This window comes from Mytilus trossulus, chromosome 2 (genome assembly GCF_036588685.1).
Source record: "Mytilus trossulus isolate FHL-02 chromosome 2, PNRI_Mtr1.1.1.hap1, whole genome shotgun sequence".
Classification (NCBI taxonomy): domain Eukaryota; kingdom Metazoa; phylum Mollusca; class Bivalvia; order Mytilida; family Mytilidae; genus Mytilus; species Mytilus trossulus.
In genome coordinates this window covers 75,199,237-75,343,415 of record NC_086374.1, presented here as the reverse complement: position 1 = coordinate 75,343,415, position 144,179 = coordinate 75,199,237, and the positions used below count along the sequence as shown (strand labels likewise).

General features: G+C 32.7%; 1 protein-coding gene across 1 annotated transcript; it reads left to right on the top strand.

The window, feature by feature from the left end:
- The first annotated feature begins 49,808 nt into the window (after window positions 1-49,808).
- Window positions 49,809-120,998, top strand: LOC134708024 (sorting nexin-4-like). The gene is made up of 14 exons (XM_063568263.1): window positions 49,809-49,933; window positions 61,757-61,863; window positions 64,436-64,574; window positions 69,903-69,980; window positions 77,958-78,029; window positions 85,539-85,586; window positions 88,347-88,402; window positions 89,051-89,123; window positions 89,523-89,650; window positions 93,787-93,876; window positions 97,829-97,919; window positions 105,638-105,795; window positions 112,961-113,075; window positions 115,819-120,998. Exons 1-14 carry the CDS (start codon window positions 49,838-49,840, stop codon window positions 115,864-115,866), a joined length of 1,299 nt encoding a protein of 432 aa, XP_063424333.1. The 5' UTR covers window positions 49,809-49,837; the 3' UTR covers window positions 115,867-120,998.
- The last annotated feature ends 23,181 nt before the right edge of the window (window positions 120,999-144,179 follow it).

Sequence of the window (144,179 nt, the reverse complement as noted above, 5' to 3'; positions counted from 1 at the left end):
GTGTTGTATGTTAAATTAGGATAAACTAATAGATTTCTTTTTTTAAGCAAAATAAACGCCAGGATATTCAATGAAATTAATTTTACAAAACGACCGACACGAGTTAAAAGACAAACAAGCAATGTTTATCCAAATGTTTCGTTGAAAAGTTCCACCCAACAAGAGAAGTGAGGGGTTCCAAATCAACCAAAGGCTTCGAATGAGTCAATAGGGTTTAACATCATGTGCTCCTGTTCATAGGAGGTTTACACACAGAAGAATCAAATTTTGTTTCATTTCACGAAGGAATCCGTTTTTATATTAGCCGACTTCAAATTTTGAACGCAATGTGTTGAAAGTTAATTTGTTATATAATGACACCTTTTCATTGGATTTTAAGCAATATTAAATGATATTTCACTTCTAAGTATGATTGGATACACTTAAAAACAAGGTATACATGTTGATTTGAGAAAAAAAAATTGCTACGCGAATTTTGCCTTTCGATATGACCTCGGATGGCACATTGATAGAAAAAAAAATATCAGAACAGTAAGTAGAAACAGTAAATAATGCCCCCGAGTTCATATATTATAGGGTGGCACATTGATAGTAAAAAAATATCAGAACAGTAAATAGAAATAGTAAATAAAGCCCCCGAGGTAATATGTTATAGGACTACGTCTTTTCGTTGCTGCTGCTGCTTCTGAGGTACTTCGTAGTCTTCTTTCACAGAAAGGTACTGTTTCTTCTGCTTCTGATGTACTTTATAGTCTTCTTTCACAGAAAGGTACTGTTGCTGCTGCTGAAGTACTTCGAAGCCTTATCTCACAGAAAGGTTATGTTCCTGCTGCTAGCATGCTTGTTTTTCATATGTCGTCGAAGATCGTGAGGCAAAGAATAAACTGTACGACATAGGTTGCAACTAAACATCTTCACTTTTTCTACATGTTGATGAATAGTCTCTTTTAGTTTTCTTTCGAAAGTGTAGCAAGCAATACGGGTGGTCGTCTAAATACCGACAGAATTTGAAATTGTCGTCTCTCAAGACGAATAAGATTTTATAAAAATCGGATCTGGTTATTCTCAGGTAAATTGGTTTTTCATACACGATGTCCGCGATATATCCGTTCAAAACCCCTGCCGACCGATAGAAGTATGGGCAGAACCATAATGATTATCCTCACAGAAATCGTGTCTAATGAACAAGAAGCTCTCAAGAGTCTGAATTCGCTCAACTGTATTTCAGAGGAGAAGCTCCTTATGATATGAGACAACATCGCATTTTTACCCTATGTTCTATTTTTAGCCATGTCAGCCATTTTGGTTCGCGGGCAGAGTCATCGGACACATTTTTAAAACTAGATGCCCTAATAATAATTGTGGCAAAGTTTGGTTAAATTTATCTTAGTAGTTTCAGAGAAGATTTTTGTAAAAGTTCACAAAAATTTACGACACATTAATTGCCAGAGGCTCTCAAGAGCCTGAATCGCTCACCTGTTTTTCAAACCAGACACAAGTTGTTTCCTTTTTCCTTTTTCGATATTAAAAGTCCAAACTGAATTTTTTCCCCCTAAAAATTTTTTTTTCTCATTTTTTTTTTCCTCAAATTTTTATCGTTTCCTCATTCGTTTTCTATTAATTTCCTTAACGGTTTCTGTTTCCTTATTCGGTTTCTATTTCCTTATTCGATTCTCATTTCATTAGTCGGTTTCTTCTTCCTTATTCAATTTTCATCTCCTTATTCGGTTTCTTTTTCCTTTTTAGATATTCAATTTTCAAAAAAATAATTTTTTCCCCTCAAAAATGTTTTTTCTCAAAATTCTTTATTCTCCAATTTTTTCCTCAATTTTTTTTTCTTTTCGCTTCGTGATTCGTTTTCTATTTCCTTATTCGATTTTCATTTCATTATTCGATTTTCATTTCCTTATACGGTTTCTTTTTCCTTATTCGATTTTCATTTCATTGTTCGGTTTTTGTCTACTTATTGGGTTTTTATTTCCTTATTAGATTTTAATTTTCTTACTTGGTTTCTATTTCCTTATTCAATATGTATTTCCTTATTCGGTGTCTATTTCCTTTATCGGTTTCTTTTTCCTTATTCGATTTTCATTTCCTTATTTGGATTTCTATTTCCTTATTTGGTTTGGGAGAAAAACGTTTCGTAGTGCAGGGACACTACCACTACCATGCAGTCGTTTTTTATACTCTTTTTTTTCAATTATATTTGTGTAAATCAATTAACAAGGGTTAGTTTCGTGTAATTTTCAGTATGTTTATCACTTACTATTGAGTTGATATCAACTACGACACAATTTGTCCACTACGAAACGGTTTTGTAAACTACTTAACTCATCAAAATGTCCACTAAGTAGCATGAGACTTAGGTGTTTCTTCCAATGTAAAGTACTGTCTAATCTTTATCGTTAAAAAATGGTTCTCCAATTCAGAAAAAAATGAGATCTTTCTAGTATACAACGAAAAACGAACTGGAAAGTCTATATGAGACATTAAAATGATATAAGATGTGCATTTTATAAGAAGCGGGGCCAGTAACAAGAAATTTTATTTAGAGAGGTCGTAAGTATTGAATTAAGGAGAAGATAAGATGATTCTAAGATCACTCAAAGAGTGTAAATCAAATCTCCCTCAGGTTGTTCGTAGGTCGCTCTTGTTTCTCCCATAAGTTGCATCGTAATAGTTTTCAAGTTACGAGTTCTTAATAATTTTCTGGTGTCTCTGTTTTTGGTTCCTCGCAAAGAAATTAGAATCACCTTAAATGAATCATAGAAACGTTTTAATGAACGATTAAATGCGAATAACAATCAACTACCTATTTAACATAAGGAAAACAATTCTGGCCGCAGACCACCATATTTTTCCTGCTCTTTTTTTATAAAAGTAAAATTGAATTAAAAAAATTGCACCGCTTCAAACATGAAATTATTATTTTAACTGCTTATAGAACATTATTTTTTCAATAAAAATATGCTTTTCTCAGGACAATCCTTTTGAGGGCACTATTATTACCCAGGCCAATGATAGGATTTGAATTGAGTATAAATGACGAATCTCAAATGACGTAGGCTTATTTTTCTATCGTATCGTTCATTTCGGTCAAATCACTACTAGAATGGTTTACTTTTATAATTTGTAATTTGGATGGAGAGTTGTCTCATATATTCTCATACCACATCTTCTTATATTTTTTCACTTTAAACAATATTTTTTTTCCCACATTTTAAAAGCCTTCTTACAAAAAATAAAATCACAAAAATACTTAACTCCGAGGAAAATTCAAAACGGAAATTAAGTCCTTAACCAAATGACAATATCAAATGATTAAAAAAATAAAACGAATGGACGACACTTGTCATATTCCTGACTTGTTACAGACATTTTCAAAGTCATGCGTTAGATTTAATTAGTATCGGTCAATAAGGAAAATGAAAAAATCGTATACATTATTTAGGATATATTTCTTTTAATGGTTGTAGCATGAATACGGTAAACTTTTCATTAGTTTCCCTGTGATAGTGAACAAAACAATTTTATTGTCTTTCAAACAATGTTTTCAAAATTAAAATAAAGTTAATGAATGACCCGTGTCTTTTTATTTGAAAATAAGTAATGCAGTCGTGAAAAAAATGACTGTCCATATAGAGACATTATTGAATTATTTGTAAATGGCACTTTTTTTAAAATAAATTAATAAAACTTGCATTAGGAATGTAAATTTTCCCCTTAGATCATGAAAAACGGGAACAAATGAGGAATAATATGGTACTTTTTATTTCAACATAACGACGATAAACCCCGTAATTATGTAATTAAAAAATGGATATTTTTGCACAATATCGCATCAGAGGTACAATTTATTTGTTGATATAATTTCAGCAAGACCGTAGTGTGCTACCTGAAGTGTCCCCAGCAGGCGCTGGTCACCTGGAATATTCTTAATATTATCCAACTAATAAAAGTACGATAAAAAAAAAATGATACATGTAGGTGATAATTAGTGAATATGTAAAATTACAGTGGTCGTGCTGGTTTTATTTCATCTATCTTCACACACATTAATTTATGACGCTTTTTTATTTGAGAATATATGGAGTCAAGGACATCATCGAAAAAAGTGACTCACTGAACTTGCACATTAAAGCACATTGTTTTGTTTAGATATAGGTATTATCTTTTGTAAATTTAGATGCAGCTGATATTTGTTAAATACATATAGAAAGGCCATGTATTTGTCCTAAGAAAAGAATACATTGTGTAAAGGTAAAGCTTAGCAGTGCAACTTTATACATTGAAACATACTGAATCTTAAAGTAAATTTAAAAAAATGATTTTTATACTCTACCGCATTCTAGATTCATTAATTGAAAATTGATGAATTTAGTCATGGTGTCTGATTTCTCTTTCTGTCTTTTTAATTTAACTATTTTCAAGCTTATATCAACATAAAAATTACACATATTAAAAGTTCATTTGCCATTATTGTTCACATCTTTTACGTAAGTCTTCGTGGATGGATAATTGTTTCATTTGCAATAATATAAAATCTTTCTTTTATAAATATTTTACCATCAGAATGAAAGTCATGAAAATAACTATTATTGAAAATTGAAAATTATTTCCAATACAACTTATCCATGGGAGCGGTTTATATTAGAGGGTCATATCGATTGAGATCAAAGTTTTGTTTTTCTGATAGAAGAATGTACATGCACAAGCGTAAATTGTTTGCAAGTGGAGTTATTTCCCTTGATTCTTAATAACAAATTCGAGTTGCCTTCCTTAATTGCAACAAATTCTTGGATATGGTAGAAAAAATGATGGATTGAACCTGGTTTAAAGAGCTGAACCTCTCACTTGTATGACAGTTTTGTCAAATTCTATGATATTGATAACGATGCGTGACTAAAAAAGACACAATAGGCAAAAATGTAAAAAAAAAACCAAGTATACAACAAAAACACCCAACCAACTAAAAACTGAAGATGATTTTTGATGATTCGGAAGGGTAAGCAACTCCTGCTCCACAAGTGATGATTTAAACTTCACCATTTGGAACTCTTGGTTTAAAATTGAAAAAGGTCAAAAATTTCTCCTTGCTTTATATTTAACACTTCTCTGAACAAGCCAAAATTGTAATGATTTACTAAAAAGAGAAACTACCATCCTCCTCATACATGGCAAAGAAAACATTGATATATAATTTCCTATTCTGATGAAATAATAATTAGAATAAAAAAGTTTAAAGGCTGACGTATTAACTTTTTTAAGCAATTTGTTCTAATATTAACAAGTGAATGTACAGCTAAGAGTAGTCGGGACCACTCTTACAAAAAATGTCAAGTGAAGCTATTGCGAATTGTTCTTGGTACACCCCTAAGTTGCTAAGTTTGTTTTAAGAACACTTAATAACTGATCAAAATTTAAGAATGATTTTGTGTTACCGGAATAAGTAAGAATGGTTTAAAGTAGACGTAAAAATTGTTCTTAAATCAGGCACTTTTCCAAAACATTAAGGACTGTCAATCATTCTAAGATAGGTCTGAGGTAGGGTCTTGTTACATTCTTAAATCTTAAGACGCCCTTTAGACGTTCGTAAGACATACGAATGCTTCTTGTTACCGGCCCCTGGTCGTTATGTCGCTTTCTTTTCAAACATGCCGCATTGTTTTCTTTTATAAGTAAACATAAGTTATTACGTATTACTAAAAGCAATTAACATTTTTAAATGAGACCACATCAATAAAGTCACAAATCTTTGGTTTAATTGGCAGGATGCATCGATGCTTTCAGCTTCGTTATTATTCTTACAAGCAGAATATAACGCTTGTATTTGGTTAATTTACAGCTGAGTTCACGAATTAGAATATAATATCGAAATGATTACAGAAAATCTCCAAAAATTAAAAAAAAAACCTTTCAAATTGAGAGGCAATTATTTTAGCTTGGTTTTTCTATTTTAGCTGCTTTTCTTTTTTATATCGAAATATTATATCCAACTTAAAGTGTGTTGACTACAGTAAAACACAATCACCCAGCAATCTTATTAAAATAAATCTTTCCTCGTTCTATTTTTAATGCTTGGTCGCTGCGTGGCCCGCAGCGATCAAGCATTAAAACATGAGCGAGTGAGAGATTTAATTTTAATTTGATTGAATCACCCAGGTCAATAATTTAACAAAAATTCAGCGGTTTGATTAAACCATACAGATACCGAAACAAATTTAACGAAGTTAGCTAATATTCAGTTTCCAAATAACAATCTTTTCAAAACACTAGCATATACATATGGGATTTAAAATAAAGAAACCAAAAGAGCAAAAACTAAATATATAGGTCAATGTGCAAAGTGACATTGAATTAAAAGGCAGATTACATGCATAAGCAAAATGATTGAACATCAGGATTGGCAAATTTCAATTGAATTTTTAGAATTTTTAGAAAGTTTATGGGGACCTTTTACTTTTGACTGGTTCGCTAGCGTGATGAAAAACAAGACATAAAGATTTATATTTTTAGCTCACTTTTCTGGAATCCGCCTGCAGAAGCTTTATTTGCGCTTACACTAAATTGGCATTGAGAAAATAATTGGCTTGTCCCCCTATCTTTTCAGTTATACGCACAATGAAACATGTTTTACAGTAAAGCAAAAGGGTCTTTGATTGTCCCACGATGGGTATCTGCGACATTTTGATCATATATTTTTTAATAAAAATATGATTTACAAGGCTTATGTTAAGGATGTGCTAGATATTAAAGAAACGAAAAGAATCCATGCAAAAGGAAGAAGTCCAAAGTGTATCTTTGGAACTGTATTTTTTTTATCAACTGTTCTCGCAGGTAGACTAGACGCTAGTCTGTGATGTTTTACATGGTCCTGATATCAATTTCGGTATTACAGAGATCGGTTCACAGGGACTCGGTTAGCAGATTAAAATTTTGTAAATCAATGTTTTTAATTTTTTTTTTATTATTTCCTGTCTACTTGCATTACTATATTAACGTATTTAATGTTGCCATCACTATTTCATTGTTTTCTGGCAATGTGCACTTTACTATCCATATCCATATACTGAAAAAACCTAAAGGGATCTAAGTCGCCATCTTGAATTGCCTTCCCTACTTTAGATAAAAAAATAATTAAAAATATTAATAAATTACTATATACCTTACAACAGCCATCATTTTCTTCCGAAATTATTCTTCTATCACATGGATATTTTGATTTGTGGATTAACATAACCCTTACGAAGCTTCTGTTGCATTCGTGTCAGAATATTCAAATTTCCCGGCGAAGGCAACGTAACTGGCAAACAGGTCGTTTTCAATATGATAGACGAAATGGGAGATAACTCTTGTTATTCGGAAACTTCCGAGTTGATGCGTTTACTATAACGATAACTCCTTATAAACAGACGCGTGCTGTCCCCTTACTTGATACCTACGCCACACAAAGATATCCTTCATATAAATTAAAAATCAAACAAAAATGTCTGTGAACAGTTAGTGGATGTGTTGTTTCAATATCAGATTATCCTCCTATCCTTCCGCCCATTGAAAATATAAAATGATTGTCCCCAAACTATCGGGTTGTATTTCTGACATCGTCCTAATATTTTTCAAGTCAAATTAAGGATTTTTATGAAGTACAACACTTATATACTCAGAGGAGTATTTATGGGGAAATGGGGCCTTCTTATTAAACTTCATACATGCATGTATGTTAAATTAATAGACTTTTTCAAAGTATTACTCCAAGTTGACCTACCAACCGGCTCACCCCCTTTTTTTAAATTCCTAGTACTGTTAGTAAACCTTATGAATCCCATTGAACGTGTCAATATTTAAGTAACTTCTTCAATTTATTGATGGGTCTACGAAAAAGGCAGTGATTTATGTTACCCCGTTTGAAGAAAGGTTCTATTCGTTAAGGATTATGTACCCACTGTTGCTTCAATGCTAAACATATGGAAATTTTGTAGAAAATCCACAGCCTTTATCCTTGTTCTATTATATTTGGCAATTTGATGACCGAAAGATATAGGATTATTGCATGCAGTGCTAGCATTAATATCCTTAAAACAAGTTTATTAATGTAGTTATTGGTGAAAACAAATAAAAATATGGACCAAATCAAGTACACCTTTTAGGGTGCGCTCGACTTTAGTTACTCTGCACGAGGTATTTTGGAATTTACAGGTTGGTTATAACTTTTTGTAAAAAATAAACACTAGCACATCATAGAAAAGCAAGTGAGTAATCTATGTTTCAAATTTTATAACAAAAATCTCTTTATTAAAGGCTGTGGATTTTCTATAAAAAATTATTTGCCACAAAGTACTCTTTTTTCTATAATATGCAATGCAACAGTAAATATTAATGCTTTGCATCAAGTTTCCCCCTAGTCAGGGATCTCCATGGATGAAAATTGAACCATGGAGGAACTTTCACCATCATAAACCGTATCTACGCCGTACAGTGTAGCGCGATCGAAAGTATTTCATTCCTCCACATAAGGATAGGTGAACATGCACATTTATTGCTTATTTAAATTTTCATTATAAATACTATATAGAAGTATATATATTTTCAATAATTGCCGTTTGTAACTCTGCAAAGGACAATCCCTCATGCCCCCTCCCTTTCCCTTAGTCGAGAATAACCAATAGCTATCACGAAGGTCACCATGTAGTTCTCTTGCTATTTTTGGCAATTGTTATGGGGTTTAAAATCACGTGGAGCTTATTTTTCACGGACACTGTCAAATTCAGAAGTCATGAAACCATTACCGGTATGTCTGATTTGCAGCAACGACAAAACGAGTCATACTAGACTAGTATATGTTCAAAATGGCCTGTCTCTATTTTTCATTATATCTGTAGTTTTGATACAATTCATGTTTAAAAAATTTGTACAAAAATGGCTACAGAAGGGTACATAAACCTTAATCTGTAGTTTTGATACAATTCATGTTTAAAAAATTTGTACAAAAATGGCTACAGAAGGGTACATAAACCTTCAGTTGCTTTCGCCGGGAAATTTGAATATTCTGACATGAATGCAACTGAAGCTGCGGCCAGTAAGGGTTCTGTTAATCCACAAATCAAAATATGTATGTGATAGAAGAATAATTTCGGAAGAAAATGATGGCTGTTGTAAGGTATATAGTAATTTATTAATATTTTTAATTATTTTTTATCTAAAGTAGGGAAGGCAATTCAAGATGGCGACTTAGATCCCTTTAAGTTTTTTCAGTATATGGATATGTATAGGAAACTACACATTGCCAGAAAACAAAGAAATAGTGATGGCAACGTTAGATAAAGGCAACAGTAGTATACCGCTCTTCAAAACTCATAAATCCATGGACAAAAAACAAAATCGGGGTAACAAACTGAAACGAGGGAAACGCATTAAATATAAGAGGAGAACAACGACATAACACCGAAACGTAACACACACAGAAACGGACCAAGCATCAGACAAAACACCACGAGAATAACAAATATAACATGAAAACCAAATACATGAATTTTGGATAGACAAGTACCGTGCCACGTCTTATCTAAATATCTCAAAAATAAGAGAAAACACAAACGACTCAACGTTAAAATGCAACACACACAGAAACGAACAATAATATAACAATGGCCATCTTCCTGACTTGGTACAGGACACTTTTAAAGGGGAATAAAAGGGGTGGGTTGAACCTGGTTTTGTGGCATGCCAAACCTCGCACTTTAATGGCAAAGTAAATACGTTAATATAGTAATGCAAAAAGACAGGAAATAATAAAAAAAAAATAAAAAGCATTGATTTACAAAATTTTAATCTGCTAACCGAGTCCCTGTGGATATAACATATAATGCGATAGGCTTTTACTTTACCAGTAGTCTTATGTGACTGTTTCTAAATTTAAAAGACTGACCTAGCATTAGTTGCTAAAAAGTTTATTTAGGTTATTCGGGCGTATTGGATTGATTGTTGGTAAGATAAGATAAGATAAGATTTATTTTATTAAAGTGTCACCATCCATTACAATATCAATATATATATATACACATAAAGTCACAAGAACCCAACATTTATGTAAAAGGATGCCAGCCGAAAACGACTTATGAGACACTATCATTAAAACAAACATCTAATACGTACATAAAAGGACAGCTTTGATACATTTAAAATGTATTTCGTAAATTAAAAAAAAATAACAAAATAACAAAACATATATAATTTCTAGATGACATGTTTTCGTCGATAAAACATATGATAAAGGGAACTAGCTAAAAGAGGAACCATATTCTCATTACACATAAGATAACGAAGTTTTTCAACATCACATAAATTCTCAAAATCAACATTTAAAAGACAGGCTTTGGCATATAATTCATGTCTGAATTAGAGTAAAAACAACAATTAAAAAGAAAGTGTTTTTCATCTTCAATTTGGCTACTATCACAAAAAATACATAAACGGTCTTGTAGAGGTTCTGGTGGTCTAGCATATCGACCTGTTTCAACTTTAAGTTGTAACGAACCAGCTCTGAATAGTGACAAAATACGTCGGTGGCATCTATTATCAACTACCTTTACATAAGGCTCCGTACCAATACAAGTTTTAAACAATCTATAAAATCTTAATTTATTACCATTGACATTATTTTTATCATTCCATACTTCATGGTGCCAATATTCTTTTTCTTGTTGGTTGCTTAACGTCCGGTGGCAAATAGTTCATGCATGTTCAGGACGAGGGGCGTATTGGACAATTGAAGTAGCTTGCCGCTGATTATTACATGGCAGTTTTCACATATCGCATGTATTATCAACCCTAGTTTCAATATCAGCCCAAGAACCGCATGGCTCGAGGGCTGATATTGACCGAGAGCTGATAACACATGCGATATGAAAAATGACATGTTATGATCTTTTTATCATATGCTTCAACAATGGAGAAAAATAACCGATTCATATATTGATCCTTTGACCATGTTTACGCGGTTCCCAAATAGAAGTTCAAAGATTGAAAAGTTCACGGACGTCAGACCCCAAATTTAGTACATTTGATATGAAATCTTTCTATCATATGCCTCAGCAGAGAAACAAAATATTTTAATATAGACGAATCGACAAAAATATACATAATGAACAGTGTCAACTTTTTGAAAGTAACTTTCTAATTTGTGTTTGAAACTTTTAAAAATGCATTTATTTAATAATTCGTTTGTAAGTTGTTGTTTTTTTTTTGTTGTTTTTTTTTTAAATTATTTTACACAATATACTTTCCAGTATCAAAATAATTGTTTTGTGCACTACTTTGTAATGTTTTTCATAGAAAACGTAGCACTGAGGAGTATTTTACGGAATTTGCCGAGCATCCCCGGAATGCCATGCGATAACGTTACGGAAAGGCATGTGATAACAATCGAAGCATGTGATAAACTTTTCATATCAGCCCATTAAGCACCAATTCGAAGAAAAATGGAATTTACGTTAATTTTATGCTATTATCATACAGTAAAAATCATAGTTATTTAGTCTAAGTATATGATAATGCATGTTATATTTTACTACAATGTACACACTCAGTGACTGATGTTTTAATGGACAATTTATGATTTACGCTTGAAAACGTGTACCTATTTTTTACCGACGTTTATACTCATTAATATAATCGACAATATTTTAACGTAAACATTTTATATGCATCTGTTCGCCTCCATTAAGCGTGACCATCGTACTTTAGCGTCCCCATCGCACTTTAGAGTCCTACATATGTATATATATCAAAATGTTTCTTTTTCAAAAGAATTTGACATTATGGTGATGTTATTCGAAAAAAATGATCACGAATTTACTCTTTTTGAATATTTGTACCATCTTGTCCTTAGAGTGTATATTTACAATATCAACTTTGAAACCTAGTGAAATATTTTCTAGAAAATTATTCGAAAAGACTTCTAAAATTTCATAAATCTGGTGTAAAATTACGGTGGGCACGGATAACATAAAAAAAAATCCGTTTGGAGTTGGTCATGTGATACTATTTGGCTTCAATTTTTGAAGCAGAATAATAAAGTACCAACACCACTCATAACTGTTTTATCCAGGTTTTTATTATTAAAAGTGTTAATTTCAGAAAATGTTAGTATTTTCGCCTATGACAGAACAAGTACCGTTTACTTTATACTAGTACACTGCTTATCTGTTTTTTATTTTTATTTTGGGAATACTGGCGCAAGTGCTATTTATAGATTAATATGTTCTATATTTAATGACGCCCTCTATGAATAACTGACCTCGGCCCGTCTTAATCCGAAGATATCAAATGACTTCAAAAACTTACCGATATATAGGACTACGGTTCACGCAAAAATCCGCGGAGACATATAGGTACTGGACTCGGTGTGATTTAGAATGTGTAATACATAATGAGTTGTTAAGTATTTCAATAAAACAGATCTATTTTTAAATTCGGTAAACGTTTTATCCCCATAAATATCTATTCATCTGTCTCATGGACGTCAAAAGTAAATTCAATCGGAAAGTCCCTAATCACATGGCAAAAAAAAAATGACAAAACACATCAAAAACGAATGGGCAACAACTGTCATATTCCTGACTTGTTACAGGCATTTTCAAATGTAGAAAATGGTGGATTGAACCTGGTTTTATAGCGTTAAACCTCTCACTGGTACGACAGTGTCATCAAAAACCCTATACATTCTTTTCATTGCAATATTATAGCGTTGATGAAATGTTACCACGGTATTTCTAAATGAAAGTATTCAAGTCAACCAACATAATACTTCTGGTCGTTATGTCGCTTTCTTTTCAAACATGCCGCATTGTTTTCATGTATAAGTAAACAGAAGTTTTTACGTATTACTAAAAGCAATTAACTTTTTAAATGAGATAGACACCACATCAATAAAGTCACAAATCTTTGGTTTAATTGGCAGAGATGCATCGATGCTTTCAGCTCCATTATTAGTCGTACAAGCAGATTATAACACTTGTATTTGATTAACTTTACAGCTGAGTCCACGAATTAGAATATAATATCGAAATGATTACAGAAAATCTCCAAAAATTGAAAAAAAAACTTTCAAATTGAGTGACAATTATTTTAGCTTGTTTTTTCTATTTTAGCTGCTTTTCTTCTTTATATCGAAATAGTATATCCAATTTAAAGTGTGTTGACTACAGTATTACACAATCACCCAGCAATCTTATTAAAATTAAATCTCTCACTCGCTCATTTTTTAATGCTTGGTCGCTGCGTGGGATGGCAGCGACAAAGTATTAAAAAATGAGCAAGTGAGAGATTTAATTTGATTGAATCACCCAGGTTAATAATTTAACAAATATTAAGCGGTTTGATTAAACCATACAGATACCGAAACAAATTTAACGAAGTTCGCTTATATTCAGTTTCCAAATAACAAGTTTTTCATAACACTAGCATATACATTGATATGGATTTGAAATAAAGAAACCAAAAGAGCAAAAACTAAATATATAGGTCAATGTGCAAAGTGACATTGAATTAAAAGGCAGATTACATGCATAAGCAAAATGATTGATCATGAGGATTGGCAAATTTCAATTGAATTTTTAGAATTTTTAGAAAGTTTATGGGGACCTTTTACTTTTGACAGGTTCGCTAGCGTGATGAAAAACAAGACATAAAGATTTATATTTTAACTCACTCTTCTGGAATCCGACCGCAGAAGCTATATTTGAGTTTACACTAAATTGACATGGAGAAATAATTGGCTTGTCCCCCTATCTATTCAGTTAAACGCACAATTAAACATGTTTTACAGTAAAGCAAAAGGGTCTTTGATTGTCCCACGATGAGTATCTGCGCCATTTTGATCATATATTTTTAATACAAATTTGATTTACAAGGCTTATGTAAAGGATGTGCTAGAATTTAAAGAAACAAATAGAATCTATGCAAAAGGAAGAAGTCCAAAGTGTATCTTTGGAACTGATTTTTTTTATCAACTGTTCTCGCAGTTAGACTAGACGCTAGTGTGTGATGTTTCACATGGTCCTGATATCAATTTCGGTATTACAGAGACATGGTGAATGATATTTTATCATGTTCTTATTGCCCAGGGGCCGGTAACAAGAAGCATTCGTATGTCTTACGAACGTCTAAAGGGCGTCTTAAGATTTAAGAATGTAACAAGACCCTACCTCAGACCTATCTTAGAATGATTGACAGCCCTTAATGTTTTGAAAAAGTGCCTGATTTAAGAACAATTCTTACGTCTACTTTAAACCATTCTTACTTATTCCGGTAACACAAAATCATTCTTAAATTTTGGTCAGTTATTAAGTGTTCTTAAAACAAACTTAGCAACTTAGGGGTGTACCAAGAACAATTCGCAATAGCTTCACTTGACATTTTTTGTAAGAGTGGTCCCGACTACTCTTAGCTGTCCATTCACTTGTTAATACTAGAACAAGTTGCTTAAAAAAGTTAATTGGTCAACCTTAAAACTTTTTTAATCTAATTATTAATTCATCAGAATAGGAAATTATATATCAATGTTTTCATGGCTATGTATGAGGAGGATGGTAGTTTCTCTTTTTTGTAAATCGTTACAATTTTGGCTTGTTCAAAGAAGTGTTAAATATAAAGCAAGGAGACATTTTTGACCTTTTTCTATTTTAAACCAAGAGTTCCAAATGGTGAAGTTTAAAAATCATCACTTCTTAAATTTTACGGAAGCCATCATGAGTTGGTTGACCAATTATTTACCTGCTTTGTAATATAATGAGCAACACGATGGGCGCCACACGTGGAGCAGGATTTGCTTACCCTTCCGAATCATCTAAAATCATCTTCAGTTTATAGTTGGTTGGGTGTTTTTTGTTGTATACTTGGTTGGTTTTTTTTTACATTTTTGCCTATTGTGTCTTTTTTAGTGACGCATCGTTATCAATATCATAGAATTTGACAAAACTGTCATACAAGTGAGAGGTTCAGCTCTATAAACCAGGTTCAATCCATCATTTTTTCTACCATATCCAAGAATTTGTTGCAATTAAGGAAGGCAACTCGAATTTGTTATTAAGATTCAAGGGAAATAACTCCACTTGCAAACGATTTACGCTGGTGCATGTACATTCTTCTATCAGAAAAACAAAACTTTGATCTCAATTGAAATGACCCTCTAATATAAACCGCTCCCATGGATAAGTTGTATTGGAAATAATTTTCAATGTTCAATAATAGTTATTTTCATGACTTTCATTCTGATGGTAAAATATTTATAAAAGAAAGATTTTATATTATTGCAAATGAAACATTTATCCGTCCACGAAGACTTACGTAAAAGATGTGAACAATAATGGCAAATAAACTTTTAATTTGTGTAATTTTTATGTTGATATAAGCTTGAAAATAGTTAAATTAAAAAGACAGAAAGAGAAATCAGACACCATGACTAAATTCATCAATTATCAATTAATGAATCTAGAATGCGGTAGAGTATAAAAATCATTTTTTTAAATTTACTTTAAGATTCAGTATGTTTCAATGTATAAAGTTGCACTGCTAAGCTTCACCTTTACACAATCTATACTTTTCTTAGGACAAATACATGGCCTTTCTTTATGTATTTAACAAATATCAGCTGCATCTAAATTTAAAAAAGATAATACCTATATCTAAACAAAACAATGTGCTTTAATGTGCAAGTTCAGTGAGTCACTTTTTTCGATGATGCCCTTGACTCCTTGCTTTCATATAATTATGCATTTCTTTCTGTAAAGTGCCATATATTCTCAAATAAAAAAGCGTCATAAATTAATGTGTGTGAAGATAGATAAACAAGTCCATGAAATAAAACCAACACGACCACTGTAATTTTACACATTCACTAATTGTCACCTACATGTATCATTTTTTTATCGTACTTTTATTGGTTGGATAATATTAAGAATATTCCAGGTGATCAGCGCCTGCTGGGGACACTTCTGGTAACACACTATCATGTCATAATTCACGTGTACATGCTTTACGTAGATGTCAAGTAACTAAAAACAATTTCTTAAATAAATTTTCATCTGTTTAAAGTAAAAACGTAATTCAATGAAGGATTTTATAAACAAACATAATAAAAATGTTTATTAATGAAATGCACATTTATACCCTTGGGGGTTGAAGGCATATACAAACAATACAATACAATATAATACACAATAGAAAAATTAACATATTAAACATCATATATAAAGTGATAAAACAGTAATATTTATGCAGGCGTTGTCCAATAATGATATTATGTCTAATAATTAAAGCACATCCACAATTTTCATTTGCTGTAAGTTATATGTTGTCAGTGATTAAAAGACAAAAACACTATATATGCATGCATTATTCTGTGAAAGATGATCTATAATATCTTGTACTTACTGTTATACTAACTACGGTCTTGCTGAAATTATATCAACAAATAAATTGTACCTCTGATTCGATATTGTGCAAAAATACCCATTTTTTAATAACATAATTACGGGGGTTATCATCATGATATGTTGAAATAAAAAGTACCATATTATTCCTTATTTGTTCCCGTTTTTTATGATCTAAGGGAAAAATTTACATTCCTAATGCAAGTTTTATTAATTTATTTAAAAAAAAGTGCCATTTACAAATAATTCAATAATGTCTCTATATGGACAGTCATTTTTGTCACGACTTGCATTACTTATTTTCAAATAAAAAAACACGGGTCATTCATTAACTTTATTTTAATTTTGAAAACATTGTTTGAAAGACAATAAAATTGTTTTGTTCACTATCACAGGGAAACTAATGAAAAGTTTACCGTATTCATGCTACAACCATTAAAAGAAATATATCCTAAACAATCTATACGAATTTTTCATTTTCCTAATTGACCGATACTAATTAAATCTAACGCTTGCGCGGCAGGGGAGGGACTGACTTTGAAAATGTCTGTAACAAGTCAGGAATATGACAAGTGTCGTCCATTCGTTTGAGTTTTTTAATCATTTGATTTTGCCATTTGGTTAAGGACTTAACTCCGAGGAAAATGCAAAACGGAAATTAAGTCCTTAACCAAAATAAAATCACAAAAATACTTAACTCCGAGGAAAATGCAAAACGGAAATTAAGTATTTTTGTGATTTTATTTTTTGTAAGAAGGCTTTTAAAATGTGAAAAAAATAAGCTAACGCCTAGGCATTAAGTTATTGCCTGAAATTTTCAGGCATTAAGCTTATTACCTGAAATTTGATGATGATTATTCATCCTATTGCCGAACATGATTTTAGGCAATAAGTGAAATCTGTAATTTTTGTATATTGATTGAGTGATTTTTTTAATGAAATTAAGTATTTTCTTAATTATATTCCAAATATTAATATATATGTATCTGACAAGTCTTCAAGTTTTAGTTCTTTTCTTATTTAAATCAGAATTAACTCATACTTTTTTGTGGAAGTACAAAAATTAAAAAAAGATTTTAAAAAAATAATTGTATCCAATAAAAAAAGTAGGAAACTTAATATAATCTTTATAATATTTTTTTGAAAATGTTAACACTTCACCATGGTCAAGCTGGTAAAACTTTGTGAAATTGCAATATGAAAAAAAAACATATATAGGGAAAGGAGTAGTAGTGAAGACCATTTTATCTAAAGACTTTAACAGTAGAGGACAAGTAAAGTTGATTTGATGGATTTTCAATCAAACCCAGATGGAAACTATAAATCAAATCCAAAAACGAATGTGAAACATCCTACTTCAATCACTGACGAAACGCAAAGGGGTGCGTTGTAAAAAGTAATAAGAAATATTTAAAAAAATACTAAAACTACTCTTTAATCTTAAAGGGCTTTAACTAAAATATTACAGTAATTCCGTGTAAAATTTAATTTATAACAGATTTTTAGATTGAGTGTTAAGTCAAACAATCATTATGAACAAAAACATTATTATCAAAAAATTGTAACTGAATTTTAAAAACAGGTTTATTCTAGTGTGGCTTGATAAATATGTTTAGTTACGCCAAATTAAAATGATTTTATCTTATTATTTATTCAAACTATCTTTCAAAATGTCTTAAAGTGCTATGTATGTGATAAAGATACATTGGAAGATCATGTGTGAAGTAAATGTGACAAACACATTCATGTTATATGTGGAACTACTGTTAGTGAAGAGGGATATGGTTCAAAGGTGGTATGTCCAAATTGTACAATTGATACAAACAGAGTTCGCCATCGTTCTGGAGCCATGGACAGTCAACTGAAGCAGGCAAACACTATAATAGCCAGGATTATCTGTGATTTTATTTCCAGTAGATGACATTTTAAACTTCAGTTCTCGTAATGCTATTATGTAACAAATGTATATTTTTTTTATTTAATTGAGTAAATGTCTTTTATTTACTCGTATTTATATTTTAGGCATTAAACTTGCCTGGGCACATTTTTCAGGATTTAAGCTTAAATCCTAGGATTTAAGACTAATGTCTAACATCATTTAGGCATGTCTAACATCATTTAGGCATTTGACTTAATGCCTAGGCGTTAGCTTATTGCCTAGGATTTAAACTTATTGCTTAATTTCGCTTACTGCCGCTAACATATATAAACTATAAAGTAATGCGTACTGTATAAATCATCAAAAATAAAGCGATTGCATGGTACTCTACCAAAATGTCACAGCGATGATCGCATATGTGACGTTCACCATATTACAGGCAACGTATGTTTGCGTTATGGTATCTAAGTTACTAAGATAATTATAATATATTTTTGATTTCCCTTCGTTGAAATGAGATCCTTTTTTCAATAAAACATTATTTTTTTCTTCAGTAAAACCTTATTTTAGTACATTTAAATGAGACTGCAACTTAACAACAAATATACACATATTACATTTTTACACCTCTTCCAGAGACCATAGCGGAAATTTAAATATATATAGCAACATACTTATAATACCTCAGTCCCACTAGGCCACGATCGCACTACGATCTGTGATTGAATGAAAATTTGTGAGCGCATTAGAGTCGTGGTAAGATCGCAAAGGTCGCTGTATACCATCCATCGTACGTAGCGAAAGTCGAGGCGAGTTCGAGACGATCTCACAGCGACTTTACTACGACCTCACGTTCTAACCGTGACCCAAACATGCTTCCACCACGACTATACCTCGTTTATACCACGCTGTTCAAGACCATAGTACGATTTAAGAACGCCCATGTTGTCCTCGTCACACTGTTCTTACGACCCGAGGTCTACGTTCATACTACGATCATCATTGGCATTGCCATATACAATTTATGAAAGCTCTCCAGCTTTTTGTTTGTTTGTATGTCATTTGGATCTCTTGTCCTTTATCTCTGACGGCCCAACCATGCTTGATAAATCTGTGTCATCCTTTAATACAATTGTTCACTTTAAGCATCGTCATTTGATCTTGATAGACCAGCAATAATTTGGGATTCAGGTTGGATTTGTCGGTACGACATATATCTTCTGGGTCATGATTCATTACTACAAGATCTACCTCTACCCTTACCCTTACGAAGATGTTGGTTGCATGACTGCGTTGTCTCCGAGAACATATCAATGAGTAATAGAAGGAATGATACAGTATTTATATGTCTTACATATGGAACACGATGTTGACGTTATTAAGATAGTATGAACGTGGTATTATCGTAGTATGGTCGTGGTAAGAGCCTGCTATAATCGCAGTAGAAGCGTGGTAAGGTCGCGTTGCAATCGGATAAATCGTGGTATAGTGGTAGTGGGGACGTGATGAGCGTAGAAAGATCGTAATAAGCGTTGTTAGAACGTGGTATTATCGTAGCGGGATCGTTGTATAGAAGCGCAAGGAGGACGTAGTAGCACAACGTGATTGAAACTTACATTTTCATGCCGCTCATAATGCGAGCTCACCACGATCTATATCTATTTTACATCGTGGTTTAGTGTGACTGGGGCTTAACATAAATATCAATTAATAGAATACTAGTATTGACAAGTTTTTTTTTTTTTTTTTTTTTTTACTTATAACGTATTAACGCAAACTTTAGAACGACAGTGTATGTGTTCTATACTGTTTCAGCACTGTTCCAGGTTAGGAAAGGGTTTGGAGTCAGCAAAGTGTTTTACTTCGCAACATTATACATGTGCATGTCCCAAGTCAGGAGCCTTGTGACTTGGTGGCTGTTGTTTGTTGATGTATATCATACTATTTTCCCGTTTATTGTTTTGTAATTATATCAGGCCGTTACTTTTCTCTTTTGATTTGTTAAACCATTATTTTTCTTTTTTCAGTACCTTTTATAGCTTACTACAATGTGGTATCGATTTTGCTAATTGTTGAGGGCCGTTTGGTGATTTATAACAGTTGTGAAATTCTTTGGTAGAGAATTGTCTCAGATCAAAACAGTTAAAAAGCAAAAAAAATACAAAGCTGAAGAGCATTGAGGACCCAAAATTCCAAAAAGTTGTGCCAAATACGGCTAAGGTAATCTACTCCTGGGGGTAAGAAAATCCTTAGTTTTTCCAAAAATTCAAAGTTTTGTAAACAGAAAATTTATAAAAATCACCATATAATTGATATTCATGTCAACACCGAAGTGCTGACTACTGATCTGGTGACACCCTCGGGGACGAAACGTCCACCAGCAGTTGCATTGACCCAGTGGTGTGAATAGTTATCAAAGGTACCAGGATTATAATTTAATACGCCAGACGCGCGTTTTGTCTACATAAGACTCATCAGTGACGCTCAGATCAAAACAGTTAAAAAGCCAAAAAAATACAAAGTTGAAGAGCATTGAGGACCCAAAATTCCAAAAAGTTGTGCCAAATACGGCTAAGGTAATCTACTCCTGGGGGTAAGAAAATCCTTAGTTTTTCAAAAAATTCAAAGTTTTGTAAAAGGAAAATTTATAAAAATCACCATATAATTGATATTCATGTCAACACCGAAGTGCTGACTACTGGGCTGGTGATACCCTCGGGGACGAAACGTCCACCAGCAGTGGCATCGACCCAGTGGTGTAAATAGTAACTGTTTTCAAAGGTACCCGGATTATAATTTAATACGCCAGACGCGCGTTTCGTCTACACAAGACTCATCATTGACGCTCAGATCAAAACAGTTAAAAAGCCAAAAAAAATACTTCAAAAACGAGTTGAGAATATAAAGGCATCCATGTAGGAAACAAAATATAAAGATATGATATATAAAATAAATGCATAAAAATTTCCACATTATAAAGCAAACTGAGTAGGTTTGTGCAATTTGCATAAGTAATCCGGTTAGTAGAAATTAAGATTTGCCAAACGGTTATAATCGGAAATATTATGTACATTCCCAAGTAATAAATGATAGAGTAGAGCTTTAAAATAACTATTCAAATAGAAGCTGTAAATATATACGTTCAACTGGCTTCTTATATTCACAGTCAATTATTTCAATTCAAAAGCAAACACAAATTCAGCAACAATCTGTTGGTCACCCGGCAGTCAGCGGTCTTAGGTTCATGTATTGCTTTTTTTTTTTAAAGAAAGCAACTTGTTTATACACAACTACATTTGACGGCATTTACAGTTGGATTTTCACAAACCATGTTTTTAGAGACGTGTAATTGTCTGAATATATATATTTGTTTATTTGTCATATTTTTCTTCGGTTATTTTTGTTTTTCTCCTGTTGCAAATACAATTTTATGTAAAACAAGAAAGTGTCCATAGTACACAGATGTACCACACGCACTTTTATTTTCTATGTTCAGTGGACAATAATTAAAAAAGACTGAGATGTGGTATGATTGCCAATGAGACAACCGGTGTCCACAAGAGACCAAAATGACACAGAAATTAACAATTGTAGGTCACCTTACCATCAACAATGCGCAAAGCCCATACCGCATAGTCAGCTATAAAAGGCCCCAAAATGAAAATGTAAAACAAATCAAACGAGAAAACAAACGGCCCTATTTAAATAAAAAAATGAACGAAAAAAATATATGTAACACATGCATAAACAAACGACAACCACTGATTTATTGGGACAGACACATACATACATAATATGGCGGGGTTAAACATGTTAGTGGGATACCAACCCTCCCATAACCTGGGACAGTGGTTTAACAGTACAACATAAGAACGAACTTTAAAAATCAGTTGAAAAAGGATTAACTCATCAGATGGACAAAAATACAAGTGGACGTGGCCGGGTATATGTACATCCCGACAGCAAACAAACACTAGGAATAGATCTGAGAGTACTCTCAGATAAAACTGAGGTCAAAATTTTAATTTGGCATTTCAAAGGTAACGTGTCAAGGTGCTAATTGTATTTATATCATCAGAATTTGTTAGTTCACGATAAATATATATCCAAATAAACAAATAAACAATGAGATTTCTGCTTCTATTTATTGGTACTTATTTTGATTAAAATCGTTCATGGAATCTGAGACTAGATGGAATAGTCCCTAAATATCTTTTAAAGATTTTCATGATATTATCTATAACAACAAGTTGTAGGTAAAAAATCCTTCTGACCATTTACTAAATATTCCACATCTTCTTTCGTTCATCAGTAGAACACAAAACATCACATGTGGTCATGACAATATGTATCCTGCGTTCCCCTCCAGCTTTTTTGTTTTTGTTTTTGTTTATAGTTCACCGATATAAAAGTCGAAAAATAGCTGGATAGTAAAACAGCACAAATAAGTAAAAACATCTGTAATATATGACAAGGAATAGATACTTGATAGAATAGATGGGCGTTTTTCAATAAAAGCGTGACTTTCAGACCTAAAAAAATGTAAAATCAACATGTCTAAAATTTTATTTCAAGAGTTAATTTGAATACCTCTAATAATAGACGTGTTTGTAAACAAAAAGTGCAATCTTAAAAACTCTTTAAAATGATATTATTAACATACTTTGTGCGGTCCTACTAAAAAGCGCCCGGGAGCGCCCGAGAGCGCCCGGGGAAGGAAAATTAGCGCCCGGCGGAACAAAATAATAATATTTTATAACAATATTTTTTTTCCTTAAAAAAAAATTATTGCTTGTTTTGTCCTTAATATAAATTGGGATATGTACGATGCTACATCGAAAGTGTTGTTTATATCTTTTTATAATTTAAAACTAAAACTTTGACTGTTTTAATGTCTTTGCTTATCAGGAATTTAATGCATAGTTTTGAATAAACCAAACTCCTGCTTTTTACCCCCTTCATTTAACTACTGTACATGTATAGTACTGCTTTATGTGCTGTATCGTGTACTTGGCTGGGGGACTATGGCAAGCACAAGCAACGAGCGACGAATAAACTGTACGTTGTTCAAAATCAATCTTTAATATTTCATCTCCATCACTGTCCATGCTTCTGCACTGGCAGACGACAACTCAATGTAATGACAAAGGCTAAAACATGTTCCACGTTTTTTGACCTAAATGTATAAATTGTGTGAGGCAGTCCCGATAACCAGAAGACCCAAAATAGGAATATAACCACCCCGCCCCAAATTATAAAATTTGGAAAATTTTATCTGGTTAACGGAAGTGCCGAACACATTACAATATAGTTTAAATGACTGCTTTCTTCCTTAATCCATTATATATTTCTACTTTCATACTCTAGTATACTCTAAGATTTTTCATACCATTTCTTGCTATTATTGCTTAAATTAGCATACATGTCTATGGATAATAATAAAATTGATGTGTCAATACTCATGGTATTGTATATTTTGCAATGGTAACTTTGCGTTCCTATCCTTGTGAAATTAGTAGAGATATATACTCTTAAATTGACTTCAAATGAAAATATCAAACTACAAAAGCTTACAACCAGACACTCACGCATCACTCACAATCTCACACACATACAAGATCAACATTATCATATGAGACAGTAGATTTTATGTCTAACTCGCACATGAACTTAAGTACCAAGCACAATTTTATGTTCCACAATATATGTCTTAAATGCAAGTAAATTTGGTTGACTTGAATTCAGTAAGTATACAGTAATAAAATATCGGCATAATGGTAGTTGTAGCTTAACGCAGTCTTCTTTTCATATAAATCGTGGAGATGCAATCATCACCAATGGTCCATTTGCAGTCACGAACATACCGAGTGAAATTTAATTCTTTTGCGGGATCCAAACGGAAAACGTAAATTCAAACAACCAATACACATCAATCGATTAAAACTTGCCAATATCCGGGAACCTAACCCTAAACCCTATTTTCGAAGGGACCGCACATCTAGCTCATCTCACAGTACGACAGAAGCTGGAATCCTAGGAAAATAAAAATCATCTCTCAAACGATCTAGTGTATTTTGAATACCGCTATGACCACCTAGCGGCGAATCATGAACCATAAACAATATCATATCGATCATTTTGTGGGGAACAGCTAACTGATAGGCGGACTTTCTCTTATTTCGATCGGATTTAGCTTTTCTAGTACGATACAGTACACCACTTATCAATATATAATCCGGAGCTTCTAATAGTATGCGCCGTGCATGTTTTTGAGACCGAGAGGGAGTTAGTTGTCCTCCAAATAAGCAATAATATGTTTATATTCAAAATCATTTCGTTGTTCATTTTTTACTTTTGCCATGTCCTTTACGCCATTACACAAATCATTATGATTCTGATCGTCAGTTTTTTCCTCATTTGAAGACTCAACAGAATTTGCACTTTTAGCACTGTCACTTGTGGTCTTATTTTTGATATTGCGCTTCCGTGTAATTTTCTTTTTGTTTTCTGTGGCTGTAAGCTCATCAGTGTCGGCGTCATATGGGTCCTGATTTTTGTCGCAAAATAGTACTTGAACAATTGGTATTTCCCTTCCAGTATGAACAATATCGTTGTAGGACATATCATTAGACGTAGATTGCTGATGTTTAAATAATTCCGCAAAGTCTTGACCCCCTGGTAATTCAATTTCTCCGACTGCATCAGTTATATACGGGAAATAAGGATCTTCTTCCGTTGGACTTTCAGCTTGTAAACTATGTGGGTTTTCACAGCGAGACAAAGCGTCCGCAACCTGCATCTGCTCAGCAGGTTTGTACTCAATTATGAATGAAAATTGTTGTAAAACGGCAAGCCATCTTTCATATATGGCCCATTTAAATTGTTTCTGAAACAGAGGTTGAAGCGCCTGGTGGTCACATTCGACTATGAATTTAACACCCCTTAAATAATCGGCACAATCTAGTACGCTCGTCACCATACCTAAGAGTTCCAACTTTGTCGGCCCATATGATTGTTGCCAAGGCTTTAGAGATTTTGAATCAAAGCGAATTATTTTCGGTTTACTAATTTGTGAATCTTTTTGGTAAAGCATATATCCAATGCCTCGAGAAGACGTATCCACTGCCAACCGAAAAGGTAGATCAAAAGACGGAAAACTTAAAATTTCAGAATTAGCGAGACGTGTTTTCAAATCATTTAACGCCATTCTTTGTTCAGATTTCCATTCAAAACGTTGATTTTTCTGCAAAAGTCTATTTAGTGGATAAATCAGGGTACTAAAATTTGGAATGAATTTCCTAAACCAGTTGAACATGCCGATAAGACGACGGAGCTGTTTAACATTTTTCGGTTCCGGGTAATCTGTTATAACCTGAACACGGTCCTTTGGAGGGCGTATACCGTCCTTTGATAGCTCATGTCCAAGAAAAACGCACTTCTGGTTTGCAGAGTAACACTTCTTTGCACCTAACTTTAACCCTGCTGATCGAAATCTCTCGAAAATCTCGTTTAAGTCGTTTAAGTGCTTTTCAAATGTTTCCGAGCATAGCAGAACGTCATCCAAGTAACACAGGCATGTTTTAAATTTTAATCCATGGAGCACCTTGTCCATTAAAAGCTGAAAAGTATTAGGGGCAGTTTTCAGACCCATCGGTAATCTCTGAAATTTGTATGTGCCGAAGCAAGTGTTAAAAACCGTGTAACGAGTTGAATCGGGTGATATTCCCATTTGGAAAAATCCACTGGAGAGATCAATAGATGTTATAAAATTTGGTACCAAATCGGACATAGATTCAGTTAACTCTTGCAAATTTGGAATTACGTACTTAAAATCCTCTGTTTGGGCGTTCAAATGACGAAAATCACAGCAAAACCTAAAATTTTGAGATTCCTTTTTATCGGCATTTACACTGCGTTTTGTTACTAAAACGACGGGGCAGTTCCTCTGATTCACTAACGGGTGTAATGATACATTGTCTTAGTAAATCGTCCAATTGTTCCCGTAATATTTCACGCTTATACGGTGGTAATCTATATGGATTCTGATGTTTCGATACCGCATTTGGTTTGAGATTTATTTTATTTTCAATAAGAGATGTAAATCCGAGATCTGGGTTCTCTTTCGTGACAAACAAATCTCGATTTTCATAGATACATCGCTGTAGTTGTAGCAGTTGTGTTTCAGTCAAATCTTCGGATAAATGAAATTCTTTGCAAAACTCGGCAACCATATTCACACTTGAATCATCTGATTTACTTGAGTTGAAGGGAACGTCCTGTCCTTCAACAATATCATTGCGTTCAGTCACAAGTTCTATATTTTGTACTTTTAAACTTTCCGTATTGTCACTCATCCTAACATATGAATTAACATTTGATAAAACAGTAAATTCTGCAATATTTTTGCCTTTGGGCAGTGTAATACGAACGTTACTTGTATTCAATATCTTTATAGGAACCCTGTGATTAGGTGGTATAACAACAAGCGATTTTGCTATCATAAGTCCCTGATGTACCGCAAATTGACTATTCGAACACACCCCTTGTAACCCTACGTTTACAAAATTTGGCACTTTGCCGTACGTCAAAAGCTCAGCGTTTGGCTCAATAAAGATTTTCTTTGTAGTCTGAACATGTATATTCTTTACACCATAAGAAAAATCACTAAAATCTAACAACACTCTATGAGTTCGTAAATATTCAGTCCCCAAAATAAGCGGATGCGAAACAGTTGGAAGAATATAAATATCAATAATTTGCTCCTGGTCATGAATGATTGCTTTTAAATTCGCAGTTCCGAATACCTTAATCTTTTCGTTATTAGCTAGTCTAATTTCAGGATCGGATAATTGTTCAAATGAAATTTTCAGTTTATCAGAAATTGAATCAAAAAGGTTCTTTGAAATAACATTGATGGAGCTACCTGTATCTATAAGCGCAGCTACATTCAACTGATCAAAAACAACTTGCATATACAAAAACTGAGAGTTAGCAGTCACTTCGGCACTTACTGCGGAAACCCCGGACGGCTGTGCCTGTCGGCCGTATTCATTTGGTTTCCCTGAACTATATTACTTATTGTAAAACAAAAGGCTGCGGTGTGTCCAAACTGATGACATAGCTGACATTGAGCGTTCGGTTGTGACGGACCGGCACTGTTCCAGTTACACACGCGTTGAAAATGACCCAACCCTTTACATTTTCTGCATTCTGCGTTATCAAACCTAGACTGACGAGGAAATGCATTGTTTGGGGGCATTTCACTACGTGTATTTGATTTCTGACCAGTATTCATTTTAGAAACAAGATCTGTAAGCAACTTTATTTGCTCCTTCATTTCGCTTAGCTCTGAAGCTTTCTCGGTTGGTTCCACATGCTGATGTTGTGGCTTATGTTTAATTGCATTAACAGCATCATTGAGTTGACGATAACCACATGCCTCGGCCATTTTAGCTGCTGTTAAAGAACTTTGAATGTCAATCGGTTGGCCAGCACGGACAAAAAATCACGGACATCTTATCTGGAAGCCCACTAATAAATTTAGCTACTTCCTCATGATCTGGCTTTTGCAAAATTTGTGCCTTTTCTAGTATCTGACTATAATAATCCTCGAGCGACTGACCAGGGGACACGAAGACCAAACTTTGAAATAACTCGCTCTCCATTATTACAGTTGCGCTATGTAAATTAAAATTTATGTATTTTTCTTTAAACAAAACACAAATATTTTGCCAAGACTGTTTTGACTCATCGCTTAAGGAATTGAATCATGTAAATGCGGGTCCTTTCAGATGTAAATGAAAAGCCGCTATTCGGCGTTTGTCCTGCTCTGCATGCTAGGTCGTGAAGTAATGCATAAGATTCAAATTCTGCTAAAAACCGCTTAGCATTATCTTGTGGGTACTCCGAAAATGTGCTACATTTAGCCAATTTATCCATAGTTAACAATTTAGGAAATGACGGTAATGGTACAGGCGTATCTGGGACTGTAACTATATTAAATGGTTGAGGGGTAGTTTCGCCTTCGCCACCTGGCGTGGGAACAGTATCATTTATTGGTGCAGAAACAACAGAGGACTCGGATTGGTCAAGGTCTGGAAATTCGTTTTCCTCAATAAAACTATCATTTAAAATGGAAGAATGGTCGTCATCAAGATTACTGTTTAAAGGAACTGTAAAACTTATATTCATTTCATATGATCGGCCCTCGTGGCGAGACAACCCTCACCAACACATGTACTATGTGATCCTACCTTTATCATATGTATTTATAGATACAGTCAAACAAATAATGATCCAAGAATATATGGCGAGGCAGTCCTCACCAACCTAAATGTATAAATTGTGTGAGGCAGTCCCGATAACCAGAAGACCCAAAATAGGAATATAACAGCTGATTTATTATGTGTAACTCTTTTAATTTTGATTAGATAAATATTTATCTGTGAAATTTAAGTTAGTTTTTTACATTTCTCATTTTAATATTGTTTTTGAAAAACATGTCTTTTGAAGTTTCACATTTTTTAAATCTTCCGCATAAACTGTGATCTATTAGTATCTGTCTTTCGAAATAGTATTCATATATTAATGTTAACTTTGAAAAAATCATACTTGTTTTAATAGTGCTGTATTATAAATGTCTATTATCTGAATTTGCAAATTAATTGTCTTAAATTTAAAAAAAAATCAATGTACATAACTTATTTCATCGACACAAAGTTGTCTCTGGCCAATAAAATATCTATACATTTTCCCCGGTCGCTATTTGTTCTTCCCCGGGCGCTTTTTCTTCACCCGGGCGCATTTTAGTAGGACCCTAATTTGTGTACTGTTTCGTAAGGGACATTTGTCCCGACTACGAAACTGCTTCTAACACACATATTATTGCAATTTTAGATGTCTCCTATAGACATATCCCAGTTTGTTTACCGTTTATATACTAGAAAGACCTATTTTTTTTCTGAATTAGAGAACCATTGTTTATCGATAAAGATTAGACAGTACTTCACATATGAAGGTAAATGGGACTCTTGTGGTTTTGTACAAAAACTCCAATTTTGTGATGACAAAATACATTTATGTAGACAATATTCAATTTTGTCATGACAAAATTCATATATTTTGCATACAAAATTGACTTTTGTTACCTGATATGGAAATTAAAACCCAAAAGTCAATTGTATGAGACACAATTGATTTTTGGCTTGACAAAATTGACTTATGTGAGACAAACTTTTGACTTTGTGAGACAAAATTCAATTTTGTCAATTTTGTCTCACAAAAGTAAATTTTGTGACGACAAAATTGACTTTAGTGAGACCACATCATATAACATGTATAATACATTGTATTATATGTCTCTGGTGAGACAAAAGTCAATTGTGTGTAACAAAAGTCGATTTTGTGTGCAAATTAGTTCACACACAGTGATCCACAGAACAAGTCAAGTCTGTGTAAATATGGACAGTCGACCTTCCTATGGATAGAAACAAGTGCATGTGGGTGCAGCCGAGTTTTACACCATAACCCATGGTGGTGCTCCTTAAAAAGAAGGAAGATAAAGATCATATATGACTCATATACATTATACGCAGCTGACTAAAGTTGTCGTCAATTTATTTCTCTGAGAAACAATTTCCCCGGTAAACAATGTAATTTTAATATTTTTTAAATCCATACGCACAAGATAGTGCAACGTACTTCTATTTTCGCAGACACTGTATACTGGTTACATTACGTAACACAAATCACAGATAATTTATTAATAATGTTTAAATTCTAAGAAAAGGGGTCATATTCATTTTTCATAGAATGATTAATTATTTTCTTAATGATTCTAGTATATAGAAGGGGAAACATTGTTTATGTCAAACAAGTTTGTATTCACTATATAAGTGATCACTAGTTTGTCATTCTGTCCGTCAGGACAATTTTCCAAACATTTTATCCTCATGTTTGAATATATTTATTAGATATGAACTTTGAACATTTCATAATATTATTTAAGGGGTTGGGGGTCATTTTTTTTGTGTTTCCAGTGGAAACATTTTTTTTTGTGTTTCCAGGGGAAATATTTTGTTATGTTTCCAGGTATGTCTAAAAAAAAATAAGTACTTGTCAATGATTTCCCCCTCCTAGTATGGGGTTGTCTTAGACAATTTTCATGTTGCCAAGGAACACATTTCTTTAGTACTTCCACAGTTGTCTAGAAATTATTTTTTACCTACTTGTTAATTTATGATTATGTCGCCCAGTATGGGTCTCTAAGGAAAGATATAATGTTTATGTTCTCAAGGGACACATTTAATTTTTAGCTCACCTGGCCCGAAGGGCCAAGTGAACTTTTCCCATCACTTTGCGTCCGGCGTCCGTCGTCGTCCGTCGTCCGTCGTCCGTCGTCGTTGTTAACTTTTACAAAAATCTTCTCCTCTGAAACTACTGGGCCAAATTGAACTAAACTTGGCCACAATCATCATTGGGGTATCTAGTTTAAAAAATGTGTGGCGTGACCCGGTCAACCAACCAAGATGGCCGCCACAGCTAAAAATAGAACATAGGGGTAAAATGCAGTTTTTGGCTTATAACTCAAAAACCAAAGCATTTAGAGGAAATCTGACATGGGGTTAAAATGTTTATCAGGTCAAGATCTATCTGCCCTGAAATTTTCAGATGAATCGGTCAACCTGTTGTTGGGTTGCTGCCCCTGAATTGGTAATTTTGTGGAAATTTTGAAGTTTTTGGTTATTATCTTGAATATTATTATAGATAGAGATAAACTGTAAACAGCATTAATGTTCAGCAAAGTTAGATTTACAAATAAGTCATCATGACCGAAATGGTCAGTTGACCCGTTAAGGAGTTATTGACATTTATAGTCAATTTTTAACCATTTTTCTTAAATTAAAGTAATCTTTTACAAAAATCTTCTCCTCTGAAACTACTGGGCCAAATTCAATCAAACTTGTCCACAATTGTTATTGGGGTATCTTGTTTAAAAAATGTGTCCGGTGACCCGGTCCACCAACCAAAATGGCCGCCACGGCCAAAAATAGAACATAGGGGTAAAATACAGTTTTTGGCTTAACTCAAAAATCAAAGCATTTAGAGCTAATTTGACATGGGGTACAATTGTTTATCAGATCAAGATCTATCTGCCATGAAATTTCCATATGAATTAGACAACCCTTTGTTGGGTTGCTGCCCCTGAATTGGTAATTTTAAGGAAATTTTGCTGTTTTTGGTTATTATCTTGAATATTATTATAGATAGAGATAAACTGTAAACAGCAATAATGTTTATCAAAGTAGGATTTACAAATAAGTCAACATGACCGAAATGGTCAGTCGACCCCTTTAGGAGTTATTGCCCTTTATAGTCAATTTTTAACCATTATCGTAAATCTTAGTTATCTTTTACAAAAATCTTCTCCTCTGAAACTACTGGGCCAAATTAATTCAGACTTGGCAACAATCATTTTTTGTGTATCTAGTTTTAAAAATGTGTCCGGTGACCTGACTATCAAATCAAGATGGCCGCCACAGCTAAAAATAGAACATAGGGGTAAAATGTAGTTTTTGGCTTATAACTCAAAAACCAAAGCATTTAGAGCAAATCAGACACGGGGTAAAATTGTTTATCAGATCAAAATTTATCTGCCCTACAATTTTTAGATGAATCTGACAACCCATTGTTGGGTTGCTGCCCCTGAATCGGTAATTTTAAGGAAATTTTGCTGTTTTTGGTTATTATCTTGAATATTATTATAGATAGAGATAAACAGTAAACAGCAATTATGTTCAGCAAAGTAAGATTTACAAATAAGTCACATGACCGAAATGGTCAATTGACCCCCTAAGGAGTTATTGTCCTTTAAAGTCAATTTTTAACAATTTTCATAAAATTTGTAAATTTTTATTAACATTTTCCACTGAAACTACTGGGCCAAGTTCATTATAGATAGAGATAAATGTAAGCAGCAAGAGTGTTTAGTAAAGTAAGATTTACAAACACATCACCATCACCAAAATACAATTTTGTCATGAATCCATCTGCTTCCTTTGTTTAATATTCACATAGACCAAGGTGAGCGACACAGGCTCTTTGGAGCCTCTAGTTGTGATTCCAGGAGGAACATTTTTTTTGTGTTTCCAGGGGAAACTTTTTTTGTTGGTGTTTCCAGGGGAAACTTTATTTTGTGTTTCCAGGTGAAACATTTTTTTTTGTGTTTCCAGGGGAAACTTTTTTTGTTGGTGTTTCCAGGGGAAATTTTATTTTGTGTTTTAGGGGTAAACATTTTTTTTGTGTTTCCAGGGGAAACTTTTTTTGTTGGTGTTTCCAGGGGAAACTTTATTTTGTGTTTCCAGGTGAAACATGTTTTTTGTGTTTCCAGGGGAAACTTTTATTTTTGTGTTTCCACGGGAAACATTTTTTTAATGTTTCCATTTTTGTCTAGTAATTTTTTTTCAACTACTAAGGAAAGATTTCATTCCATGTTTCCAAGGGACAAATTCAATTCTTATTATTTTTGGTGCTTCCAGGAGAAACATTTTTTTTGTGTTTCCAAAGGAAACATTTTGTTTTGTTGTTTCCAGGGGAATTTTTTTTTGTGTTTCCAAGGGAAACATTTTATTTGTTTTTTATAAGTTTCCAGCATGATTAGTAATTATTGTTTAACTACATGTCAATTTATAATTTTGAAGCCAAGTAATGGTTTCTCTTACAGGGGAAGCATATTTTCAAAGTTTCAAGGGAAATTTTTAAACTAACGGCACTAAACCAAAACTGATTTGTGTTTTATCCATTGATTGGTAAGCTTTTTGGATAGCGCTTCGGTTGTCTACAATCATTTGTTTTAATGCTTTCTTGAGTATTTTAGCAATTTCTTTTATAATAATAAAAGCATTATTTTACTTCCATTTTTTAAATTAACATGTACATGATGTAGTTAAAAAATAATTACTAAACATCGCTTGAAATAAATAAAATGTTTCCCTTGGACACAAAAAAAAGTTTCCCCTAGAAACAACAAATTAAAATGTATCCCTTGTAAAAACAAAAACAAAAGGTTCTCCTGGAAATACCAAAGAAATAGAATTGAATGTGTCCCATGAAATGAAATCTTTCCTAAGTAAAATAATATTACTAGACAAAAATGTAAACATAAAAAATGTTTCCTGTGGTAACACAAAAATAAAAGTTTCCCCTGGAAACCCCCCAAAAATGTTTCCCCTGGAAACAACAAAATAAAATGTTTCCCCTGGAAACACAAAAACGAAAGGTTTTCCCGGAAATACCCCAAAAAATTAGAATTAAATGTGTCCCTTGTCAACATGAAGTGAAATCTTTCCTAAGTAGTTAAAAAATTATTACTTGACAAAAATGTAAACATTAAAAAAATGTTTCCCCTGGAAACAAAAAAAGTTTCCCCTGAAAAATTTAAACACAAAAAACAGTTTCCCCTGGAACGCAAACAAAAATGTTTCCCCTGGAAACACAAAAAAAAATGTTTCCCCTGGAACACAAACAAAAAGGTTTCCCCTGGAAACACAAAAAAAGTGTTTCCCCTGGAAACAAAGAAAAAATGTTCCTCCTGGAAACACAGAAAATGATTAGAATTAAATCTGTCCTTTAAAACATGAAAATGAAATCTTTCAGAAGCAGAGAAACCAATACTAGGCGACATCATTATAAATAAACAAGTAGTTCAAATAATTACTAGACAAGTCTGGAAACAAACAAAAAATGTGTTCCCCCTGTCAAACACATAAAAAAAGAATGAAATGTGTTCCTTGGAAGCATTAAATATTTCTAAGATAAACCCATACTAGGAGGGGGAAAACATTGACAAGTAGTTAATTTTTTTTTTTTAGACAAACCTGGAAACATAACGAAATGTTTCCACTGGAAACACAAAAAATGACCCCCTCCTATTAATATTATGAGTGTTCATAGTTTATACAAAATATCTAATAAATATACTCAAACATGAGGATAAAATGTTTGGAAAATTGTCCTGACGGACAGAATGACAAACAAGTAATCACTAGTGAATGCAAACTTGTTTGACATGAACAATGTTTCCCCTACTATATACTAGAGCTATTAAGAAAATAATAAATCAATCTATGAAAAATGAATATGACCCCTTTTCTTAAAATTTAAACATAATTGATAAATTATCTGTGATTTGTGTTACGTAATGCAGGAACATATATATTAGATATACTGTTCCCAGCGTAGTGTAATCAGTATACAGTGTTTGCGAAGATAGACTTACGGTGCACTATTTTGTGCGTATGGTTTTTTTTTTTTAAATACATTGTTTCCCCGGGAAATAAATTGACGAGAACTTTAGTCCGCTGCCATTTATACATAAATCCATCAATATACGGCAGCCGGTACGGTCACAGAACCGTACGAATGCAGCACCGGAATACGTCTCCAGAACCATTTAAAAGTCATGCGCAGCACTCGTTAGCTAATTACCGACAAACAACTATAACCTGCATTTACACCAATAAACACGACATGTACATATAATGTAATCACAGTAGTATTAGCGAGAATATTAGATTATAATTATACACGTTTCGTTTGTATATCTGATTAAATGATAAAATATAGAACTTAAAGACTTAATTTACTGCATGTTAGCCGGTGTTTGGGTTCAGCAGAGACATATATACACGTGTATATATGTCTCTGGGTTTAGTCAGAGGCTTATTTATACATGCGTCCTTAATTAGATAAGTTTATGCATGGTAAACTTTATAGGACTTACATATAGTTTATTATCTCTGTCAGTAATATATTAGAAACATCTGATAAATATATATATATGAAACTTCATGATCTATTGACCCCAAGATACAGATTTTAGTTTGATTTTATGTGCTATATAGTGTATCTACAATAAAATATGAATATTATATAATGGGTTGCGTAATTTATGCTTTATTTTCTTTCTTGTTTATATGTTTGTTCGAAATTTACACGCACAATCCATATTTCTTCTTATACACTTGTTTTCTTAAATATGGTTAAATGGAGTCGGCAAAATAAACATTAATGTCACATTATGTCACTTTATATACAGCCTGCTAGAAGGGAAAATAGATGCTTCTCGATAAAGTTGTGCGTATATCCATTTTTTGCAAAGACCAGTACACAATTAAATATTTTTTTTCATCAACTCATTCCATAACTTGAAAAATGAGTATTTGAAAACTGACAATATAGTGCATCGTAAATGCTAAATTTTCATTTCAAAAATTATTTTAAAAAATAGATGATTTTTTAATATGTAAGGAGGTATAACAATTTATAATGATGAAGAAAATTTTGTTCTGAGAAGCTTTTGTTTGATTAGTTCTAATGACGTTTCGTCCTATATTTTGATTTTAATACAGAAGTAGGTTCTTATAGGGTGTATTGTTTCCTGTAAAAAAAAAATGGTTGCATTTGACTTACATATATAATTACTTCACAACTTAATTCTGACAAGGTATGGTTTAGAATTGATATTTAATAATTTATGGTTAGTTCTGATAGATGATTTCTATCATAATTTAAAAAAAATCATGATTCTTACAAAGTATAAAGAACTATATAAGTTGTGTCTTATGACGTTCGCCAGAATTAAGACATGCACATAAAGAATGCCGGTATATACATATTATTGATACTGACAAGGTAACTTTTATATATTTTTAAGAACCCGGCAGCCATTTAGTTTTACCCTTGTCAGTCTGTACGTCCGCCCGTACGTCCGTACTCCGTACGTCCCTGAATTGGTTTCCGTTCTCCAACTGAAGTTTGGCCCCAACAAAATGCTATGAAAGTTATACACAATGCTTATAAAACCACAATTAAATCATAGATCAAAATTGAATTTGTTTGGCGTCACTTTTACCTCGTTGAAATTTAATTGCATGTTATCAAACCTACGTTTGCCTCAACTAAATGTTGTGAAACTAATACACACAGTGCTTATTACCCAATAACTCTGATCAAGTACGTAATTATGTAGCCTCACTTATACGGTTTTGAGTTATATTATATGCAAACAGGGCATACCGACACTCAGATTACTTAAAAAATTTAGGTCTGACAACTTATGGTTGTTTTTACTGTAAAAAAAGGTTGATATTTATAGATAATTTAATTCTGACGAGGTATAGTTGTTTTTACTGCAAATAACGGTTGGTTATGAGGAGGTACCACCATTTAGTTTACTTAGAAAATTTAGTTCTGACAAGACATGGTTGTTTTTACTGTAAATTGGTTCTGAGGAGGTACAGACATAAAGTTTTGTTAGAAAATTTAATTCTGACAAGGTATAGTTGTTTTTATTTTAAATAACGGTTGGTTCTGAGGAGGTACCGACACTTAGTTTAATTAGAACATTTAGTTTTTACAAGACATGGTTGTTTTTACTGTCAATAAAAGTTGGTTCTGAGGAGAAACAGACATAAAGGTTTCTTAGAAAATTTAATTCTGACAAGTTATAGTCGTTTTCACTGTAAATAACGGTTGTTTCTGAGGAGGTACCGGCACTCATATTTCTTAGAAGATTTAGTTCTGACAAGACATGGTTGTTTTTACTGTAAATAAAAGTTGGTTCTTAGGAGGTACAGACATAAAGTTTTCTTAGAAAATTTAATTCTGACGAGGTATAGTTGTTGTTACTGTAAATAACGGTTGGTTCTGAGGAGGTACCGACACTCATATTTCTTAGAAAATTTAATTCTGACGAGGTATAGTTGTTGTTACTGTAAATAACGGTTGGTTCTGAGGAGGTACCGACACTCATATTTCTTAGAAAATTTAATTCTGACGAGGTATAGTTGTTTTTACTGTAAATAACGGTTGGTTCTGATGAGGTACCGACACAAAGTTTTCTTAGAAAATTTAATTCTGACGAGGTATAGTTGTTTTTACTGTAAATAACAATTGGTTCTGAGGAGGTAACGACAATCATATTTCTTAGAAAAGTTAGTTCTGACAAGGTATAGTTGTTTTTAGAGTAATGAAGGTTGTTCTGAGGAGGCACAGACATAAAGATTTCTTAGAACATTTAATTCTGACGAGGTATAGTTGTTTTAACTGTAAATAACGGTTGGTTCATAGGAGGCACAGATCAAGTTTTCTTAGAAAATTTAATTCTGACGAGGTATAGTTGTTTTCACTGTGAATAATGGTTGGTTCTGAGGAGGTACCGACACTTAATTTACCTAGAAAATTTAGTTCTGACAAGACATGGTTGTCTTTACTGTAAATAAAGGTTGGTTCCGAGGAAGTACAGATATAAAAATTATTAGAAAATTCAGTTTTGACAAGGTATTATAGTTGTTTTAACTGTAAATAACGGTTGGTTCTGAGGAGGTACCAACACTTATATTTCTTAGAAAATTTATTTCTGACAAGGTATAGTTTGTTTTTATCGTTAAAGAAGGTTATTCTAAGGAGGCACAGACATTTTATCAAAGTTTTCTTACAACATTTAATTCGACGAGGTATAATCGTTTTTACTGTAAATAACGGTTGGTTCTGAGGAGGTACAGACACACAGTTTTCTTAGAAAATTTAGTTCTGACAAGATATAGATGTTTTTACTGTAAATAATAGTTTGTTCTGAGGAGGTTCCGACACTTATTTTACTTAGAAAATTTAGTTCTGACAAGGTAAAGTTGTTTTTACTGTTAATAACGGTTGGTTTTGAGGAGGTTCCCAGATAACAATACTTTGTTGGGCCAACATTGGTGATTAGTTGGCACAGTTGGTGTTGGCAGGACAACAAGAGACCAACGTTGGCCCAACAAAACTCAGCCAACAGTTATTTTGACACTGTTGGCCCCTCGTTGGCCCAACAACTTGGCACCAACTGTCATTTTTGTATGGTTGGCCAAATGTTGGCCCAACATTTTGTTACCAACTGTTATATAAGTAGTTACCAAAGATATTCGACTTATGTCGTCCATTGGTTCAGTGTAAGATCTTCTGACTGAACCCACAGAACCAATTTTTAATAAACTTTAGAATTCTTAGGTTATATTTCATGACAATATTGAAACAGAAGCCAACAAAAAAATTAACATGCCAACGTATTAAGTACTTATCTCCCCGTTTTATGCATAGATTTTAATTTTTTTTAAATATTATTCCAAAGTGCAAACAAAAAGATGTGCTCTTCATTTTCTTTATCTAATATTTTCAAAATTGTGTAGTCATTTAATGTTTGAATATTTTTTTGCGCAATTTTTTTTTATTTAAAAACGAGCCCAAAAGAATAAATAAAATTTTAATTAAATATAGTCTACAGTACATACAATAATCAATAATTTAGTCTGATCATTTGACACGTGTGGCATTTAATGAATAAAGATAAAAAAAAAAAAAAAAAAAAAAAAAAGTGGCATTTCCCCACTCTCCAAATGACAGATGATTGTATTATATCTATGTTCATTACAGTATAGACTCATATATACTGATTACTATCATAAAATAATATGGAAAGCAGAAATAAACATTGAAAGTAGACGTTGGCTAACTGTTGTACGATCTTCAATGGCCCAACATAATTTCTAAACTAGTTTACGTTGGTAGACTGTTGGTAAACAGTTAACTTTGTTGGCATACTGATGTTGGCCCAACAAAGACCCATCATGTTGGGCCAACGAAGGGCCGATGAGCAAAATGACGTTGGCCAAACATAGTTTTCCAACGTTGGCCAAACAATGTTGCCAACAGAATGCCAACATTGGCTCAACACATGTTTGCTATCTGGGTACAGACTCAAAGTTTTCTTAGAAAATTTAGTTCTTACAAGGTATAGATGTTTTTACTGTAAATAATGATTGGTTCTGAGGAGGTACAGTCATAAAGTTTTCTTAGAAAATTTAATTTTGACGAGGTATAGTTGTTTTTATTTTAAAAAAAGGTGGTTCTGAGAAGGTACCGGCACTCATATTTCTTACAAAAATTTAGTTCTGACAAGGTATAATTGTTTTTACTGTTAATAACGGTTAGTTCTGAGGAGGTACAGACACAAAGTTTTCTTATAATATTTAATTCTGACGAGGTATAGATGTTTCTACCGTAAATAACGATTGGTTCTGAGAAGGTACAGACATAAAATTTTCTTAGAAAATTTAATTCTGACGAGGTAAAGTTGTTTTTACTGTAAATAACAATTGGTTCTGAGAAGGTACAGACATAAAGTTTTCTTCCAAAATCTAATACTGACAAGGTATAGTAGTTTTACTATAAATAACGGTTGGTTCTGGGGAGGTTCCGACACTTAGTTTAATTCTGACAAGGTATAGTTGTTTTTACTGTTAATAACGGTTGGTTCTGAGGAGGTACAGACACAAAGTTTTCTTAGAATATTTAATTCTGACTAGGTATAGATGTTTCTACTGTAAATAACGATTGGTTCTGAGAAGGTACAGACATAAAATTTTCTTAGAAAATTTAATTCTGACGAGGTAAAGTTGTTTTTACTGTAAATAACGGCTGGTTCTGAACAGGTACAAACACTAAGTTTAATTCTGACGAGGTATAGCTGTTTTTACTGTAAATAACGATTGGTTCTGAGAAGGTACAGACATAAAGTTTTCTTCCAAAATTTAATACTGACAAGGTATAGTAGTTTTACTATAAATAACGGTTGGTTCTGGGGAGATACCGACACTTAGTTTAATTCTGACAAGGTATAGTTGTTTTTACTGTAAAGTAACGGTTGGTTCTGAGGAGGTACATACATTTAGTTTAATTCTGATGAGGTAAAGTTGTTTTACTATAAATAACGGTTGGTTCTGAGGAGGTACTGATCGACACTTAGTTTAATTCTGACAAGGTATAGTTGTTTAACTGTAAATAACGGTTGGTTCTGAGAAGGTACTGACACTCATATTTCTTAGAAAATTTAGTTCTGACAAGGTATAGTTGTTTTTACTGTCAATAACGGCTGGTTCTGAACAGGTACAGACACTAAGTTTAATTCTGACGAGGTATAGCTGTTTTTACTGTAAATATCGATTGGTTCTGAGAAGGTACAGACATAAAGTTTTCTTCCAAAATTTAATACTGACAAGGTATAGTAGTTTTACTATAAATAACGGTTGGTTCTGGGGAGGTTCCGACACTTAGTTTAATTCTGACAAGGTATAGTTGTTTTTACTGTTAATAACGGTTGGTTCTGAGGAGGTACAGACACAAAGTTTTCTTAGAATATTTAATTCTGACTAGGTATAGGTGTTTCTACTGTAAATAACGATTGGTTCTGAGAAGGTACAGACATAAAATTTTCTTAGAAAATTTAATTCTGACGAGGTAAAGTTGTTTTTACTGTAAATAACGGCTGGTTCTGAACAGGTACAGACACTAAGTTTAATTCTGACGAGGTATAGCTGTTTTTACTGTAAATAACGATTGGTTCTGAGAAGGTACAGACATAAAGTTTTCTTCCAAAATTTAATACTGACAAGGTATAGTAGTTTTACTATAAATAACGGTTGGTTCTGGGGAGGTACCGACACTTAGTTTAATTCTGACAAGGTATAGTTGTTTTTACTGTAAATAACGATTGGTTCTGAGAAGGTACAGACATAAAATTTTCTTAGAAAATTTAATTCTGACGAGGTAAAGTTGTTTTTACTGTAAATAACGGCTGGTTCTGAACAGGTACAGACACTAAGTTTAATTCTGACGAGGTATAGCTGTTTTTACTGTAAATATCGATTGGTTCTGAGAAGGTACAGACATAAAGTTTTCTTCCAAAATTTAATACTGACAAGGTATAGTAGTTTTACTATAAATAACGGTTGGTTCTGGGGAGGTTCCGACACTTAGTTTAATTCTGACAAGGTATAGTTGTTTTTACTGTTAATAACGGTTGGTTCTGAGGAGGTACAGACACAAAGTTTTCTTAGAATATTTAATTCTGACTAGGTATAGATGTTTCTACTGTAAATAACGATTGGTTCTGAGAAGGTACAGACATAAAATTTTCTTAGAAAATTTAATTCTGACGAGGTAAAGTTGTTTTTACTGTAAATAACGATTGGTTCTGAGAAGGTACAGACATAAAGTTTTCTTCCAAAATTTAATACTGACAAGGTATAGTAGTTTTACTATAAATAACGGTTGGTTCTGGGGAGGTACCGACACTTAGTTTAATTCTGGCAAGGTACAGCTGTTTTTACTGTTAATAACGGTTGGTTCTGAGGAGGTACAGACACAAAGTTTTCTTAGAATATTTAATTCTGACTAGGTATAGATGTTTCTACTGTAAATAACGATTGGTTCTGAGAAGGTACAGACATAAAATTTTCTTAGAAAATTTAATTCTGACGAGGTAAAGTTGTTTTTACTGTAAATAACGGCTGGTTCTGAACAGGTACAGACACTAAGTTTAATTCTGACGAGGTATAGCTGTTTTTACTGTAAATAACGATTGGTTCTGAGAAGGTACAGACATAAAGTTTTCTTCCAAAATTTAATACTGACAAGGTATAGTAGTTTTACTATAAATAACGGTTGGTTCTGGGGAGGTACCGACACTTAGTTTATTTCTGACAAGGTATAGTTGTTTTTACTGTTAATAACGATTGGTTCTGAGAAGGTACAGACATAAAATTTTCTTAGAAAATTTAATTCTGACGAGGTAAAGTTGTTTTTACTGTAAATAACGGCTGGTTCTGAACAGGTACAGACACTAAGTTTAATTCTGACGAGGTATAGCTGTTTTTACTGTTAATAACGGTTGGTTCTGAGGAGGTACAGACACAAAGTTTTCTTAGAATATTTAATTCTGACTAGGTATAGATGTTTCTACTGTAAATAACGATTGGTTCTGAGAAGGTACAGACATAAAATTTTCTTCCAAAATTTAATACTGACAAGGTATAGTAGTTTTACTATAAATAACGGTTGGTTCTGGGGAGGTACCGACACTTAGTTTAATTCTGACAAGGTATAGTTGTTTTTACTGTAAAGTAACGGTTGGTTCTGAGGTTGAGTTGAAAATTTTCGTCACATTTTTCTCAAGAACTACAATACAAGGATTTCTGAAATTTGGTTTCAGGATTTATATAAGTCAGCTATACCGTGTGATGCGTTTTCAGATTGATCACTCGACAACTTCCTGTTTACCGAACACTTGCATATTTATTCACTATTAATATTATCCACTTGCGGCGGGGGTATCATCAGTGAGCAGTAGCTCGCAGTTTCACTTGTTGGTTTTGATTCAAAATTTGATTTTAGTGATATTTAGTTTTTTGTAAAAAAAAAAACAAGGTGGGGGGGGGGGGGGGGGGGGGGTTCCCGCCATGTCTCAAAAAACTATATATGGTTATTGCTTAAAACTTTCTCAGAAACTTTTTATGATTATTGCATATAACTTACACACATAAGACGTCGGGCGTGTCATGAGCTCATGGCGCAGCTGTTTATTTATTATGTTACCATTCACATACATAATGTTCAATGCCGGGGAAAGCGGTGTGTATATTTGGTTATTTATAAAGGTCCTTTCAAAAAATGATAGAAGTTGTACAAATATGTTGTGAAGGGTATAATTTACATATAAATATGCTAAAAACTATAAGATTGTTGTATTTATAAACAGAGGTGTTATCAAACCAGATGAAAATGGTTCATTAATGGAGAGAATATTGAGTTATGTGATGAATATATATATCTAGGTATGCTGTTAAATTATAATCATGGTATTTTTACGAATACTCAGAAGATGTTGTCAAATCAAGGTAAAAAGCTGTTTTTTTGTTTATTCTATAAAATTCAAGAAGACTGTTTTAATATAGAAACACTTCTGTCTTTATTTGATACATGTATATGTGTCAAGCATAATGAATTATGGTAGCGAAGTTTTGGGATATCATAAAGCATTTGACATTGAAACTCTTCACTTATATTTATTAAAGAAGATTTTGAAATTTAAGAAGAGTATTGCAAATTACATTGATGTATTTTATACTAGGTAGAGTCCCTTCGTATGTACATGCATACTGTAAAATTACGAAATATTGTTGTAAATGTTAAAAACTGACAATTGTATTCTGAAAAATTGTTATGCAGAAGTTCTGAAGGTTAGCAGTGTAAAAAGTTAAAATAAATTGAATTGGTCATGTAAAATACGAGATTTATTATGTAATTATGGCTTAAAACATGTCTGGTTGACACAAAATGTTTTAAATGTAGATGTTTTTAAAGCTGATTTCAAACAGCGTGTTACTGATAGGTTTATATCTGAAGAAGTGTCATTTTTTTAGGAGTCTTCTGAATGTCTTACAAATACGTAGAGTGGGGTGCTCATTTTCGCCGTTTTAGGATTTTAAGGTGTAAAAACTTAAATGGATGGCTAACATGGAAGAAATGTACTGGTAAATTATATTTTTATAACAAATATGATATTTTTTTAAACTGAGACAAAATTGCGGCTCCTACCGAACTGCCCGAAAAACGGACAACGATTTTCGGACAATTTCCGGAATAAAAAACACGATTTCAAAGAAGTATTTCTAAGTAAATATTTTATTGAATGCCCTAATTTTGATTTTTTTTACACCTTTGAAATGTCTGCTATTCATCTATAATGCAATTGATTTGATAAAAATTGTTAAAAGCTGCGGTTATTTGGTTTTAAATAGATGTGTAAAAACGGCGAATATGTGTCCCCCACTGACAAAACATCCGGAAATTTCATACACACTTTAATCTAACTTTTCAGATGATTTTTTTTCAAACAAACCCGTGTTCAAGCTTAAGAGTATTTTGCATTTGAAGTTATCTTCATTTAGAAATATCAGTATACTTCAAAAAAAATTAGACCTGCCCATAAACTGTAGAAAACATGGAAAGATGTGGCGAAAAAGAGCACCCCACTCTATATGACAGTCATGGTTTGCAGTTTTATCTTAGTAGACCTGTTAATTTCCGATATAAATCATTAATAAGCAAGTATCGTATACATGCACATAATTTGAACATTGAAACTGGAAGGTTTTTAAATATAAATACAAATGATAGAATATGTAATGTGTGCAACTGTGATTCTGTTCAGAGTCGAATTAGGTTGGGGGTGGGGCAGGGGAAAAAATTTGGTAGCTTATATAGAGAATCACTGAAGCGTGACTGGAGCAGGCCCCCTCTTAGGTCAGTGGTCCCCCACTTATGAAAATTTCTAGATCCGCCACTGCTGTTGAAGATGAATATCATTTTATTCAAGTTTGAATGTATTGGATACAAAGATATTGGTATGAAGTATATCAAACATTATTATTGGAGAAATCCATCAGTATTTAAGCTTATAAATACAATTTTGATCTGTATATAATATAAAAGAACTTATTTTTGAAAGTATGTATGTTTTGTCGAAAAAAATCGTAATCGTTGAATGTGTAGATCATACTTTAATTAAATATAAGTTTGTTGAATAAAACTAATTAATATCATGCTTCTACATTTGTTTTTAATTGTTTACATACTAATAAATTATCTTATTGCACTATTTGTTTCTTACTATATTTAATGTAATATTTATTGTACTTGATATCTATAAGATGTATTGCTTTTGGAAAAAGGAAACTAAATTTAATATAGGGACAGCTTGTGTTCATAGGGATGATCTTACAATTTTTTACAGTAGAAACACCTATACCTAGTCAGAATTAAATATTCTAAGAAAACTTTGTGTCTGTACCTCCTCAGAACCAACCGTTATTAACAGTAAAAACAACTATACCTTGTCAGAATTAAACTAAGTGTCGGAACCTCCCCAGAACCAACCGTTATTTATAGTAAAACTACTATACCTTGTCAGTATTAAATTTTGGAAGAAAACTTTATGTCTGTACCTTCTCAGAACCAATCGATATTTACAGTAAAAACAGCTATACCTCGTCAGAATTAAACTTAGTGTCTGTACCTGTTCAGAACCAGCCGTTATTTACAGTAAAAAACAACTTTACCTCGTCAGAATTAAATTTTCTAAGAAAATTTTATGTCTGTACCTTCAGAGAACCAATCGTTATTTACAGTAGAAACATCTATACCTAGTCAGAATTAAATATTCTAAGAAAACTTTGTGTCTGTACCTCCTCAGAACCAACCGTTATTAACAGTAAAAACAACTATACCTTGTCAGAATTAAATTTTGGAAGAAAACTTTATGTCTGTACCTTCTCAGAACCAACCGTTATTTATAGTAAAACAACTATACCTTGTCAGTATTAAATTTTGGAAGAAAACTTTATGTCTGTACCTTCTCAGAGCCAATCGTTATTTACAGTAAAAACAGCTATACCTCGTCAGAATTAAACTTAGTGTCTGTACCTGTTCAGAACCAGCCGTTATTTACAGTAAAAACAACTTTACCTCGTCAGAATTAAATTTTCTAAGAAAATTTTATGTCTGTACCTTCTCAGAACCAATTGTTATTTACAGTAGAAACACCTATACCTAGTCAGAATTAAATATTCTAAGAAAACTTTGTGTCTGTACCTCCTCAGAACCAACCGTTATTAACAGTAAAAACAACTATACCTTGTCAGAATTAAACTAAGTGTCAGAACCTCCCCAGAACCAACCGTTATTTATAGTAAAACTACTATACCTTGTCAGTATTAAATTTTGGAAGAAAACTTTATGTCTGTACCTTCTCAGAACCAATCGATATTTACAGTAAAAACAGCTATACCTCGTCAGAATTAAACTTAGTGTCTGTACCTGTTCAGAACCAGCCGTTATTTACAGTAAAAAACAACTTTACCTCGTCAGAATTAAATTTTCTAAGAAAATTTTATGTCTGTACCTTCTCAGAACCAATCGTTATTTACAGTAGAAACATCTATACCTAGTCAGAATTAAATATTCTAAGAAAACTTTGTGTCTGTACCTCCTCAGAACCAACCGTTATTAACAGTAAAAACAACTATACCTTGTCAGAATTAAATTTTGGAAGAAAACTTTATGTCTGTACCTTCTCAGAACCAACCGTTATTTATAGTAAAACAACTATACCTTGTCAGTATTAAATTTTGGAAGAAAACTTTATGTCTGTACCTTCTCAGAGCCAATCGTTATTTACAGTAAAAACAGCTATACCTCGTCAGAATTAAACTTAGTGTCTGTACCTGTTCAGAACCAGCCGTTATTTACAGTAAAAACAACTTTACCTCGTCAGAATTAAATTTTCTAAGAAAATTTTATGTCTGTACCTTCTCAGAACCAATCGTTATTTACAGTAGAAACACCTATACCTAGTCAGAATTAAATATTCTAAGAAAACTTTGTGTCTGTACCTCCTCAGAACCAACCGTTATTAACAGTAAAAACAACTATACCTTGTCAGAATTAAATTTTGGAAGAAAACTTTATGTCTGTACCTTCTCAGAACCAACCGTTATTTAAAGTAAAACAACTATACCTTGTCAGTATTAAATTTTGGAAGAAAACTTTATGTCTGTACCTTCTCAGAGCCAATCGTTATTTACAGTAAAAACAGCTATACCTCGTCTGAATTAAACTTAGTGTCTGTACCTGTTCAGAACCAGCCGTTATTTACAGTAAAAACAACTTTACCTCGTCAGAATTAAATTTTCTAAGAAAATTTTATGTCTGTACCTTCTCAGAACCAATCGTTATTTACAGTAAAAACAACTATACCTTGTTGTTAATTTTTGTGTCATTTTGGTCTTTTGTAGATAGTTGTTGTCTCATTGGTAATCATACCACATCTTTTATTTATATATAAAATTGAGAATGGAAATGGGGAATGTGTCAAAGAGACAACAACCCGACCAAATAAAAAAAACAACAGCAGAAGGTCACCAACAGGTCTTCAATGTAGCGAGAAATTCCCGCAGCAGGAGGCGTCCTTCAGCTGGCCCATAAACAAATATATACTAGTTCAGAGATAATGAACGCCATACTAATTTCCAAATTGTACACAAGAAACTAAAATTAAAATAATACAAGACTAACAAAGGTCAGAGGCTCCTGACTTGGGACAGGCGCAAAAATGCGGCGGGGTTAAACATGTTTGTGAGATCTCAACCCTCCCCTATACCTCTAACCAATGTAGAAAAGTAAACGCATAACAATACGCACATTAAAATTCAGTTCAAGACTGTTGTTGGGTTGATGTTAAGACGAGTTGTTTATATATAAAAATATAGTGTTCACACGACCAGTCCAGTGTGAGGTGTCAAGATGGACATAGTCAAATCTGAGACAAACAGAGGAAATAATTCTGTGATATTTGATGACCACGTATAATATAGGTTATCAAAGTTTTAAAAAATGGAGACAAATCCATCAGGTGTCCAAAAAAAACCTGTAAAGCCAGGATTACGACTGATACGGACAGCAAAACAATTTTTAGCAGAACTTGTATGATTTAATCGAGGTTTTAGCATAACTTGTATGATTTAATGATAACTGATTGTTGAGGAATATGTTTAAAACTTTCTTTATTATTAAAAGACTTTTTGAAAAATTCAATGTTTTATACTATTATTACCTGTATCTACATGTATTTACCTGTATTTACCTGTAATATTGGCGCAAATGAAAAATTTAGTTTTTGGCGCAAATGAAATATCGTTTGTGGCGCAAATGAAATGCCAATTGGCGCAAAAGCAGAGCACCGGTTATAGGTATATATGGAGCGGATTAAAAAAGATTATCCGTTAGGCGTCCGTTCGAGCTATCCGGTAAAATCATGAAAAACACGCTCTTATCAAGTTTTAATTTCATTTACATATGTACTTTATTGTGGGACGTCGTGTCATCATGAATGAAAAATAAGATTGCTAGTTAGCCAATCAGAATAACGTATTATAATGAAACAAACATCTAATGTAATTATATGGTAACCAACATTCCTAACCAAAATATTTTTTAAGTGAACTGAATACCAGTAACCCTTCAGAACTAACTTTTATTTACAGTTAAAACAGCTACACCTGGTCAGAGTTTAACTTTGTTAGTAAACTGAATATCGGTACCTCCTCAAAACCAACCGTTACTTATAATAAAATCAACTATACCTTGTCCAAACAAAATTTTCTCAGTAAACTTTATGTCGGTTCCTCCTCTGCACAATCTTTATTTTTAGTAAAAAGCAGCAGTGCCTGGTCAGAGTTAAACTTTCTTTGTAAACTGAATGTCCGTTATCGGTACCTCCTCAGAACCAACCGTTATTTATAAAGAAAAAAAACGTACCTTGTACTAACATTTTTCTCTCTCAGTAAACTGTATGTTGGTACAACCTCATAACAATCCTTTGTTTACAGCAAACACACGGCAATATTTCAATTGTCTGTACCTCATAAGAACCAACCGTCATTTATAGTAAAACAAAATCCGTTCCTGGTTAGAATTTAATTTTCTAAGAAAAATGTATCTTGGTACCTCCTCAGAATCCCCAGTCCTTTATTTACAGCCAAACCTGCACAAAAAGTAAACTGAATGTCGGTAACTTTGCGGAACCATCCTTTAGTTATAGTTAATATAGCAATACTTTTTTTTACTATAAATGACGGTTGGTTCTTATGAGGTACAGACTGGCATTATGTTCACTTAGAAAATCAAATTCTGACCAGGTGTGACTGCATATTTTTTTTACTGTTAATTTACTTTACTTTACTGAATGTAGATACCACCTCAGAACCAACCATTAGTCAAAATTTATTTTTTCTAAGTAAAGTAAAGGGCAGTACTTCCTCAGAGATCACTGAACAGACAGTTTTCCCCAGTAAATAATCAAGCAAGATGTACGTTATATCGTGTCTTTTATTAAAGCGTCTAATGTTTTAATGAATTCTAAGTAAGCTCCACTACACAAAATGTTGTTCAAATAATTTTCATTGATTGAATAATGCACAATTTTAATGTGATTTGGGTAAAACTCTATTAAAGTCACTTTAATAACTGTGGTATCCGTTGACATTTGAATAATAAAAAAATATACTTCTCAACAAAATCTATAATAAAATCAAAACGCATCATCGTATATATTATCGGATTTAAAATAAGATATATTAGCTATATTAAATCGATATTGACCTATTAAATGTTGGAGGTATGTATCTCTGATTTTTATTATCATGTCTCCGTTTTTCTTATTAAATTAATTAGATATATATTTGTAATATTAAAATAGTTTGTTGGCAACTTATTTCACCCAAATGATCATGTATAATTCATAAATAGTTATATAGCCTATACACATGACCTGATAAAGTAATCACCACATACACATTTTTATTACACCGACTCTAATCATGATGAGGCAAAGTTGAAACAACTTGATGTTTTCTTTCAGGGTCGTCGTTATCTATCTTTAATTTACGGGAGTAAGATGTCAAACAAATACACAGCTGCGCAAGCCTGATATTGGTTCTGAGAAGGTACTCCGGTTCTACACAAGTAATGGTTCTGAGGAAGTGCACCGCTGCCGTACCCTGATCCATAAATCCAAGTTCCGTTCGATAAATTCAAGATGGAGGAGAGTGACAGGTCCTCCGCATCAACACCAGAAATATTGTCATATTCTGCCGACGAAGAGCCTTTAGAGCTTGCAAAGAAAGCTGGAAAGGTAAAAGGGATTTATTGCTTAATGCATTGCACTCAAAGATTTAAGTTATCTAGGCAAAAAAACGTATAAACGTGTTGGTTGCTTTGACTCTAAAAATTATAGACAGTCCAAATAATTATGACGTCTTGAAAGGCTATTATAATTTTTTTCTTCTATAGACATTCCAATTTGTTTTACTTTATAAACTATTGTAGAATGATCTCATTTTTTTCTGAATGTAAGAACCATTTTTGAGGGGGGATAGGACCTTTATCGGGAGTCCGGGATTGGGTGTTTTTAAGCTCGGGATTTCGGGATTGACCTTTTCGGGATCCGGGAATTCTTGTTTTCGAATTTCGGCACGTCGGGATTTACTTATTTAAATTCGGGACCTCGGGATTTCATGTTTTTAAGCCCGGGAATGGAAGACACAATGGGAATTTCGGGATTTCGCGGGAATTCCGGGATTTCGGGATCAGGACCCCTCCTATCCCCCCTCATTTTTTATCAATAAGTCTTTAGTATGCGTCATCTTGACACTGATTTTCTCATATGTACTTTGGGCACTTGCGCGTTTGAATACATTAATCACGTTTGTATTTTCTCTTTGTACTTTCACTTTAATTTAGGTAGGCGCTGTTGATATTGATTTATAAAAACAAATGATCAAATCTTTGAGTATCGTCTATAAACTCGGAAACTGCATATTGTATGTCTGCACTGGCTTCGGTGTTAAGTAATTCTTCTAGATCTAGATTAAGTGTTCCTGTTTTGAAATATATATTGACTGGCGGAGTTTTTCTTTATCCAAACTGTAATTGTCACAAGATAATAAAAAATGTTCTACAGATTCTATTTCTCCGCAAGTACATTTGTTGTCTTCTACATGTCTGTTAATGAAATGTTGATACCCCTTTAGTTTGGAGTATCCTGATCTAAGACTGTTTAGTATATTGAAGTGTTTTTTTGATGGGAAGTCGAGTTTGATTCTTTTTGATGCATCTGGGTGATGATTAAAAAATCTTCTCCCAACCTCACTAGATTCCCATTGTGTCTTCCATTTTTTAATGACTGATGTTCTCGCCGCTTGTTTGATGTCTTGTTTTGTCGTGATTGAAGACATTTCCTCCCTATTATCTGCCTCTTTTGCCGCTGCTTTTGCCAGACGGTCAGCCTGTTCATTTCCCTCTATATCAGAGTGCCCCGGTGTCCAAATGATGTTGATACTAAAACCCTTTTGCTCCAATTTTATTTTCCTGTTTTTGATTTCTTGTATGGTTTTGTGATAGTTTTCTGATTTACAATTTAAGGTTATAATGCCTATGGCGGATTGGCTGTCAGAGTATATGTTAAGTTGTTTAACATTGCGAAAAATTATAATTGTCTATTTTTTCCAGCACAAGTTTATGGCTACTAGCTCTGCTAGTAGTATTGATCCTCTGTTTGATACAGGGTACTGTATTGTTTCCTCCTCTTCATTATTGTATATAATGGCTCCTGCACCACAAGGCCCAGGATTTCCCATGCATGAGCCATCTGTGAATGCCACTGTTGTATTTGGAGGAAGTTCTTCTAATTGTTGTTTTATAAGTCTTTGTCCTTCAATGACTTGTTCACTGGTTCTTGTTTTGGAACTTCCCAATGTGGTCCAGTACTCCGGTGCCCTTCTAATTGCACACATGCCACGACATTCATATTTGGTATGATATATATATATGTTTGTATGTTTGTGTATAACAAATTTGTATTGTCTTGGTATCAATCCTGTAATTTTGGATTTTAAACCAATAAAAATTACTTACTTACTTACTTACTTACTATTGCTGTTCAATATTATTTACTTCAATTGATGTTTCCTTCTTCATATCATCTGCCTGTAGTATCATTTTTCCAATTGGAGAGATGTAAGTTTCTGGTAAGATTCTGTTTTCCAGTTTTCTAGCTTTTTCTTAATTGGGACTTCTCTTCTCAATTCTAAAGGTAAGACTCCACCAATTATCTGAAGAACTTCAAGGCTGGAAGTTGAAGGCATATTAAGGCATAAGGCAAGGCCATGTCTTTGAACCTCATCCAATTTGTGTAGGTTTGTTGAATTTCCAATCTGCCAAACACAGCTTGCATATGTGATGGTTGAACAAATAAATATTAGACAGTACTTCACATATGAAGTGGGTCTCATTGGGGTCTAAGCGTGACCCGGGATTGCCGATTTTTTGTAAGCGTGACATGTGAAAGTCAAATTATTGTGTTGTGAAAACGGGAAATGAGGTCTTGCGGGACCCGGGAAATGCCAAAAAATATGAGAATTGCTTAGGTACATAGTGTAAGCGGGATACGGGAATCCGACAAAACAGTAAGCGGGATCCGGGATCGGAACCCCCCAATGAGACCCCCTATGAACGTACAACTTATGTTACGTAGTGGACATTTTCATAAGTGTCGTAGTGGACAAAACATTTCGATCGTAGTGGACAAAAAGTTTCAAAGTTGACATCAACCCTATTCTATGTTGATAACATACTGATAATTACATGAAACTAACCCTTGTTATTTGTTTTGCACGAATAGAATTGACAAAAAAATAAAAATCTCCAATACTTGTTTCGTAGGTGACCGTTTTGTAGTGGACATATTTACATGTTTTTTTCTCCCCCACAATCTCTATATTGCAATAGTAACGAGAATGATTATATTCATTAAATTAAAACATCATTTCTTTTTTAAGACCCGTATGTGTATATCTCTTTCAAACATTGAGCATGAATGTTGAATAGGGCGTATAGGGAAATGCCATTTTGGTTATTTTGAATCATTCAGGAATCAAAAGCTTATAAGTCCCTCTAAATATAGCAATGTATAGTATGTTTCTTTGCTTAAAAAATGTTAAATCTAATTTCATGTACTGACTGCACAAAAAATTACTTGTAAAGATGAAACACATATTTTTTAAAAAGTGGCTAGGACAATGCAAGAAATCACATTTTTGTAGAAAAAATGCCAATAAATCGTGAGATAAATAAGTAAATTTGTTTTAGATATTAACCTGTAAGTTTCTTCATTTATCTTTATTTTCCGTTAATGTCATCAATTAACTGTACATTTGTATTTTAATACACACAATACCATTGAAATGCTGAATGACACATTTAATATTTTTCAGTTACTATTATCTGAAAAAGAAATTACGATTATCAAACAAGAAAAATTCCATAGACATGATATAGTTACGATTATCATCCCGAATTTTTCAACGGCAATGTTCAAAGCGCTTAGAGAATTGCAGTGCACCGTTACGATTCAAATATGATGTAATGGTATAGAAGAACCTTGCAGCTGAGTAACTAGTGACATAAACATGCTACATTTGAGTAAAATGAGTGTAAAGATTTTACCTATATCTGCCGTCGCCATATTGGGATAATCGTAATTGCAGTTATGATTATCTCTTTATTACCAGTGATCATGGCTGATGACTATACATCAATACATGTACATTGTAGGTAGCATATATACGACATTGCGGTCGTATAAAAATAGGGTGCATTTTGCCTGTTTGTCAGATCTGAAGTACCTGTTTTGGTATACGTACATACTAAAATCCAGGAACCATTTCTTTCTTATATGCCATTAATGGAATGCTGATTTTTTCAGTACAAGACAACATAAAGTGTTTGAACTTAAAATGAAAGAGCTGGCCTGATTGAAATTGAGGAATATAACTTAGAAAGCACTGGGGCCATGAATCATTTGAATTAGTGATGTACTTCCTCCTATGTTACAGAAAGTCCCCCGTTGGCAGTCATCTTGAATGATGGATCAGCTTCAAAATAACAACACTTGTTCAGCACCTCATAAAGAACATTCATGTCATGTTTATTATTTGAATGCATTTTCTATTTTCTAGGACAATAACTCTGCATTAAATCGCCAGACACAAACAAAATTCAAACATGATCTATAACTTTTCTTGAAAAAAACATCACATATATCAAATCAAATTTAATACCTTCAAGCCTGATAAAAAAATATAGAAAACTAATTTGCTCGACAGATGGATGTAGTGCAAACCTTAAAATCCCTTTCAACTTTTTCGGTACTAAGAGTACTAATATACCATGTATACCAATGATTTTCAAATTGAAAAAATTATAAAATAAAATAGGTTAAAACTTTTGTTCAGTGGGTTAAATTTAAGTAATAGGAAATGATTTACTCATGACAAATTTGGGTGATATCAAATGTTACATAATTACCCTACTTTTCAACAGAAGCATCATAACTTTGTTCACGTTGATTCTTTCCCAAACATCCACACTTATAACAAAATCTTGTCATCACAAATGGAAGACAATTTAACTGCCTGTCAAACAGATATGCAATTGTTAGTTGATACAGCTTTAAAACTTTGGTTTTTTCCTGGTAATATGTTACTTTCGTATTTTCCTCAAGTATTAGAATTAACTTTTGTGAGTAAAATGAGTACATGTACATTGTAAGTAATGTGTAGAAGAACTCGCACCTAGTATAATCGCCATCTTTCAAAAATCAATTGACACAGGCACTCTCCCTGAAGATTGGTTAAGTGCAAACATAGCTCCAGTATTTAAGTAGGGGGACGTCCACGCAGATGAAAATTACAGACCAGTTTCACTGACCAGTGTATCATGTAAGCTTTTGGAACACGTACATCACCTGTAAACACATTATTAAACACCTGGAAAAGCACAATATACTGACAAACTTAAATCACAGATTCAGATCAGGTTACTCTTGTACAACACAGCTCTTAGTAACAACAGAAGACCTACTAAAGAGTTTCGACAGTGGCAGTCAACTTGATTTACCTATACTTGACTTTTAAAAGGCATTTGATACTGTGCCACATGACAAACTACTGACTAAATTAAACAACTTCAGATAGATGGAAATCTGAACAAATGGTTAGCAGCATTCCTGCAAAAACGATCAATGCGGGTTGTCGTAGAAGGTGAGCACTCAGAATATGCCCATGTAGACTCTGGCATACCACAAGGCACAGTACTAGGACAGCTGCTTTTCCTATGCCATATCAACGACCTCCCGGAAAGTGAAAATCTCAATATCGTTTATTTGCAGACGACTGCCTACTCTATCGAGAGATTAACAACACAAAAGAACATCAAGCTCTCCAAGAAGATCTAAAAGCTCTGAAAGTATGGGCACTAAATTGGGGAATGAAATTTAACGCAAAAAATTCTATATAACATGTATAATGAGCTTCAAACAAAAATCAACACACTTCTACCAACTAGACAACCACATAATAGAACAGGTACAAACAAATCCTTACCTAGGTCTTCACATATCTGATGACCTAAAATGGACCAGCCACATAGGAAAAACAACAAGCAAGGCTAGGGTTCCTGAGAAGAAACATGTGCCATTGCCCCCAAGAGTGTAAAAAACTTGCTTACTTATAGCCATGGGAATAGAAAAAATAGAAAGCATACAGAAAAGAGGAGCATGTTTCATCTTGCACAATTATAAATCCAGAGACACCAGGTGCGTCACAAATATGCTTTCGAAGCTGAAACTACCACCTCTCAAAGAACGAATGAAACATCAAAGGCTGACTATGTTCTACAAAGTGTTGAGGGATTAGTGCTGGCTATTGATCCGACTAATTACCTGCAAAAGACAAGAAATGAACGCCAAGTCAAGACAAGAAACCAGAAATAGCATATATATATATCATACAAATTAATTGACTGCAAAACAGACATTCAAAAACTCTTTTTCCAAAAATAATAGTAGAGTGGAACCAACTGGACGAGGAAATTGCATGTCAAAAGACAGTTTAGATTATTTATAGCATGTTTTATAGGCCATTCATCTGTTTGACAGTTTGTATTTCCCTATCCGTACCGCCTGTAGGTCCATAAATTATTGTAGTGTTTATCAACAAAGATTTTGTGCTCTATCTTTTCAATTCAATTATATGGAAAAATGAGCATAAATGCATATGATTTTTTTGGGACAACTCGATAGATATAAACCTATGGTTTCAGGAAAGGTATCACAGTGACTTTAATTGATTGAAATTTTCCTTTGGACCAAATTTTGGAGACTTTTGTGACATGACATTCATCCCCCTTTTTTGCTATATTTTGTATCAACATGATCAAAGAAATGCAGATTGTTGCCATGGTTACACCCAAATAGGATTATATGGGGACGAAGTCCCCAATAACCATCATGACCATGATTATGGTAGAAAAATCAATAAAAAAAAATTAAGAAAAATTTCCCAAATTTTTCATTTTTCTAATGAACTCAAAATAATTAACTTTTTTTTTCAGATCTACTTCCTTTTCAGGTCTGCATCTGTGCACAATGTTTCCAGTCGGTCTTGTTTGCATGAGACTTTGAATAAAATGCATATTTATCAACATATCAACAAATATAGGAAGGAATTCAACACCCAATCATTTTTAATAATTGTTTGATATGAAAAAACTTTACCTGATAACAGCGTTTCTTTGTTTACATTGAATATGATATCAGAGCTCCAGATAAGAATTCACAAATTGGGGTTTTTACCCAACATTTTTTTACGTAATTGGGTGATAAAGATTTTTAATTGCATTGTCAATTTCAGTTCACCCCTCAAGCAAATATCAAATTGGGTTTTTAACCACTAAGTTCCTTTATGTATTGGTTTTTTTCATCAACACAATATTGAATATTCAGGCATGTTATAATCACATTATACCAACCTCAGATGTTTTTCCATCTTAAATATGTGCTAGCTGTTTTATTTAGTTTACTGACGAGCAATTGTACATTTTATATATGTCCCGTTTTAAACGTTCTTCCATTTGTTTATTTTCTCACAACTAGCTAATATAAACTGCAGCTGGTGTCACTAGCTGGACAGTAAATAATAACCTTTCTAGATCCCAAATGATCACCCTACAGTTTAGTTTGGGTAGGCGTGGGCCGGCTAAGTGTTTAGATTTTTACGTGAAATTTAGGTGCTGTAAGAAAGTTTTGCCAGTACTTTCACCTATTTGGGACAACATCCCTAATGCGCCTTTAAATGAGGAACTCAAAAGTCATGTGTAAAGAAAAAATCTCTGTGTAGTGATATTGGACATGTTTCTATTTTTAACAAATGACTGAACTTAGGAAAGTAGAGGAACATAGAATAAATGTGTAAAAACTATAGAGCTATTGAATGTGTTCAAAGTATTAAATTTTCAAAAAACTTATTGTGTTAAAAAGGGGATATTTTACCACAAGGAGCCGCATCACAAAAGGATGTTCGGGGTTTGCTAATTTACGGAAAAAGTAATCTCACTTCGTACCCCGAAAATTGAACCACATATGTGAAAATGTCACAGCTTCGAAACGAGCTATCATACATGTACATATCCAAGTTTACGATATGGACTGAGCTACAGGAAAAAACGTTACCATTGCCGCGTACAATTAAAGATATTGAGCCATTTGAGATATACCTTTCACTTTTTCCAACTGATTTCGTTTTTGACGTAACCCCGTGTTTATCTTTCTAGCAATGTTCTCGTTTAAGAAATGAATGCTTCTTTTTGTAAATTTATTGGGGTGTAAAAGCGTTGACCGAAGTACATTTTGTATGAAGCGCGGAAGCGCTTCTTACTAAAAATGTGCGCACGGTCAATGCTTTTACAACCCTATAAAGTTATAAAAAGAAGCATTCAATACTTATAATTACATTTTTTTGCTATGATCACGAAAATACGAATTTTATATTTTTTGTATTTTATTCACCAGTGCACTTTATTGTGGGACCACGTGTTATCATGAATGAAAAGTTTTATTGACTGATACAATTGCTTACGGAATAACAAATGATATGCAGTTAGCCAATCAAAATAAAGTATTATAATGAAACATACATCAAATGTAATTATTAAGGTATGCAAACACGCACGTACGTTTGATGGATGCTTCATAAAAACACAAGCTGAGTTTTGTTATTATCATAACTTTCCCTGAGCAATCAAAAAGAAAGAAGATGAAAACATGCGGACATTTACCTTCGTTTTAAATCATTATTTGTTATGATAAGTCCTGAGCAATTCGAAAAAATATGACAACATGACACACGCTAATTGGATAAACGCCGAGAAGATCGAAATGTTTTCATATTCACGTGTACCTGTTGAGCAACAGAAAATTCCAACAGGTACCCATTTCAGCTACTTGATGCAGGGCTCTATTTTTAGAACGATAGGACATTTCCAATTATAAATATTCTAAAATAGATTTACACTACGACTGTAATTAGATAAGGGTAAACAACGCAAACGGTAGCGAGTAAAAGCGTTAAGAACTCATAGTTTTGGCATATAATTGAGTTTTCCTTTGAATTAATTGGGTTATTGAACCTTGCAAAGGGCAATTGCTTTGGGTTTTTAATAGTGTTGTCAACAGTTAACCAGTTAATCGGTCCAACGACCGAATACCGAATACTAAAAACGCTAACCGGTTAACTGGACTTTTTTTCAATTTTGATAGATTTTGATATAAATTTGTATTGAAATCAATAAATAGTTGTTTTATTTTAAAAGATGTTGTCGTGGTAATTAATTTGACAGATCAATTGTCCACTATATTGATTGCTTAAGTTAATCATTAAACATTAAATTGATTAGAGCTCGGGCAGGATTTTAAATAAACATTAGTATTCATGTTTTTTAAATGTAAATTTTAAATGAGTAATGCGATTAAATTTTACTAATAACTTCATTATTTTGTTTTTTGATCTATTATTGTGTCAACCTACATCTAAATGTGCAACCTCCGTAGTGCAAGTCTTACTCTTACATGTACTTAAACGAAATGTGAACTCAAAAATTGTGAAAAGCATACCAATGTGAATATACTCAATAGATAAAATTGAGAATGGAAATGGGGAATGTGTCAAAGAGACAACAACCCGACCAAATAAAAAAACAACAGCAGAAGGTCACCAACAGGTCTTCAATGTAGCGAGAAATTCCTGCACCCGGAGGCGTCCTTCAGCTGGCCCTTAAACAAATATATATGATACGTGATAGTACGAGTATGATGCTTAAAGAAACAAGCACACAAAGTAAAGAAACATGTAGTACGGTGACCTATTATAGTTGTTCATTTCTGTGTCATTTTGGTCTCTTGAGGAGAATTGTCTCAATTGCAATCATACCATATCTTCTTTCTAATAATTAATGATTTCAAATTGAAACCCTTCACGTTAATTTCGAAGACAACAAGAGAAAGCGAAAGAATAATCGGTTTCAGACATATTCCATTCTACGAGATCAATAAGGATATTTTTTTATTTTTATGCTTTTTTTGTTACATATGTGAAGTTGGTACAAACGCTATAGTTGATACGGTGTCTTCCATTATTAAAAGTCAAACTTTGCCAGGAATTCTCACAGACAAGCCTTATAATGCCACAGGAAAAACTTCAATTTCATAAGCGTAAATTTATAACTTGGATGAAAGGTTGTCAAGTTGACACTCATACCACATCTTATCTATGTGTAAGCTACTATAGATAAGGCTTCCAGACACCAACTTAAACTACCGGTTAACCGGTTAATCGGTCGAACGATTATCGGAGTAACCGGTTAGGAAAAAGTGTCCAATTTGACAACACTAGTTTTTAATTATTTTAATTGTGTAATCACGCAAATACGCAGCTTATCTGGAGCTCTGATGATATCATAACTTAAATAACGTCACGACTAAATCCCTTACAACAGAACCAATATCGGAAACGTTACAGTATTTCCATTTCTTTCATCAACATGATTAAATTTAAAAAAAAATTAATACAGACTTCGTCCTCATTTACAGGTAATGCCTGCCTCAATTTTTTTTCAAATTTCTCAAATGCAAATTTTAAAAGTTTGAAAAAGAAATCTTTAATTGCACAATATTGCATCATATATTTGTAAGATCTTGACATTTGTTTTGTGTCAGAAATGCATATTATGTCAAAATTTGATCACAATGAATACCAATTCAGAGCTGTATATCAAGCTTTAATGTTGTGTACATATTTTCCCAAACTTTTCAGAGTTCGAGCTCTGTGGTCGTATAAAGCTGGAGCACCTGGGTAAAATTTGGTGCAGTTTTTTTTTAATATCCAAAATTATAAGTCAAAAAGTGTTCTACATTAATGATCACCTGTAATTCAGCTTTCATTTGATACCGAAAAACATAAATTTTCTACATATTAAGAAAGTTGCACACATGCATATTATTCTATACTGTAGAACTCTTCATCAGTGAACATGTTAACTTTAGGGTAACTATCAAATAATTTTAGAGGTTATTATAAAGTATTTTTTAAATTACTGAATGACCATCAATATGATGCCATTTTCCTTTGAATGCGTTACACATTTGCCATTCTGTCCTGAAGTCCAAGAAACATTTTAAAGGCTTAAAATACTTGTTTTACTTTGGGTACATTCTCATGTTCCTGTTCATTTTCAACTTTATAGATGAATAACGTGTTTTTAGAAAAAGAAGCTATAAGTTCTTACCTTTGTGTAGCCGCCACTTTACACGTTGCTCCTGACTGTTTCAACACCATGCAAAATCAATGACGTAATATGCAGGAAATAGGGTGGTTTCCCTAGCCACAAGTACATGAAGTTCCGATGCTAAACCTCTCTAATGACATAAAAATCACTTGTTTAAGTATCATACCTTAATTTCCTTTAAAAAAATCACTTCTTTAAGTATCATTATTTTGATAACCCCCAATAATTTCAACACCCCTCCCCGAATCGAATAGTGATTTTTTTTATCTTGAACAGTAGCTAGAATTTTATTACATAATCTGCAACATGATACATTTTTTGTACCGGTTTTTTGAATTTTACAGGAAAAATAATCTCACTGTTCATTATGTACATGTAAAGCCATTATTATAGCATTTTTTTTTAACTAAACTAGAATTTGCAGCTAAGTGATTGCATCAACATGATCAAAGGCATAAACTTCAAACAAAGTTCAATTTTTTCAATTTTACTAATGAAGATATTATCTAAACCTACAACTTTTCTGGATAGTTGCATATGTTTATTTATGAGTTAAGTCCCTTAGAACATGAAGAAGATGGAGGTTTTCTGAGGGATCAAACTTTGGATTTAGTCAGTTTCTAGAGAAATTTTTAACCAAAAAGTGCTACAATGCACTAATGATCTGAACACAAGAAATGTACTTGAGAATATTTTCACTGAAATAAAAAATCAAGATTGAAATTGAGAATGGAAATGGGGAAAATGTCAAAGAGTCAACAACCCGACCAAAGAGCAGACAACAGTTGTTTGCAGTAGCATTTCCTGAATGAGTTACCATACTGTTTGGGTGAAAAAATTTACGGCCACATATTATTTATACATGTAAAGACATAAGTGGATAAACCCTACATCACTGGCTCCTTGCTGAAAACTAAACCAAAACATGACCTGCATGATGACGAGATTTACAAAAGTATCATTGTCACTTTGCAATTTCAATGACACATTAGCTTAATTGGTCAATTTGAGCTATATATATACAGCAGTCTGCACGGTTGGCCACTAGTCCGATGCCCCAGACTAGTAAATTTTCATTCGGACTAGTAATATTTTGCAAAATTTTGTTTAGCTTAATAAGAAAAATGTCAGAATATTGGTCTTCGGACTAGTAGTTGAAAAAGTTTTTGGTGCAGACTGATACAGGTACTTTTGATACATTTGATTTATACCTGATATAAATGCTTTTTATAGTTATTTTAGTTTACTTGTCTAAGACAGTTTTGATTGTTTGTTGTAGAAAAATTTGTTACAATGGATGGAAATTACAGTATCAGAACCAGAGAAAAAAACTGTTACTTCCATGAAAGTTCAGGATACATTTTATGTGTATCTTATAGAGACAAGGTAAGATCAGTCATTCCAAAGGTTTAAGAAACCATAGTAATTATTATAAAAGCTAGTTAATTTGTGTTGCTCTTGTAGAAAAGGTAAGTTTACTCTAGTACAAGTAAACATGGTAAAGTCATATTACTATTTAGATGTCTTAATGCCACAAGATGTCAGACTTGTCTGACAGTTGTCCAAGTGTTAACCTGCTGAAATATTACCTGTGCAATACACAAAGGTCATCCATTAATCTGTACCAGACTGCTTGAATTGATTTAAATTTTATTATTTATGAAGGTAATCAAATTTTACTTTACCTTGTGAACTGACCACATACAAATGTACATGACATAATATTAAACATTAAAATCAAGACTTTTTTTTGTTAACCCAAAATATTGCATAAACATTTCATTGGGACACTTTAAGAATTTTGTTTAGTTGGATACAATTAGAAGAATTTCATTGTGTTTTATCGAAGTTTCATTACTTAAAACTTATCTATTTAATTATGTGCTTTTTTTTAAGCCATGGCCGTAGTAGGGAGGGCATTATGTTTGACCCATGTTTGTTTGTACATTTGTCAATTAGTCCAAAAAAATTGGTTTTGGTTCTCTAACTTTAGTTTGCCTCAACCAAATATCATGAAAACTTATACACATTGTTTATTACAAATAATTACCACAAAACACAGGCCAAAGATGAATTTTGGTGGCCTCACTTTTATCATTTTAGATTTACAGACTACACGAAATTTTTTCTCTCAGTCACTGGCTAAAAATTACCCGTTTCCTTTCAATTTCCTTACTTTAAGAAACATCAGTATTGCTTGAACCTGGAAGCAAATTTTATGCAAAAACAAACTGAGATTGCTGTTTGGGTGAGCCAAGGATGTACTTTGACCTATAATTGTTAACATTAAATTACCTTAAGAAAAATCAGTTTTGCTGGATCCTTCGATCAATTTTCATGCAAACAATTATTATCTGTATTTTCTGTATTTATCTGTATTTAAAGATAATTTGTTTAGAAACTGGTAAGTTCAAAAAACATATTAAGCAGGATTATAGAATGCAAGATTTGTTTTTTTTGATCGATGATATATAGATTAGACCGTTGGGTTTCCTGTTTAAATGGTTTTACACTAGTAATTTTGAGCCCTTTATAGCTTGTTGTTCGGTGGGAGCCAAGGCTCTTTGTTGAAGGCTGTACATTGACCTATAATGGTTTACTTTTATAAATTGTTATTTGGATGGAGAGTTGTCTCATTGGCACTCACACCACATCTTCCCATATCTATGAATCTCTAAATATATATTTAGATTTTGAATATTTGACCATTACTAATGTGTTATTTAAGTTTTTTGTTACACAACTTTTATTCTCTGTTAGAAACCTATGCTGTGTTCCATATTTGTTAGACTCAGATCAATGTCCGCTCTCTGATCAATGTCCACTCTCTGATCAATGTCCGCTCTCTGATCAATAGATATAGGAAGATGTGGTGTGAGTGCCAATGAGACAACTCTCCATCCAAATAACAATTTTAAAAGTAAACCATTATAGGTTAAAGTACGGCCTTCAACACAGAGCCTTGGCTCACACCGAACAACAAGCTATAAAGGGCCCCAAAATTACTAGTGTAAAATGTCTGCTCTCTGATCAATGTCCGTTCTCAAATCAGTGCATGTCCAATATTTTTACCCTCATATCAAAGTCGTCTCTATATTATATTTATTATTTGTTCTGAGTTTTATCTTTTTTACATTATCATTATCGTTTACTCTTTATGTTTAATCTGCATGCTTAAGGAAACTAATTGTTTTAATAAATCTCTATAAACTTTACAAATCCTAAAAACTAAGTTGACGTATATGTAGGAAGGGACAAAAAAGTAGCCAACATCCATTCAAAAATAGTTAACTAAATAAACATAAACAGATAAATGGACAAAAAGACAAACACCAACATCATATTACATTATGTATATTAATATATTGGAGAAAAATTAGTTAATCCACTTGATTTACCTTGTCATATTCCTTTAATATTCATATACATAATTGATATGTGGATGTAAGACAATGTGACAGCAGCCCAAATATAAATTTAAGCAGAAGTCTTCTAAGTTCTAGGTCTTATAATGAAATAGTCTCAAACAATAACAGTTCTAAGTTTAGTCAACTGTTGAAAAGTATTATTATTTGTACAAGATTTTTTGTAACAACTTTTTGAGTTTAAAAGGTTTTTTAACTAATCAGTATAAAAATTTGTTTTTAACCATATTTACTATAAGCAATTCAATGCAATAATAGATCTACCATATATATATTGATATATATTTCCAACTGGCAGGTGTTCTCTGACCATAACCTCATTTTCATGGTTCACTGGAATTTGTGGTTTGGTTTATTTCTCTGATATTATAAGCAATAGGTCATTCATATATTCAGTGATATTTGGTGTATGGAATGATTGTATGGTGTACATGTCTGTCAGCATGGTTCTTCAGACTATGACCTTAATTTCATACAACATTGGTTATGAGGCATTTTAGTGTATCCTACTTTATATCACTTATTTTGATTAGAATTACGGACAACAGTTTGGCATGCAAAGGTGATGGAACAACATCCTTATGGAGAAGATATAATGAGTTTGAGTTGTTAAGGAACTACTTGGAATGTACCTATCCTGCACTAGTCATCCCTCCACTACCTGAGAAAAAGGTATCATTGTTTTAGTTTATAAATTTGTATAAATTTTATTGACTGTTTCATAATAAATGGATCATTTAATGTTTAAGATAACAGAGTGACATTGTAATTTATTCCAAATGTTACTAAATTACACCATATAAATGTGGGATAATTTTGTGCACAAGGCTAGTTAGGTCACCAGGCCGGATTGGGCCCCATGTGAGCTTATGTCATAAATTGGCGTCCGTTGTTGTTGTCTGTTGTCATAAACTATTTAAAAAATCTTCTCCTGTGAAACTACTAGGCCAAATACCTTTAAACTTTTAATGAATGTTTCTTAGGGAGTTAATTGTATCTGAATTTTCGAACATCAACAAACATGGCCACCATTACTATAAAATTGTAAGGGTTCCGCAGAACCCTGAGTGTCTCCCCTACTTTTGCTGTAAATCGCAGGCTCAAAAAATGAGGAAAAAAAATCGATAAAAATATTCCTCTTGATACTATCTTATGATTGTAAGAAGCTTCTGTCCAAGTTTGGTAAAAATCTAGGATAGTTAATGAATCTAATAAATGTTTTGAAAACTTTAACTGCAGACTGTATGTAATGTTAACTGGAAGAAAATCTAAGTCCATTTAAAAGTAAAATACAGAAAAAATGGAGTTATATTTTTACAAACCTTACTTCTGGATACTATCTTATGATCATAAATAAGTTTCTGTCCAAGTTTGGTACAAACCCATGATAGTTTAAGAAAGTTATTAAAATTCTAAAGACTTGAGTGAATGTTATGCTTCCCCCCAGTAAAAACCGAGTCCATTTATAAGTAAAATACTGAAAAATTTTATTTTTAAAAAATTTACCTCTGGATACTATCTTATGATCATAAACAAGCTTCTGTCCAAGTTTAATAGAAATCAAGTATAGTTTAAGAAAGTTATTAAAGTTTCAAAAACTTTAACCACAGAGTGAATATTTGTGGACGCCGCCGCCGACACCGATGATGAATGGAGAGATCACTTAGTCTCGCTTTTTCGACTAAAGTCGAATAGAACATACAGGTCAGTCTATAGGGTTATTCCAGGAAATAACTTGCGTGTGTTATTACAGATACTTTCACCTTAAATTTTCTAAATCTGTTATAACATATGCTTGTTATTTGTAAAATTGTTTCATTTATAGTGGGCTCTAGGGAACTCTTGAGACTTTGCGCAGAAACTAAATGCATATAGTTTTGATAATTATTTTTTTAATTAAATTAATTCATTTTTGATGGACCATGGTTAATCAATGAGTCGAGGCAATTAAGGGATAAACTTAGCTGTGATAACAAGGCTCAGTTATAAAAGGAATGTAACTTATTATATAAGACACTTGGGAATTACTGAGAAACTTGCACAGAACCTTATTACATGCTCTGGTCATTATTTCTTACAATAAATTAAAGGTTGCAGTCTTGTAATTGACTGCTCCATAGGCTTACATGCAAAACAGCTGATCTTTGAAAATAAAAATATAAAAAATGCTACATAGAAAAAAAATGTCATGTTCATATTATGTATGTACTAATGTGAAATTGTGATTTAATCGAAAAAAAGGAGGTCTTGCCAAGAAGAATAAAAAGTTAGGCAATCCTGAAGTCAAAACATTTTTTTTTTACTTTCTGTTTGCTATTTTTACTAGGCGGCACATACCACTTCCAGTAAACATGATATCCTTCCACTTTCCTGGATTGATATCCCCAAAAGATGCAAGATTTTTTTTAAAGTCTATATATATATATGCTTCAATTCAGCATAAACCTATAGCTAGAATCAAACAGAAAAAATTGAGTTCAGAAAAAAATTCCGAAAAAAATGCACTATTTTGTTTCCCTCCATGTTTTGACATGCACCGGAAACTGGAGTTGCAATACAAGACAGGTACCTAAACTACATTGTAATTAAGCATGATGTATGTCTGAGCAAATGCTTTGAAGTGATATAGAGAAGCTGAGATAACACCCTTTAGTTATTACAGGCATATTTTTTCTGTAATAACATATAGGTGTACATGTACTATGCAAAATTGGCAAACTATGAACTGTTATATCTTTAAATAGTTAAGTATACATATAGAAAGAAGTAATATCAATAGAACTTTTATACATTTTAACTAAACTAATGATGTTTATTGTCCCTTTGAAACATGTAACATACATATGCTATCACAGTTCTCTGAGTCCACAATAACAAATGTAGGTTATTTTCCTGTAAAAACTAAAGCATTTAGAGCAAATCTCACATGATGTAAACAGTCTGCGCTAAAAACTTTTTCATGTACTAGTCCGGACACTAAATATCAAAACTTGTCCCAATATGACTATCATTTTGACTATAGAAAATTTTAAAAATTTTCACTAGTCCGAATCAATATTTGCTATGTCTGGGGCATCAGACTAGTGGCTAACGGTGCAGACTGCGTAAAAAATTAAAAAAATTCAAGATCTATCAGCCCTGGAATTTTCAGACAAATCAAACAAACCATTGGGTTGCTGCCACTCAATTGGTAATTTTAAGAAAATTTTGCAGTTTTTATACGACTGCAAAAAAATTTTTTTGATCATATAATGGTATGATGTTGTCATCGTTGTCTGTGTCGTCTGAAGACACATTGGTGTCCAAACAATAATTTAAGTTGAAGAGAATGGATCTCTATGAAATTTATTAAGAAGCACAAAAGGAAGGTTGGGATTGATTTTGGGGATGAAGGTCCCAACCGTTTAGGAAAAAAGGGCCCAAAAGAAGCATTTTTCTGGTTTCAGGATAATAACGTGTGTATAAGTTTTTCGATTGCTCTGACATTGTACCACAAGTTGAAGGTTAGGATTCATTAAAGGGGATAAGGGGCAAAAAGTTTAGGAATTAAGGGCCAAAAAAGGGGCCAATGATGCATTTTTCTAGTTTCCAGACAATAACTTGTGTGTCAGTATATAGATTTCTCTGACATTGTACCACAAGATCCATATAACAAAGGGAAGGCTTGGATTGAGTTTAGGGTTAATTGTGCTAAACATGTAGGAATAAGGGACCCAGAAAGAAATGAAAACAAGCTTTATAATTCTAGTTTCAAAACAATTATTTGCGTTTAAGTTAGTGAATGCAATATCTCTCTGAAATTGTACCACAAGATTCCAAACTACAGAGAAAAGGCTTGGATTTAGATTTAGGGTTGTTGCTCCAAGGTGGGTTTCAAAAAGTTGGGGGGGGGTCCATTTTTTTTTGAGGGATTCATATTTTATTTTCAAAATTTTTCAAAATTTAAAATTTTTGAAAAGTTTCTAGAAGAATCTTCAATTGCACAGTATTGCACAAAAGAATTGTTAGATCTTTGACCACATTTATTTTGTGTCAGAAACCTATATTATGCCAAAAAAATTATCACAATCCAAATTAAGACAATATCAAGCTTGAATATTGTGTCAAAATTTGCCCCAACTGTTCAGGGTTTGACTTCTGTGGTAACCGTTGTATAAAGCTGCACCCTGCTCTGTGGTCACCCCATCCCTCCTGTTTGGGAATTTTGAAACAGTAAAGATCCCCATCCCTAAACCATATATATTCATGTATGGAACAATATAATAAATCAAATGAAATATAGGTGGAGTTCATGGGGCCACTCTACCCCTTCCTGTTTGAGAATTTGGAAACAGTCGAGATCCTCACCCCTTAACCATATATACTCATGTATTGGACTAAATAACAAATCAAATAAAATATAGGGGAAGTCCTGCAGTCACCCCACCCCTCCTGTTGTTTGAAACAGTCCTAACCTTTAAATTAAACCATATATTTTCATGTATGGGACAAAAGAACTAATCAAATGAAATATAGGGAGAGTCCTAAGGGTCACCCTACCCAATCCTGTTTGATAACTTGGAAACAGATGAGATCCCCACCCCTTAACCATATATATTCATGTATTGGACAATATAACAAATCAAATGAAATTTAGGGAAAGTCACTTGGGTCCCCCACCCCCTCCTGTTTGAAAACTTGACAATGGTCAGGATCCCAACCACTAAACCATATATAATATTCATGTATGGGACAATATAAAAAATCAAATGAAAAAAAGGGGTAGCCAACTCCAAAACCATATTCATTCCTGTTTGTCATTTCAAACAGATTGAATGACATACAAGGTCAATCTCATAGGCATCACATGCATATCACTTTGCTAGACCTAACACCTGTCATTTTATTCCAAGCTTAGACATCATGGACTTGGGGTGAAGGTGGGAGTCAATTAAATTTACTATGGACAGGTCAGTCAGACCTCACCATTGATCCCTGTAGTAGTAAACATTTGTCTGATTTGTGTTTCATAACTTTTGTACTGTAGAACACAAACTCAGTTTTTTTTCCAGGGAAGCAAGTCCATTCATACTTTTACAAGCTCGTACTTAAGTCAACTTGAACTACTAACAGTCAACTTATATGAACAATTATAATCAACTAGAAGATCTGCAATCATTGAGAATTTGTACCACTGCTGACTCAAGACTCATGACCATGAAAAAAATATACTTGATATATACGTTGCTATTGGAAACCTTGATAACATATGAATTATTTGCCTTAATGATTAATTCATTAAATGAACCTAAATGTACAATTATATATGAATGTTTATTGTTTGTTCTTTTAAATCTTAAAAAAAAAGTGAAGCTACATTGCCACAGTTTTCCTAATTATGTTTGACTTGGTTTTTGGTTAACTGCCTACAGTGCTAACAGCGCTTTGATTTAAGAAAACACTTTGTACTTAGAAATGTAAGATTTTATGATTTTCAGACAAATTTGAGAATTTTTTTTGCTCATTTAATGTGCTTCTATACCATGTATACAAATATTAACCAATTTAAAAAAAAATCAATCAGTTATAGCCATTTAGAAATTAAAAAGAAGTTAAATGCATCATATTTTCAATTTTCATTTAAAGATCAACAAGCCAAAGATGTATGGAAAATTTAACTAAAATCTGTGACCTAGGCCATTTACTGTAACTTGACATAAACATTTTTGTTGAGCTTGCGACTAACAGCAAAAATTGGCTAGGCGAGACACTGGGTTTCAGCAGAACCCTTTCAAATTTTATTTCTTTATAAACCTTTCATGTATAATTATTATTTTGTGATTTAGGAGTTCATAGTGAATAACCCACATGTACACTCAACAGCATTCACTTTAAGTTGCAACTATGAGTGACATTTAACTGAATCACCTTCTTAAGTGTAACAAGTCTTCATACTTTTAAAATTAAGGACAACTTACAAGGTTTGATTTTGAAACAACAGTGTTTTGATTTCTTCTTCAGCCATCGTACCTTTGGCAAGGAGCACCAACAGATAAATTTGATCCAGAATTTGTTGAAAGACGACGAGCTGCACTGGAGGTATGAACTCATATACAGGTTTTATGTAATGCCTTGAACAGCAAATCTCTCGGACATAATTAGACATTCCCATGAAAGTGGAAACAATATCAAGCTTGAATATTGTGTCCAAACTTGCCACAGCTGTTCAAGGTGCGACTTCTGTGGTTGTATCAGGCTGCACTCAGTGAAGCATTTTATTGGTTATTATCTTGAATATAATGTTAAAGAATATAGCTAAATATAGAGATAAACTGTAAACAGCAATAATGTTCAGTAAAGTAAGATCTATAAATTTAAGTCGGATTGACTGTGAAGTGTAAATGTCAATTTCAATCTGCCCAGTTTTATCTGACATTGATCTCATTTTTAGTGTTCTTTATTCTATATTAAGGTAGCACAATACAAAGATTTTATAACTCCAACTCCCAAGTTTTAAAATGCTGTAACTTTCTTAATAATGCTTGAAAATTTATAAAAGTGGTAGTTTTGGATAGCTAACAGATTACTCTTTCAAATTAATGCAATGTTAGTATTATGCAACAATTATGTAACCAATTATAATGTTAACTGTGTCTAAATTATTTTTCACCAAATTTCCACTTTCAAATGAAATTAGCTTCTGCATAGGTATCCCTAGAGGGTTGATTTTATTATATGTTGTTCCTATGGCCATTATCTACAAAAGGGTGTCTCAGATTTCAGATAGAATGTATAGAACAAATTTTACACCTAATTAAACATTATCTTCTTTTATGTGGTTAGAATGTTTACACTAATTAGAGATTTATGAGAGAATGGAACACCATAGAGACAATCTGAGACACCCTTTTGAAGCCCATGATGTGTTGATTAAGATTTCGTTAAAATTTTCTGTATAGTTAAAGAGGTGATAGAGCTAAATTCATTGGAGTGAACTTACCCAGATTTTTTCGCTAATTACATAATAATTGATTACATAATGATTGCATATTAAAAATATTGCATTCATTTAAAAGATTAATCTTTTATCTATCTATATATACCTCTTTTATTATTTTCTATGCATTCATAAGAAAGTTACAGCATTTCAAAGGTTGGTGATTGGAAGTAAACAAATCTTTGTATTGTGCTACCTTAAGTTTTGCATGCATTGGTCTAATTTTTCTAATACTTTAGGTTGCATTTTCATGTTTGAATGGTTTTACACTAGTCAGTTTTGGGGCCCTTTGTTGCTTGCTGTTCTGTGTTATCCCAGTCTCCTTGTTGAAGGCCGTTCTTTGACCTATACTCATGATAATAGTTTACTTTTACAAATTGTGATGTGGATGGAGATTGTCTTATTGACACTCATACCACATCTTGTTAATCTATATGCAGTAAGATGTGGACTAAAAACAGAGGCAAGGTTGAATATATTTTATAATCTTGAATGTTGTAATGATTAAACACTTCAAGTAGTTCAGGGGTATACCGCCATCTTGAATTGTACAATCACAGTAGATAATCCGTCTAGTTCTTTGCCCAAAACTGCAAATTTGGAGACAGATTTGCAATTTATTGGTTACACTGTTTATTTATATAAAGAAAACTTAGTTATTCATTGCATTGTCGAAAATGTTTTAACAAATACTAAATATTTGTGCTTTTAGAAATAATTTTTCAAATAAACCATATACTCATCTAGTACAAAATTTATACTGGACAAATAAGGAAATTTTCTTTTTTTACTCGTAGCAAGAAAACAAATTTTGGTGACACTATTTTTTCTTTTTCTTTTTTTTAAATATATAAAACTATCTTATCATATTCTGTTTTAAAATTCTGTCATTCACCCTCGCGCCAGGTGAGCTTTTTTCATCACTTGGCGTCCATCGTTCATTGTCCCTCGTCTGTCGTCTGTTGTCGTTAACTTTTACAAAAATTTTCTCCCCTGAAACTACTGGGCCAAATTTAACCAAACTTTGCCACAATCATCATTGGGGTATCTTGTTTAAAAAATGTGTCTGATGACCCAGCCGACCAACCAAGATGGCTGTCATGGCTAAAAATAGAACATAAGGGTAAAATGTAGGTTTTGGCTTATTGTTTTATCAGGTTAAGATCTATCATTTGTGTCTATAAACCCTGTAAATTTTCAGACAAATCAGATAACACTTTGTTAGGTTGCCGCCCCCCAAATTAGTAATTTTTAGGAAATTTTGCATTTTTCTGTTATTATCTTGAATATTATTAGCTCACCTGGCCCGAAGGGCCAAGTGAGCTTTTCTCACCACTTGGCGTTTGTCGTCGTCGTAGATAGCTTTTTACATTTTGAACTTCTTCTAGAGAACCACTGAATGGAATGAAACCAAACATGGCATGAATGTTCCTTATGAGGTGCTGACCAAGTGTTGTTACTTTGTAGCCGATCCATCATCCAAGATGGCCTCCAGGAGGGGACTTAGTTTAACAAAGGACCTTATTGGAAATGCATACAAATGACTTCTTTTAGAGAACCACAGAATGGAATAATACAAAACATACCATGAATGTTCCTTATGAGGTGCTGACCAAATGTTGTTACTTTGTAGCCGATCCATCGTCCATGATGGCCGCCAGCGGGGGACTTAGTTTAACATAAGACCTTATGGGAAATGCATACAAATGTCTTCTTTTAGAGAACCACTGAATGGAATGAAACCAAACACGGCATGAATGTTCTTAATGAGGTGCTGACCAAGTGTTATTACTTTGTAGCCGATCCAACATCCAAGATGGCCACCAGCGGGGAACTTTTAAATGAAATCAAACATAGCCTGAATGTTTCTTCCCTTATGAGGTTGTGTTGTAACTTTTAACCAAATTGTATATTTAAGTCTTCCAAACAAAGTTTGGATACTTATTGTTTTTGCTCAGTTCTTATTATTTTTAGGCCAGGTGAGCTTTTCTCATCACTTGGCGTCCGGCGTCCGGCGTCGTCCGGCATCGTCCGTCGTCGTTAACTTTTACAAAAATCTTCTCCTCTGAAACTACTGGGCCAAATCAATTCAAACTTGGCCACAATCATCATTGGGGTATCTAGTTTAAAAAATGTGTGGCTTGACCTGGTCAACCAACCAAGATGGCCGCCACGGCTAAAAATAGAACAAAGGGGTAAAATGCAGTTTTTGGCTTATAACTCAAAAACCAAAGCATTTTGGGGAAATCTGACAAGAAATAAAAATGTTTATCAGGTCAAGATCTATCTGCTCTAAAATTTTCAGATGAATCGGTCAATCGGTTGTTGGGTTGCTGCCCCTGAATTGGTAATTTTGAGGAAATTTTGCTGTTTTTGGTTATTATCTTGAATATTATTATAGATAGAGATAAACTGTAAACAGCAATAATGTTCAGCAAAGTAAGATCTACAAATAAGTCAACATGACCAAAATGGTCAGTTGACCCGTTTAGGAGTTATTGCCCTTTATAGTCAATTTTTAACCATTTTTTGTAAATTAAAGTTATCTTTTACAAAAATCTTCTCCTCTGAAACTACTTGGCCAAATTAATCCAAACTTGGCCACAATCATCTTTGGGGTATCTAGTTTAAAAATTGTGTGGCGTGACCTGGTCAACCAACCAAGATGGCCGCCACCGCTAAAAATAGAACATAGGGGTAAAATGCAGTTTTTGGCTTATAACTCAAAAACCAAAGCATTTTGAGGAAATCTGACATGGGATAAAAATGTTTAACAGGTCAAGAACTATCTGCCCTGAAATTTTCAGATGAATCGGTCAATCGGTTGTTGGGTTGCTGCCCCTGAATTGATAATTTTGAGGAAATTTTGCTGTTTTTGGTTATTATCTTGAATATTATTATAGATAAAGATAAATTGTAAACAGCAATAATGTTCAGCAAAGTAAGATCTACAAATAAGTCAACATGACCAAAATGGTCAGTTGACCCCTTTAGGAGTTATTGCCCTTTATAGTCAATCTTTAACCATTTTTCATAAATCTAAGTAATCTTTTACAAAATCTCCCCTGAAACTACTAGGCCACAATCATCTTTGGGGTATCTAGTTTGAAAAATGTGTCTGATGACCTGGCCATTCAACCAAGATGGCCGCCAAGGCTAAAAATAGAACATAGGGGTAAAATGCAGTTTTTTGCTTATAACTATGAAACCAAAGCATCTAGAGCAAATCTGACAAGAAGTTAAATTGTTAATCAAGTCAATATCTATCTGCCCTGAATTTTTCAGATGAATTGGACAACTGGTTGTTGGGTTGCTGCCCTCCAATTGGTAATTTTTAAAGAAATTTTGCCGTTTTTGGTTATCTTGAATACTATTATAGATAGCGATAAACTGTAAACAGCAATAATGTTCAGCAAAGTAAGATCTACAAATAAGTCAACATGACCTAAATGGTCAATTGACCCCTTAAGGAGTTATTGCCCTTTATAGTCAATTTTTAACAATTTTCATTAATTTGGTAAATTTATGTAAATTTTTACCAAATATAGTTCTCTGTTACTAATGGGCAAAGTTCATGATAGATATAATTGTAAGAAGCAAAATCGTTCAGTAAAGTAAGAACTTCAAACACATCACCATCACCAAAATACAATTTTGTCATGAATCCATTTGTGTCCTTTGTTTAATATGCACATAGACCAAGGTGAGCGACGCAGGCTCTTTAGAGCCTCTAGTTATTATTCTTCTTCTTCTTCTTCCTCTTCTTCCTCTTCTTCCTCTTCCGCCACTTTAAAAAATGAACTTGTCCGCAGCGTTTCTTAAAAACTGCTTGTCATTAGGGTCTATTAAGGGGTATTTTGGGGGGTAGAAAGGAGGGAGGGGTTTACTATAGAACCCTATGGGATTTTATTTTCTAAAATTTTCAAATGAATATAACTTGAAAACTGTAAGTGATAGATACATGCATTCTTCAGAAATGATTATAGGACAATAAAACAAAACTCATGACATATAGGGGGAATCCCTGGGGGGTCATCCCCACCCCCTTCAAATTGAGAATATACTTTTATCTTGTAAACGGTCCAGATCCCCACCTCTAAACCATATATATTCTTGAACGGGACGATAAAACCAATTAACTGATTTAAAAAAAATGTGTGCAGTGACCCAGTATCAAGATGGCCGCCATAGCAAAAAATAGAATATAGGGGTAAAATGTAACACATCACCATCACCAAAACACAATTTTGTCATCAATTCAGATGTGTCCTTTGTTAAATATGCACATAGACCAAGGCGAGCGACACAGGTTCTTTAGAGCCTCTAGTTCTAAAATTTTAGTAATTTAAAAAAAAAAAAATTCTCCTCTGAAACTACTGGGTTAAATTTAACCAAACTTGGCCACAATTATCATCGGGGTATCTAGTTTTAAAAATGTGTCTGATGACCCGGCCAACCAACCAAGATGGCCGCCATGGCTAAAAATAGTACATAGGGATAAAATGTAGATTTTGGCTTATATCTCTGAAACCAAAGCATTTAGCGCAAATTTGACATTGGGAGAAATTGTTTATCAAGTTAAGATCTTCTGCCCTGAAATTTTAAGACAAATCGGACAACCCTTTGTTGGGTCGCTGCCCCTGAATTAATAATTTGAAGGAAATTTTGCAGATTTTGGTTATTATCTTGAATATTATTATAGATAGAGATACACTGTACACAGCAATTATGTTCAGAAAAGTAATATCTTCAAATAAGTCAAATATGACAAAATTTGTCAATTGACCCCTTAAGGAGTTATTGGCCTTTATAGACAATTTTTAACAATTTTCATAAAATTTTTGTAAAATTTTACAAAATATGTTCCACTGTGATTACTGGGCCAAGTTCATTATAGATAGACATAATAGTACAACAAGAATGTTCAGTAAAGTAAGATCTACAAACACATCACCATCACCAGAACACAATTTTTTCATGAATTTATCTGTCTATTGTTTTATATGCACAAAGACCAAGGTTAGCGACACAGGCTCTTGAGAGCCTCTAGTTTTCTGTACCCCTAAACTTCCTTAACTATATATATATTACAGTTATAGTATTCTGAAATGTTTTCAATTTGTTTTCGGGGCATTCGACTCCAATCTTGGTTGACTAAGGATTGTCAGTTTTCCTTTCAAAGGTCATGGTTTTCTCTAGGCACTCTGGCTTCCTCTACCCCCAAAAAAAACCCAAAACCTGGCCGCCTTGAAAAAGCCAAAAAGCAGTATTAAAAGTGACTTTAAAACACACACAAATTCCAATCAAATCAATTATTAATTTTCAGAATAGTTTTTTTACAGGTAACATAGGCTTTTCATGTCAGAAACCATGAACAATACAATTTCTGTGGAATTTCTTTTAAATGCAAATGCACAAAAATGATCCACATGTATTAATTTGTATACGTACCTACCACAATCTGTTTTGTGAAAATTTGTCTATAGTTTAAGTTTATAAATATCTTGATTTGGTATATATATATATTTAATTTTAAGATAAGGACATGAAGGAGATGTGGTATGATAGATGAGATGCAAAAGATGCCAGAGAGACATTCAAACTCATTAAAAAGAAAAGGCTAACAAACAAACAATGGTACACAATACATAAAATAGAAAACTAAATACTGAGCAACACAAACCCACACCAAAAATTGGGGTGATCTCAGGGGAAAAGGGGAATGGATTGTAGTATCAACATTGGTGGTCTCGGCTGTTGTCTGCTCTTTTGTCAGGTTGTTGTCTCTTTGACACATTCCCCATTTCCATTCTCAATTTTATTAGGTACATATCCCCCATCATTCTGTAAACGGATATTCCATAATGGTAAACCAACTCTTGATTGCATCCGTTAAACTTACAAAGGGATGATTTCAACTTCCACTTGGATGATACTCTAGGTTTATAGCTTTTTTAATTTGTCAGCAGCTATCAATCAATGAACTCATGACAGGAAATACAACCCTGGATAATCTCATCTGGGAGAGATGAAATGTTGCTATATAGAAATGGAAAGTTCACAATTTGGAAGCTGAAATCAACTCTTTTGTGGTACATTTGTACTAGTATAGTGTTTTTTTTCTTCAACCAACCATCAATTGTCAATTGCTGGATAGCCAATGAGACTAACTCTTCAAAAGAAATAAAATGGCACAGAAATTAACAAATACAGGCCTAAAGGCCTTCAACAATGAGTAAAACCCATACATTATAGTCTGCTATATAAGGCTCCCTTAAGGACAAATGTAAAACAATTCAAACAGGAAAACTAAAGGGCCTGATTTATGTGCAAAATAATAAATGAAAAACAAAAGTGATATATACAGCAACAAACAATAACCACTGAATTACAGACTCCTAACTTGGGCCAGGCACAAACAGAAATTTGTTCTATAAGAATCAATTATAACTTTTAACTTCCAGTACACATTTGTTTACATCTTTCATCACTGGTTTTCACAAGTACTTGTGCTGTCACAGCTGTGTGGTATCCAAAAGGTCTTGCAATTAAGGCATACTGAAAAATATTGGCGAATAAGAGTATGGGAAAACAATAATTCAATAGCAGTACATTTCTTAAGATTTTGATAGAACAGAGGTTTGTTTTTTTATGTCCCATTTATGGGTATTTTGTTTTCTTGTCAGTGAATTCATCAGTCCATCTGTCCCGCCTCAGGTTCAAGCTTTTAGCTATATATAGTCAAGGGAGTTTTAGATGAAGTTGTAGTCCAATCTTTTTGAAACTTAGTACACATGTTCCCAAATTAGAGTTGTGACCCAAATTTCACAGTCCACTGAATCTAGAAAATGAAAACAGTAGTGCAAGTTGGTCATCAGTGTACTATGGACATGATGGACACATTCTTGTTTACAAGTTAGTTCATGTACACATTGTTTTATAGGTCAATCATATAAAACATTTCATGGCCCCTTTTGTCAATTTTTTTTCAAATTTTAGTATCTTATGCATGTTATGAATTAAATCTTACTAAAATTTTCTTTGATGTCTATAGATAATCTTTAATCTTTTGTCTTCAGATTTTCCTGTTAAGATTAGCAGCTCATCCAATTTTAAGTCAAGACAGAATGTTTATATCATTCCTGCAACAGGTAAATTTACACAGTGAACAATGGGAAATATCAAATGAATAAGTGAACAATTTCCTTGGAGATGCGTTGAAAGCACCAACAAAAACAATGTTTGATTTATAATGTGATTATTGTGTTTTTATACGAAAGCAAAAATTCAAAAATTTTTGGTTGTATATTGGTATAACCTCATCATTGTCAGCCATGTCTGAAGACGGATGATAGTGGGATGATACCTTTAGTATATAAGTAAATAGAATTCAAGAAAATGTAATCACAAGATTTTTAATCACTAAAGGAAGGTAGGGATTGATTTTGTTTTTTTTGGTCCCAACAGTTTAGGAATTAGGGTCCCAAAAGGGGCCCAAATAAGTGTTTTTCTTGTTTTTAAAAAATTTTGGGATAGTATAATGGTATGATGTCGTCGTCTGCGTCGTCTTCGTTCGAAGACACTTTGGTTTCTGGATAATAACTTTAGTTTAAGTGAATAGATCTTAATAAAAAAAATTTCAGAAGGTTCAATACCACAAAAGGAAGCTTGGGATTGATTTTGGGGATGATCATCAGGTCCCAACCGTTTAGGAATTAGGGGCCCAAAAGGGGTCCAAAACAAGCATTTTTCTTGTTTCAGGATAATAACTTGTTTTTCAATTGCTCTGAAATTATACTGCAATGTTAAAATCACAAGTAAATGGAATTAAGGGCCAAAAAAGGGGCAAAACAAGAATTTTTCTAGTTTACAGACATTAAATGGTGTGTAATTGCATGGATTTTTCTGAAATTGTACCACAATGTACCATATAACAAAGGGGAGGCTGGGATTTAGTTTTGGGTTAATTGCCCTAAATATGTAGGAATTAAGGGCAAAAAAAGAAGCATGTTTCTAGTTTCCAAACAATCATGACAATAACTTGTGTTTAAGTGTATGGATCTCTCTGAAATGGTACTACAAGGTTCAATTTTACAAAGGAAGGCATGGGATTGAGTTTAAGGGTTATTGCCTCTAGGGGGGGGGGGGGGGGGGGTCAATGAATTGGAAGGAGAGCAAGAGGTTGTTTACCATTTTTTTAAGGGATTTTTTTTTTCAACATTTTTCAAATTTTGAATTTTGAAAAGTTTCAAGAAGAAATATTCAGTCGCACAGTATTGTGCAATAGATGTGTTAGATCTTTGACCACATTAATTTTGTGGCAAAAACCTATATTATGTCAAAAATTTTATCACAATCAAAATTCAGACAGTATCAAGCTTGAATATTGTTACCAAATTTGCCCCAACTGTTCAAGGTTCGACCACTGGGGTCATATAAAGCTGCGTCCTGCGGAGCATCTGGTTGGCACAATAACTTCAGTATAAGTGTATAGAAATCTATGAAATTTAAACACATTGGGTTTATGACCACAAAAGGAAGGTAGGGATTGATTTTGGGAGTTTTGGTCCAAACAGTTTAGGAATAAGGGGCCAAAATTAAATTGTGTTTAATAACATCAAAAGTTAAATTATTGGGGTTCTTTCATATGCAGAATCTAACCGTGTATTTAGATTCATAATTTTTGGTCCAGTTTTCAAATTGGTCTACATTATTCATTAAGGTCCAAAGGGTCCAAAATTAAACTTAGTGTGATTTTAACAAAAATTGAATTTATGGGGTTCTTTGATATGCTGAATCTAACCAGGTATTTAGATTTCTTATATTAGACCATAAAAGGTAAATGTCCAATTTTTACACGACCGCAAAATTTGAAAATTTTTTCGTCGTATATTGCTATCACGTTGGCGTCGTCGGCGTCGACAGCGTCCGAATACTTTTAGTTTTCGCACTCTAACTTTAGTAAAAGTGAATGGAAATCTATGAAATTTTAGCACAAGGTTTATGACCTCAAAAGGAAGTTTGGTATTGATTTTGGGAGTTTTGGTCCCAACATTTAAGGAATTAGGGGCCAAAAAAGGGCCCAAATAAGCATTTTCTTGGTTTTCGCACTATAACTTTAGTTTAAGTTAATAGAAATCAATGAAATTTAAACACAATGTTTATGACCACAAAAGGAAGGTTGGTATTGATTTTGGGAGTTTAGGTCCCAACAGTTTAGGAATAAGGGGCCAAAAAGGGACCCAAATAAGCATTTTTCTTGGTTTTTGCACCATAACATTAATATAAGTAAATAGAAATCTATGAAATTTAAACACAAGGTTTCTGACCATAAAAGGAAGGTTGGTATTGATTTTGGGAGTTTTGGTCCCAACAGTTTAGGAATAAGGGGTCCAAAGGGTCCAAAATTAAACTTTGTTTGATTTCATCAAAAATTGAATAAATGGGGTTCTTTGATATGCCAAATCTAACTGTGTATGTATATTCTTCATTCTTGGTCCTGTTTTCAAATTGGTCTAGATTAAAGTCCAAAGGGTCCAAAATTAAACTTGTTTTTTAACAAAAATTGAATTCTTCAATGGGTTCTTTGATATGCTGAATCCAAACATGTACTTAGATTTTTGATTATGGGCCCAGTTTTCAAGTTGGTCCAAATCAGGATCTAAAATTATTATATTAAGTATTGTGCAATAGCAAGTCTTTTCAATTGCACAGTATTGCGCAATGGCAAGAAATATCTAATTGCACAATATTGTGAAATAGCAATTTTTTTTTGAATTAGAGTTATCTTTCTTTGTCCAGAATAGGAAGCAAGAAATATATAATTTCACAATATCGTGCAATAGCAAGAATTTTTTTTTAATTGGAGTTATCTTTCTTTGTCCAGAATCAACTTAAATCTTTGTTATATACAATATACAATGTATATTCACTTTTTACTACTAACTGATAAATTAAAATAATCTTTACCATTCAGTGATAACAAGCAGTTTTTTAACAAGGGAAAGGGGGATGTGATTAAAAAAATTGGGTTCAATTTTTCTCATTTGAAATTTCATAAATAAAAAGAAAATTTCTTCAAACATTTTTTTGAAAGGATTAATATTCAACAGCATAGTGAATTGCTCTAAGAGAAAACAAAAATTTAAAGTTCATTAGAACACATTCATTCTGTGTCAGAAACCTATGCTGTGTCAACTATTTAATCACAATCCAAATTTAGAGCTGAATCCAGCTTGAATGTTGTGTCCATACTTGCCCCAACCGTTCAGTGTTCAACCTCTGCGGTCGTATAAAGCTACGCCCTGCGGAGCATCTGTTTTTTTTTTGAGTTCTTAAACCACATTTATTCTATGTCAGAAACCTATTCTGTGTCAACTATTTAATCACAATTCAAATTCAGTGCTGTAAGCTTGAATGTTGTGTCCATACTTGCCTGAACTGTTCAGGTTTCAACCTCTGCAGTCGTATCAAGCTGCAACATGTGGAGCATCTGGTTTATTTTTGTGCCCCATTTATGGACATTATGTTTTCTGGTCTGTGGGTATGTTCTATCCCCCCTCAGGTTAAAGTTTTTGGTCAAGGTAGTTTTTATATGACCGCAAGAATTGAAAAAAAATTTCGTTGTATATTGCTATCACGATGGCGTCGTCGTTGTCCGAATACTTTTAGTTTTCGCACTCTAACTTTAGTAAAAGTGAATAGAAATCTATGAAATTTTAACACAAGGTTTATGACCACAAAAGGAAGGTTGGGATTGATTTTGGGAGTTTTGGTCCCAACAGTTTAGGAATAAGGGGTCCAAAGGGTCCAAAATTAAACTTTGTTTGATTTCATCAAAAATTGAATAAATGGGGTTCTTTGATATGCCAAATCTAACTGTGTATGTAGATTCTTCATTCTTGGTCCTGTTTTCAAATTGGTCTAGATTAAAGTCCAAAGGGTCCAAAATTAAACTTGTTTTTTAACAAAAATTGAATTCTTGGGGTTCTTTGATATGCTGAATCCAAACATGTACTTAGATTTTTGATTATGGGCCCAGTTTTCAAGTTGGTCCAAATCAGGATCTAAAATTATTATATTAAGTATTGTGCAATAGCAAGTCTTTTCAATTGCACAGTATTGCGCAATGGCAAGAAATATCTAATTGCACAATATTGTGAAATAGCATTTTTTTTTTGAATTAGAGTTATCTTTCTTTGTCCAGAATAGGAAGCAAGAAATATATAATTTCACAATATCGTGCAATAGCAAGAATTTTTTTTTAATTGGAGTTATCTTTCTTTGTCCAGAATCAACTTAAATCTTTGTTATATACAATATACAATGTATATTCACTTTTTACTACTAACTGATAAAATTAAAATAATCTTTACCATTCAGTGATAACAAGCAGTTTTTTAACAAGGGAAAGGGGGATGTGATTAAAAAAATTGGGTTCAATTTTTCTCATTTGAAATTTCATAAATAAAAAGAAAATTTCTTCAAACATTTTTTTGAAAGGATTAATATTCAACAGCATAGTGAATTGCTCTTAGAGAAAACAAAAATTTAAAGTTCATTAGAACACATTCATTCTGTGTCAGAAACCTATGCTGTGTCAACTATTTAATCACAATTCAAATTCAGTGCTGTAAGCTTGAATGTTGTGTCCATACTTGCCTGAACTGTTCAGGTTTCAACCTCTGCAGTCGTATCAAGCTGCAACATGTGGAGCATCTGGTTTATTTTTGTGCCCCATTTATGGACATTATGTTTTCTGGTCTGTGGGTATGTTCTATCCCCCCTCAGGTTAAAGTTTTTGGTCAAGGTAGTTTTTATATGACCGCAAGAATTGAAAAAAAATTTCGTTGTATATTGCTATCACGATGGCGTCGTCGTTGTCCGAATACTTTTAGTTTTCGCACTCTAACTTTAGTAAAAGTGAATAGAAATCTATGAAATTTTAACACAAGGTTTATGACCACAAAAGGAAGGTTGGTATTGATTTTGGGAGTTTTGGTCCCAACGGTTTAGGTTTAAGGGGCCCAAAGGGTCCAAAATTAAGCTTTGTTGGATTTCATAAAATAATTAATAATTGGGGTTCTTTGATATGCTGAATCTAACTGTGTATGTAGATTCTTAATTTTTGGTCCCTTTTTCAAATTGGTCTACATTAAGGTCCAAAGGGTCCAAAATTAAACCTAATTTGATTTTGACAAAAATTGAATCCTTGGGGTTCTTTGATATGCTGAATCTAAAAATGTACTTAGATATTTGATTATTGGCCCAGTTTTCAAGTTGGTCAAAATCGGGGTCCAAAATTTAACTTTGTTTGATTTTATCAAAAATTGAATAAATGGGGTTCTTTGATATGCCAAATCTAACTGTGTATGAAGATTCTTAATTTTTGGCCCTGTCTTCATTCAAGTCCAAAGGCAAAGGGTCCAAAATTAAATTTAGTTTGATTTTAACAAAAATTGAATTCTTGGGGTTCTTTGATATGCTGAATCCAAACATGTACTTAGATTTTTGATTATGGGGCCAGTTTTCAAGTTGGTCCAAATCAGGATCCAAAATTATTATATTAAGTATTGTGCAATAGCAAGAAATTTTCAACTGCACGGTACTCAGCAATAACAAGAAATCTTCAATTGCACAGTATTGTGCAATAGCAAGAAATTTTCAATTGCACAGTATTGTGCAATAGCAAGAAATCTTCAATTGCACAGTATTGTGCAATAGCAAGTATTTTCAATTGCACAGTATTGCACAATAGCAAGAAATATCTAATTGCACAATATTGTGCAATAGCAAGAAATTTCAATTTGAGTTATCTTTCTTTGTCCAGAATAGTAGTTGAATCAACTTAAATCATTGCTTTATACAATATATAAATAACATATAGCTGAGAGGGTGATAGAGCAGATTGGTACCCTGAGAAAACATTGTCAACCCCGGCAAAGCCAAGGTTGACAATGCTTTTTCGAGGGGTTCCAATCTGCTCTATCACCCTCTCAGCTATGTGTTATTTAATTTATTATACTGAATGTTCTGTTATTACTGTCGATTTTTTAAAATTCAAAGTAATAAACTGTGACATCTTGTACATAACCATCCGTATTTAATAAAGCGCACACTTGATCAAATGTCTCCGTGAAGGGTAATAGAGTATTTGCCATAGGACAGTGTTGTATTGAATAAAGCGCACACTTGATCAAGCGTCTCTGTGAAGGGTGATAGAGTATTTGTCATAGGATAGAGTCGTATTTAATAAAGCGCACACTTAATCAAGCGTCTCCATGACGGGTAACAGAGTAAATTGATACCCAAGTATTAGCCAATCAAAATCTGGCATTTTGACATGAAGTATAATAATATACAATGTATATTCACTTTTACTACCAAATGATAAATTAAAACAATCTTTATATATGATTACCATTCAGTGATAACAAGCACTTTTTTTACATTTTAATATTTTATGATGTATTTAAATGAGTAACTATTGTTGCAAACTCCATTAGAAATTTGAATTGAGATTGGTTTTGGAATAAAGTAAAGGGGGATGTGAACAAAAAATGAGGGGGGGGTTCAATTTTTCTCATTTGAAATTTCAATAATAAAAAGAAAATTTCTTCAAACATTTTTTTGAGAGGAATAATATTCAACAGCATAGTGAATTGCTCAAAGGCAAAACAAAAATTTTAAGTTCATTAAACCACATTCATACTGTGTCAAAAACCTATGCTGTGTCAACTATTTAATCACAATCCAAATTTAGAGCTGAATCCAGCTTGAATGTTGTGTCCATACTTGCCCCAACCGTTAAGGGTTCAACCTCTGCTGTCACATAAAGCTGCGCCCTGCGGAGCATCTGGTTGATGAAGTTGAAGGCCTATTAACTTGAAACTAAGTACACAGGTTCCTTATGATGTGATCGTTCTCATTTATATGCCAAATTAAAAATGTCAATAGTGTATTTTTTTTTTAATTTGATAAATATGCAGCAAAATATGATGTTTTTTTCTACATTCATGAACATTTGCATTGCTAAATATGATTTTTTTGAAAAAAACAAAATGCAAAAATTTAAAGGACATTTATATAAAACAGAATTTACAAATAATTTAACAAAAACAGCTTGTGTTTATATGTTAAAACAAAAAAGTTTTCTGTCGAAAGGAAACATACGTCCACAAGTCTGAATTTTTAACAAATATAAAAAATTTCGACCTCATTTTACTCAAAAAGTAGCAGATGAAGGTATATTTTTTATTCAGTTTGAAATAATCAGGCAAAAAATAGCCTGTATGTAAATTGACAGCAAAATTTCAATATGGGATCAAAACTGTATCCTATGGCCTTAATAATCGGGATAAAGTGAGAAAGGTAAAAATTGATGAGTTTTTTGTTACCGTTTCCGTTCTCTTACTTATGTTTGCCTCAACCAAATTTTATGAAACTTAAACACAAATGCTTATTATCACTAAACAGTCTAAACTACTTTTGTACATAAATGCAGCATCTGTGGGGCATCGAGTCCATAGACACGTCCTCCATTTATTTTTCAATCAAAATTAAATGCACAATATTTAAAGATGAATTCACATTAATAATGTCTGTTTGATAATTAAAAACTATTTTAATGATCTTCACTTTTTTCTAAATTTTTGTTGCAGGATGAAGGTTGGAAAGAAACAATCTACTCAACAGACTTTCAGAGCAAAGTAAGATATAGAAATTGTCCACTTAACCAAGGTCGTAGTTAAAAATTGCTAAGCTCATCAGATGGATACCAAGCACATATATAAAAAACATAATAAAAACACCAACTTCACAAAGTACAGCTCTCAGAGATCTCCCATTTACTGAAAGCTAGTTCAACTAATGATTAATCACATAAGATATCTCAAACTGAAATATCAATAATTTCAAATCTAACATCCAATATTTTATTTTAAAGATGTCATGAACAGTCAAAGATAATTTTGACCTTGTTCAATGCCAAAATATAGGTATCTGTAGATCCGTTAATGTACATACAGTGAAACCTGTCCAAACCAAACACCCATGGGACTTTGTGTTTTGTTTGGTTTTCACAGGTGTTCTGGTTGAAGAGGTAATCTTAAGTTCACAGTTTAAAATCTATTTTGTCACTGACGACAGACACCAAATAATAAAACAGACGGCAGACACCAAGAAATACAACAGATGACAAGTATTTTCGTGTGGGTTCAATGTAAAATATAATAAAAATGAAATACTGTATATCAAAAAGATATTTTATAGATGCAGAAAAAAAATAATAACAATTTTAATAATCAAGTGCAAGTTCAAACTGGTTCATTGATCTCATTATAAAGAGACATTATCATTCAATGTTGTCTGGCGTGTAGCTAGTTTGCTTTTCACAATTACAGAGAGTTGACTAAGGGTGTTACTGTAAAACTTTACCTATAGCTCAACCTGTTTTTAAAATTGACAATACAATAGGGACATTTAAATTGACCAGTTGGTATTGTTAGATTAAAATGGGTGTATTACATTTCCGCTAATTATTCAAAGTCCCAATACTACGTTTCCGCAAATTTAAAGTATACATTTCCGCAATTTGCATTTATTACTTTTCCGCAAATTTACCTGGTAAATTGTAAAGATTTGAATGTACATATGTGATAAAAAAAATTTTTTTTTTTTAATAAAACAAATGTTCTGATCTCAGTATAGCTACAATTTACTAGATATAACTAGTTTACTCGAGTAAGGATGAGTTAAACTTCATTGAGAAATCTTTGGTTTGGCTTACTTGCCAACTGACATGATTAAAGAATGCTTTGTGGAATTAATTGCCGATGCTCCATCTGAAGATAAATGCATGAGGTCTACCGATTATATATTGGAATTTCATATGGGTGGCAATAAGTTTTCCACCAAGCATTTGGGCATCACCCCTGACCCAGAGGAAAAGAAAACAACAAATGGTGTCGAGTCTTTTAGTGTCTACCTGTGCGAGCAGATTTAAGCTAACCATCCTACCATATTTGTCTTTGTCGATGTGTTATTGAAACTGAAGACAACATCTTACATAAAGATGAGAACTCTAACTGTAAAAGCACCCGTTCGGAAGTATGAAAAGGAGAAGATGGACTTCCTTCCTAAACAAAACACAGAACTTGTAAACGGTGAATGTGCTCCTATGGTCTTTGCACGACGTGTTGGCTTCAAATATTCTGCCAGAACTGACTTATGAACTCATATCAAGATATGTTTGAACATACGTTTTCATACATTTTAATGATGTTTTTTACTTACATGTTATGATGACCTTTAACTTAATGCATATTTATTTTTTATTATAGCTTTGCTTTCGATCAATAGGTATTCCTTAATTATTCGCGGAAAAGTAATAATTTATTTTTTCCGGAATAGTTACTTTTTTTCCGGAAAAGTAAGATATTTATTTGCGGAAACGTAAACTTTTTTTTCCTGAAACATCATCTTTTTTTCGCGGAAAAGTAATGCCAATTTGCGGAAATGTAAAACGCCGATTAAAATCTACCTTGATTCTACCTGTAGATTTTTAGCTCACCTGGCCCAAAGGGCCAAGTGAGCTTATGCCATCACTTGGCGTTCGTCTTTGTCCGTCGTCTGTCGTCATAAACTATTTCAAGAATCTTCTCCTCTGAAACTACTAGGCCAAATACTTCCAAACTTTAACTGAATGTTCCTTAGGGTATCTAGTTTATAAATTGTTTCCGAAGTTTTGATCCATCAACAAACATGGTCGCCATTGCTAAAAATAGAACATAGGGGTCAAATGCAGTTTTTGGCTTATATCTCAAAAACGAAAGCATTTAGAGCAAATCTGACATGGGGTAAAAATGTTCATTAGGTCAAGATTTATCAGCTCTGATATTTTCAGATGAATCAAACAACCCATTGTTGGGTTGCTGCCACTTAATTGGTAATTTTAAGGAAATTTTGCTGTTTTTGGTTATTATCTTGAATATTATTATAGATAGAGATAAACTGTAAACAGCAATAGTGTTCAGCAAAGTAAAGATTTACAAATAAGTCAACATGACCAAAATGGTCAATTGACCCCCTAAGGAGTTATTGTCCTTAATAGTCAATTTAAAACAATTTTCATAAAATTTGTAAATTTTTTCTACTGGTAACATTTTTCACAGAAACTACTGGGCCAAGTTCATTATAGATAGTGATAATTGTAAGCAGCAAGAATGTTCAGTAAAGTAAGATGTGCAAATGTACAAACACATCACCATCACCAAAACACAATTTTGTCATGAATCCATCTGCTTCCTTTGTTTAATATTCACATAGACAAAGGTGAGCGACACAGGCTCTCTAAAGAGCCTCTAGTTTAATTAAGAAATATACATTCGTAAGCTTGACCAATCATTATAAAATCAGTACTTATGCTGAACCTTAACATAAAAACTCATGTTAAATTTTTATTTGTATAGTCTGAATCAAGGTTAAAGGCATTAAGTGCTGCATACAGATTGAAAAAGCCAGAAAAGTGAGTAATTTTGGTTTTCTTTTATTTTCCATTACATTAATTTGAATAGAAAATATGGATTTTTTCCTGATAGACAAATTTTAAAAGAAAAATTAACTTGCTGAATGATAATCCTAAATGTGTATGATGCAAGCTAAGAGGCAATGTACAAGAAACAAATTGTTTTCTGAAATTCTTTTTTCTCTATTTTTTTGTGCTTTTTTTCACATTTCTTGAGAGGTGGGAGAAAATATTTCTCTTCACTAGTTATATATATCTGTTCTAGTCAAAGTCATTTGTCAAAATTTAATTGTGACGTCTATTTTTTTTGTTTTATCTGAATTTTCCTATTATGACAGCATGAAAAATTACAACCATACCTGATGACGTCACCTATAAAGAACACAAATTTCGGAAAATCTTTGAAAGAGAAGGAAAAAATTATAAGAGAAACAGATTTTGACACTATAACTGGTATGATATTTCTCCATTCTCAACAGATAAATTTGATTATTTAAAAAGCTCTGCAAGCCTCCCACTTTAAATAGTAAAATTTAACTGTCTCGAGTGGAGAAATTTTGTAACAGACTTGTTACAGTGTAGGAATCTATAAGTCTATATGTTGATAAAATAAAAGTAATAAGTATGTTATTTTATTTCCTTTTGAAGGAGATTTGAGGAGCTGAAGAACTACAGTAATGAATTAGAAAGTAATATAGCCAACCTACTAAAGATAAGAGCTGTAAGATCTTTTGTTATGGTTTGCCCTTACTTGTGTACATAATGCATGTATTTTACTGTTGTCTGCTCTTTGTTCTGGTTGTTGTTTTGTCTCACCCATCTTACCTTACATCTCATCTCTTAGGTAGTATGAAATTTAGGAAACATGTTATGATTGCCAACTTTCCATAAACAGATGGAAGAAGTACAGATGTCAACAATGAGCCAAAAGGATCATGATGAGCTTAAAAATCCCCTGATAACAAAATGTGATAAAATACAAAAAGAACAATAACAGCTACCCTGATTTGAAAAAGAACATTAAACATAAACAACTGTCAACCAAAAATAATCACCAGACTATGTGCTCCTCACTTGAAACATTGAATAATCCACCAGATTTGAATGTTCTATTTTATAGAGAATGGCAGACAAGGTTTATGGTATACATAAAGTGCATTCCAACTATGGCAGAGTTTTCTGTGAGTGGAGTGGTATTGAGAAAGAGATGGCAGAACCTTTGAAAAGTTGTGGACATTATATGAACGTGTTAGTATGAAAACTGCAAATTGTTTAAAGAAAAATAATTGTTTTTCAGGCCTTACTTAAGGTCATAAAAAACCTCAGTTTAAAAAAAATATATGCATATGTTTTTTTATAACTAAATGGATAGTTTTCATTAATATACAACTTATGCACAAATACTTTTTTCTGAGGAAAATTCTTTAATTTGTCCACATTTAGAAGAAGTTTTTTTTATTTTTAATTGCTTGCTTCTAGGAAGCAATTCGCCGACATATTTCCCGTATGCATAGTGACCCGAGCGTAACCCTTCTCGTAAAAATCCATTGATTGCAATACGCATTGATCTGTCATTGTAATAAACAAATATCTGATGATACTTGTTAAACACGTGCTCAATACCCATGCTTTTTGTACATGTGATTTGTTTACTATAAGGTTACAAAAGTTTAAGCCTGGCTTCAAAACACAGCTTTTTAATGAGCAGCAATATTTGTTAAATCATAACAAACAGAGAGAAAAAAACCTGACGATTATATGATATATTTGCGAAAATAATGATAAAATCGTGCACAGAGGACGTAGTTTATGATATCTACATGCATTGGTTCAAGAATTGGATAAACCTTATTTTTCACCACTCAGTCGTTTCATATGACTTTAATCTTTACCTGGTTCTTTGGATACCACATGTGTTGTAGAAGGTTGGCAAGAAAACAGATATTTTTTTGAAAACACTCACTCAATGATTAGTGAGGTTGACCATAGTTTCAATCCAAATTTACACTTCAAAAATGTTTTTCGGTCTGTGCGTCCTTTCGTTCGTCCGTCCGTCTTTCTGTCCGACCTCATTTATTTAAATGGGTTATTATGGTTTCAAAGTCCATTGGGAATTTCAATTGAGATTATACCATATCTTGATGGAAAGATTTTTTTTTGAAAAAAAAAATTGGGGGGGGGGGGGGGGGGGGGGACAATTTGTTCTCAAGATTTCAGAATTTAAAATGAAATTTCTCCAATTTTTCAAACCTATTGTGTGTCAAATATTTAATCAAACTCCAAACTCAGACCTTTATCAAATGCGAAAATTGTGTCCATTTTTGCCCCATATGTTCAGGGTTGGCCCTCTGCAGTCGTATCTAGCTGGGCTCGGCAAAGCAATTTATTAAGATCTTTCACCACATTTATTATACCCCACGCAACGGGTTGGGGAGGTTATAATGTTTTTGAACCGTCAGTCTGTCCGTCAGTCCTGTTTCTTGGCTTTGCAACTCCTCTCACACCACACAACAGAATTTCACGAAACCTTTTCAGATAATAAGGACATACTATGTAGTTGTGCATATCGATGGGAAATTGCGATTCAATTTTTTTTCTAGGAGTTACGCCCCTTTAAACTTATTTACTTTAATGTACTACTGCAACAGTTTGTCATCGCAACTCCTCTCAAACCACACAACAGAATTTCACGAAACCTTTTCAGATAATAAGGACATACTATGTAGTTGTGCATATCGACGGGAAATTGTGATTCAATTTTTTCTTCTAGGAGTTACACCCCTTTGAACTTATTTACTTTAATGTACTACTGCAACAGTTTGTCATCGCAACTCCTCTGAAACTATACAACAGAATTTCATGAAACCTTTTAAGATAATAAGGACATACGTAGATGTGCACTTTGACAGGAAATTACAATTCATTTTTTTTTCTAGGAGTTACTTACACCTCTTTGAACGTATTTGCTTTAAGGTACCACTTTAGACTGTCATCTCAACTCCTCTGAAACCACACAACAGAGTTTCATGAAACATTTGTAGATAATAAGGACATACTATGTAGATGTGCATATTAACAGGAAATTACGATTCAATTTTTTTTTCTAGGAGTTACGCCCTTTGAACTTATTTCTTCAATGTACTTCTGCAACAGTTTGTCATCTCAACTCCTCTGAAACCACACAACAGAATTTCATGAAATTTTGTAGATAATAAGGACATACTATGTAGATGTGCATATTGACAGGAAATTATTATTCAATATTTTTCTCATACAATTTTTCTTTTTTACACTTATTTAATTTCTCCGCTGACAATGTGCGGACGTTGGGTATGTGAGCGTGCTCACTAAGGTTCTTTAATTTTTTGTCAGAAACCTATATTAGTAAAAAATTTGATTAGGTTATTTTGGTTGTAGTTTGATTTTTGTTTATTTGGTGCCTCCGGTGAAAGTGCCAAAATTAAACTCACCAAAATATAGCAAACACTAAAAATTGAAACGCCAAAATGGCGTACCAGTACAACAATATCGTAATGCTAATTGTTGGGAAAAATATTATAGGTTATTATATCTTCCGTATATTTCCTACAAGTCTATACATATAGCTAAATCTGCAAATAAGTATACCTGGTATAATTTGGCAACAACACTACTTAAGATTCACTTAATTGTCAATTTTCTGAAATTGTTAAAGGGAGCCATGAGATATATAAAAAATCAAAACTATAATATTTTTTGTTCAACATTATTGAAAGTGAAAACGTGAAATAATAATTCGCTTCTAGCAGCCAGCATGGGTAAATTTTGTCAAAATAAGCGAAGAAACATGATAGTGTATTACTCACTTGCAAATGAATAATTCAACCTCATTTAATCCGTATACTTGTGAACTCCAAATTAACCCCTTAGCTAGTGATTGATAACACGTTTAATATGTGTGTATAGTTATTTAAAGGAAAAGTATGTCAACATTGAAAGTGGTACAAAGGTAAATCATTTAATTTACTTATTCGATCCACAAAAACTCATTCTTATACAAGTAAAAACCATGATTAACATATGTTTTTTATCCATAATATAAAATTAAACGAGTTTGCTTTATCTATTTATCTATTTATATCTTTATTTATGTTTATATCACTTATATGGTCTGACATCGGAAGTATTCGAGGCCAACAAGATAATTAATTAGATGGCGTCTAGACTAATAAGAAAACACAAAACGTAGCTACATATTCTCGACACTATGCCATGTAAATTGCTTATTTTATACTTTTTATGATTAAGATAAATTTTTTACATTGTTATTAATCAAGTACAAGAATTTTAGTCAAATCAATGACCATGAATTTGACAGCTAGTGCCCCTTTAAGAAATCACAGCATGAATTTTTATTCACACGTGTCATTAATATGCTAGGCTGTTGCTGATTAGGCACCATTAATTGGTTATTAGAATATCAAAATTCCTTGTTATCCTTTATATTAAAAAAATAAATATGTACTGCCAGAGGCATAAGAATTAAAATTTAAATCCTTAATTGTCAATAGATTAACATGTACTGCAATATAGATGATTAAAATTTATGTCAAATAATATTTAAAAAAATTAAATAATCCATTCCAAAAGTGATTTTAATGTTTAAGATTTTATTAGCTTTAAACCTTGATGTACGGAATTATTTGCAATTGCATCTGTATCAGATTCCTTCATTACAGTAAGTTAAATTTGTCGTGATTCTAGTTTGAGAAATTCAATGATAGTTTGTTTGACAATAAACAGGTAAATAATTACAAATATGAATGAGCTTGCTCACTACTGTTGTTCCAAAATTAAATAGAACATATGAATTGGAAGAATCACCAAATTACACACACCAAAATAAAACATGACTTTCGAGAGAAAACCACTAAAAACGCCAAAATTTCCAAATTTAAGGTATCAAGCTTGAATATTGTGTCCAAAATTGCCCTAACTTTTCAGAATATGACCTCTGTGATCGTATCATGCTACACTTGGCCAAGCATTTTATAACCATTTTATACAACCGCCCAAATTTTTCAGTCACTCTTCATAGTCCTGAGTGATTTACTTTAAATGAGGATTTATTACCCTCTTTTGTGTATTGAGGAATAACTAAAGATGATAGAGATAAACTTAACAGGCAAGAAAATTAGTAATACGAGATCAACAAAATAGAGATTTTTGTCATAATGTTTATTCATGTCTTCAATGTTGGAGAGTGTCCTTTGTTTGATATTCACATATAACAAGTTGAGCAACACAGGCTCTTTAGTTTCCCTTTAGAAGTTGCATCTCAAAAGATGTGCTACATTACAGGAAAAAAGATATCACTTGTATCACCTAAATCATCTATATTTCAGTTATGGACAGACTGTAGAGGGTATATTAGAAGAAGAGGAACAATATGCTGATCAATTGAAAGAATACATGGCATTTGCTGATTCTTTAAGGTATCAGTATGGTATAAATTCTTACATTCTTAATACCTTAAATTGAAAATTGATAAACATATCAATTGTTACTAAATATGACTAAATGGCAATTTATGACAAAAAATGGTAGATTTGTGAAGCTTTCTATGTAAATATACCTAATCAAAATCAAGTTTTCACTTTTTAACCGGATTTTTGTGACAAAAATGTCGGTTATTGATTTGGGGATGCTCAGCGGGCGGGCGGCGGGGCGGGCAGCAATCAAATGTTGTCTGTGCATTAACTCATGAACCGTTCGACCAAAGCTTTTAAAATTTTAATATGTTGTTACTGGCAACTAAATGAAGGTCAAGTTCAATAATGACGATTTTGACTTTTACCATTTCGGAGTTATGGTTCTTGAAAGATTGAAAAATGGAGTTTCCAGTCTTGTCCGTGCATTTACGCATGAACCGTTCTACCAAAGCTTCCCAAATTTTAATATGTTGTTACTGGTGACAAAATGGAGGTCAAGTTAAATAATGACGATTTTGACTTTTACCATTCAGGAGTTATGGTTCTTGAAAGATTGAAAAATGGTGTTTCCAGTCGTGTCCGTGCATTTACGCATGAACTGTTCTACCAAAGCTTCCCAAATTTTAATATGTTGTTACTGGTGACAAAATGGAGGTCCGTGTCTGTGCATTTTCTCATGAACCATTCAACCAAAGCTTTTCAATATCTTATAATTTATGTTCATTGTTGTTACTGATGACAAAATAGAGGTCAAGTTCAATAATGATGATTTTGACTTTTACCATTCAGTAGTTATGGTTCTTGAATGATCGTAAAATGACGTTTCCAGTCGTGTCCGTGCATTTATGCATGAACTGTTCTACCAAAGCTTCCCAAATTTTAATATGTTGTTACTGATGACTAAATGGAGGTCAAGTTCAATAATGACAATTTTGACTTTTACCGTTCAGGAGTTATGGTTCTTGAAAGATTGAAAAATGGTGTTTCCAGTCATGTCCGTGCATTTTCTCATGAACCATTCAACCAAAGCTTTTCAAATTTTAATATGTTGTTACTGATGACACAATAGAGGTCAAGTTCAATAATGATGATTTTGACTTTTACCGTTAATAAGTTATGGTTCTTGAAAGATTGTAAAATGGTGTTTCCATTCACGTTGTTGCATTTACTCACAAACCATTCAATCTAAGCTTTTCAAATTTTAATATGTTGATACTGATGACAAAATGGAAATCAAATTTGAAATTGACGATTTTCACTTTCATTAATTATCAGTAATGGTTCTTGTGATATTGCCAGGACACAAATATAATGTAATAAATCTGGTTTGCTGTCATTGTGACAGCCTCTTGTTACTATATTGGCCTGTAACAGGAGACGGTTTGACCTCAGTACTTTTCTATGTATAAAATATCTTTCTTTTATTATCTGTGTGGTTTATTTGTTAAAGTCAGCTATAATGTTAACTCAGCCTCTAAAGCTACAGTTATTTTTACATTGTAATGACGAGTTCCTTTTTATCATGGGTCTAAATCAACAATATCGAGAATACCTGTGTCTACACTTCGAACCCACCTTTACCTATAAGTACACCGACAAATCAATACTTGACATTGACCTCAAGTTAACTACAAATTAAAACACCTGTAATCGGACAATTATATTAAATCAAGCGTAATTGGTCTTATGGCTCAGAAATAATTACTTCCCAAAACACAATTCTACTTGATATTTCTGACTCATAATTGTATAAAACCGTCTGTTAACCTTATGTAAAGGTTCGAACCACTGGGCCCAGAGTCTCCTTGGCTGAAGAGATCAAGATAAGTAAGTTTTTATAATTTAATAAGGTCTCTCAAAATATCAACAGATGTAAATAATATTGCAATAACAATACAAAGAATCAAAGTCACATAAAATATTACATTGTAAAATAATGTAAAAGCTCTTATCAATAATTTAAAATGAATATTAAGTTTCGGCTTCTAAACCAATGGAATTTTACCGTAAATACCCTAAACTATTAAACTCTATCGTAATCTCATTAAATATTAAATTCAAACCCCCAAAATATAAAAGATACTTTACTCAATTCTTACTAGAAAAAGCTATGGACTAAAACCTGACAAAATATAGCAACGAAGAATCACCCTAAGAAATAAAGCATATCGGTTTTATTCAAACCAAGTTGCAGCGTCTTAATCAGACATCAGGGTATAATACACCCGTAAGCCCTTAATAATAAAGATAAACAACAGCGGTTTTATTCAAACCAAATGTGGAATATGTCTTATACAGACCTTAGCTTTTACGATCAAGCGGCTGAATTAATAAAATATCTACTTTATATACTAATTGCAGGTGAAGAAATAACAACTTTAACCAACCGCGTACTTCGATACAAACTTGTATATAAAGGTGCACTCTAAAATATCTTAATCTAAACAACTATTGATTACTACCGAGAAGAAAAAAAAAGCTTTTAATCATTTATCTTATGTAAACCACCGAGAATCCTTACTGATTAACCAATAGAAATCAACTACACTTTTTAGTTTACCCTGAATACAAACATGTAGGCAAAATAATAACAATGAAAATAAATTGTAAATTGAAATAAGCCATTCTACATATAATTCTAAATATATAACAACCGATTCCGCTTTCCGCTACAGGCCTATAGTTTTTGGGAAAGATGGCTGGAAGCCGCCAATTCTCTATGTGGCTGGCCAGACTTCAAAGCCTCTCACATCACTCATTTTGTTCTATAGTTGGGGAAAACACCTCAAAATTCCAAACTGAATTGATAATATACAATAGAAAATTGAATTCTATCTCTTAAAAACTACTACAATAAAAAAAAAAATTTATTGTTGTAGTTATTAAGAGATAGAATTCAATTAGATTTTGAATGTTAGATAATTAACTTTCAACTTTCAACTTTAATGAAATGTTTTGAATTAAAAGGTGCCAATCTCTTCCATAGGTCCAAATTGAATCCATGATGAATTCTTGACTAAGGAAATGAAATTACATTAAACAACAATTAATTTCAATATTATCAATCTTTCTACATGGTTTTTGCTCATTATTTGTATGAAGACTATCATAAGAACAAATGATATATTGTTGAATTAGTATTGGCACATCTCATTTCTAGGGAGATTTTTAGGTCTATTGACTCATCACAGTGATTCATCACTCAACTACTGCCTGTTTACTGAACATGTACACTTGCATTATTTTACACATGACATCAAAGTTTAACATTGTCACATTTTTCTCAGGAACTAAATTACAAGGATTTCTGAAATTTTGTTTCAAGGTTTATACAAGTCATTCAGCTATACCATGTGATACTTTTTCAGATTCATCATTCAAAAACTTCCTGTTCACCTAACACTAACATCATTACACTCACTCAGAGTTGAAAAGTTTCATCACATTTTTCGCAGGAACTGCATAACAAGGATTTTCAAAAATTTGGTTTCAAGTTTAATATAAGTCAGCTATACGGTGTGATGCGTTTTCAGATTCATCACTCGACAACTTGCTGTTAATTGTCATTGGTATTGGGGAAGGGGTATAATTGGGGCAGGGGTATCATAAGTGAGCAGTAGCTTGCAGTTTCAATTATTTTTCAGTGAATTGTTTGTGGATTCTGACAGTAAATCTAAATTCATGAATTGTCTTTTTCAAATTTTAATGTATATATTACCTGTTGAATTCATTCACTTATTGGTTTGTTGCCATTTTCAGCTTTAAAAATCTAGCATACCGTCTTGGTTCACTTAATAGTCTGTTTGTGTTTGTTTAACACATCAAATAAAGCTGATGGTCTGTAGACCCCCCCCCCTCCAAAAGAAAAAGAATGTGGATAATGCAAATTTGTACCATTTATAATAAAGTGTGTTCTCAACTTTACTACTATTTAAACGTTATTTGTATATTTTAGGACAGTGTGTAGAAAGTATGAATGCATGCAGTATGATTTTGAGAGAGCTGAAGATAATCTAGCAAACAAACAAATACAAAAAGAACAACTAGTATGTAAACTTAGTATTTTTTAATCATAAGCAGTAGCTTTGAAGTGCATCAATGTATTTTGTGGTTTAATGAAACCAGGAAAATTAATGCTGAAAAATATGTTATTCTGTTTAATTGATAAATGTGTACACAGACAAGATTTGGTTGAACACAATTTAAAGCAATAGGTTTTTAGCTCACCTGGCCCAAAGGGCCAAGTGAGCTTTTCTCATCACTTGGCGTCTGGCGTCGTCCAGTGTCGTCGTCCTGCGTTAACTTTTACAAAAATCTTCTCCACTGAAACAACTGGGCAAAATTTAACCAAAATTAGCCACAATTATCATTGAGGTGACCAGGCCAATCAACCAAGACTAAAAATGGAACATAAGGGTAAAATGCAGTTTTTGGCTTATAACTCAAAAACCAAAGCATTTAGAGCAAATCTGACAAGGGGTAAAATTGTTTCTCAGGTTAAGATCTATCTGCCCTGAAATTTTCAGCTGAATCCGACATTCCGTTGTTAGGTTGCTGCCCCTGAATTTGTAATTTTAAGGAATTTTTGCTGTTTTTGGTTATAATCTTGAATATTATTATAGATAGAGAAGATAGAAACTGTAAACAGAAATAATGTTCAGCAAAGTAAGATCTACAAATGAGTCAATGTGACCAAAATGGTCAGTTGACCACTTTAGGAGTTATTACCCTTTATAGTCGATTTTTAACCATTTTTTGTAAATCTTAGTAATCTTTTAGAAAAATCTTCTCCTCTGAAACTACTGGGCCAAATTAATTGAAATTTGGCCACAATCATCTTTAGGGTATCTTATTTAAAAGTTGTGTCCAGTGATCAGGCCAATCAACCAAGATGGCCGCCATGGCTAAAAATAGAACATAGGGGTAAAATGCAGTTTTTGGCTTATAACTCAAAAACTAAAGCATTTAGAGCAAATCTGACATGGGGTAAAATTGTTAATCAGGTCAAGATCTATCTACTCTGAAATTGTCAGATGAATCGGACAACCGGTTTTGGGGTTGCTGCCCCTGAATTGGTAATTTTACAGAAATTTTGTCCATTTTCACTTATTATCTTGAATATTATTATTGATAGAGATAAACTGTAAACAGCAATAATGTTCAGCAAAGTAAGATCTACAAATAAGTCAACATAATCAAAATGGTCAGTTGACCCCTTTAGGAGTTATTGCCCTTTATAGTCAATTTTTAACCATTTTTGGTTAATCTTAGTAATCTTTTACAAAAATCTTCTCCTCTGAAACTACCAAGCCAAATTAATCCAAACTTGGCCACAATCATCATTGGGGTACCTAGTTTAAAAAATGTGTGGCGTGACCCTGCCAACCAACCAAGATGGCTTCCATGGCTAAAAATAGAACATAGGGGTAAAATGCAGCTTTTTTCTTATAACTCAAAAACCAAACCTTTTAGAGCAAATCTGACAAATGGTAAAATTGTTTATCTAGGCAAGATCTAACTGCCCTGAAATTTTCAGATGAATCCAACAACCCGTTGTTGGGTTGCTGCCCTGAATTGGTAATTTTAAGGAAATTTTGCTGTTTTTGGTTATTATCTTGAATATTATTATAGATAGAGATAAACTGTAAACAGCAATAATGTTCAGCAAAGTAAGATCTACAAATAAATCAACATGATCAAAATGGTCAGTTGACCCCTTTAGGAGATATTGCCCTTTAAAGTCAATTTTTAACAATTTTCATGAAATTTGTAAATTTTTACTAACATTTTCCACTGAAACTACTGGGCAAGTTCAATATAGATAGTTATAATTGTAAGCAGCAAGAATGTTTAATATAATAAGATGTACAAACACTTCACCATCACAAAAACATAATTATACCCCACGCAACGAGTTGCGCAGGGTATAATGTTTTTGACCCGTCCGTCCGTCAGTCTGTCCGTCCGTCAGTCTGTCGTACCGTCCGTCAGTCCGTCCGTCCGTCAGTCCTGTTTCTTGTCATCGCAACTCCTCTCAAACCACACAACAGAATTTCACGAAACCTTTTCAGATAGTAAGGACATACTATGTAGTTGTGCATATAGACAGGAAATTGCGATTCAATTTTTTTTCTAGGAGTTACGCCCCTTTGAACTTATTTGCTTTAATGTACTACTGCAACAGTTTGTCATCGCAACTCCTCTGAAACCACACAACAGAATTTCACGAAACCTTTTCAGATAATAAGGACATACTATGTAGTTGTGCATATCGACGGGAAATTGTGATTCAATTTTTTTTCTAGGAGTTACGCCCCTTTGAACTTATTTGCTTTAATGTACTACTGCAACAGTTTGTCATCGCAACTCCTCTCAAACCACAAAACAGAATTTCACGAAACCTTTTCAGATAATAAGGACATACTATGTAGTTGTGCATATCGACGGAAATTGCGATTCAATTTTTTTTCTAGGAGTTACGCCCCTTTGAATTTATTTGCTTCAATGTACTACTGCAACAGTTTGTCATCGCAACTCCTCTCAAACCACACAACAGAATTTTACGAAACCTTTTCAGATAATAAGGACATACTATGTAGTTGTGCATATCAACGGGAAATTGCGATTCAATTTTTTTTCTAGGAGTTACACCCCTTTGAACTTATTTACTATAATGTACTACTGCAACAGTTTGTCATCGCAACTCCTCTCAAACCACACAACAGAATTTCACGAAACCTTTTCAGATAATAAGGACATACTATGTAGTTGTGCATATCGACGGGAAATTTTGATTCAATGTTTTTTCTAGGAGTTACGCCCCTTTGAACTTATTTGCTTTAATGTACTACTGCAACAGTTTGTCATCGCAACTCCTCTCAAACCACAAAACAGAATTTCACGAAACCTTTTCAGATAATAAGGACATACTATGTAGTTGTGCATATCGACGGGAAATTGCGATTCAATTTTTTTTCTAGGAGTTACGCCCCTTTGAACTTATTTGCTTCAATGTACTACTGCAACAGTTTGTCATCGCAACTCCTCTCAAACCACACAACAGAATTTTACGAAACCTTTTCAGATAATAAGGACATACTATGTAGTTGTGCATATCGACGGGAAATTGCGATTCAATTTTTTTTCTAGGAGTTACGCCCCTTTGAACTTATTTACTATAATGAACTACTGCAACAGTTTGTCATCGCACCTCCTCTCAAACCACACAACAGAACTTCATGAAACCTTTTCAGATAGTAAGGACATACTATGTAGTTGTGCATATCGAAGGGAAATTGCGATTCAATTTTTTTTCTAGGAGTTACGCCCCTTTGAACTTATTTACTATAATGTACTACTGCAACAGTTTGTCATCGCAACTTCTCTCAAACCACACATCAGAATTTCATGAAACCTTTTCAGATAATAAGGACATACTATGTAGTTGTGCATATCGACAGGAAATTGCGATTCAATTTTTTTTCTAGGAGTTACGCCCTTTGAACTTATTTACTTTAATGTACTACTGCAACAGTTTGTCATCGCAACTCCTCTCAAACCACACAACAGAATTTCTTGAAATTTTGTAGATAATAAGGACATACTATTTAGATGTGCATATTGGCAGGAAATTAATTTTTCTTATACAATTTTTTTTCTTTCACTTATTTAATTTCTCCAATGACAATGAGGGGACGTGGGGTATGTGAGCGTGCTCACTAAGGTTCTTTAATTTTGTCATGAATCCATCTGCGTCCTTTGTTTAATATTCACATAGACCAAGGTGAGCGACACAGGCTCTTTAGAGCCTCTAGTTTTTTTAAATGATAAGATAAGATAAAGATAAATAATAGTTTATTAAAGTGTTGATCTACATTAAAATACATAAAAACGTTAACATCATAAAAAAAAAAGCATCAATACCCAACCTAAAAAGACTTACGAGACACTATATTATACAAATAAAAGCTATAACCGTTATACTGAAGAAAAATGTTTTTTTTTATAAAAAGGCATAGTCATGCATTACATGATTTAAAACTCATTAAATATGTACACACAATTATAGAATATCTTTTCATGAATGCTCCAAAATAATAATATAGAACTTACTAATAAAAATCAACAATAAATACAAAAGAGGTATAATTACAGTTTATTTCGCTTAAAAACGCCACTAGGGTAAACATGGTAACGGTTAAATAAAAAAAATCAGTAAGAATTCAGTAAAACTTTTAGTAAAAATTACAGTAAAAATTTAACGATTAATTCAAAATAAATTCGCCAAGTAAAGATTTACAAAGTAAAAATACAACAAGAATGTGTCCATAGTACACGGATGCCCCACCCACACTATCATTTTCTGTGTTCAGTGGACCGTGAAAATTGGGGTCAGAACTTTAATTTGGAATTAAAATTTGAAAAATCATATCATAGGGAACATGTGTACTAAGTTTAAAGTTGATGTAACTTTAACTTCATCAAAAAATACCTTGACCAAAAACTTTAACCTGAACTTCGCACTATCATTTTCTATGTTCAGTGGACTATGAAATTGGGGTCAAAACTATAATTTGGCATAAAAATAAGAAAGATCATATCATGGGAAACATTTGTTCTAAGTTTCAAGTAGATTGGACTTCAACTTCTTCAAAAACTACCTTCAAAAACTTTAACCTAAAGCGAACGGACGCACAGACGGACGAACGAATGGAGGCACAGACCAGAAAACATAATGCCCCTACTACTTTCGTAGGCAAGGCATAAAAAAATGAAATTTAAATCAATACATTAAGTTTAAACAATATTATATAAATCTTTTACGTCTCATAAAACATTTATGGAGTGTATTAGCCAAAAGTGGTTGGATTTCATCACATTTCATTAAAAATGTAAACTTGTGTGCAGTTGTTGATATTTCAAAATTGTCAAATAACTGTTTAGCATTTTGAAAAAGTTCAAATCTAATGTCTGAATAGAGTGGACAGTTCATCATGAAGTGTATTTCATCTTCTACAGTTGAATGGTCACATAGTTTACATAATCGTTCATTCAATGGTATCTGCGGTCTGGAATATCGTCCCGTTTCAATAGCCAATGGCAATGCTCCACTTCTAAAAAGTGTCATTGTTCGTCTTACGGAACGTGGGATGTTACGCTGTATGTATTGTTCAGTTTTAACATTTTCTTTGTATAAGCGATAAGCTCGTAGTTTATTTCCATTTGGCTGATTTCTGTCATTAAAAAGTTCTGATAAAAATTCATCATTATCTAGAATTGTTAGTTTGTCTTTAATTAGATGTACTGCTGTTTTTAATAATATTTGAGTGTTATTGACTAAATCTGCACATTCAATAGAGTTTATAAAACCGGTCACTTGCTTGTGCCATCCTTTCGGACGTCTTGAGGCCCAGTTCGACACCGTTGAAATAATTCTGTCATTGTCTGTGCGTTTTAGCCTACATAATAGACGGATGCATGACAGTTTTTGTTTATCGAAACACGTTATCAGTGCAAAATCGCCACATACTGCGGAGTTTGATGTTCGTTTTCCTACAGCTAGAAATAATTTGCAGGCTTTGTTTTGAACACTGTTAATCACACAATATTGTTTTGTTCCCCATATACCACTTCCGTAGAATAGGATAGGCTCAACTGTTGATTCATACAGCTTGAAAAAAAACAACGCTGAGTCATACCTCCACTACTTATAAATTTTCCGTATAGGGCGCCTAGTGCACGACTAGCCGACTTGGCCAATTCTCCAACAGCTTTTTGCATGTTCAAATATTCATCCAGCCAAAGGCCTAGGTACTTATATGAATCAGCATATCCGATGTTGGTATTAGAGCACGTAAATAAATAGATACTACGACTAATTGATGGTTTTCTAAAATGGACAATCTGTGTTTTGCCTGCATTAATATGAAGTTTCCATTCATTACACCAAGTTGTTACCACGTCCAACATTCGTTGAAGTTTCCATTCGTCATGTGCAATAAGCGCAATGTCATCTGCATAGAGCAAAATACTCATGATAATGTCATCTATTTTGATACCACACTGTAGATCGTTAATTCGTTGGGTTAAGTCATTAATATAGACGCCAAAAAGGCTTAGAGAAATTAAACAGCCTTGTTTAAGTCCGGCGTCACCATTAAACTATGGAGTGAACTGATCATTTACTAAAACTGCACAAGATATGTTTTCATAAAGCGACTGTAAAGCTGACATAAATTTTCCTTGTATACTTGCATTTGAAAGTTTATACCAAAATAGGTTTCTTTGAACCGTGATTGCCTTGCACATGTCCACAAAGCAAACGAAAGTTGAAAGTTTCGCTATTTTACGGTCATTGATAATGTTGTGTAATGTATAAATACGTTTTTTGTATTATTGAATTGTTAGGCATGCTATATTGAAATGTAAAACACAATATATTTAAGTACGATGCTTCACATCTGTTTTTACCACAATATCCATATTTTAAAAAAACTTTTCCTTCACATATTGAATCAGATTTTTCGACACGCCTTAAAGAAATAAAATGTTCTGTAAAATCATAAAATGTATCCCCTAAAAAAAGTGAATTAGCAACCTCGAACTAGTTTTAGCAAGATACCATGTTTCGTGGTCTGACTTTTTGTGAACAATTGCCACTATGTTTTTTGGGTGTCCGCGGGGTTTCCCTTTTCACCCTGTGGAATTGCTATGAGAATATAACACCAAATTCCAGCTTCCTCTATAATTTTGTTCTATTCCTCAATCCTTAGTTTTGTTTGTTTTTTCTATACATTTAGATGCATAAGTTCTCTCAGTTTTGAATTTCTTGTTCATATGAACCGGAAAAAAAACCCCGACAAAACAGATGTTCCATAATCTACTTCACCATTTTTTTCCCACATGTACCACAAATAACATGCTCTGTTGATCATGATTTACAAATAAAAAATGAATATATATTTGACTCTGACTTTAATAAACAAACGTTGTCGCTATATATATAAAGAATGATGATATGAATTTTGAAGTCTTCTTCTCTTCAACTTTATCTCAAAACCCTGTGTTTGTTAAATCTTTAAGATAATCATTTGTGTTAAAAAGCAAAATTATTTCATCTGGCATGAAATATGAAAGAAAAAAATAATAATTTGTCTATATTACTTATTTTTTTGTCAAACAAAGGATCATACTAGGGAATTTGTAGAATAATTATTAAAATGTTCAGTGATTATGTAAAATCACTGGTCATTTTCAGGGATTATGTATAAGTACTAATGATCTTAGTGATTCTACATATTCCCTGAAAAATCAGGGATTCTACATATTCCCTGAAAAATCAGGGATTCTACATAATCCCTGATTATACAAATTCACTGTAAGATATATAAACCAACACAAGATTTTTTTAGTCAGTTTTAGGTCTTTGATTTGATATATAGCAAAACACTCAACTGTGCATACTTCACTTACTTCAGAATTAACAATCTAATAGATCGAAAAAAAATATTCATTTTTGCAAAGAAAGGGCACAAATCAATTCTCGCACCGCTTGGCATCTTCATTAAAAGTGCAGCTACGACACTGGAATTGATAATTGTCTTGGTTGGAAAGTAGTTAAATAATTGAATACAGTTGTTATGGAATTTTAATTTCTTTATAATATTAGTTCTGAGATTGTAATTAATAGCCAGGTGTTAATTAAAAACACTGGTAAAAGACAGACATAGGGTATTATAATAATCATGTTTACAATTCCTGTCAGAACCTAGGAAAAGCAGGAAGTTCATTCTCACTGACAGGAATGAAGTCGAAACTTTTTGGTGGAGACACACCTGAACAAAGAGAACAAAAAATTAAACAGTTAGAGGAACAAATTAAACAGGCTGATAGTGACCTTAGGAAAGTCGGAGAGGAAACCCAGTAAGTATTTTTTGTGTAAAGAAAACAAAATATGTAGACAATAGATGTCATAAATTATTTAGCCCATTTTAGTAAATTAAGTATTGTGCAGGATGCAAAGATTGAAGAGGCATTGACAGGACCAAGTTAGAATACATTATCTGTACAGGAAATAATACAACACTGGCACAATGCACCAGGATTGACTCTCTGACAGCCTCTTGTTTTTTTGGGGGGAGGGGTCAATTCGCAACATCATAGTGTATTGCACAAAAGTAAAAAATAGAATATAATCAATTCTAAGTTCTTTGACTACAGGGTGCAATCAACAGTTTTTTTCTATGACGTCATATAGTCAATAGTCGCACAGAGTCTGGTTTTCTTATTTCTGGTTGCTATGTACAAATCTGTAATATTTGCATTAAATGTACCAAACTGATGCTTTTAAATTAATGTATACCTGTCATATAATATTTTTCAAAATAATTTTACTACATTTGCTAACACATTTCTTTGCTAAAACATCATTATATTTTATGTTTGTCCCTTTAAGGGTGCAATCAACAGTTTTTTTCTATGACGTCATGTTTTGAGTGACCATGCATATGTGACCCTTACTGGTGGACTGATTAATAAAGATACTTGTATAAAACTAGATATCACTGGAATCAGAATGTTCTCTAGTTTATAATGAAATAAAAATAATGTGTACTTTTAATATATTATAAAAACTTCATCCAATGAACATGGGGGAAAAAAGGTATAATTTTAACATAAAAAACTTGAAATCAGGTCAAGTGCACACCCATGAAGACATGATCCATGCACATTTTTCATAATCAAAACTGTATGAATTTTGTAGGTTTTTACCTGGCCTTTCAAAAAAATCTTGTTTCAGGGTACGGTTTCCTGCTCCGAAAAGAGCTACAGTGGCTGCAAATAAGTTTTCAATTTTCACTGCTAAAAAAACAGACTGTTTACAGTGTTGTCTCCCCTCGAAACATGTTTATTTAATATAATTTTTAAAATTATTTCAATCATTCAACCTGTTTTAATTGAAAGCTAATTAACTAATTTTTACAATCAAATACAAAAAACATGATACTTTTTCACCAAGTAAGTAAATAAACAGGGGTTTTCCTCCATGGTTATTTTTAGACGGGGAATAACCCCTAGTTTTTAGTACGAAACTGTTAATAGCACCCTTAAGGCAAAACTTTGTATGCGACAAATTAAAATTTCTCAGCTTTTCTGAATCTGTACACTATACCGATTAAAATGATGTCTTACTTTAAGGATTGTGACCACAAATAGTGAAACTACAGCTCTTTTTTTATGTCGCGTAGTAATGGCATTTTGGCCAGTGGCAAACAGTTTAACTGGCAAATTCCAAACATTTCCTCTATCCCTTTTTCATCAGTTTTACAAAGAAAATAAATCATAAAACAGGGTTTCTTTTGAATAAATAGAATAAAAACTATGAAATAAGCATGAATAAAGGTACTTAAAGCATATTTTGTACCTAGTATTATATGAACTAAGATAAGGCTGAGTTGAGAAAAATATTGAAATGGTGTTTTTCTTAGGAATGGCACTTGTACCTTATTGACTATAAAAAGTACCAAATATACAATATATATGAATAAAAATGTATGTTACTCTGATCAGTAGTAAAGGTCAAAGTAGAAAAAATCTACACTTTTCATGTGCAACTTTTAGTTTAAAATATATGAGAGATTGAATAAAAATATCATGACGTCGCAACAAGACGAAAAACTTCAATAGTCGCACAGAGTCTGGTTTTCTTATTTCTGGTTGCTATGTACAAATCTGTAATATTTGCATTAAATGTACCAAACTGATGCTTTTAATTAATGTATACCTGTCATATAATATTTTTCAAAATAATTTTACTACATTTGCTAACACATTTCTTTGCTAAAACATCATTATATTTTATGTTTGTCCCTTTAAGGGTGCAATCAACAGTTTTTTTCTATGATGTCATGTTTTGAGGGACCATGCATATGTGACCCTTACTGGTGGACTGATTAATAAAGATACTTGTATAAAACTAGATATCACTGGAATCAGAATGTTCTCTAGTTTATAATGAAATAAAAATAATGTGTACTTTTAATATATTATAAAAACTTCATCCAATGAACATGGGGGAAAAAAGGTATAATTTTAACATAAAAAACTTGAAATCAGGTCAAGTGCACACCCATGAAGACATGATCCATGCACATTTTTCATAATCAAAACTGTATGAATTTTGTAGGTTTTTACCTGGCCTTTCAAAACAATCTTGTTTCAGGGTACGGTTTCCTGCTCCGAAAAGAGCTACAGTGGCTGCAAACGTTTTCAATTTTCACTGCTAAAAAAACCAGACTGTTTACAGTGTTGTCTCCCCTCAAAACATGTTTATTTAATATAATTTTTAAAATTATTTCAATCATTCAACCTGTTTTAATTGAAAGCTAATTAACTAATTTTTACAATCAAATACAAAAAATTGCTCACTGTTGAAGGCCGTACAGTGACCTGTAGTAGTTAATTTTTGTGTGTTTTGGTCTCATGAGCATGATGAAGAGAGTTGTTTCATTGGCGATCCAACCAAATCTTTTTTTTATACGACCGCAAAATTTGAAAAGTTTTCGTCGTATATTGCTATCACGTTGGCGTCATCTTCTGCGTCGTCGTCGTCTTCGTCTGAATACTTTTAGTTTTCGCACTCTAACTTATGTAAAAGTGAATATAAATCTATGAAATTTTAACACAAGGTTTATGACCAAAAAAGGAAGGTTAGGATTGATTTTGGGAGTTTTGATCCCAACATTTAGAAATTAGGGGCCAAAAAGGGTCCAAATAAGCATTTTCTTGTTTTTCGCACCATAACTTTAGTATAAGTAAGTTTTGGTCCTAACAGTTTAGGAATAAGGGGCCCAAAGGGTCCAAAATTAAACTTTGATTGATTTCATCAAGAATTGAATAATTGGAGTTCTTTGATATGCCGAATCTAACTGTGTATGTAGATTCTTAATTTTTGGTCCCATTTTCAAATTGGTCTACATTAAGGTCCAAAGGGTCCAAAATTAAACTTAGTTTAATTTTGACAAAAATTGAATCCTTGGGGTACTTTGGTATGCTGAATCTAAAAATGTACTTAGATTTTTTATTTTTGGCCCAGTTTTCAAGTTGGTCCAAATCTGGGTCCAAAATCGAACTTTGTTTAATTTCATCAAAAATTGAATAAATGGGGTTCTTTGATATGCAAAATCTAACTGTGTATGTAGATTCTTATTTTTCTCATTTGAAATTTCATAAATAAAAAGAAAATTTCTTAAAACAATTTTTTGAGAGGATTAATATTCAACAGCATAGTGAATTGCTTTAAGAGAAAACAAAATTTTTAAGTTCATTAGAACACATTCATTCTGTGTCAGAAACGTATGCTGTGTCAACTATTTAATCACAATCCAAATTTAGAGCTGGATTCAGCTTGAATGTTTTATCAATACTTGCCCAAACTGTTCAGGGTTCAACCTCTGCGGTCGTATAAGGCTGCGCCCTGCAGAGCATCTGGTTTATATTTACTCTCAAATCAATATTTGAGATTAAACATTTCAATAAACGCTAATTTCTTTAATTGCATCCCAGCTCCTTTGTTCTAACAGGGATGATCTGAGCCAGATCACCCCTACCACATCACCCTTGTCTGAGTTTCTTTGTTTTGCATGCTTTCCTTTGTTCTGTAACATTTTGGCGGAAATGTCAAATCCACTATAAAAGTATAACTTATATATAATTAATTATAATACTGAAAAGACCATATATCAAAATTTGCATAGAAAAAATCCAGTGTCTATGCTGGGATTCGAACTCAAAACCTTTAGCATATCAACCCACAACACATACCACTACACTAGATCTATTGGATACCAACTTTTAGTAATTAAACATACTTAAAGATATTTTTATAAGTGGGGCGAGTTTGTTGACCTTTATTTAGTGGGTTTAAACCCTTTTCGTTTGTAAGTTAGTTGTTGGAATGATTGTGCAATTTGATTTTACACTTTATCAAAATGGGGCAAGTCGGTAAACAAGAGGGGTCAATTTTGTTATGAAGTGGCGATCTAGTCTGGGCCGATTGGCCAGTGGGGCGAGATAACATTGATTAATATCTACCGAGTCATAGGTTTGGTGGTCATAAAGGGTATACATTATATAGTTATATACAATATATTATAACGGTTGTGTGGCGTTCTAAACTACATTTTGTGAATTGAAAATGTTTTTTGGTCTAATCTAAAACAGCTGGGATGTAAAAATAGTTATCCCTCTGGGACTTTGGTGTGTCAGTGTTAGATCACCCTCTGGCCTCCGTCCATCGGCAATAGGTCTTGTATATTTGGTGTATGGAATGATTCTAAGGTGTATATGTCTAGCTGGCAGGTGTCATCTGACCTTGACCTGATTTTCATGGTTCATTGATCAAGGTTAAGTTTTTGAATTTTGGTATTGAATTTTAAAAATACTACACATGTATATGCCATTGGTCAACTAGATTTGGTGTTTGGAAATATTTTATGATCTTTATGTCAGTCGTGCAGGTTTTTTTGTCCTTGACCTCATTTTCAAGGTTCAATGCTTAGTGATAAGTTCTTGTGTTTTGGTCTGTTTTTCTTGTAAGCAATTTGTCAACTGTATTTGTTGTATGGAAGAATTGTTAGCTGTACATGCCTGCCTGGCATGGTTCATCTGACCGTGACCCCATTTTCATGATTCATTGGTCAATGTTTAGTTTTCTTGGTTTATGTTAAGTTTATGTGACAGTTGTGATAAAGCTTTATATTTAGGACTATCAATGATAAGAAAAGAAGGCAGCCTGTGCACTCTTGTTAATTTATAATTTGTGTTATCGTTAAAGGGCATTTAGCAAGTGGATAATTCGACCTCATGAAATCCGTAATCATATGAACGTCAATTGAATACCTTAGCTAGAGATGGGTTACGCATAAACTAGACGTGTTCAGAAATTTAAAAAAATAGAAATTCAGTGTTAACTTTGGAAGTGAAATAAGGGGAAACCATTTGGTTGACTGAATTGATTTACAAAAACTCATTCTTATGCCGTTAAAACCTACCATAATAAATCAAACAGACCTAGAAAAAAATCCTATAACACGAGTTTTATATATATCTATATCTATGTTTTATATTGATATCTTTATATGACCGTCGGCAGTATTCAGAAGTTCGCCTCAATGATTTATTAGATTGCATCTAGAATAAAATACTCACGAAATGCTGAATTATACTATCGACTCTATGCATTGTAAATTGTTTATTTTATGTTTTTTTTTTTAATTTGGATGTACTTTTTAGTATGTTATGAGTTGAATATGAGAATTTGAGTCAAATCGGTGAGTATGATCCACAGCTAATGCCCCTTTTTAAATTAAAGACTGAAATACTGTTTCAAGGTTTTCAGCATTGACAATTTATTCTTAATTAGTTTTTATCTTGTTATCTTTACTCGTTTCACTCGTGATGAAAATGTTCCAGTATTTCACATGCAACTATAATATTTATCTCGAAAAAAGTTCAATTTTTCTTTGAAGTTACACAAGCTATATCATAGTTTTGGTTCATCTTAATTTCAGGTTTCAATATGAAACAAATATTATTCTAGTTGAATGTCACGGATAGTTTACACCATGCCCTCCTCTCAATAAGGTGTTGGGTTTTTTTTTTTTGTATCTTTAGCAAAAAAAATTGAAAAGCTTATTCAACCACTGCGCAATATATGATATAACAAGTCTCATGTGATTTCTAATGTGTTTTGACCTATGATTTTCAATGTATATTATTGTTCATAATGTTGTTTTTTGTTTTCACCTTCCGTAGTATGTATTTAAAATATGTTAACTTGGCATGCCATACTCGATAGAAAATGCGGACGTGAAAGAAAGCACTTCTTCAAAACGTCCACACATGAGATAACATTCCATGGAGGTTGTATCTCAACGATTTCGTCTTTATAAAACAACATTTTTAAATTGTGCAGGATCTATCTATAAAAAGGATAATTATTTGTATTAAATTATAATGTTGACACCCATATAGATCTGCTGACTGTAGAATATTACGGGGAAAAACTACTGCTCTAATTTAAAACTGCCCTTTTTTTTGTTTCAACTATGCATAGTAGACCAGCCTAGTTAACTTATTACAAATAATGTGGAAATGATTGTTATGATAATTTACAAATTCACAATTATATTTATTTCACAACCAATTAGAATTTATTTCTATGTATCACGTTTATAGCAATATTATACAAGTTATTGGTACAGTTATTCGTCAGAGAATGTATCGTACCTCGGAAATGGCAGGGTTGAATCAGGATTTGCTTGTTATCAGAAGTTAGATTTTCGGTGTGGCCACAGGCCTTAACCATGCTAATCATTGTTGCAAACTGAGTCAAAATGTCAAACAACTTAAATGAGAGTAAAATTACTTTGGTTGAGGCTTGTGGCCAATGCGAAGTTCAACCAGGAAGTATGAAATTCATTAAAAATTTGGACATTTTGAGCTTTCAGGTTCGATTCCGTGTATTATGTCACATTAAGGACCTCATAAAAATTTGATTTAATACTATAATAAAAAATAACAATAGACATAGATATTTTTTTAGCTATAAAGGATCCACCTTATTTCGCTTTTATTTTTTGTCACCTCACAGGGCCAATATCGGCACTTCGTGGCCAATCTCCTTAGAGGCAAAAAAGGGGCCAAAATAAACATTTTTCTAATTTACAGACAATTATTTATGTTAAATTTTATGGAAATCTCTGAAATAGTACAGTTTTCCTTAAAGGAAAATAATCATCTAAATTTTAAAAACCAATTTTCCCATATAAGTTCATAAAAGAAATTACCAGATGTATCTGAGAAAACCTTCTATTTTTGCTAGTAAAATCAGCTTTATGTTGTTTACAATAGATACTAATACATTGTATAAGTTATATATTTTTTATGAGACTCATTTTCAACATTACTGTAATAGATTATTTTGAAAAGAAGCTTGTTCATGACATGTTCATGACTGATTAAATCATTTTATCTGAAATATTGCTCAAAGAATTTTTGATTTTTAATTGAAATATATTTTTTACAGAAAGTTTATTGACACAGCTTTAAGAGACATAGACAGATTCAAAAGACAGAAAGTGAAAGATTTAAGAGAAATATTTACAAATTATGCCATCATGCAGATCAAACAATGTAAAAAGGTATTTTGAAGCAGTTAGATTGAAAATATATTACCCAGGATAGATATATCTGTGATGTTTGATCATCAGTGGCTCTGTGGTCAAAGTAATCCAACTACTGGGTGTCTGTCAACACTAAGGTTGTGAGTTCAAACTCCTCAAATGGCAATCTTAATTGACTATGAATGTCAGTTTTTTTCTGGGGGAAAATCGTGGTTCCCTCCATGCATTCTGACTTTCTCCACTGATAAATTACTGACTGCCACAGTATACCACAATAGTGCTGAAAGTGGCATTAAACACCAAGTAATCAATCAACTATTGTTCCATTTTGATACGTTGGTTTATGCAATGAAGAACCAATTTCCAAGTCCAAAAATAATTATTATCTCACATGTCAAAACTCTTGTAGTCACTCCTCTTATGTCATATTACAACAGGTGTGGTTAAGACATTGTCATAAAGATGCATCAATATAAGTGACGACTTATAGAAAGATAATACAGTTCTCAAACTTTTACCATACGCTTTGAAAATCAAAGACCTCAGAAGAATCTTAAAAATCAAAAGACCTTAGGTCTTAACAGCTTATGTTTTCTGAGTTACGAGTTAGTAAAATAGTAAGGGTAGATAACTCCTTCAAGATTTCTCTCTGAGTTCATTTGGTAGAATTGACTAAATAGATATAGGAAGATGTGGTGTGAGTGCCAATGAGACAACTCTCCATCCAAATAACAATTTAAAAAGTAAACCATTATAGGTTAAAGTACAGCCTTCAACACGGAGCCTTGGCTCACACCGAACAACAAGCTATAAAGGGCCCCAAAATTACTAGTGTAAAACCATTCAAACGGGAAAACCAATGGTCTAATCTATATAAACAAAGCTTTCTAAGCATGTTGTGATTTTAAAAAGAAAAATTATATCTTGGGATTTGATCATTTGATCCATCAACAAACTTTGCCATTGTTGCTAAAAGTAGAACACAATGGATAAAATGCAGTTTTGTCTTATATATATAAAACTAAAGCAGTAAGAATAAATCAGACATTGGTTGAAAATGATCTGTCTCCTGTTACTTTGTATATATATATAATATATATATTGAAATTCAATTTTTATTTCATTTCAAAATTTTTTGGCTTAAATTTCTAAAACTTATTTAGAGTTGTTATTTGCCCCTAAAATGAAACATTTTTACAAATTTTTAGGTTTTTTTTAACTGGATTTGCAAAGTAATAATCAGTTATTGATTTTGGGGATGTTAGTGAGCAGCTGCAAAAAAGTGTCTGTGCATTTATTCTTGAACTCCAACTAAAGCTTTTCAAATTTATAAATCAAGATCAAGATAAAAATTAACTATTTTCACTTTCACTATTCAGGAGTTATGATTCTTGAAAGATTAATTATGGTGTTTCCAGTTATATCCGTGCTGTAATTCATGAACCATTTAACCAAAGCTTTTCAAATTTAAATATGGTATTACTGATGACAAAATGGAGGGTAATGTTTTATATTGATGAATATCTCCTTCACTGTTTAAGAGTTATGGTTCTTGAAAAATTAAAAATGGTGTTTCCCGTGGTGTCCAGGCTTTCACTCATGGACCATTAAACCAAAGCTTTTTAAATTTTTTAACAGTAAAATCAACCAGATCAATTAAATCATTTTTTTATTTATTTTTCTTTATTTTTTTTTATTAAATTGGGTTTTAAAGAGGCACTAGCTTCAAGATACAAAAAAAATAAATTATGATTTTTTTGTTGTTGTTCAATCATTAATGAAAGAGCAGTAATAAATAAAAATTCACTTTGAGAAGCTATATATGGTTAAATTTTGTCAAATAAGCTAAACATTTATCAATGATGAGTTATTTTACTTTTCTACATTGGCTAGAGATATATGGGGAGGGTTGAGATCTCACAAACATGTTTAACCCCGCCGCATTTTTGCGCCTGTCCCAAGTCAGGAGCCTCTGGCCTTGTTAGTCTTGTATTATTCTAATTTTAGTTTCTTGTGTTCAATTTGGAAATTAGTATGGCGTTCATTATCACTAAACTAGTATATTTTTGTTTAGGGGCCAGCTGAAGGACGCCTCCAGGTGCGGGAATTTCTCGCTACATTGAAGACCTGTTGGTGATCTTCTGCTGTTGTGTGTTTTTTTTCTACGGTTGGGTTGTTGTCTCTTTGACACATTCCCCATTTCCATTCTCAATTTTATTCTCTTGCAAGTGAATATTTCGACCTCGTTGAATCTGTATTCATGTGAACTGCAATTTAACCTCTTAGCTAGAGATGGATTATGCATGATTGTTGCATGTTAGGCTATTAAAAGTAATGAATGTCAACATTGAAAGTGAAACAAAGGTAACTAATTTGACTGATTCGATTCACAAAAGATCATTCTAATACAGGTAAATTTGAAAACTAGTTTAATATTTTAACCTTAATTTTAAAAACAGAAAAATCAATTCGAACGAGCTACCTGGGACAATTATAAATAATAATCTCAAGAACTACATATATCTATTAATGTTCATGTTTTGGTTGTGTTATGTGACTAAAACATACACAAAATGAAGCTACATATTGTCAGGCCAATGCCCTGTAAACTGTTTATTTTAGACTTTTTATAATTTGGATAAATGTTTTACATTGTTATAAGTCTAATATAAGAATTTAAGTCAAGTCTATGAACATGATTTGACAGCTAGTGACCCTTTAAATTAAATGAACTGTTAAAAAATGATGTTTTACACCACAGGGAATAGCTGTTTGGACAAGTGCTAAAGATTGTTTGACAAAGATGTGACCATTTAGACCAGAATGGAGAACTTGTGTGGCTTAAAACAGAAGAAAAAGGAAAAAAATGGATCAATGATCCAACAAATGAGCCTGATGCCTGAACTATAAATAGAAAAGACACTTTTCAAAAGTATATCCTGGTTGTTGTTCTGTTCCTTTTGGGTTCACATTTTAATTAAAAATTTTGCCACTGGACATTAAACAACCAACAATCAATCAATCATTAAATTTGACTGATGTATAGTGAAAATTAAAGGAAGCCAGATATTATTAACATTGAGGCAATTTTTGAAAACACTATTTTGAAGGTAAGTATAACATGTATGAAGAATAAATATTCATACAGAATCAATAAACACAAACACATTTTTGTAAGACAGCAAACATTTTCCGGTTGTAAATTGGTATCGCGTCATCACAGGACATTTGGTTTCCAGACAATAACTTGTATGCTTGTAAATTATGTATAAGAAATGCTGTATTGTCTTGAGGTTATTAGCTGTCAATATATTTTTTAGAAGTTACTATTAAATGTTGACAAAGGAGTTTTATTCTTAGATATTACTAGATATAATATTAATTTTAATTTTAGCCTATGTCATTTTATATTTTAAGACTTTTATGATGTAATGAAATTGGTAACTATGGTTGCAAACTCCATTAGAAATTTTAATTGAGATTATAACCATATCTTCACGAAAGAATGTTTTTGGAAAAATGAAGTACACCACTAATTCATGGTTTCATTGCTTTCTATGTTAAATTCCTCCATTTCAAGCAGGCACACCTCTTTCATTTTAAGTTCAAATAAAGTGGCAATCATTGCATTTCAAAGCAACACTTCATAATTTCTTGTACTAAAAAAATCAACATACCTTTAATGGCATATAAGAAAGAACTGGTTCCCGGAACTTCGGATGTACCAAAAACAGGTACTTCAGATCTGACAAATAGACTCTTTTTAAAATTTGTTGCATTTTTTTTAATATTTAAAATTAAGTCCAAAAGTGTTCTACAATGATCACCAGTCCTTCAACTTTCATTTGATGCCATAAAAACCTAAATATCCTACATATTTTGAAAGTAACACTCATGCGTAGGAACTTTTTTGTGTTAAATATGTACCACTTTCTGGTATATGCTTTCTGGACGGGCTCGAATTAGTGGTGTTACACCTATAACAGAACCAAACTTGCTATTTTGACTTGAGCATTACTTTATTTCATTCTATGACCTATTTCAAGCAATAAAAAACATATTAAGCTTTAGTCTAAATACTAATTTTAAGCTCAAATTGGACTGGTAGTAATATATGGGTTATTCAAGAAAACTGCATATGGATATTATATTTTGGCCAATATACTTTTTTTATTCTCAATATTATTGTTTTATTTATCAATATCTTTTAGGAAAGCTATGTGCTTACCAATAGTCATATTTTTATCAGAGGTTTTTCATTAAATAAAAATATATTTGTCCAAACTTGAGATATAATTGAGAATATTGTCCCCCTTTTTTTTCAAATTGGCAAAGGGCCTTTTTTTGTATAAATCATTCTTCTGTGGTAAAACATAGATTATTAAGAGCAATTTATATATTGCTCAGCTAGATAACTTGCTAAACTGGTTCAAAATTGAATGTACAGTGAGATTTTGGAATTCTTATATGAGTATAAACATTTGTCTAGATTGTAATAGGCTACCATAAGAAAAACAATAAAACTTGAAAAATCATAGGATTATATGACCAAGAGTCTATTTGTACCATACACAAGTCATAATATACATGTTTTATTGATTTCAATCACAAATAATGCAAAAATAAGAACTTGGAGTCAAGTCTTAACTGCATGCATGTTGTATGACCATAACGGCTAAAGTACCTTAGTATGCCAATTTAAGAGCTGAAATTTCCCTTACACAAAATTATTCACCAAAAAAAGATGACTGAACATGATTTCTAATATCAAATTTGACTTATTTTCATTGGAATAGGTAAAACTTTTAAAAATTGGATTTCTGATGGATCTCTGTAATAGGAAGTACACCACTAACTTCTTCATGATCCCATTTCTTTCTATGTTAAATTCCTCCATTTCAAGCAGGCACACCTCTTTCATTTTAAGTTCAAATAAAGTGGCAATCATTGTATGTCAAAGCAACACTTTATGGTGTCTTGTACTGAAAAAATCAACATACCTTTAATGGCATACAAGAAAGAACTGGTTCCTGGAACTTATAAGGATGTACCAAAACTGGTACTTCAGATCTGACAAACAGACAAAATGTATCCTCTTTTTAAAATTTAGTGTATTTTTTTTAATATTTAAAATTAAGTCCAAAAGTGTTCTACAATGATCACCAGTCCTTCAGCTTTCATTTGATGCCATAAAAACCTAAATATCCTACATATTTTGAAAGTAACACTCATGCGTAGGAACTATTTTGTGTTAAATAAGTACTACTTTCTGGTATGTGCTTTCTTGCCGGGCAAAAAAAACCCAGGGTAACAGGTTTTTTTTGGGGTCAGTTCTCAACAGTATAGTGTAAATTCAAATCATATAACAAATTTTAAGTACTACAGTAATTCTGTGTCAGAAATTCACACCTGTATCAAGCTTGAACATTGTGTCCATTTTGGCCCCAACTTTTCAAGGTTGGACATCTGCGGTCGTATCTAGCTGCACCCAGTGAGGCAATTTATTTGTTCATAAATTAGCCTGTTAATTTTTTCGTAAGAAATGTTTTTCATTTGTCATTTCGAGGTCCTTTATAGCTGACTATGCGTTATGGGCTTTTATGTTGCTTTTGTAGGTTCCAAACTGCTTGAAAACAATCTTTGGTGAAATATCATGAAAAGGGTCTGGTGCAATATAATAAAGTTTGTTCGTGTATAGGACCTTGACAGTAAAGATGTATTAATATCAGTTGGGCTAAGTTTTTATTCATCACATGTTGATTTTACCATATTAAAGCTGGAGTTTTTTTCAGGATGTAGAATAAGAGATCTTGTTACATATAATACTTTTTGCATTAATGTATCTGTTCCGGACCATATGAGTATCTGGACCATACGCGTCGGTCATGACCATATGTGTATACTCATATGGTCCGACCATATGAGTATATACTCGTTTGGTTATAAACGGGCCGGACCATATGAGTATTTGGACCATACAGGTATTTTTTTCAATAATATGCATTAGAAAACTTTATAAAAAAAACAATGATTACTACATGCAATTGTATTATTTACAATTCAGATAACATTAAATAGCGATGCTAAAGTTAGTTTTCATGGCTAAGTTGTATTCTTGCATGTATGTGTAGGGTGACATTTACTTCCAGACGGTACATGTACCATAGCTTTTTCTTAGGGGCCTGGGTCATTCCGATGTGTCTACGGTGATTTTAAAAACCTCTAGATCAATATCATAAAATGACTGAAGTACATCATATCACCAGACAACTTTAAAAAATAAACTAGTGTCCTTGCTGTTGACGTCATTCATTTTTAAAAAAAACAAAACATGTATAAGTATAAAAAATTCTGAATATTGACTTCTAATGCTTATTATATTAAGTTTCAAAAGTGAGCAAATTATTAGACTCTTTATCCTGTCGACTTTTATGTCAGGTTATAGTAAAACAGTTGACTTCTTGTGTAACAATTCAGTTAAAAAAAATTTGGAAGTTGTCTTCCCAGGTCGACATTTTGCCATTCACTCGTAATATTAAACATAATTTATTATCGGTAATGAAAAAAAATTTGTTTACTATAATTTTAACTAGTGATGAAATTTACTGTGTGAAACTGCTTATTTTATTTTGTTAATCTTGTTATTAATAATTTTTAATAGATCTATGATAAAATGACCTTTGGTAGTGTCTTTTTAATGACGTGACATCTAGAAGAGTTAAGCATATAAGTGTACCTGTTAATTAACCCGACCATACGCGTATGGTCCAACCATAGGCGTATGGTCCAAATACTCATGGTCTGGAACATATCCAAAGAATACAAAAAATAGTAAAAATCTATATATTCTAATATGACATGTTTTGTGCATTTATAAAAATTACTAAAATGCAAATAGTATATCTCAATTCAAATAGTTGACAAAATAAGCATAACTTTACTGAAATCATGCATACACATAATACCTACATCTTTGCCTTTTTGTGATCACATGGTCAACTATGCAATTAATTCCTACAAAGATAAATCAACATTCTCTAAAGTCTGAATTTACAGAACCCTTTTCATCTTGTCCAACAGATTATAATTTGGGTTTCTACATAACTGATAAAGTATATGTTTTAGATACATATAATTGCTTTTCTTAAATAAACAAACATTGCTGAATCTATTGAGAAAAAGTACTAAACCTGTGGATAGTCTATATGTCATAAATAAAAAGATTAAAATAAAAAATAGTTTTATGAAAATAAAATTAAGCAAAACAATCATTTGTGAATAATAATTGGGGACAATTGTGTGTACCTACACTATTTAGTACATTATTCATCCCCCCATTTGTTATGTAATGTAAGGATTTTAGGATTTTATAGGAGACAATCTTTATGAATTGTAAGAAATGTTTTGTTTTCAGAAAATATAAATGCCCCCACATGTTTTACATAGCACATTCTGTAATATTATTCTTGGCCACCCTGCTTTATATGTATTGAACATGTATATACAAATTTGAAAGTTAAAGTCATAAGAATCCTCAAATAAAAAAAAATAATGCATATGTTTTTTATAACTTAATGGATAGTTTTGATTATAAAACTTATGTACAGATACTTTTTTCTGAAGAAAATTCTTTAATTTATTCATATTTAAAAGAAGTTTACTTTATTTTAATTGCTTCCTTCCAGCAAGCTATTCGCCCGACATATTTTCCGTATGCAAAGTGACCTCAGTGTGACCCGTCTCGTAAAAATCCGGTGATCACAATACGCATGGATGTCCTTAAAATAAACTATTATCTCAATTTACATGTTAAACACGTGCTCTTTTCCATGCTTTTTTGTTTATTTTTTGTCGATTGTTGACAAACAGGTCACCATCGTTAAACTCCGGCTTCAAAACACGAAATTTAATTACCTGCCATATTTTCAGAACAACACTGACCAACTGAAAAAAAATTGATGATTATACGAAATTTACATGAAAAACATGATAATTTCGTGCACAGAAGACTAAGTTTATTATGTTTGTATGCATTAGTTCAAGAATTGTAAGAACATTATTTTTCACCGTTCACTCGTTTCTTATGACCTTAAGTACTTTAAGTGGAAACAATTTTTTTTATTTATGTCATTGTTGTAGCTTGATTTTGTCATACAATTTTAATACTAGTATTCATTTTGTACATTTGATTACAAATGCAATCATGTGTTTGAAGTCATATTGCAGACATGTATGATACATTTTTGATAATAACTATGTATTTCACTTTTTCAGTCAATAATTAGTTGAAATTCTAAATAGATATATCTGTAAAATTTCAATACGAAAAAATTGTAACATCAAAATATTAATTTTGAAGGCTTACTGTTTATGAATTTAAGAATTTGTGCAATATGTTGTTATTTTTTTTTTACAATTGTTACAATTAAAATACCATAGAGATGTAAGCCTTTTGATACATTACCTTCTATGAGAGCCCTTAGTTTAAAAAATAACTTTTCTTGGTGCAGTTAAATTTTAACATATTTTTAGCAATTTCTTGGGAACATCAGTTCACCCAGGTGGTTGTTGATACAGCTCACCTGATCCGAAGTGCCGAGTGCATCCACCAGGCGTCTGACATCTGTTAACGTTTACACCAATCATACCAAATTGGTCCCTCATCATCATTGGAGTATCTACTTTAAAAATATGATGACCCTGCATGCCATTCAACATTTGAAAAAAATGAGAATAAGACTCTATGGAGGACAGTGTGATAAGTGATACGTCCGTCCAATATACACTCAACCTCAATAAAGCCATGGCGGGCAAAATGGAGGCATCAAGTAGAGAAAATCAAATCAAAAATCAATTAAAACATGACAATCTGGTACTTGAGCTCACAGTTGCATTGCTACGAAAAATTTAAATCAATAGTCAAAAGATGTCTAATCTCAAATCACATCAATTTCGATACAGTCAACAAAACTGATCGAAAAGGCTTGGTCGTTGAGGAACAATTGTCAATCAAAAACACAAAAAAAAGCAATTTAGAATAAACTGTTACAATGCAAGCAGTAGAGTTCTTGTAAACGGAAATTCACTGGAAGTTTTTATGGTAAATATCTTACCCGAGGTTGTAGACAAACTCAGTCAAAATAATAGTCTTGACAAATTGAACTCTTTAGTTAGACAAACATGTGGTAAATTTCTGCAACATTCAGCATCAGGAAATGGTACATCCACAACGCCTGTTAAATACGCCAAAAAGAATGACAATATCGTCGTTAAAAGAAGCAACAAATCAATAAGTTCACTTGAGACACATAGTATGAAACATTAACTATCTGCGACATCTGACAAAATCATCATTAATAGCATACATACTCAAAGTAATAAAACAACATACTCTGCTGGAGCGCAGAATAATGACTCTTTAGCAATATGTCCTAATTGCAACCCCTATTGCAACAACAACGCGGTGGGATGCTGCATCTGTATTTACTGGTTTCACTATACCTAGTGGAACTTTCCCCCAATGAATGAGAAGCTCTTGAGTCATCAAAGAACCCATACACATGTTGTGGCTGTGAACACATGCAAGTCTCCCTTGACTGCGAAAAGGCTGTCAATAGATCATCAATTGACATTTCATCTCCAGATGAGGACAGTAACATCCCGATAATACATGTAACTTCCGATAAAGTTACATCAAATTCAGAAGATGCCTTACAAAGCTCGGCCAACCTTAAACGTGGTAGACCAAAAAAAAAAACTTTGCATAGTAATACAGAAATAGACACTTGTGTCAAAGCATACAACAAAATCTAACTTCCTGTGTAGAACTGGTTCCGAAAAACATTACAACTCAGCAAAATAATGAGTATGTTCATAGAACCGAACTACAGGACAAGGAAAAGCAACTAAGATAACCAGTAGGCAAACCGAGTAAAACTGAGCTAGACCTCAACCAAGCCAAGACATAACTTGTTACTGCAAAGACATTTATTGCAAATTAGAAGACAAGTGTTAAGATATGAAAGAGTCCAATCGCATTAAAAAAAAACTGAAATTCTTCTGCTAGAGGGTATCCATGACAAAATGTTTGGTATGAATATGCAAATACGGACTCATATAGAAAACAGCCTGTATTACATACATTATATAATCTTGATGTTCCTATAAACCCACTATGAAGGCTATTTTTATCTTCAGCTGTCCAAAAATTAATTGTTTTGCACACTAGCTCTTCTATTTGAAAAACGGTGTTGTGGACTTTAACGGTGCCAAAATCCTCCTTGTTGCTAGGGCGGTGTGGAAATGTATTCTGTGTAACATATTTAGGTATATTTGGTTTGAAACATGATCAGAAAAAGCTTTCACTTTTTTTTTATTTTGCCATTTGGTTTTTTTTTGCCGTTTGAATTTTCCTTGGGAATATTTTTGATATTTTACTTTTTTCAGTATTGAACGTTATTTATCATCTATATGTTCATAAATTGTTTACTAAGTAGGTTTATATTTGTGTCGAATCTGATATTTCATCTCATTAAAGCAAAATTGAACTTTCATTATTTTGCTGGCCTTTTAATCATAATTATTTTGGTGATACAATGTAATACATTCCTTAGATTTATGCAAACTTAACAGTCCGTTGCTCTGAAATCTTAACACCAAAATGGTGACCGAAAGCATAAAGCTTATCTATTATCAAATCAAATCAAATATTTTATTGTTGTATAAACTTTCCGGAGCACCTGAGATCACCCCTAGTTTTTGGTGGGGTTCGTGTTGTTTATTCTTTAGTTTTCTATGTTGTGTCATGTGTACTATTGTTTTTCTGTTTGTCTTTGTTAACTTTTGGCCATGACGTTGTCAGTTTGTTTTAGATTTATGAGTTTGACTGTCCCTTTGATATCTTTCGTCCCTCTTTTACAGTTTGTGAACAACATGTATCATTCCTAGTCAATCAGCCAGACTTTGCTGCTCTTAGTCACAAATCAGAAGGGAAGCAGAAAGTCTCTCAGTTATTCAAGACAAAGACTAAATCTGCAATCCTCACCATAAAAATCTTGAGTTCAGCTAGGACTTGCACTAAAACAACACGGAAGACAGGTCATGGTAGATATAGTACATTGATTAGCTGCAGCTTATCATCCAAGTTTCTAGAATGCAGAATAAAGTCAGAATAGTAAAACAACGGTTCTGCTTTTGGAAATTTATGAAAACTCTTTTCTCGTTGCAATTACGTTTTTTTAAGGGCGCTATAGGCAGTTAATTAAAGAAAACAAGGCAAACTTTCCAGAAGTTATGATGAATATTGTGGAAGAATTGGTTTAATTACTTATCTCAGCTATTTCAAGTTTTAAAATGTTTGTACCTTAATGTTTCCGCTATCAAATGCTACCATTTTCAAAAGTTATTTCTAATTTATTTTGAATATATTTCTTTTAAAATTAGACTTAAATAAATCCAACCTTATTCATTTCTTGTATCAATTAAATTCTATAATAAACAAGAAATAATTAAAACAGGATACTGTTACGAAGTCTCCCAATCAAAGCTCCTATAAATCGCCATGCATTCCCATGGTCGCCAGACATTGGAAGAGTCCAGTACAAATTGGTTCGGTCAAGTAAAGTGATATGCATATGAAATTGACCCTGTATGTCATTCAAACATTCTTGAGTTAACGAACAGGAATATATATGGTTTAGGGAGCTCGACCGTTTTCAAGTTCTCGAAAGGTGGGGGCTGATCCCCAGGGGACTCTTCCTTTATTTCATTTGATTTGTTTTAATGTCCCACACAAGAACGTATATGGTTTCGGTATGGGGATCTCTACTGTTTGAAAATTTTCAAAACGAAGAGGGGTAGGGTGACCATGTTAGACTTCCCCTATATTTTTTGTTTTTGTTTAATTGTCCCATACACGAGTATATATGGTGTAGGGGTGGGGATCTCAACCGTTTACAAGTTCTCAAACAGGAGGTGATTGGGTGACCCCCAGGGCCTCCCCTATATTTAATTTTATTTGTTTTTAATGTCCCATACATGACTGGATGGGGATAGAACCCCACCCCTTCTGTTCGAGATCTTGTAAATGGTTGACATTTACAAGATCTCGAACAGAAGGGTGGGGTTCTATGGTGAACCCCTCCCTTATTTAGGCCTTCGAAATATCCCTTAATAGACCCCAACGCAAAAACGAAAGATGGATGACTCCGCTTGATATTTTTTGAAACCTTAAGTAAATCTGATAAGCGGTTCTAGTTGTCTCCTAGACGTTCCGAACGTGTCTCCGGGACGATCGCGAGTTTTCCACATTTCTTAAAAACATCCCATCAACGTCGATTTTTGAATCTTTATCGTTCATTCCTAAACAAACAACAGCTGTCAAGGTCAGTGATAAACGGAATAATATATTTATAAAAGACCGGAATTTAAATGTGCATAAATTTAATTGAAATCAAGTAAATAATCACAATCTTCTTAAACTAAAAGAACATCATTATTGACAAAACTTCAGAATTCTTACCTTACGTTTCATGTAAGTTAAAATTACCACTTAGACTACTGTATAGGTCTATAACTTTATTTCCTCTATCATAGAGATTTGGCGTACATGAACAATATTACTGCGCCTTAAGCCATATAGGGAAATATAAACGACTTGTAATTACAGCCTTCCCTTTGTGGTATAGAAGCTTGTAGTACAAATTAAGAGAGATCCATACACTTTAAATAAAGTTATTGTCCGGAAACCAAATGTTTCTTCGGACGACGACGACGACAAAATCATAGCATTAGGTAGCACTCTACAGTTAGAAAATAAAATTAAAAATGAGCCACAAAATGTTTTATCATCTCCTATCCCTGGATTTCTAATACATTAACCTTACTGTTTGTGTTGTACATGTGCATATGTATGTAATCAGTATCTTCCATAGAATTGATTTTTATACGACCGCACGCAAATTTTGAAAAAAATTTCGTCGTATATTGCTATCACGTTGGCGTCGTCGTCTGCGTCGTCGTCGTCGTCGTCGTCGTCGTCCGAATACTTTTAGTTTTCGCACTCTAACTTTAGTAAAAGTGAATAGAAATCTATGAAATTTTAACACAAGGTTTATGACCACAAAAGGAAGGTTAGTATTGATTTTGGGACTTTTGGTCCCAACATTTTAGGAATTAGGGGCCAAAAAGGGCCCAAATAGACATTTTCTTGGTTTTCGTACTATAACTTTAGTTTAAGTTAATAGAAATCTATGAAATTTTGACACAAGGTTTATGACCACAAAAGAAAGGTTGGGATTGATTTTGGGAGTTTTGATTTCAACAGTTTAGGAATTAGGGGCCAAAAAAGGGCCCAAAAAAGCATTATTCTTGGTTTTCGCACAATAACTTTAGTTTAAGTAAATAGAAATCTATGAAATTTAAATACAAGGTTTATGACCATAAAAGGAAGGTTGGTATTGATTTTGGGAGTTTTGGTCCCAACAGTTTAGGAAAAAGGGGCTCAAAGGGTCCAAAATTAAACTTTGTTTGATTTCATCAAAATTGAATAATTGGGGTTCTTTGATATGCTGAATCTAACTGTGTATGTAGATTCTTAACTTTTGGTCATGTTTTCAAATTGGTCTACATTAAGGTCAAAAGGGTCCAAAATTAAACTTAGTTTGATTTTGACAAAAAATGAATCGGTTGGGTTCTTTGATATGTTGAATCCAAAAACGTACTTAGATTCTTGATTATTGGCCCAGTTTTCAAGTTGGTCCAAATCTGGGTCCAAAATTAAACTTTATTTGATTTCATCAAAAATTTAATAAATGGGGTTCTTTGATAGGCCAAATCTAACTGTGTATGTAGATTCTTCATTTTTGGTCCCGTTTTCAAATTGGCCTACATTAAGGTCCAAAGGGTCCAAAATGAAACTAAGTTTGATTTTAACAAAAATTAAATTCTTGGGCCTCTTTGATATGCTGAATCTAAACATGTACTTAGATTTTTGATTATGGGCCCAGTTTTCAAGTTGGTCCAAATCAGGATCTAAAATTATTATATTAAGTATTGTGCAATAGCAAGTCTTTTCAATTGCACAGTATTGTGCAATGGCAAGAAATATCTAATTTCACAATCTTGTGAAATAGCAAATTTTTTTTTTAATTAGAGTTATCTTTTTTTGTCTAGAATAGTAAGCAAGAAATATCTTATTGCAAGAATTTTTTTTAATTGAAGTTATCTTTCTTTGTCCAGAATCAACTTAAATCTTTGTTATATACAATATACAATGTATATTCTCTTTTTACTACCAACTGATAAATTTAAATAATCTTTACCATTCAGTGATAACAAGCAGTTTTTTTACATCTTAATATTTTATGATGTATTTAAAGGAGTAGTAATTGTTGCAAACTCCATTAGAATATTTTAATTGAGATTAGTTTTGGAATAAGGGAAAGGGGGATGTGATTAAAAAATTGGGTTCAATTTTTCTCATTTGAAATTTCATAAATAAAAAGAAAATTTCTTCAAACATTTTTTTGAGAGGATTAATATTCAACAGCATAGTGAATTGCTCTAAGAGAAAACAAAAATTTTAATTTCATTAGAACACATTCATTCTGTGTCAGAAACCTATGCTGTGTCAACTATTTAATCACAATCCAAATTTAGAGCTGAATCCAGCTTGAATGTTGTGTCCATACTTGCCCCAACCGTTCAGGGTTCAACCTCTGCTGTCGTATAAAGCTACGCCCTGCGGAGCATCTGGTTCAAAGTTAAAAGGGAGAAAAATAATTTCTTTTATGTGTATCCATGGCAACATTCTGAATTTATTTACAATAAAATATTGCAAAAAGGGGGTAAACATGTCACATATCCCCCCAAAATTTGGATCAAACTAGAATTTCAATGCCTTTGAGTGATACCTTTTTAGAAACTGTTTGCATAGATCTTCCTAATGATCAAATAAAAAATGGGTGTCTTTCGTTTTCGTTTTCGTTTTCATTTTTCATAAAATCTAATCACAAAGTTCGTGCCACAAAAAGTTGGAAAAAAACATTACAATAATTGCCGGACCAATGTATGGTATGGTCATGCAAATACGGACTGCCATACAGAAAACAGCCTAAATTACATGCATTACATAATCTTGATGTTAATATAAACCCAATACGAAGGCTATTTAAGTACTCAGCTATCCAAAAATGAATTTTATTTCACACTAGCTCTCATATTTTAAAAATCCACAGGGGCCAAAATGCGAAACTACACTCCTAACTGTGGAGTGCTACCTTATACGAACCCAAAAAAAGTTTGCGGTCGTTTAAAAATCGGGTTAAGAAAGTCATTTCCAGTGTCAGATGATAGCTTATTGTCTGCTCATTTCCAAAAAAATATAGTTTCCGGACATTTTTTTTTAAATAAGGGAGCTAATTTGTTACTTCCGGTTTGAAAATATTACTTCCGGTATTATTTGACAGTTTACTTGACACAAATTCCAAAAATAGATATGGTACTATATACTATGTATACATAACACAAGTTCAAAAAGACAGCTACGTCCGGTTTACACAAGGTCACTTCCAGTTGGTCATATGCATTGCAACCTAATGCAATATTCCCATGACTGTATCATGTTTACATATTGAGAAAAATCAGAGGTTAAAATTTAGAACGTCAAATTTACCTATGACCTTGTGCTCAATTTGAATGTCATAAGCCAAGGACCTCAGATCAAATAACCCTAGGTCTTTATTATATATTGTAAATGAGTTATAACACCATATGCGTAATTTTTAATATAAAAGGGGAGAAAACTCCAATTTAATGTTTGTATACCTTTTCAACCAAAATGTATCTTTTCGGACATGTCGAAACATACAATTTAGTAGAATATGTTGTCCATATCTTATAGTTTTTGAAAAGTGAAAAATAAGCCAAAATCTATATTTAGAATTGACCTTGACCTATTTTTTTTTACCAAGGACCTCGAATCAAAAGACCCTTTGTTTGTATCTCTTAGGTTTACGAGTTAGAAATGAATATCAATTATAGCAAATGCATTAGGGGAAATAACTCTCATAAGGAGTCTCCCATTAGCTTCAGTCAAAATAAATTGTAACATCCTGTGGATGTTATCAGCATTTTGGAAAAATAAAACTGTCACTTTCTCTTACGGTTGCAGAGGCGAACTCATAACATGAACAACTGTTTGGGAAGAAAGGTATTATGTTAAACAGGGTCAGTTAATATAAGCATATAGGCTTATATATCAAATACAAAAAAACTAAGCGACATCTTTAGAAACAAAAAAACAGGGCGGACAATTTTTTAAAACCGATTGTTCAGAGCAGAATTGAAGGTCTTTGTACCTGGAAATATTTTTTTTTATTCAAAAATATGAAAATTCGGTTAAAAATGTCATTTTTAGCGTCAAATGATAGCTTTTAAAAAAAATATATCGTGTCTAGATATTTTTATTTAAATAAGAGAGTTAATTTGTTACTTCCGGTTTGAAAAATTTTACTTCTGGTATAATATGATAGTTTTGTTGACACTGATTCCAAACTTAAGTTTCTATATACTTTTACATTACAAATGTACAAATAATAGCTACTTCCTGTTTACACAAGGTCGATTCAGGTTGGTTTTTCAAAGGCCATATGAATTCAACCTAATGCAAAGAGTCCTATGGCTGTACCATGTATACATATTAAGAAAATCAAAGGTAAAAATCCAGAACATCAAAGGAGTAGGTCCGGTAAGGGCCGATTTTGGACTCAAATTTTAGGTTCATCTAACGAAAGATTTTGCACACTTTTTAACACTTAAGTGTCTATTTCAATTGATTCAATTAATTTATGTGAACATTTTTAACTGATTTAGTCAATAAAAACTATTCAAGCTAAATATGAAAAATCTATCAAACATGCCTAAAAAAGTCACTTTTCAGATGGTTTTTGTCAAAAATGGAAGTGGCCGCATCCGTGTTCATCCTCAACCTTTATATATGTTATGTATTATCATCAAATACAACCTACATTTCTATATTATGAATGAACACGAATGCGGCCACTTTCATTTCAGACGGCAACCGTCTTAAATTTAACTAAAATGCTAAAATTGGGACGATTTCAGTACTTGCAACCTTAGGCTTTACTGTTTGACGTGAACTTGACTGATCGGTGAATGATCGGTGACGGATGTTTGGCTGATCGATGAGTGATCGCTGATCGGTGACCCATAGGATCCGTCAGATAAGTCAAATAACCTATGTGAGAGTTACCGTGACAACGGTCATCGATCAATCAGTAAATCAAATGTATGCACGGATCGTACGGATACGTATATATTTCAAATTCTTAAGTATACCGAACTCAACAGTGTTTACAATCCATGAACGCAGAACTCGACGAAGACACCATAACTTATACGTTAATTTGTAGTAAAATTGGTTGCAATAAAAAAGTAAAAATAGTATAATACCGGTAGTAGAAGATGCTTAATTAAAGCGTTAATTGCTTGCGTTGATTAATAGTTTTGTATTAAATATTGTAAATATCAGAGACATATATAATACATAATTGTATTGTATGTGTCAGTTAACATGATTTTGTTTTCCTACGAAAATGCCGGTAATTTTCCGCCATTGGAATTTCGTACTTTTTATAGTTTAGAAAAGGTCGTTTTTCATAAAATTAAAAGAATGTCAGAGAAATCATTTTAAAAATTTGTTCGCATTGTTAAAAGCTACCAGAAAGTAATCTCCTTTTTATTTAAAAAATGACACTTTTTTATTTGAAATCAAACAACCCGAGATAATTTTTTTTTTAAATTAGAATTGAGATATAATAAGAATTAAAATACTTAAACTTTTATTTTTGTGGTATAAGAATGGCGTTATTGCTTTATTATGATAAAAATTATTAACCGCAACATGATTTCAGTACTTTTGGTTCATCAGGATTGGTTGTTCTTCATCAATTATGTTTACTTACAGGAAAAAAGGAATAAAATTTTTGTACGCGTTGCCTAAAATGCAAATATTTCTTCTCATATTTGAAAATATTGTAACTTCAATTGCAATCAGTTGTTATCAATTCCTTTTAATATAAAATTTGAATATTTGAAGAATAAGTATCTGGGCCCAGTTTCACGAAGCTGTCTTAGGACTAAGACATGTCTTAGGATGGTCTTACGACATATCTTAGTCCTAAGTGGGTTTCACAAAGTGATCCTAAATTAGGACATCTCTTAAAGTTGGTCATAAAGTTAGGACAACGCGAGAGGTGTCTTATGATGGTCTTAGGATAGTTATACGTTTATTTATACAAATTACACTTATTTTTTATATTAATTTTGAAAACAATATCTTACTATTATCATCTAATTATCTATTCTCCTGTTCCTGCTTTTAACATGTTTAACGTAATTTTTCTTGAATGACGGATTATCATGATTTGTCAACAATGTAAATTCGATGTATAATTGATATCAAGATTGCACGATTTTATCCCTTAACCTTTTATAACCAATAAAGTCGAAATTGAATTCAACTCACTTGTACCAAAAAAATTATCATTTTATATTCTTGTTTTCTTAATTTTTCATTAAAAATTTCATATGTATATTGATGTATTGTTTGAAGATAATTTATAAATAAATGACTTTTACTTTTTTATATTTATTTTGCAAATTATGTCATTTATATTAAGAAATACGTTTAGAATAATTTATGGTAAGACATACTACATTTACATGATTTTTTTCCGTAAATCATATTTATATTTGAAAATTTAAAGAACTTGAGACAGGTTTAGGATGTCTTAGCTAAGATCATCCTAAGACAGCTTCGAGACGAGGTCTGAGATATGTCCTAGGATAGTCATAAGAAGATCATAAGACATGTCCTAAGATATGTCTTAAGACATGTCTTAGGATAGCTTCGTGAAACCGGCCCCTGGTTTTTTTTTTGTACTTTTGATTTTGTTGAACCCGAATGCAATCATTTTTTCATTTGAATGGAAATTATTGACCACCATTTGATTATTTTGCTGTATATAGTTTAAAATGGGTAGTTTTTTTCTTAAAATTAAAAGAATGTCAAAGAAATCATAATAAAATTTTATTCGCATTATTTAAAATACCCAAATTCACTCTTCTTTTTATTAAAAATTATACCATTTTATTTGAAATCAGTTATTTTTGTGGAATAAGAATGCAGCTTTTGATTTATCTTGATACAAATTATTAACTGTCATATGATTTCAGTACGTTTTGTACATCACGATTGGATGTTCTTCATGAAATATGCTTACTTTAAGGAAAAAGATATAAAATTTTTGTACGCTTTGCCTTAAATGAAAATATTTCTTCATTTTACTGAACATTATTGACCGCCATTGAATTTTTGTACTTTTTATAGTTTAGAATAGTTTTTTTCGTGAAATTCAAAGAATGTCAGACAAATCATACTAAAATTTTATTCGCATTGTTTGAAATAACCCAAATTATTCTTCTTTTTATTAAATATGATACTTTTTTAATTTGAAATCAGTTATTTTTACCATCTGGAGACAAGTATTCTAATCAAAATTGAGATATAATGAGAATTAAAAAACATGTACTTAAACTTTTATTTTTGAGGAATACGAATGCAGCGCAGCTATTGATTTATTTTGATACAAATTATTAACTGTCATATAATTTCAGTTTTTTTTGTACATCACGATTGTAAGAAATTAACTATAAATGCCAATAATTTACATTGTTGACAAATCATGATAATCCGTCATTCAAGAAAAATTACGTTAAACATGTTAAAAGCAGGAACAGGAGAATAGATAATTAGATGATAATAGTAAGATATTGTTTTCAAAATTAATATAAAAAATAAGTGTAATTTGTATAAATAAACGTATAACTATCCTAAGACCATCATAAGACACCTCTCGCGTTGTCCTAACTTTATGACCAACTTTAAGAGATGTCCTAATTTAGGATCACTTTGTGAAACCCACTTAGGACTAAGATATGTCGTAAGACCATCCTAAAACATGTACTTAAACTTTTATTTTTGAGGAATACGAATGCAGCGCAGCTATTGATTTATTTTGATACAAATTATTAACTGTCATATAATTTCAGTTTTTTTTGTACATCACGATTGTAAGAAATTAACTATAAATGCCAATAACTCCTAAAGGGACCATTTTGGTTATGTTGACTTATTTGTAGATCTTACTTTTCTGTTCATTATTGCCGTTTAAAATTTCTCTATGATGAATCTATAATATTGAAGATAATAACCAAAAACGGCAAAATGTTCTTAAAATTGCAAATTCAGAGACAGCAACCCAACAACGGGTTACCCGATTGGTGTCAAATTTCAGGACAGATAGATCTTGAACTAATGAAATTTTTTACCTTTAACAGATTTGCTCTAAATGCTTTGGTTTCAGAGATATGAGACAACATAGCATTTTAACCCTATGTCCTATTTTTAGCCATGTCAGCCATTTTGGTTTGCGGGCAGGTTTTTTTTTAAACTAAAGATACCCTAATGACGCTTGTGGCAATTTTTGTTTAAATTTATCTTGGTAGTTTCAGAGAAGATTTTTGTAAAAGTTCACAAAAGTTTACGACATATATTAATTACAAGAGGCTCTCAGCCTTAATCGCTCACCTGGTTTTCAAAGGTGAACGTTTTTAAATATCAGCAAACTTGATGAACAAATTGTTAGCTAATAAAGGGCAATAACTCCTTGAGGGGTTAATTGACAATTTTGGTCATATTAACTTGTTTGTAGATCTTACTTTGCTGAACATTATTGCTAATTACAGTTTATATCTATATATAATAATATTCGAAATAATAACAAAAAAACTGCAAAATGTCCTTTAAAAAACTAACAATTTAGTGGCAGCAACCAAACAATGGATCGTTCGATATGTCTGAAAATTTCAGGGCTAATAGATCTTGCCCAATTGAACAATTTTACCCCATGTCAGATTTGCTCTGAAAGCCAAAGTTTTTGAGATATAAGCCAAAAATACATTTGACCCCTATGTAATATTTTTAGCCATGGCGGCCATGTTTGACGATGGATCAAAATTTCGGAAACAATTTATAAACTATATACCCCAAGGAACATTTATTTGAATTTGAAGGTATTTGGCGCAGTAGTTTCAGAGGAGAATTTTTTTTAAATAGTTTACGACAAAAGACGACAGACGACGACAGACGCCAAGTGATGGCATAATCTTACTTGGGGCCCTTTGGGCCTTGGTGAGCTAACAAAGGGCAATAACTCAATAAGGGGTCAACTGACAATTTTGGTTATGTTGACGTTTTTTGATTGAGTTAAGTCTGCCAATTGATATTTTATCGTATGTTTTTATATGTTGTGATGTTATGCTATTGTTTCAGAAAAAGGGAGAAGGTTTGGGCCCATTAAAACGTTTAATCCCGCTGCAAATGTTTGCACCTGTCCTAAGTCAGGAATCTGATGTACAGTAGTTGTCGTTTGTTTATGTAATATATACGTGTTTCTCGTTTCTCGTTTTGTTTATATAGATCAGACCGTTGGTTTTCCCGTTTGAATGGTTTTACACTAGTAATTTTGGGGCCCTTTATAGCTTGTTGTTCGGTGTGAGCCAAGGCTCCGTGTTGAAGGCCGTACTTTAACCTATAATGGTTTAATTTTTTAATTGTTATTTGGATGGAGAGTTGTCTCATTGGCACTCACACCACATCTTCCTATATCTAATTATTTGTAGATCTTACTTTGCTGAACATTATTGCAGTTTACAGTTTATCTCTATATATGATATAATTACACCGTATGTAAGAATGCTGCATTTCGATTGGTTGAGAACCAGTGTATTTGTTGCACATTCTAACTTTTTTTCCTCATTTCAAAATAATTTGCCTTTTTTCGCCACTGCCGATGAATTTGCCTCAAATACCATGGTGTTTGCCATCTTGGATATTCCTTTTTTACCCTCGCGAGCCTGTTTCCGCCAAAATTATTCGGAACCTTCCTCGCTTATCCCGATTGTTAGGACAACATGGTTAAACACTATTGATTGAATTAAACCGAAACCTGTAAGATATATATATATGTTACAGGCATTTTCTAAATTTAAGCTTTTTGTAAAATGCCTGAAAACTTTAGGCATTTTCTATAGTGCCTGCAATAATCAGTCATTATACATAATGACTAAATTTTCTAGGCGTTTTATAAAATGCCTAAAATAATTGAAAGACATTTTATAAAATACTTGAAATCAGTTTATATATGAAATGTTAAGAAAATATAATTAAAAGCTTTGAACAACAGAGCAGATTTATTTATGATAATTACGGAATTAGGAAAGAAGAGCTAAAATAATCAGGAATACTTTTTACTGAAATATTCCAATTCACACAAGTACAGAACTTGACATATTTTTTTTTATTTTTCAAAAGGTTTGGATGACTTAACTGTAAACTATATTTCTTTTGATTTTTTCCAAATATATTTTTGGCGTAAAATATGGTTTAGCACTCCGACCACATTTGGAGAAATTTGGAACTTCACACTTTTAGCTCTTTCATTACCTTTACTGATAAAATACTAAATGTTAGGCAACATAAGGTTTGCAACAAGCACGCACATCACACATGCATATCTTCTTTTTCATATGTTACCAAAAAATTAAAGTATAATATGATTCGTTTAATTTGCATCTTTTGACTTATAGCTTTAAACGGACTGAATCAGATCCGCCCATGACGGGTGATCCATCTTTAGGTGGAGATGCTTCTCCTGTCAAAGCACTGTCAATTTCTAGCTTTCCTAGCCAAAGGGGCCAAGTGAGCTTTTCTCATCACTTGGCGGCTGTCTTCCGTCTTCGTCTGTTAACTTTCACAAACATGTTCTCCGATGAAACTACTTAGTCAAATTTAACCAAACTTGGCCACAATCATGCATCATTAGAGTATATTGTTTAAAAAATTTGTCCCATTAATCCCCGATTTAGTTTAAACATATTTATAGTGGATTGGGAAACAAGTTTTGCAACTTATATTAATCCCTTTCTACTTCGCGGGTGCGATTGCTGCCTTAGCTTGTAGCGGCATTAGTCTGCCCTTTTTCGAAATCTACAAGGGTGTCCTTAACGTGCAAGAGATATGGCTCTTTCTTAACACGGGTCAGCCATTTATCGTCCCCTTCCGACGGACTATCATCGTTTCCTCAAAACCATACTCGCAAATGAGAGCCGAAAATTTTTCATCTCAGACGGAATCGAACCAGGAACCTTTGTGTTGATAGTCCGATGCACTACGCACTACACCCCGATTGCCAAACAACATAGCCAACATGGCTATAAGTGGAACATAGGGGTAAACTACGTTTTTGGCTTGATATATCTCTTAATATAATGCATTTAGAGCAAATCTGACATGTGGGTTAACAAGTTCATCAGTTTAAGATCAATCAGCCCTGACATTTTCAGACAATCGGACAACCCGTTGTTGGATTGCTGCCCGTGAGTTGGCAATTTATGGAAAGTTTCAGTTTCCGGTTATTATCTTGAATATTATTATAGAGAGAGATTTACTGATAAGCTGCAATAATGTTCAGCAAAGTAAGATCAACAACTATGTCAATTGTTAATCAATCCCTTAAGGAGATCTTGGCCTTTCAATCTGCACGTTAAGAAATCTATGGCTGTTCTGCAGGGGGGATTTTCTGTTTCTGTCCTATATACCTTCATTTCAATTGCAAGCTGCAGTCTAAATTTCTACCTTTTATTCAGGTTAATCCACGTCAGAAATAGCCATTTAACGAATTATGACCAAATTGTTCACGTCTTAAAAATTCATGACATATTTGCGACTGAAAGAAATAAAACAGCAATCATTCAATTAAAACCGAATTTTTCTCGACTTCATATGTTTCACTTAATTGTTTTGAATCTAGATTTGCTAAAATTTCGATAACAAATTTTGTTCTTATGACAGAACGATTTGACCTTCTGCCATTATGACAAAATAATCATAAATTAACTATTGGTATCTGAAATACAGAGTGAGTACGTACTTAACGTAGTTTCACTAAAAAGAACATATCATAAGACATAAAAACTTCCCGTCTGTTTTTTGGAGAATCAATTAATTCTAACTAGCCATTAGTCATTTTTGTAAGATTTGTTTGTCCACTTTTGTCATATGTATCTCAATGATATCCTCCTTCTACAAATTGCTTGGAACTCAACAGGCAATTAGTGGAATTTTGCCACAAAATTTCAGTCATTTTACAAAATGACTAGGTATTTTTAGTCCTTTTGTATAATGCCTGTCAAGGTAAGGCATTTTCTAAATTGACTGAAAATTCAGTCATTTTGCAAAATGCCTAAATTTAGAAGATGCCTGTAATATATACATATAAAGAGGGAAAAAGACGTCTGAACAAATGAACGATGTAATGAATAACAATGAAGTTTACACATATACATTCCATGACGTTACAAAAAGACAGCAATAAAGTACATTTATGTATAATTCCCGCAGTACTACGATTACCATTCACACGTACAGACAGAATCAATCAAAAACTATTCGGTGTAATTAAACAGACATATCGTTTTATGGAGGGTAATTTGCGAAAAATACAAATCTTGGCACCTACCCTAGCGGCTTGGGAAATTTAACAGTCCCATGACTGGTATTTTTCGCAAATACCCCTCCATAAAATGATATATCTGTTCAACTTTCAAGATAATAACCAAAAACGGCAAAATTTCCTTAAAATTACCAATTCATGGGCAGCAACCAAAAAGCGGTTCGCTGATTCATCTGAAATTTTCAGGGCAGATAGATCTCAACCGGATAAACATTTTTACTCTGATAGATTTGTTCTAAATGCTTTGGTTACAGAGACATAAGCCCAAACCTGTATTTCACCCCTATGCCCTTATTTTAGCCATGGTGGCCATATTGGTCGGTTTGCCGGGTCATATGACATATTTTTTTAAACTAGTAGATACCCAAATAAAGATTGTGGCCAAGTTTGGTTAACTTTGGCCCATTAGTTTCAGAGGAGATTTTTGTAAAAGATAACGACGGACGACGGAAGCCAAGTGATGAGAAAAGCTCACTTGGCCTTTTGGGTCAGGTGAGCTAAAAAGCAAACAAAAATGCACAAAACACAACAAAGAAAACTTAAGACTGAGCAACACAAACCCAACTAATAACCGGGGGGGGGGGGGGGGGGTCTCAGGTGCTCCGGAAGGATACATGTGGCACACCCATCGTGTTGCTCATGGAAGAACAAACCCGGCGATTAATCTTATTCGGTATGTCACATTCGAGGAAAATAGAACGGATTTACATATCATTCTTTTGATAATTTCTACTTAAAACAAAAAGTTCAGTTGAACATGTACAGTTTCTGAACTGACAAGTGAGGAAAGAACAGTCCTTATAAAAACTTAAAGATTTTGTGGCAAGACATCTTCTTTAGTCGTTGTTGTTCAACTTCATAAGTTAAGACTGTAATGAGTTCAATACTTATTGAATTTCAATTTCTCATTTTTTAAGACTCTCATAACACGTTGAAACCAAACATCTTATTTCTAATTTCATATGCTTTTAAAAGAACATGGTTTATAAGTGACAAGAACACTCCATTGACACTGTTTCACAAATTTGGTAGCTTATCTGTTAAAAAATGCTTAACGAAATCTAGGAATAAATATAATTATATACATTTGGACAACTCACATAAGAATTTATGTGTTATTAGAATTTACACAATTGATCCAATAACAATAAAGTATTAACATTTTGGATATACAATTATATATATATGTTACAGACATTTTCTAAATTTAGGCATTTTGTAAAATGACTGAATTTTTAGGCATTTTCTAAAATGCCTAAAGGTGACAGGCATTTTGTAAAATGCCTAAAAAAACCTAGTCATTTTGTAAAATGCCTGAAATTTTTAATGAAAATTTTACAAATTGCCTGGTCTGTTTCAGGCAAATTGTGTAAATATGAAATACATGAAATAGAACATAAAAATATAGTGTAAAGGTACAAAAAGGGTCGAGTAAAATAAATTTAAGATTATTCTTTAAAAAATTTAACAAGAAAATCTGTAGGTTTCTAAGACATGTAGGAGCCTGAATTGCTCATCTTGCAAAATATTGAAAATAAAAGTATAATACACTCAAGGCACATTTTAACAATTGGTTAAGTAAACTAGAGGCTCTAAAGAGCCTGTGTCGCTCACCTTGGTCTATGTGCATATTAAACAAAGGACACAAATGGATTCATGACAAAATTGTATTTTGGTGATGGTGATGTGTTTGAAGTTCTTACTTTACTGAACGTTCTTGCTTCTTACAATTATATCTATAATGAACCTTGCCCATTAGTAACAGAGAAAAATATTTGGTAAAAATTTACATAAATTTACCGAGTTAATGAAAATTGTTAAAAATTGACTATAAAGGGCAATAACTCCTTAAGGGGTCAATTGACCATTTAGGTCATGTTGACTTATTTGTAGATCTTACTTTGCTGAACATTATTGCTGTTTACAGTTTATTTCTATCTATAATAGTATTCAAGATAATAACCAAAAACGGCAAAATTTCTTTAAAAATTACCAATTGGAGGGCAGCAAGCCAACAACCGATTGTCCAATTCATCTAAAAATTTCAGGGCAGATAGATATTGACCTGATAAACATTTTTATCCCATGTCAAATTTCCTCAAAATGCTTTGGTTTTTGAGTTATAAGCCAAAAACTGCATTTTACCCCTATGTTCTATTTTTAGCCGTAACGACCATCTTGGTTGGTTGACCGGGTCACGCCACACATTTTTTAAACTAGATACCCCAAAGATGATTGTGGCCAAGTTTGGATTAATTTGGCCCAGTAGTTTCAGAGGAGAAGATTTTTGTAAAAGATTACTTAGATTTATGAAAAATGGTTAAAAATTGACTATAAAGGACAATAACTCCTAAAGGGGTCAACTGACCATTTCGGTCATGTTGACTTATTTGTAAATCTAACTTTGCTGAACATTATCACTGTTAACAGTTTATCTTTATCTATAATAATATTCAAAATAATAACCAAAAACAGCAAAATTTCCTCAAAATTACCAATTCAGGGGCAGCAACCCAACAACAGGTTAACCGATTCATCTGAAAATTTCAGGGCAGATAGATCTTGACCTGATAAACATTATTACCCCATGTCAGATTTCCTCTGAATGCTTTGGTTTTTGAGTTATAAGCCAAAAACTGCATTTTACCCCTATGTTCTATTTTTAGCCGTGGCGGCCATCTTGGTTGGATGACCGGGTCACGCCACACATTTTTTAAACTAGATACCCCAATGATGATTGTGGCCAAGTGTGGTTTGATTTGGCCCAGTAGTTTCAGAGGAGAAGATTTTTTCACACGTACAGACAGAATCAATCAAAAACTATTCGGTGTAATTAAACAGACATATCGTTTTATGGAGGGTAATTTGCGAAAAATACAAATCTTGGCACCTACCCTAGCGGCTTGGGAAATTTAACAGTTCCATGACTGGTATTTTTCGCAAATACCCCTCCATAAAATGATATATCTGTTCAACTTTCAAGATAATAACCAAAAACGGCAAAATTTCCTTAAAATTACCAATTCATGGGCAGCAACCAAAAAGCGGTTCGCTGATTCATCTGAAATTTTCAGGGCAGATAGATCTCAACCGGATAAACATTTTTACTCTGATAGATTTGTTCTAAATGCTTTGGTTACAGAGACATAAGCCCAAACCTGTATTTCACCCCTATGCCCTTATTTTAGCCATGGTGGCCATATTGGTCGGTTTGCCGGGTCATATGACATATTTTTTTAAACTAGTAGATACCCAAATAAAGATTGTGGCCAAGTTTGGTTAACTTTGGCCCATTAGTTTCAGAGGAGATTTTTGTAAAAGATAACGACGGACGACGGAAGCCAAGTGATGAGAAAAGCTCACTTGGCCTTTTGGGTCAGGTGAGCTAAAAAGCAAACAAAAATGCACAAAACACAACAAAGAAAACTTAAGACTGAGCAACACAAACCCAACTAATAACCGGGGGGGGGGGGGGGGGGGTCTCAGGTGCTCCGGAAGGATACATGTGGCACACCCATCGTGTTGCTCATGGAAGAACAAACCCGGCGATTAATCTTATTCGGTATGTCACATTCGAGGAAAATAGAACGGATTTACATATCATTCTTTTGATAATTTCTACTTAAAACAAAAAGTTCAGTTGAACATGTACAGTTTCTGAACTGACAAGTGAGGAAAGAACAGTCCTTATAAAAACTTAAAGATTTTGTGGCAAGACATCTTCTTTAGTCGTTGTTGTTCAACTTCATAAGTTAAGACTGTAATGAGTTCAATACTTATTGAATTTCAATTTCTCATTTTTTAAGACTCTCATAACACGTTAAAACCAAACATCTTATTTCTAATTTCATATGCTTTTAAAAGAACATGGTTTATAAGTGACAAGAACACTCCATTGACACTGTTTCACAAATTTGGTAGCTTATCTGTTAAAAAATGCTTAACGAAATCTAGGAATAAATATAATTATATACATTTGGACAACTCACATAAGAATTTATGTGTTATTAGAATTTACACAATTGATCCAATAACAATAAAGTATTAACATTTTGGATATACAATTATATATATATGTTACAGACATTTTCTAAATTTAGGCATTTTGTAAAATGACTGAATTTTTAGGCATTTTCTAAAATGCCTAAAGGTGACAGGCATTTTGTAAAATGCCTAAAAAAACCTAGTCATTTTGTAAAATGCCTGAAATTTTTAATGAAAATTTTACAAATTGCCTGGTCTGTTTCAGGCAAATTGTGTAAATATGAAATACATGAAATAGAACATAAAAATATAGTGTAAAGGTACAAAAAGGGTCGAGTAAAATAAATTTAAGATTATTCTTTAAAAAATTTAACAAGAAAATCTGTAGGTTTCTAAGACATGTAGGAGCCTGAATTGCTCATCTTGCAAAATATTGAAAATAAAAGTATAATACACTCAAGGCACATTTTAACAATTGGTTAAGTAAACTAGAGGCTCTAAAGAGCCTGTGTCGCTCACCTTGGTCTATGTGCATATTAAACAAAGGACACAAATGGATTCATGACAAAATTGTATTTTGGTGATGGTGATGTGTTTGAAGTTCTTACTTTACTGAACGTTCTTGCTTCTTACAATTATATCTATAATGAACCTTGCCCATTAGTAACAGAGAAAAATATTTGGTAAAAATTTACATAAATTTACCGAGTTAATGAAAATTGTTAAAAATTGACTATAAAGGGTAATAACTCCTTAAGGGGTCAATTGACCATTTAGGTCATGTTGACTTATTTGTAGATCTTACTTTGCTGAACATTATTGCTGTTTACAGTTTATTTCTATCTATAATAGTATTCAAGATAATAACCAAAAACGGCAAAATTTCTTTAAAAATTACCAATTGGAGGGCAGCAAGCCAACAACCGATTGTCCAATTCATCTAAAAATTTCAGGGCAGATAGATATTGACCTGATAAACATTTTTATCCCATGTCAAATTTCCTCAAAATGCTTTGGTTTTTGATTTATAAGCCAAAAACTGCATTTTACCCCTATGTTCTATTTTTAGCCGTAACGACCATCTTGGTTGGTTGACCGGGTCACGCCACACATTTTTTAAACTAGATACCCCAAAGATGATTGTGGCCAAGTTTGGATTAATTTGGCACAGTAGTTTCAGAGGAGAAGATTTTTGTAAAAGATTACTTAGATTTATGAAAAATGGTTAAAAATTGACTATAAAGGACAATAACTCCTAAAGGGGTCAACTGACCATTTCGGTCATGTTGACTTATTTGTAAATCTAACTTTGCTGAACATTATCACTGTTAACAGTTTATCTTTATCTATAATAATATTCAAAATAATAACCAAAAACAGCAAAATTTCCTCAAAATTACCAATTCAGGGGCAGCAACCCAACAACAGGTTAACCGATTCATCTGAAAATTTCAGGGCAGATAGATCTTGACCTGATAAACATTATTACCCCATGTCAGATTTCCTCTGAATGCTTTGGTTTTTGAGTTATAAGCCAAAAACTGCATTTTACCCCTATGTTCTATTTTAGCCGTGGCGGCCATCTTGGTTGGATGACCGGGTCACGCCACACATTTTTTAAACTAGATACCCCAATGATGATTGTGGCCAAGTGTGGTTTGATTTGGCCCAGTAGTTTCAGAGGAGAAGATTTTTGTAAAAGTTAACGACGACGGACGACGACGGACGACGGACGCCAAGTGATGAGAAAAGCTCACTTGGCCCTTCGGGCCAGGTGAGCTAAAAATAAAAAGGACATAATCACATATGAAGATTGAGTTGACGACTTCTGTTACCATTAAGTTGCCTCATAGGTCAATAATTGAATATGCATGACATATTTGCCACTTGAAAAGCATGCGCCATTCAATGTCTGATACTATCACTTGTCATCTGTGTTCAAATGGAAGAGGTTATCAAAAATGAAAGAAGGTATGCATCAGACTCAATGACAAAACAAGCTGTAAGGTTAGAAATCTATCAGAAAGAGTTTTGACAGAGGTGGATGTTGGAGCGAATGTATTAGTTGCAATTCCCCATGTGGATTGAGAGAAAGGAGACCCGTGTAACCTTATGGCTGTTGTTACTGGTAAGGAAGAGCATGGTTATAAACTGGAAATTAAAGATGGAATACTACGTGGACTTTTTTACACCAGGAATCAGTTTGGACTGTCTTTCAGTAACTTTATCGCTATTCAATCTGTAAATTATGATAATATAATATCCTTTAGAAAAACTGTCAGTAAAGTTCCTTTGTGTGATGGTCAGGGTTACACAAAATGTGGCTGTAGTGCTGTTGTAAGACTAGATGTAATACTAAACGGTGTCTTTGCAAAAAGTCAGAAAAATTGTGTAGCAGTTGCTGTCATCCAATCATTACATGAAGCAAAAATAATTTTCATCTTCAGTATTAAATGATTTAATTACAATTATAAAACTGTAA

Bases quoted from the DNA above. Each gene is read 5' to 3' on its own strand.
- LOC134708024 (XM_063568263.1), top strand. From the start codon at position 49,838: ATGGAGGAGAGTGACAGGTCCTCCGCATCAACACCAGAAATATTGTCA. The intron at 64,575-69,902 runs GTATCATTGTTT...TTTCTTCTTCAG, and splicing joins CTCCACTACCTGAGAAAAAG to CCATCGTACCTTTGGCAAGG. The intron at 93,877-97,828 runs GTATCAGTATGG...TGTATATTTTAG, and splicing joins GCATTTGCTGATTCTTTAAG to GACAGTGTGTAGAAAGTATG.